The sequence below is a fragment of the Pectinophora gossypiella genome, chromosome 20, assembly GCF_024362695.1.
Source record: "Pectinophora gossypiella chromosome 20, ilPecGoss1.1, whole genome shotgun sequence".
Lineage (NCBI taxonomy): Eukaryota > Metazoa > Arthropoda > Insecta > Lepidoptera > Gelechiidae > Pectinophora > Pectinophora gossypiella.
The window spans coordinates 5958793-6062472 of record NC_065423.1 but is presented as its reverse complement, the minus strand read 5'-3'; the positions used below and the strand labels follow the sequence as shown (position 1 = coordinate 6062472).

The 103680-nt window shown below is 38.6% G+C and overlaps 5 protein-coding genes across 10 annotated transcripts in view; 2 read left to right on the top strand and 3 right to left on the bottom strand.

Moving 5' to 3' along the window:
- LOC126375975 (uncharacterized) overlaps positions 1-6985 on the bottom strand; it is a 7366-nt gene extending 381 nt beyond the window's left edge. Inside the window, exons 1-3 of one of the 6 annotated variants that reach the window (XM_050023098.1) lie at positions 4657-5647; positions 535-4059; positions 1-14 (exon numbers count right to left, since the gene is read on the bottom strand). The exon at positions 1-14 is cut by the window's left edge and continues 107 nt beyond it. In XM_050023098.1, coding sequence (XP_049879055.1) covers positions 7-14; positions 535-4059; positions 4657-5104 — 3981 coding nt within the window. In that variant the 5' untranslated portion in view covers positions 5105-5647 and the 3' untranslated portion in view covers positions 1-6. Of the gene's footprint in view, positions 4060-4656; positions 5648-6206 lie in introns of those variants that run through there. The other 5 variants (XM_050023095.1, XM_050023099.1, XM_050023097.1 and 2 more) reach the window with 5 other exon arrangements.
- Positions 6986-11187: 4202 nt separating this feature from the next.
- LOC126376066 (peptidoglycan-recognition protein LB-like) lies at positions 11188-25036 on the bottom strand. Its single transcript, XM_050023233.1, has 5 exons — positions 25018-25036; positions 16007-16101; positions 13140-13335; positions 12066-12184; positions 11188-11411 (listed from the first exon to the last, which is right to left on the bottom strand). The coding sequence occupies exons 2-5, from the start codon at positions 16095-16097 to the stop codon at positions 11206-11208; spliced, it is 612 nt and encodes a 203-aa protein (XP_049879190.1). The 5' UTR covers positions 16098-16101; positions 25018-25036; the 3' UTR covers positions 11188-11205.
- Positions 25037-25122: 86 nt separating this feature from the next.
- Positions 25123-46656, top strand: LOC126375990 (glutamic acid-rich protein-like). Its single transcript, XM_050023130.1, has 12 exons — positions 25123-25289; positions 30777-30972; positions 35395-36173; positions 36538-36706; positions 38560-38770; positions 39442-39709; positions 39937-40040; positions 40125-40437; positions 41374-41487; positions 41640-41791; positions 42275-42479; positions 45604-46656. The coding sequence occupies exons 2-12, from the start codon at positions 30786-30788 to the stop codon at positions 45799-45801; spliced, it is 2700 nt and encodes an 899-aa protein (XP_049879087.1). The 5' UTR covers positions 25123-25289; positions 30777-30785; the 3' UTR covers positions 45802-46656.
- A 942-nt stretch (positions 46657-47598) lies between these two features.
- On the top strand, positions 47599-65318 carry LOC126375978 (condensin complex subunit 3). Its single transcript, XM_050023107.1, has 28 exons — positions 47599-47841; positions 48020-48190; positions 48836-48961; positions 49473-49615; positions 50253-50412; positions 51074-51255; positions 51608-51802; positions 52342-52502; positions 53148-53335; positions 54153-54251; positions 54576-54650; positions 55282-55410; positions 55629-55742; positions 56164-56308; positions 57081-57166; positions 57585-57702; positions 58140-58225; positions 58512-58631; positions 59257-59424; positions 59813-59909; positions 60280-60348; positions 61137-61244; positions 61569-61712; positions 62111-62314; positions 62458-62634; positions 63154-63287; positions 64019-64116; positions 65194-65318. The coding sequence occupies exons 1-28, from the start codon at positions 47686-47688 to the stop codon at positions 65258-65260; spliced, it is 3720 nt and encodes a 1239-aa protein (XP_049879064.1). The 5' UTR covers positions 47599-47685; the 3' UTR covers positions 65261-65318.
- Positions 65319-65791: 473 nt separating this feature from the next.
- Positions 65792-93249, bottom strand: LOC126376084 (glucose dehydrogenase [FAD, quinone]-like). The gene is made up of 14 exons (XM_050023255.1): positions 93120-93249; positions 89120-89177; positions 84386-84625; positions 80594-80768; positions 79733-79932; positions 79187-79311; positions 69980-70166; positions 69471-69731; positions 69045-69187; positions 68516-68519; positions 68244-68408; positions 67058-67265; positions 66944-66988; positions 65792-66027 (listed from the first exon to the last, which is right to left on the bottom strand). The coding sequence occupies exons 2-14, from the start codon at positions 89147-89149 to the stop codon at positions 65903-65905; spliced, it is 1908 nt and encodes a 635-aa protein (XP_049879212.1). The 5' UTR covers positions 89150-89177; positions 93120-93249; the 3' UTR covers positions 65792-65902.
- Positions 93250-103680: the final 10431 nt, after the last annotated feature.

Genomic DNA, 103680 nt, shown 5'->3' with positions numbered 1-103680 from the left:
CAGGTCTCAGATCTCTGCAACGAATACGCCATTTAAGCCTTTGTTGCAGCTCGGAGATATATTCGGATTGCCACCGGCGCCAAAAATGTTCTCTAGCTTGCTCGATGCGCTGGTAGCGGTTCAGGCGGGATGCATTTTCGTCTTCTAGAGAAGGCGATAGCAGTGACATTAGTGGTCTGCCTATCAGAAAGTGTCCCGGAGTAAGGGGGGTATAGTCGTTAGGGGATGATGACAAGGGACACAGGGGTCTGCTATTAAGGATTGACTCGACTTGTGCAAAAAGAGTAGACATCTCTTCAAACGTTAAATGAGAATTGCCTAGTATGCGCTTTAAATGGAATTTAGCAGATTTTATTCCGGCCTCTGCAAGTCCATTAAAATTAGGTGCGTAAGCAGGGGAGAAGTGAAAATTTATGTTATGAGTGCTGGCGTCATGCGCAATGAGGTCAGAATTGTTAGATAAAAACGTACCTAGCTCCCTAGCAGTAGCAACAAAATTCCTCCCATTATCACAAAAAATGTCATTCGGCTTACCCCTGCGAGCGATAAACCTACGCAGTGTTAACATGAATGCGTCTCTCGACAATTCACTCACCGCCTCGAGATGGACACACTTGGACCTGAAACATATAAATAGGCATAGATATGCCTTTGTTATCTTACAGCCTCGGCCCTTCCTGTCTGTAATCATAAAAGGACCCGCGAAATCAACGGCGACTGCACTAAAAGGGTAGTCAGGTGTGATTCGCTGCGCCGGTAAGTTACCCATAATGTTGTGTAGAGGTTGAGCGCTGATACGCCGACACTTGATACAGCTTCTCGCTGTACGACGAGCCAACTCTCTACCACCTAGCGGCCAGATGCGTTCTCGTATGGACGCGAGCAACAATTGTGGTCCCGCGTGCAGCAGCCTGTGGTGTTCTTGTGTAAATAAGAGCTTAGTGAGGTGGTGTTTCGCGTGCAATAAAACTGGGTGCTTCTTCTCGTACTCGTACTGTGAATTGCACAGTCTTCCACCAACTCTGAGCAAGCCCTGGGAATCTAGAAATGGGTTTAATGATACGATACTAGACTTGAGCTTGAGATTGTCTTGTCTTTGTAAAGTCTGTAATTCGTGAGGGAAAGAGTCTTGTTGTGACATTCTAACTAGACATGTGAATGCACCCTCTAACTCATCGACAGTTAGCGAGCCAGTGTGCTTATCATGGGGGTTCTTGCAATTATGTATGAATCGATAAATGTAAGCAATGACTCGTTGTAAGAATTGCAATTTTGAATACCTAGATATATCGATACTAGCCTTGATAGAGTCCGTAATTAGAGTAGTGTGTACCTTTAACTCTGGAAGGTTGTCACACTTGTGAGAATAGAGAGTAGGCCACTCGGATTCAGGCCTAGACAAAAATGATGGACCTTGCCACCATAAGGTGGAGTCTTGAACTTGATGTGGGTCTACGCCGCGGGATGCTAGATCGGCTGGATTGTGAGCGGTAGGGACGTACCGCCACGATGAAGTACTTGTCATTTCTTGAACCTGCCTAACCCTATTGGAAACCCAGACTTTAAGTCTCGAGGGTTCGGTGGCGATCCACCCTAGCACGACGCTGGAGTCCGTCCACAGGTAAGACTTGCTTATCTGTCGGCGGAGGGCGCTCTTTACAGCGCACAGCAGGCGGGCCGCGAGTAGCGCGCCGCACAGCTCCAGGCGCGGGATGGTGAGAGCCGCCTTAGACGGTGCTACGCGTGCCTTAGCACAGTAGAGAAGAATGCTCGTGTTTCCTGCTTGATCGATAGACTTGACGTAGATGCAAGCACCGTAGGCAGCCTGGGAAGCGTCACTGAAGGCGTGAAGCTCGACTGAAACAGGTAAGTCTCTAATTACATTTCTTGGAATAGTAATGTGTGAAATAAATGATAGGTTATCAATGAATCGTTTCCATGACCTTTGTATGTCGGAAGGAACAACTGAATCCCATTCAATCTTGCTAGCCCAAAGTCTTTGCATTAAGATCTTTGGTTTTATAGTACATAGACTAAGTAGACCTAGGGGATCAAAAATTTGAAATGTTTGAGACAATATAGAGCGTTTCGTTGTAACATTGGATTCTCGACCTTGTACAGACATTGGAAATTGTAGAGTGTCTGTATCAGGGTTCCAGTTAAGTCCCAAGGTGTCATATGTCTGGCTGAGAGTTAAATTGTCATGAGAACTAGCTAGCGTATTTTGCAACACACCCTTAGAATTCGATCTGAACTTGCGTAAGTTGAAACAACCCGATGACAGGGCTCGGACCACAGAATCTTGTATGTAGAGCAGTTCTTGTTCAGTTTGAGCCCCTGTAATCAGATCATCAACATAGAAATCATTTTGTAAAATAGTTTTAATTAATGGATCATAACTCTCTTCGCCCAACTGCCATATGCACCTTGTACTTAAGTAACTTGCACTAGCGAAGCCATAGGTTACTGTATTTAACCTATATGTTTTCAATGGACTAGAAGGGTCGCTTCTCCACAGTATCAACTGTAAGTCGCGATCACAATCATCTACTTGTACCTGTCTATACATTTTTTCAATGTCGCCCGTCATGACGTAATTGTATTCTCTGAATCGAACTAGAATATTAAAGAGGGAATCTTGAATATTAGGACCGATCATTTGAAGGTCATTGATGGAAAAGCCTGACGACGTACGACATGAGGCGTCATAGACAACTCGCAGCTTGGTGGACTCGGATTTCTCTCGCATCACCGCGTGATGAGGAATAAAATAAGAAACTGGTGGCTTGACTAGACTGGATTCGGACATGTGTCCTAAGTCTTCATATTCCTTCATAAAGTCGGAATACATAGACTTTAACTGGGCATGGCGTTCAAAACGCTTTTCTAGATTGAGAAATCGCTTCTTAGCGACACTGTAAGAGTCTCCGAGACAGTCGGGAGTGGTTACTAGTGGTAATCGAACAGAGAACCTACCATTTTCTAAACGGGTGGTGTGTGTCATGAAATGTGTCTCGCATGGGTTCCCTGCATCGACTCCCGCCTCCGAAGCCTTCTGCGACGTCGGAAGCTCCTCTAGCTCCCAGAACCTGCTCAGTTTGGTGTGCAGACTCTCCAGTGCTGAAAAATTACATTGAATACTTGTGTTAGAATTGTCCACTTGTAAATTACTTGTTTGTTTGTCACGTATATGACCTGCTAAGAACCAGCCTAACTTGGACTCTCGCAGAGTGGGTAAATTAGCACCCAACGACTGCTGTCGTGGGCCTATAAGATCCCAAAATAGATCCGCGCCTATAAGCATGTCCACCTTGCTTGGGACATTGAAACTGGGATCAGCTAAGCTGATGTTACTAGGGAAGCTAAATTGTTTCATGTTTATAGGGCGCCTAGGTAATGTGGCTGTGATCTCAGGCAATACGAGACATGACAATGTGACACTAAATGGATTGCATCTAGACTTGACAGTAACAGTGCCCCTCTCCGGAGCAAAGTTAAGAGAAGAGTTACCAATACCTACTATAGTAGTGGCATCTAGCACTTGTGTATCTAGTTGAAGCCGTTGCTTCAAATCACTTGTAATAAATGAAGACATGCTTCCGCAGTCTAACAGTACCTTTACTGTTTCCACTTGATTATTATCTGGATTGACAATGTCCACTAGTGCTGTAGAAAGAACAACCTGGCTAGTGGAAGTGACAGACATAGAAATAGAACTTGTACTTGTATCACTTGTGACTGAATTGGGAGTGCTTGTACTTGTGGTACTTGTAGGGATGACATTGTCAATACTAGGAGTGGCTGTGATGGTCTGTGTGTGTGGCTTATGAAGCATTGTGTTGTGACGTGCATTGCAAATACGACAGCTACTTAACCTGCAAGCGCCTGCAATATGGCCGCTCCGCAGACAGTTCAGACAGAGCTTCAGTGAACTAGCCTTTTGTATCCGCTCCTCGATGCTCATGGACAGGAACGCTGGACAGTCATATATTCTATGCTTGCCCTTGCAGACGAAACAATGCAGACTTCGATTGACTTGTTCGAAATTTACTGGATTAGCTGAAATGACATTCACAGATTTGTTAGCCCTTTGATACTTGTTATGTGTATTATTGTTGCCACTCGAGACTTGTTTATCTTGTTTAGATCTTTGTACTGACTCTAGAACGTCTGCTCGACCCTTAAGGAACTTGAAGAAATCATCAAGAGACGGCATTTCCTTACTAGAACTTGACCTATGCTCTTCCCATTTCAAACTTGTAATATTATCTAGTTTAGAGGACATAATATGGATGATTAATGTGTCCCACTGATCTGTGGGCTGCCCAAGGTTATTTAAAGCACGTAAATTTTTAGTTACGTGGTCCACTAGAAACCTGAGTGACTTGTCAGATTCGCGTGAGATAGGATCAATTTTTAACAATGAATTTAAGTGATTGGTTGTCAATTGGCGTTTGTTGTTATATCGCTCGCAAAGTAAGTCCCATGCTTCACTATAATTCTTATCAGAAACTTCTAGATTTGAAATGACACGCGCAGCTTCCCCTTGCAGATACGAGCATAAGTAATGAAACTTGTTGATCGGTTTAATTCGCGTATTGTTATGAATTAACGACTCGAATGTGTCACGAAATTCAAGCCATTTGAAATACGTACCGTCAAAGTTTGAGATTTGAATGACTGGAAGGCGGAAACCAAGATCTTGCTGACCTCCGCAGCTATGAGCGCATTGTGAATCATTGGGAGTGTATGTTGCACTCTCACGCTCTGCCTGTCCACTCGTTTCGGCAAGGGAAATTGTGCCTAACTTGACCTTAGCGAATGCTATGTTGCTATGAAAACTGTCCTCTATTTCCTCACGTTCTTGCAACTCGTCATCCAAATTATCCTCGTTATAGACTTCAATACGTGATTGTAAGTCGTCAAAACTATCAAACATCACAGTAAACTTCTCGAGCTTCGTGCATAACTGGCTGCGATCCTGAACTGATAGGTCTCCAGCCGGTAAAGAATTTAAATACTTGCTAAACTTCGTAATTCTGCCCTTTACAGAGCGACGCTTCACTGTTAACTCGTTTAACTCTTTGTTTACTTCGACACTCATGATTATAAAATTGTAATAACTAGCTACAAATATCACCTTTTAACTTCACTACACGTTATGCACAAAACTCTGTAGAAAATCACTGTAATTTCAATAATATTTCACTCGAAAATACGAAACGAACTATCGTTTACTAGAACTAGAAGAAAAAATAAGGTAATGACAAAATGGCCGCCGGCGTGGACGCCGGTATATCTAGACTCGTCACACTCGTGGGGTTAGCTATAGTTTCCTTTCACTCACTCTTACTATATCATTCGATTGTTCGTTCGTTCACTCGCTCGCTAGACTTGAAAATGGAAGTCAATTGAATTATTCAATTATAAAACCTCGATTGTTTTATGACACTTGTGTAGCTTGAAAATAATTATTTGGATTATTTGGAATCCCTACGTAGTTTAAACTCGTAAAAACTTACGTAAAACTTGAACTTGTATGACAATCCTTATCAGAAAAGCGAATGTACGCACCTAATTTCACTAGACTTGCCTAGGATCACGTACTTAACTAGACTTGTAATAAGGATGCACTAGAACTAGACTTGTGATTAATTAATAATTACCTAGATAGGCATATAAGCACTTGTATTGCATACTCGACAATAACAAGAGAAACTAGACTTGAAAATTAGAAATATTTGGTCACTTGTATTGCATACTAGACAATAATAAGAGAACCTAACTAGAACTAGGAATACTAGCTTGTGCCTACTGCATAACTAGACAGTAGGCTTATACTTGATCTTGTTTATACTGTATAGCTTGACAGTAATAAACGAAACTTGGTCTAAAACACTGGATTGCCCTGCATGACTAGACAGTGGCAATTGAACCTGAGCTGCATACTAGACAGTAGGTATTCAATAGAAATAATTGGCCCTAATCAATGAGCGTGCGAAATCGAAACTAGACTTGCAATGATAAAATGATTACGCACAACTTTTGATAGGGAATACTAGACTTGACTTGTTAATAAAAAGAAAAGAAATAGAAAACTAGAGATATTAGTTTGAACGATAGGGACACTAGAAATGCCTATTCTGTTCGCACAAGTAAAGACGGAAACTAGGATAGAAAGATAGGAAATAAAAGGATGGGCTCACGTTCCTTGGCATTCCACTATGTACCACGGCGCCTCCTCCCGACGTTCTTCGCCTTCGCTCGCTCGCTCGCTGTTCCTTGTCTCGACGCCCGTGTAGGCCGCGACGTGCTGAGCCGAGCTGGATGTGATGACCTGCCACCGACGCGGCGCTCCGCTGCCGATGACCTGGGACCTGGTATCTTGTACTGGTTGATGCTAGACGTATGTAGACCGACTGGGAAGGCGTCTAGACACGTGGTTTTCTTCTTGAAGTGGAATCTAATTGTGCCTCTGGCGCAGCTGCAGACAATTTCTTGCAGATGCGTGGCTCTCGCGTGGCGTCCTCTTCTTGTAACACGTGGCGCCGCTATGTGTGCGTCCACGTGGCTTCTGCTCTCCACCGCTTACTTGTGAAACTCGAATTGCTGGATATCTTGACTTGCCCGCGACCAACTGCTTGACGCTCGTGGCTTGTAATATGTAGCCTTCCGAAGATTGCCCTCTTGGCGTGACTCGTGCAGGTCTCGTGCAGTTTACGGTCGCCAACATGAACGCGCTGGTTGGCGGTTCATGTATTTTATGTATGAATTTTCAATAAAATATTTATTCACTTATATGTAAATCGTTTAATACTTGAATATATATCAATTACAAGGTCGTTATTAGGTTAAAATCGCGTAGTATTTCGAGAGCGTCATTGCGGTCGGGCGTGGCGCGGTGGAGAGAGCGTTGTTGCGCGGGGCGCGAACATCCGCTGGTCGGGGGGGGAGAGGCGGAAGCAGTGTTGCCTAGCGTACGGCGCTAACACTTGAATTATATTAAATTCAGATTGTGAAAAAGTTGTTAGTTGAATACATATACCTTAGTACATTATAAACGTAATTATTAAATACATAATTATGTAGTATGTCTAATATTAACACAAATAAATTTGTTCTATGATATTATTATGTAGATTTCTAACAAATTTATTGTTGAATTGGCCACCTGTCGTCGATGATGTTGCTAAGTGACGTATGTGCTTTGTTTTGGTGAAACTGATTTGCACCTTTTGCTGTTGTAAAAAAGACAAATCACTTTAGCAGTCTGTCACGCTTTGACTGATAACCGTATTACAATTTTATTACCGTATTCTAATTTTTGACGTTACAAATTGGTACAGTTACTTACTTATGGTGATTATGACACTTATAACATAGGTATGTTATGTACCTAGTGCAGTGTACCTACACTGCACCGAATGTTTATGTAGGTTAAGTACTCAACACTCAATTATTTATTGCATTCAATGTAGTACAATGGGGTGTTACATAGGCATAGGAACTAAAACATAGGGACAGCAACGTTGAAAGTAGAAGTGGTTAAGTAACTACATAATAATTACAGTAGGTAGGTTACCAGCGTGCGTATATGAAACGACTGATAAATGTGGAGGAAGCAAGAAGTGTGTCAGGATCGAAGCAAACGAAATTCCAATCTCTACTTACCCCGGTAGGAAATAGGCGTGTGTTTATGCATGTATGTATGTACGGAAGCCGCAATAATGAGAGACTTTCCATAATGTGATCCAAATATCAAGCAACAATTATTTTTATACAGGGTGTTAGTGACATCGTAACGAAAACTTTAAGGAATGATTAAGGCTATGATTCTGAGTTGATATCAAGTGGAATTTTCCGTCGCAAAAGTATGGAACTGAAAATAATTTAAAAAAACACAAAAATTTTCATGAATATTCAGACTGAAAATTCCACTTGATATCAACTCAGAATCATGGTCTGAACTATCCCCCTAAGTATTCGTTACGATGTCACTAACAGCCTGTATATGCTTCTGCCATTACATTGTACAGTCTTTTACTGTGCAAGCTGTGCGCTTATGGAACTCCTTACCTGCTTCCATCAGAGTCGCTAACTCTCTTCAGAGCTTCAAAAACCAGTTGCGAGCTCATTTTGAATCCTTATGTGGATATTCTTAGGATATACTATTATGTATGATATATTTTATTTATTTCAATACCTGTATGTGTGTGTATAGTCTATTATTTATTATTATAGTTTTCTTTAGATTATGGTTAGGTATATTTTTAGTATATATGGATTATATTAAATTGAGTATTTATTAATATATGTACGTATAGTATAGAGTATTTATTATATTAACTTTAGTTTTACTTTTAGGTATTTATTTATTTATTTTTTTGTTGCACCATCCCGCATCCAAGTTGTAAATGTTTGTTTCCTTTTGTTGGTTGCCTGGAAGAAATTGCTCTAGAGCAATAGGGCCGCCCAAATTGTACTGTATTCATGTGTTATGTCTGATTGTTGAAATTCTAGTTCTGTGCAATAAAGTATATTTGATTTGATTTGATTTGATTGTATTTTAGAATAATTATTTACCCGAGTAATGAGAAAATAGGTAATTATCACGTTAAAGCTGTACAACGCCATCTGTATTGTTTTTGAGGAACGTAGCCTGGAACGTTACGTTAGCCCTCATTGTTCATTACTGATTGAATAATTTCATGATTGTGACAGCAATAAATAACACATTGGTGCTAATTCCTGTAAATACCATCTAATTTTATTTTAAGTTATATCTGTAATTTTCTTATCCGCCGAAAAGGAAAGGGACGGGTAATTGACAAGCATAAAATTTATGGAACACACGTCAATTTTAAGCACAAATCTAAACCAACCGTCTAAAAATTTTACGTCAGTCAATCATTCTTCCTAAAATTAAGAGCTGTGAATCATCCGTCCCTTTCCTTTTCGACGGATATGAAAATGACGGATATAACTTAAAATAAAATTAGGCGGTGTTTGCAGGAATCGGGGCCATTATTACGTAATTTGGGACTTATAATAATCAGGGAAGGCGTAAACAAGGTGTATAATTTTTAAGTATTAATTCGCTGGAGCATTCCTAGAATGTATCTATCTATTAGGTAGACACCATCATTAAATTATCCTCATCAACCCGCACCAAAGGCCCTTGACATGGCTCATGTAACGACTACTTACTTACATCAGTAAGTAGTAACCGGGACCACAGACAAACCGAGGAATTGGATTTGTGGGGTTTTTATTGTACCCATATTTTCTGTATTTCTCATGAAAAAATAAACATTTTACTAACTAACTTTTACTTACTAACGGCTCAACGTGCCTTCCGAAGCACGGATCATCTTACTTTTGGACAATCAGGTGATCAGCCTGTTATGTCCTAACCAAACTAGGGATCACAAAGCGATTTTTGTGATATGTTCCCACCGGGATTCGAACCCGGGACCTCCGAATCGTGAGCCCAACGCTCAACCACTGGACAACGGAGACCTACCTACTCAAAGACTTCTTTCATCTCTCGGGCATATTTTTTATCAAAAGCAAGCAACTACAAAAATCAAATCACATTAACCAAAACTAAAACAAAATAACAAGAAATCAATCAACTACTCTTAATAGATGCGTATATAATAATGATTGAGTGATAAACGAGCAAAGTTCAAAGCCCTGCTATTGTTTTTGAAGCCATTTGTCAATATAGATAAATTTTCCTCAACAATTATTGGAAATTCAGCACAAAAAACACAAGGGGAAATAACCTTAGCAGTACTACGATTGGTCATATTGATTTACAAGTTATGAACATACATAAGTAAGTACATACATAAACTCTTTCCTATTTCCCACTGGGTAAGCAAAGACTGATGCGGGCAGCGCAGGACCGATCGTCGTGGAGATCCTTGGGGGAGGCCTATGCCCAGCAGTGGGCGTCGTACGGCTGATGATGAAGCAAAGACTAACAGCCTCCGTGGTCTAGTGGTTAGAGCGTTAGGCTCACGATCTGGAGGTCCGGGTTCGATTCCCGATGGGGACATTGTCAAAATTACTTTGTGAGACTGTCCTTTGTTTGGTAAGGACTTTTCAGGCTTGAATCACCTGATTGTCCGAAAGAGTAAGATGATTCCGTGCTTCGGGAGGGCACGTTAAGCCGTTGGTCCCGGCTGTTAGCCGTAAAAACACCTCCACCAACCCGCATTGGAGCAGCGTGGTGGAGTATGCTCCATACCCCCTCCGGTTGATTGTGGGGAGGCATGTGCCCAGTAGTGGGACGTATACTATAGGCTGTTTACGTAAGCAAAGACTAACACAGCGTGCGTATATGAAGCTATTGATGAATTTGGAGAAAGCAAGAGAAGTGTGTCAGGATCGAAGCAAATGGAATTCTATAGCCTCTGCTTACCCCGGTGTGAAACAGGCGTGAGTTTATGTATGTACGTAAGCAAATACTATGGATTTCCTTTTGCTTCGATCTGGACACTCTTCTCTTGCTTCCTCCAAATCTATCAATCGTTTCATACACGCACGCCGGTTTAGAGTAGATCGTACTAAATATTTTCCAATTTCCAATTTAGTCAATGTACGTCCTTCTTTCTAGGTCTTCCTCTGCCAGCCCTACCAACAACCTTCGTCTTATATATCGCTTTCGTAAACCTATTATGGAATTCTATAGTCTCTGCTTACCCCGGTGGGAAATAGGCGTGAGTTTATGTATGTATGTATGTAAATGTTATGAGTTATGAGATAAAAATATTAGGCATGAAATATTTTTGTTATTCAATATTATGCTCAGCCGGTCTGCCGAAGGTCCGCGTTGCTCTATGATGCTCAGGCTCTAAGGGTATTTTTTCTATAAGGAAAAGTTGGAGGATCAAAAAAATATGTTTATGTCGCTGATTGTGACGTGATAAATTGATAAGCTTAAAAGTGTACGCTAAAGAAAATATATTTACTAATTTCAGCAGTCTAATATGATGCAATTATTATTCGTATTTCCCGAGAAATGCATTTTCGGAGGTATGTGACTTAACCTGTATTGGGCTGGTTTTCCTTGGGGGAGGTCTACGCCCAGCAGTGGGCGTCGTACGGCTGATGATGATGATGATATTTGTACACAATAAAACAGAAACAAGGAACATACAAATAAAACAATAGTACAGGTAAGCTTAATCGTTTTCATTAAACATCATTTTCTTCAAACTGAAAATTGGGGGTGAAGTTCGGCCATCTTGAAATTTGATTGAAGAGAGCTTGGCCGGGGCACTCGGTAGCGCTCACTTGTCGGTGGCCTATTAGCGAGTATTGTGGGCGGATGAAGCCGAGCCGCACGCCCAATGCGATGAGCCGTTGAGTCGTCTGCAGTTGCAAAGCAGGGGGGGTCGCCGCTGGAACATAAATGAATCTCATTAACTTTAAATAAAGAACACAACACACACAAACGTTACAACATGCATAAGCTCGCGACTGTGTCTTGCGATTGGGGTAGTCAGGCTGTCCAATTCCTTGTCCAATAAGTAAGATGATCCGTGACACGTTAAGCCGTTGGTCCCGGTTACTACTTACTGATGTAAGTACATAGTCGTTACACGAGTCATGTCAGGAGCCTTTGGCGGCTCAATAATAACCCTGACACCAGGGTTGATGAGGTTGGTAATCCACCTAACAATCCACACGATAGAAGAAGATTGGGGTAGTGAGAAGTACATCCATCGCAAGTTGAACTGAGTACACACGCTTCGCCGAGCTTTCTCCCAACACACACTCTATAGTAGTCAGACGACCCCTAAGTAGTAGCAACACTTGACTATTGTTTATAATACTGCTGGGACAAGATTCCGCTTACAGATTATATAGGCCCGGAAATAAAGCATATTCTACCACGCTACTTAATTGCTGAGTTGATGCTAACTAAGCTTTTTTTTTTTATTGCGTCGCATTTTCACGTTTAGTTTCTGTAACTTTTCGGTCGAGATATCAAACACGATAGATTTTTCGTAGATCCTCGTGTACACATTCTAAAGGTTAAGCTTGATACTCACAAACCCAGTGTCCAATGAGTACGATGCCGATACTGTTGCTGTTGTGAGGCGCGGCGTGAGCTCCAACCCGGTTCCACCCTCGACCTTCGTAAACCAAGCCGTCACTGCCTACTGCGAAACTGAAACAAAAATAAAGTTACGACATGTATCTACCATGGAAACAGTCATGAGCAATATAATGTACCCACTTTAGGACTCTGTCGTACTAACATATTTGACATTTAGTGAGATTTACAGTTCAATTTGTCAAAAAAGTGAATGTGACATGGTACCAAAGTGTAAACATTTTAATGCTCGTGACCGTAATACAAGCTTTAAAAGAAAGCTGAGTCAGTTTCTCGCAAAGTTCTTAATAGATTAACAGACTGATTGCACTTAAGACCTTCTAGTTGATTTGTCTGGGAATTAGTTATATTATAGAACATTATCTCTACAAACTTTTAATATCAATACTCTCTTTTCCCTCATTCAGCGCTTATCTTAGACACACTAGGGTCGATTAATTCTTTCAAATTAAATATTCTTCCTCTCAGACGACGCCCTGTTGTCTTAAATTTTGTACCGGGTGAGAGCCCACAGCGCTCACCATTTGTCCGGCCAACTAGTTAATGACATCTACTGCAAATCTACAATAAGTCACGTCAAAAAAAAAAACAAAAGACTAGGCATCTCAGTTAGTACAGTTTCTGTGATATAAGTCTAATTTTCGACAATGAGCCCATACATTTGTCCAGGAAATGCTTGTTAAGATATGAACATAACATTATATAACAAATACCTTATTGTACACAAAAGAAATACATATAAACACAAAACAAAAGAGAAACAGAAAGAGTACATTAGGCGGGGTTTTTAATATATGTATTTCTAACACTTGTTTTGGTTGAATATAGGTTCATGGTTTTAACCAAAATCGCACCTTAATAAGAAACGAAGATGTGATCTAACATTCTAACATTAAGCTGAACCCAGTAAACGCCTAAATCCAATGAAACAGTAACGTATATTATTTATATACATCAGTGCCTGAATCACTAGCTTCCTGACTGGAAAGACAACCATAAATCTACTTACTTGTATCCAATGTCGACCCATCCGTTGACGTTCTGGTGCGTGTTCTGCATGCTGCGCATGGCTTGACTGCAGGCGTTCTGGTTGAAGCATGCGCCGGGGACGCTGCTATGATGGATCACCACGAGGGGTACAGGTGTGTTCAGGTTGGTGAAGCCGCGAGCCGGCTGCGCACCCCATTGTGCTCTGGTTACGATTACTACCAAAATAACAAGTTGAGTGAGCATTCTTGTAAGAAGGCAACCTGGTGAGAGCCTTCAGCGCTCTCCATTTGTCCGGCCAAGTAGTTAATGCCATCTGCGGCAAATCTACAATAAGTCACGTCAAAAAAAAAATTAAGTAGACAGTTACGAGTGTAGTTCAGAACACGTTCAATGGTTTATCTTTCCAGGCATATCGTCAATTGCGACAGAGAGATTAAGTCATTTCTAACGTATTGGACTATTATAAGACTATAGTAACATAATGGCCCCGATTCCTGCAGACCCCTCCTAATTGTATTTTAAGTTATACCCGTCTTTTTCTAATCCACCGAAAGTGAAAAGGACGGTTGATTGACAATCGTTAATTTTAAAATGAATGAATAACCCGGGCGAATAAAATAAGCATCTCGCTGATATGCAACCCGTTTGACGTGTGCTGTCAACTTAATTCAGTCGGGTTATTGGTCAATATAAAATTTTGGGAGGGATTTTTTAAATGAATACCTAAAATTGACGTGTGTTAGATTAATTTTATACCTGTCGATTATCCGTCCCTTTCCTTTTCGGCGGATAAGAAAATGACAGGTACAGGTATAATTGAAAATTAGATGGTGTCTACAGGAATTAACATATGGGTAAAGGGTAATGATCACCTGTCACCGTAATGGGGTATCATATCTGTTTTAGGACTTCCTATTATAAGTAAAATATGTACCTACTAAAAACCTATCTCTGACTATTCCATTGTTATAGTAAAACACACGGAAAACAAGATAATAATATTTTACATAAGTAACTAAGTTTTCCTTCCTATTTTTATAGACTTAAATAATATTGTAAGTATTTCTGATATTGATATTATTTTTTTTTTAATTTTCATTCAGTAAAAGAAGATTTCCGGCTTCTTCTATCGTGTGGGTTGTGAGGTAGATTACCAACCCCATCAACCCTGGTGTCAGGGTTACTATTGAACCGCCAAAGCCCCTGACATGGCTCACGTAACGACTACGAACTTGCATCAGTAAGTAGTAACCGGGACCAACGGCTTAACGTGCCTTCCGAAGCACGGATCATCTTACTTTCGGACAATCAGGTGATCAGATGTTAAATTTCAGAAAAAGGGACTTTTCCGAAATTTTATGACGTCTGTGGGTATCTCTTCAATTCATTGTCAACCAATATCTTATCGTATAATCTAATCTATCCTCTTAAACACGACATAAGGGCCAATTCCATTATTCATTACCAAGTTTTGATATAATTTCTTTCAAAGTCAATGAGCGACTTTCCAATCGGCGTTCCCCAAAAACACGATAGATGGCGTTGTTAAGTTTTTTCTTCGTTCATGGATTACAGACATATGCATCTGTTACCTTTATTTTTGGGTACTTTTTACTACACTAAGGTACAATTAAAACTTCCATCCATTATTATTCTGATCAAAATAAAGAAAAGCAATATAGGTAACAACATCATTCTATACATGATGTGATCCAAATATCAAGTAATTGTTACTTTCATAAAGATGCTTCTGGCATTACATTACATTTTTGAACCATAGAGGCAGCCAATCAGCTGGCAACACCAAACACTTCAGAACCCCGATACCGACCCCGCCGGCGTGGTCGACGATTTCCCTCATTCAGCGCTTATCGCCATCGACCCACTAGGGTCGATTAAGTCATTCAAATATTCTTCCTCTCAGACGACGCCTTGAGCAGAGGTTCGCGCCCAACTGGGCACCCTCAGGCCTGTTGTCTTAAATTTTGTACCGGGTGAGAGCTCTCAGCGCTCCCCACTTGTCCGGCCAAGTAGTTAATGCCATCTGCGGCAAATCTACAATAAGTCATGTAAAAAATAAATCTGAATAGTTACCTATGTACCCCAGCAATAGGTAATTATCACGTTAAAAGTGAACAACGCCATCTATCGTGTGTTTAGGGAACGTCGATTGGAAATTCTCTCATTGAAATAAATCTATGCACTGATTCATAGTCAGATTGTCTTTGTTATAGGTGTAACTGAAAATGTTAATTATTGCGTAAGTACTTTACTATATAATTATGTGTACCTACTTTACTATAAATTTACTCAACTATGCTTCCATGCTGTTCTGGGAGCACATAAAAAACATAGAACACGTTCAGCTGCTTCTCTTCCCGGGCATGTCGTAAAAACCGACAGAGGGATTGTGTCCTCTAACATGATGGACTAATGTTATGGGCGATAGGCTGATCCCTTATCACCATAAGGTTCATCATATCCATCTTTGGACTTCGTATCAACAGTGGCTGCAAGTTGTCTTTGATTACTTGTGGCTCTGCCCACCCCATTAGGGATTACGGGCGTGAGTTTATGTATGTATGTATGTTACTCAACTATGATAACTCTTGCAAAAAACACGTACTTACAGGCTGAAGTTAAATAGTTATACATATATAATCCGCCACGTCCTATTTAGGTAGCATGTCTCGTTGGGTATACCGGGTGGCGACACCCGGGGAGTCCCACATAACCACGTCGTCCCCCCGGGCGGCGTGGTATGCGTAACGCATTTCCCAACGTCAAAAAAAAAAAGGTAGCATGTCTCGTTCCCGACTCAAACTTCTATGTGTTGATTCCGGGAATGGTTAAAAGTGAAATCAAAAATATTTATTCTTTACATACCTGGATCGTTCCTGCTAACAGGTATACACGAATAGAGGTCGACTGCACAGGCCAGCATCAGGAACGCGACAAAAACAATTTTGTTCACCATTTTCCTGTCAAATTAAATCGTGATTAATCTTATACGTATGGTTAGGCCTTCACTTGTAATTCTGATGCTCGATACGTACTTGTACCTAGTTATATTTATCGGTCATTTGTTGTATAACCACAGCCTCAGTGGTCTAGTTGTTAGAGCGTTAGGCTCACGATCTGGAGGAGGGATATTGTCGAAATTACTTTGTGAGACTGTCTTTTGTTTGGTAAGGACTTTTCAGGCTTGAGTCACCTGATTGTCCGAAATAGTAAGATGACTCCGTGCTTCGGAGGGCAAGTTAAGCTGTTGGTCCTGGCTATTAGCCGTAAAAACACCTCCACCAACACGCATTGGAGCAGCGTGGTGGATGCTCCATACTCCCTTCGGTTGATTGAGGGGAGGCCTGTGCCCAGCAGTGGGACGTATATAGGCTGTTTATGTTATGTTGTATTACATCTAATTAAAGCTGAAAGCAGACAAAAGTTCATCGTACGCGCTGCCAGAAGTTCAGTTTTATATGGAATTATTATTATAATCTCTATTAGAAAAAAGATAAGGCCGATTTAAATTCGGATGCCATCCGAGTGACATTGGGGGCAGAATTCTTTTGATGACGTTATCAGAACTTTTTAAATTAACAAAATAAACTTCGACCTTCTCTGTTCTGTGATAGTGATTATAATTCCGTATGAAAAAAAAATTATGAAATCGAAAGCATTTTTTAAATTATATTTTATATTAAAAGCTTTTCTTGGGAATTAAAAATGAAAAAATATATATTACGAAAACTTACCTTGCGTTGTAATTGAAAATGTAAAACAATAAAAAAAAAAAAAAAAAATTGGAGACTACAACGTTTGTTCCACCACTTTTTAACGGAAATTGTTTTATGTCTAAGTATCAACTAACCTAATGCACTGTTTTTATAGAATTTGAAGGAATAAGTAGGTATTACGTATGCTAATTTGCGACAACAATCAAGATTGATAATACGATGGCCCTCCAAAAGATAAAGATAATAATTTACACGTCACGATAGAATTTGTTTACAAAACGTACAGATTGATTTTGGTAGTATATACTTCACTCAATTGCCGTGCGCATTTGTCAGCACATATATATTACTCGACCATTTCAAAATGGATCCGGTATTTAAACCGTGGGAGAATATAAACCTAAAGTCAAAGGACAGGGATCTGATAGCGGTACATTTTAGTGAACACGCATGCGCAGGAATCCCCGAATGGCTCGCAGATACGTATGCACGTAAGTAATCAACCCCGAAGGCAAACCCGTACGCAAAATTGACACAACAGGTGCACTAAGAGTATCAACTGTCAATCGATTGATGTAATCTAGTACTTATAAGTAAAATCGATGTTACCGAAATAGATTATCGAAAATAAGCTTTATTTTTTATGTGACGTATCGCGATGCTCAACGTTATTAATTTAAAAATAAATCCAGTTTTGAGGGTCTGGATCGTACAGTCATGAGCAATATCATGTACCCACTTTAGGACTGTGTCGCACTAACATATTTGACATTTAGTGAGACTTACCGTTCAATTTGTCAAAAAAGTTGATGTGACATGGTACCAAAGTGTATACATATTTATGCTCGTGACCGTACTTACCTACTAGAATCGGGATCATACTCTGCAAGAATACGATCGTTAAGACACAGATAACGAATATGAAAGGCATACCTACAATACAAGGAATAAAAATAAAATTGTTGTTCAAAATTCTAGATTAAGTAAATTAAATTCATCTTTTTTGGGGTTATGTACGTTTTTACAATAAAATACCAGATAATATTTTAAATTTGTCAGAGAATAAATTTAAAGCTCAAGTGAAGCTTACTTTATGTAAAAAAGCCTATTATAAGATTAATGATTACCTAAATGATAAAAATGTCTGGTATTGAATGTGTTCCTCTAGTTATTAAATAACTTGTAATGTACCCTCATTGATTTAAAAGATGTGTTGCTGTTGCAGTTTCTTGTCCTTTCTTCTCCTCAGCCATAACACCTTGCGAAATGACGTAAATTCAAAAATGTTACATTGACCTTCAACAAGTTTATCCATGATAATTACGTTGAATAAATGATTCTGATTCTGATTCTGAAAGAATTAATATAAGAAGGAACTCCGAGGCCTCCGTGGTCCAGTGGTTGAGCGTTGAGCCCACGATCCGGAGGTCATGAGTTCGAATCTCAAAAATTACTTTCTGATCTCTAGTTTGGTTAGGACATTACAGGCTGATCACCTGATTGTTCTAAAAGTAAGATGATCCGTGCTTCGGAAGACACGTTAAGTCGTTGGTCCTAGTTACTACTTACTGATGCAAGTAAGTAGTCGTTACATGAGCCACAGAGGCCTTTCGCGGCGCAATAATAACCCTGACACCACGGTTCACTACCCACACGATAGAAGAAAAAGAAGGAATTAAAAGCTATAGAATTTAGTCCTCGTCACAAATATTATTTTATTGCCTACTTACTTAAGTAAGTAAATAGTAAAAAAGTTTGATTTATGTTATTTTAAATACAAAATGCCAGTTCCAAATCAAGAACTGTATTTCGACTCAAACAGGATACGTTAGGAATATATTAATTCCATTAGGTTTTATTATTTTATCTTAATATATTTTTCTAATTTGGAAGGTGCTATTTATGGTGGTCGATCTATATCAACGTGTTTTTTTTATTAAAGAAGAGGTCAATAGGTATTTCCGTTTAGTCAGAAACGGAATGTATGGCGGTTATAATTCTAATAAATCATCTATTTTACCCGAATCGAAACAAAAAGTATTATTTCCCTATGGGGAAAAATATTTGCTTGAGGGAAAATTATTGTATCTATATAGGTAATAATCATAATTTGCCCGACTTTAGTCATATTGTGGGGAAAAGTTCCTTTACTATTTGCCTGGTTTTCCCTTCGGATGAGCATATGGTAGTCGCTTCTGTAAAAGCCAAAATTAACAACTATAACTCAATACACACATAGGCCTACTGGCCGGGAGCGGTCAGGTGTGGGCAGAGTTTGTATGAAGCCGCGTCGACAGCTTCATACCTACAAACTTAAAGATTTCAAGAAATTGCCGCCACTGTTTGCATTGCGTTTAACGTCTTCCGTAGAAGAACCTAAAAAATTCAGTAAGTATGTTCACAAAAATACCCTTAAATAAAAATAAGGAAAAGTTGAAGCGAGGGGAGTTACTGCCATTTCTTCGAAGGACTACAAGTTAATGATTCACTCTATTTTGTTATTGCCTAACAAAGTAGGTTAAAAACAAAACTATTGACAGATCTCGTTTCAAGGATGGATCTAAGTAAGTATGTCATATATATTGTTAGAATTGATATTACAAGTGTGAGTAATGAAAAAGCTTCCTGTTGAAGGTTTTTAACTTGTATTGTCCAGAAGTGGTAAATGTCGCAATCTTAGTGAATGTATTTTAGAAAGTGGCTAGTTTAATTCTGGTGGAGCATTTTTTAAATGTTTTTCTAAAATTTTGGCTACTAATAAGGGCTCATGGATCATAATCATACTTACTTAAACGTAAAAAAGCGACTGACTAAAAGCGACTCACATCTAGGTAGATACAATTTCAAATGAAGTCGTTTTTGGTAATTGTTTTGCTAGGCTGTGAATTGAAAGTAATGTATGGAAGTATAATAAATTTAGACCTAACTACCTATTTCATTTCACACTTCACCAATTCACGCAGGCGCGGTCCAAAATCTCCGATCTTACGTCAGCGGGGAGTGACGCGGGCGCAGCAGGAAGTGCGGCGCCATCTTGTAAATTACCTCGAGACGATCCCACTGACAGAATTCGGTAGGTGTAGCCCCATTGTTGGATTCAAGGAGAGATGTCTTCATGGTCGACAGCCGTGACCCAGTGGGCCAACACCAGCCTGGTGTCGCTGGAATTCCAAAGGTCGCTGATCGAATCCCGTTAGGTTCGAAATTACCGAATTTGTTTCCATACATATATAAAGTCCACGCACAGCTACAAATCAACAATAAAACGACTATCACCCCAGCACTGACCTCCTATAGACAAATAGACTCACAATCGCTAAAGAGATTTTCTACAAAAGCGACCGAACAGTTTTGGTTGATTAAATTATGTAGATTGTATAGTAAGTTCGTTCCCTCAAATTAAGATGTTATGGCTGTTCAAATAAAGTGCAATATCGGTTGTACTGTACAGTATCGTTACACGCCGTCGCTTGTGACAAGATATGTCTCCGGCCAAGTAGTTAATGCCATCTGCGGCAAATCTACAATAAGTCACGCCAAAACAAAAAACAAGATGCGCCACGAGCACTTTTTTATAAAGATTGGTTGTCTATTTGTTACACAAGGTCTATGCACCCCAGTCATTCTTTATTATCGTCCCAGGACGGAATGGTGAACCGTATGATCAGGTTATTTGCTTCCGAATTCAACTTTCCCCAAACGGGAAGTCAAATTCCAAAAATTATGTTATTGATACAACCAGGGAAATTTTCTATTTCAAGTACCTACTCTAGGCACGGAGGAAATCATACTGCCTAACGAACAGGCCAGAGGAAATGTAATGGATTTTCCATGACACGTTTTTTTTTTACTTTTGATGGGTTTGCTCTTGGCCCCAGACTTCCCCGAAGGCATTGACGAGGCCTAAGATGGAGCGAGCTCGCCCAGAAGGTGCCTGTTCACTCTGGTATTGAAGGCACCCGGGCTATATGCATTCTATTATAGTAAGACCCTCAGATAAGCAGCATTGAAGTGTCATTATACTGTACACCGTTTTTTATTTAATTTAGAGAAAAGCTTCTACTAAAAAGAGTATGTAGACTTGCCTGTGTACTTGTTATTATAGATGTATTTATGTTTATAAAATTATATTAAGACCCTCACAGAAGCAGCCTGGTCTCACGATCCGGAGGGCCCGGGTTCGAATCTCGATGAGGACATATCACAAAAATCACTTTGTGATCCCTAGTTTGGTTAGGACATTACAGGCTGATCTGATTGTCCGACAGTAAGATGATCCGTGCTTCGGATGAGACGTTAAGCCGTTGGTCCCGGTTACTACTTACTGATGTAAGCCTTTGCCAGCTCAGTAATAACCCTGACAGCAGGGTTGACGCGGTTGGTAATCCAACACACAACCCACACGATAAGAAAACAGAAGCAACATTGAAGTTTCTTTTTTAGGTAAGTACACTGCTCTTGATCTAATTCAGAGGAAAGTTTCTCCTAAAAGGGCCTCATTAGATTGACGTATTTATTTACATTGCCTGATTATACTTACATAATATTGGTATAAGCATTATAGATAAGAGGGAAAGAACCGAAATCACTAAATCTACCGCAACAATGTGTTTGATCTTCCATTTTGCTTTACCTGATACCTACCACAGATTAGCTAATAGTGGCTACGTACTGATATCAACTAAATAACAGCAAGTTTCATCACTGATCTTTGTACTATAGGTTTCTGCGTATTTCTAAGAATACAAACATACACACATACACGAATACCTTTTATTTTATTTAGTTATTTTATTGAAAATATATTTTACTTTTCAGCACGTTCAATTAAAATATGTACTTAATTAGAAAATTCAAAATGTGCTTAGAATTCGTGTGCATTTTTTGTTTAATGTGTTACCGATTACCTTACCGGTTCCAACTGAAAATCAGCGTCATAGTCTAGGCTATCGCATTATGCTGAGGTTTTCACCTCAGCATAACAGTCAGCCGTTTCGGCATACTTTCATAATTGTATTATTGTTTTAATATGTGAAAACAACAAGCATGTCGAATAAATATTTTTTCTTTCCTTCTTTCTTCTGCGTAATGAACAGACTGTATAAGCAGGCACTCTCACGACTATATCCCAATTGGGGTAGTCAGAGGTACAATGAAAGAGCAAAAGTGCCTCTGGGCGTCACTGAGCCCAGCGAATTATTTGTGTAATATTATGCCCCATTAGTTGTCATAATTATAAAATTTATTTTTTTGTAGGTATTTTTGGTCTATACAGAAACGATAGGAGGAACCAGGAGGTCTTAAGTGCAACCAGTTAATTTATTACTTTGCTAGAAACTGATTGGACTCTTGCACCTTATCGTACACCCATCACAAGATGAACTAAGCCAGACCTCACCGAGCTTTCTGTTAGACCAACGGGATAGGTGGTGAGCCGTATCGCCGTCTGTAATGGTCGAGCTAACTGTGTTAGCAAAAACTGCGCCATCACATCATGCCTGTATCCCTGAAGAGGTAGGCAGACGTGTATAGTGTAAACAGCCACTCCTAGCCATCCAATGTAATAGGGGGCGAGCCTATTGCCATTAACCGGACACAAAACCTGGACACCACGTGAAACTATGATACAAACATGAGTTCAAACTCATAAAATCTAATTCAGTAGTTTAGAGACCGACGCGGGATACTTTTTTTTTTGACTTATTGTAGATTTGCCGCAGATGACATTAACTACTTGGCCGGACAAATGGGGAGCGCTGAAGGCTCTCACCCGGTACAACGTTTAAGACAATAGGCCTGAGGGTGCCCAGTTGGGCGCGAACCTCGGCTCAGGGCGTCGTCTGAGAGGAAAAATATTTGAAAGAATTAATCGACCCTAGTGGGTCGATAGCGATAAGCGCTGAATGAGGGAAATCGTCGACCACACCGGCGGGGTCGGTATCGGGGCCCTGAAGTGTTTGGTGTCGCGAGGTGATTGGCTGCCTCTATGGCTAGAGTAATCGGGTCGTCGGGATATCGTCCTTCGGACGCCGATGAGGCGGGATTCAAACCCGTGACACTTCGATGTATCACGCGTTCTTTGAACAAGGCGGGCTATTTAACGGAAGTACCCTGGCATTAGTCCCTGACCTCCTACCTCCAGTAAAGACTTTAGGGGTCTTAGCCAAATTGGCTACTTGACAACCTGACTAGGTCTCATTCTCATTTGACTAAATGAGATACTTTTTACGAAATGTCAAAACGAAAATTTTCTTTAGAATTTGTATGGGAATACTGTACTGTGACGTCATCAATAAAACCGGCCATACGTCGTACTCGTTGTTACTTAATTACATACATACATAAACTCACGCCCGTAATCCCTAATGGGGTGGGCAGAGCCACAAGTAATCAAAGACAACTTGCAGCCACTGTTGATACAATTATTAAAGTCCAAAGATGGATATGATGAACCTTATGGTGATAAGGGATCAGCCTATCGCCCATAACATTAGTCCATCATGTTAGAGGACACAATCCCTCTGTCGGTTTTTACGACATGCCCGGGAAGAGAAGCAGCTGAACGTGTTCTATGTTTTTTATATGCTCCCAGAACAGCATACTTAATTGTTGTTACTTAATTCATTAATAATAATAATTAATAAGACACGACGAATTCATTAAAAACATCATAGAAGGAAAGCTAGAAGGAAAGAGAGGAAGGGGAAGACCAAGAAGAGGTTACATGGAACAGATTAAAGAAAAGGTTAACGTCGTGTCTTATAGGGAAGTCAAGGAATTGGCCTTTGATAGACTGGAATGGAAAATGCTACACCGACAAGAGCGTGGCTCTTAAATTGATGATGATGAATTCATTAATAATATTGCGAAAATATATGGAAAAATAAAATAAGATTGATTTATTATCATTTCAGACTGGCTTCTATTTCTAGATTAACATTTTATCATTTATCTTTGACCCAGTCAAGTACCCAATTGCACACTTAACAAAGTCTCCAGGTCTGATTTTATGTAAGTATGCAGAGAGTGCCATTCTAGCGTTGTCCAATTTTCATAGGGTGCGCTTACATAACCTGAAGATCTAACAGGAGCGGTGTTTGCCAGAAGCGACTGTCAATCTGACCTTTCCTTCCCAAGGGAATATCCGCCCAATTACAGAGGTTAGAGTGACGTAAAGTGGTATGTCTTATTTAGCAAGATTTATGAACGTCCTATTAGTATGTCCTACAGATGATGCCGTGAGGGAAATGCGCGTGTGGTGTGCGGTGCGCGGGAAACATTCGAAAATAGAACGCTTGACGCTGGATGCTCCATTTTATTTTAACGCTCCGGCGGCGCACGCGTCGCTGCGGTGCTATCAGTCCGTAGATGACTGTTTTCTTTTTTTTGTAAGTAAGTATTTACCTATAGGATTTGGGGAAGTGAAAGATGAACGTAGTATGCAGTATTTGGAAAGGATAATACTATGAATAGTCTAGACTTTTGTAGAGTTGTTGGCATCTAATGAGCGATGGAAAATATTACTTACGTAAGTATGTAAAACGTCTATTACGTCTACGTCATACGTTACAGGTCTTGGTTGTATCAATTTTGTTCTTTTTCTATAGTGTAGGTTGTGGGAGTACTAACCTCATCAACCCTGCTTTCAGAGTTACATTGAGCTGCCCAAGGGCCCCTGGCATGGCTCATGTAACGACTACTTACTTGCATCAGTAAATAGTAACCGGGACCAACGGCTTAACGTGCCTTCCGAAGCACGGATCATCTTACTTTCGGACAATCAAATGATCAGCAGAATGTTCTAACCAAGCTAGGGACCACAAAGTAATTTTTGTGATACGGCTTTTGGAATCGAACCCGGATCGTAAGCCCAACGCTCAACCAATGGACCACTGAGGTCGTCATCAATTTTCATCAATTTTGTTAAAGTTAATAATTTAAATATTATAGATACGGCTCACCACCTATCACGCTGATCTAACAGAAAGCTCAGTGAAGTGTGGGTACTTAATTCCATTATATCCGATAAATATACCTCTGATTACCCCAATTGGTAAGTCGTGAGCTTATTTTACGTTATATTGCATAAGCAAAACTATTCTAATGTTTGCCTAAGACAGCAAGTACGACGATGATGCACGTTGGTATTTACATAATTACCGTCTGATTTTATCAAATTGGAATCAGTGAAGCTTCCTGAAGTTTCAGCGAGACTTACTGAAGCGACGCGCCTATTTATATGTTCCAGAGATTGTTCACGAATTCCGAGGTTAGTCGCGAACCACGCGCGCTCCACACCGCGTCTTGCGAACCCTCCGAATTAAAAATTCGAGTTCTTCCGAGTCGCCGAGTACGTCCGAGTCGCTCCGAGTTTTCCGACTCCTGAAATGATTTGAACTCCCCTAGTGTTGTGCTTGGTGTGATAAGAAAAAGTGAGAAATTCGTGCACATATAAAACACTTACATAGCACACTAACAAGCACATGACAGGATATTTCGAGATAATAGATTAGGTTTCTTGGGAAAGTAGGTGTTTCTATTTGAAGAGCAGAAGGACGGCCAAGTATTCTGGATTATTTTGATTACCTATCTGCAAAATTTTATACAAAATGTTTATCACTTTCTTGCTTTATTAACAAAATATGTTTGAAGCTTACTCTTCTTACCTATAATTATAAAACTTTAGACTGCCTTACACCTATAGTAACTTGTTTAATTACTTATAGTATTATCTGCTGAGTGGTCTCAACAGACAATACTGTGTTGGTTTCTATTTAAAGTAAGTCAACGGTTGACCGCCAACTCACCTGTTGTCAAATGATGATAGATACGAGTACAGTCTATGAATATTAGCATTTCATTCCATTAAAAGAAAAGCTGTAGGCATGTAGAACTTAAATAAATAAAACATTTTCCTATGTAATATCAATAAGTACATCATTACAGAAGTGCAATTGTAGATTAAGTATACGAATTTCACTTCGTTAGACTAGAGTAGAAAAGTCAACTTTTATTTCTGAATTCAAAAAATGCACAAAAATACATAATTCCTCCACTTATACAATAATATCAAGTAAGAGCTGCGCTCTTGTCGGTGGAGTAATCGCCTTCATTACTCCATAGATAGGGCGTGTAGAACGGTGGTTGCCCCAATCGCCTTCCGTTCCGCAGTACACCGACCAATTTCTCAATCGGTGATGTTCTAGCTAGAACCCTACCAGAATCCATTTCCTCGGCCTCCAACCAGTACTGATACCGCTGCTGCCCGGCATCAGGGGTGCGCTAGTTCTGGAAAGAAAGAACTCCGCCATATACTTGCATATCCAACCACCCCTCCACCTATTCCACTAGCTAGGTCACCAAAAATAATAGATAAAACAATGCGTGTGTAGAAAGACAAGTTTACAGAGATAATAAAATCGTAATGGCTGTACAAATTCCTCGAATCTTATTTTCGTAGATCGACATCTTCGTTGATAGTTTTCATTACTTACGTGATATTTACATAAAATTTTAAATATTTGAGTTTTTATTCTTGAATTTAACAATCTTCGGTTAAATTTTAAGAGTACCTACAGCTTAAGGAAATTAAAAAAACAAACAAACTAAATTAAACAAGCTTTATCATTTAGTAATTTCTGCAAAATCTTGTGCTATACCAATGAGACTTGTAAATAGGCCTACTTGGATTACTTAGTTCCGACCTGGGGCCTGTTTAATAAAACTTACAATTGTGAATTACAATGACAATTTGATGTACATTGCGGAGTGTGTGATCACGAATATTTTGTAGTTTCATATTAGCTACGTAATGAACATCAAATTGTCGTTGTAATTTACAATTGTAATTATTAAACAGGCCCCTGGGGCTGCATGGCACACGAGTTCATCTACAATAGGTAAAGTCAAAACAGCTTATCGTTTGTAGGCGGTATCTAAGTATGCTCTTGCCATAGCAACAGTAAAGGCGATCGTGTTAGACTACCCATATCTACATATACAAGATCACGCCTATTTTCCATTGGGGTAGGCACATACACCACCAGTAGGGCTAACATGCGCAACGTGATAAAATTTTGTCACGGTCATCTTATCCCTAGTTTGGTTAGGACATTACAGGCTGATCACTTGATTGTCCGAAAGTAAGATAATCCGTGAAGGAAGGCACGTTAAGCCATTGGTCCCGGTTGCTACTTACTGATGTAAGTTAGTAGTCGTTGCATGAGCAGCTCAATAGTAACCCTGACACCAGGGTTGATGGGGTTGGTAATCAACGTAACAACTGACACGACAGAAGAAGAAGGCACTCTCCGTTTCAGCGGTCATATAGAGATTAGAGATTGCCGTCATAGACAAATCTACAAAAAGCCACATCAGTATAAAAAGTCTGAAGAAAAACGAAGCGCTAACGCCTCTCCGGTGTCCACAGCTATAAACTTAAATATTAAAATATGAAACCAATGGTGTCAAATTGTGAACAAAAACTGGTAGTAGCAGACGGCATGGCACCCGGTTTTGTAAAACAAACAGCCAGGGGCCACCGCCGATAGTTCAACATAAATCAATATGAGGACACGTGTGTCCTGTGACCTTAGGAAGGCAGGATGTAGTAATTGTGAACCCAAATAAGTCATGTTGTTCTGTCAAAATACGGACAGAATCACGTGTCACGCATGTTAGGGAAAAAAACAAACTTATCAATTCCGACAAAATGTATTGAATCGATACATAATTTTATCACGTTGCGCATGAAACCCTGCTGATCGCGCTTTGTTGAAAAAACAATCTTTCCAATAAAATATTCGCCTACTGCCATTGACAATAACCCTTTCGACTTACGTGCAATAAAGAAAAATGTCTCCACAGAACTAGGAAGGATTCTAACATAGTAGGTACGTAAACTAACAACGTGAACGTACATCACAAAAGCTGTTAATAACGAACTGGCCAAATGTTTACATTGATCTATACGTAGAAATTCCGTAATACAAAACAAATTTGCTACAATATCTCATAATACTTACATAAGTAACTGTGAATATGTGAATGCGTGCCCGTTTCCGCATGCCGTCATGTTGCCTAAATAAAAATTTTTGTTTGGTCGCTCCTGCTTATACAGGGTGTTAGTGACATAGTAACGAAAACTTTGAGGGATGATTCAGACCATAATTCTGAGTTGATATGAAATGGAATTTTCCGTCGCAAAATTCTTTTTTTTTTTTAATTTTAACATATTATGTAAAGTTTTCTTATCTACTAAATGTCATAATAAAGTTGAAAAACTAGAATAGACTAGTTTCCAACTAGTCAAATCAGTTACTTTATACTAAATGTCAAAACAAGAAATTTCTATGGAATTTATATGGAAAAGCACGCTGTGACGTAATTGAAAAATGTAATAATATAACATTATATTTTCAATTTTCTCGGACTTATTATTACGTTTTCTTGATTAAAATTTATAAATAAAGTTACAAAAAAAAAGCTTTTACTGCTTTTTTGTTTTAGATCTGTTTTTATTTAGTAATCAGAATTTTATAATATATCTTTAACCTAGTACACGACCCAATTCACAATTTATCTTTATTTAAAATATTCCCCTACGAAAGACGTCTGGATGGTATTCTTAGTAATACAATTATGAATACTCCAGGGAAACCCCACTTAGGTTACTTCACTTTTTAAAGTAATACCTACTTAAATTATAACTTACTACTGACTTACTTATGACTTTAATAATTAAAACAATCATAACATCACACTATCACTTAGACATGAAAAATGAGCCACACAGAGTGGAAAAGGCAAACTAAAAAAAAAAACAGAGAAAATTATTTAGCTAAGTATCACTACTTATTACAAAATAATTAACGATGTCGTGTATTCATGATGCTATATCTTCATAGCATTATCCTGTTTTCAGAGGGTCAGGCTTACCTAACCTGAAAATTTGACAGGTCCAATTACGGCCTGTCTATACAGAGGCAATTACTGCATATCTGACCTTCCAAACCGAAAGGTAAAACCAGCCCAATATAGCCGATTGTGTGACGGATGCAGCAGAGACTTGGTTAAGGGAGCTTAAGCTGGATATTTGATCCAAGCAGGATATTTGTCTGCCATACGCAATAATAATAGGTTACCTCACATACCTACCCCCGAAACGTATTTCTCGGGAATGTGGGGTTCCTCATGATGTATTCCGTCACCGCTGAACACGTGTTAATCATTTATGATCCAAATATTTCGAAAATCATAGGATTCATGCTGGATTTCGAACCTGTAACCTCACAATGAAAGTCAAGGGTTCTTGCAACTGGGTTACCACGGCTCTGAATTCATGATAATACTATTATCATGACAACAATAAATGATGGTGTATTGCCGATGTCGTATTTTTCGCACTTTCTTGTTATATTAACAATTTACGACACTATAGCAGTGTGATAAAAAGGTTAAAATAAGTTTATCTATAATACAAAATATTATACCAAATTAATTCATTATGATAAACATACATTACAAGGAACATTGATTTTATCGCTTAAGAACAATAATATTACAATTACTTACTTACTTAGAAATTCATCATGCTAAAAAATGACGATTCAAATTTTAACTATGTCACCAAATGAATAAAGACATTTTGAATTCGAGTTGGTTCCCAACACCCGGTAAAATGGGTCTACATTTTTAGCCTGCCCGTACAAGTTTTCACAAGTCATCGAAATCGAAGCAATTCATTTAAGAAAACAATATTGCTATTTGAAATTTCTTTGCATTGCGCACTTACTTTTATATGCGCAAATGTCAAATTGGAACCTTGCTTTCTTAGATTAATTGCTTCGATGTGGCCATTTTAACCCCCCAGATCTTTACATATATTTGGTGTTTGTAGTAATTTTCTTTGCGAGTCGATGGCGATCGATAACACAATATGTAAATAAGTTTACTTACCTTGATATTAATTTGATAATAAACGATTTAAATACTACCCATCTGTAACATTTACAATGTTGTTCCCAGTTGACTCTTACGACATAAACGGGATGAAACGTAAGGTTACAATTCCACCCAAGACCAAACCAAGCCAGAACATAAAGATTGCGGAGATAGCCTTTCAATTTAAAGATTTTCAATCTACATGTTTGATACCTAATGATAACGGAAGCTTTCGTACAGTTTTAATGTTCGCAAGTGTTTAGAATAACACGGGTAGCATGACGGGCGAGCTAAATATAAAGCGTTGGATGAATGGAGCGGCGTGTATGGCCAATGTTTACGAGTATGAAAAACTATGATTTCATTATTTTATTTAAGTGCCACAGCTCCAGAAATGTGGGAGGACTACAGCGTGTCCTCTGAATGTGTTTTTTATCGAGGAGAGAGAGAGAGAGAGAGAGAGAGAGAGAATGTGGAACGAAAGTCATGGTCAGGGTTGATAGAAAATATTTATTTTATATTTATAACTGTACGTATCAATTCTGTGCATAATATAAGCACCTAACGGCGGTCCTAAAGATGACCGATCACCGTTCTCCCGATTGTTTTCTCAGGCCTATGGGTGTCACGATCTTTTCCTTCCCCTGGCGTCATGGTTAGTATTGAGCCGCCACAGGTCCCTACTACATACTTGCTTAAGTAAATAGTAGCCAAGACCAACTGTCTAACGTGCCCTCCGAAGCACATCAAGATCATCACACACACACCCCCCTCAGTATTCATTACGATGTCACTAACCCCACCGGGATTCGTACCCGGTACATCCGGATTGTGAGCCCAAAGATAATCCAATGAACCATAGACCCGACACCACACACACACAGAGCCGTCATTTATTATGTTTTTTTTATATATCCACCCTCCAAATATATTCACGTACTGCCCTCACACAACTCACACCACACATTTGTCGACAGAACACCAAAATGCCGATTGGTAACGTGAGTCGGGAAACAGGCCCCAAACGGGAAAACTACAGGCCCCCATGGGTGAAGGACAAGGACAGTGAGGCCCCGCCGCCATGGACCCAGCGGAAACTGAAGCCTGTGGAGACCAAGGCCCCGAGTGAGGTCTCAAAGGATGCCCCCGCTCCAAGTACGCGAACATTGAAACGTGAGTTGAATATTATAATAATTCTTACAATTTGCGGAAACACTGAAATTAAGTGTGAGGTCAACAAAACAATTTGTACTTTTTATTTACATACTTAAGTACCTATTTGCCATGAGTTTGTATGTCGGTCATCATTAAGGTAGGTCAAGTTAATGCCTTGAACGTTTCCTTAAACATTGAGTTATCTAGATAATGCTTAATCGCGTTAATCTGAATTTGGTACAAACTTTTTATATGAAAATAAAATATTGTTTGTATGAAGATATTCCGGATACCTCAAGGCAGGCATAAAAGTCGAGGAAGACCGCATAAAAGATGGTGTGACGACCTCAATGCTTATCAGAGGGATTGGCCGGAGATCGCGCAAAGTCGAAAGGAGTGGAAAAATCAAGGGGAGGCCTTTGCCCAGCAGTGGGATCGAATAGGCTAAATAAAATAAGATTGTATGAAGGGATAGCTCTGAGGTACATTCACACAAGCTACTATTGAGGAAGCTAAGTCTTCATCAAACTGAGATGATGTATTTGTCTGATGGCATTCACTACTTGGCTGTGCAAAAAGGAATAAAGAATTTCGCTTAGGTTTCCGTACAGTAATAAATCGAAGCTAACATCCCATCAGCCTTCAAGCAGTCACCCAATACATATGTCGCTTGAACAGTATCATAAATTAGACTGAATAAAATATTAAAGCGAAAATTTACGACTAGTGCACGCTCTACACCTACGCATATTATGATGCTACGAATTATAAAATGACGGTACTATAATATTTTATGTAAGTAAGTACCTAATTTTGTACATTATGAAACTCATCAATGTTGGTAAGACATCAAATACAAATTCATTCAAATACATACGACGCATACTTATATACAACGAAAATACAAACTGATTAAACAATAATTACGAATATAGGTAGACAGTAAAAGCTCCAAAATATATTAACGAGCTTGTGTAACAGCTGCCAAGTAACACGACCAATTTGAAAAGGCATCTACTTCCTCTTACATACAAAAATAATAATTATACAGATAAATACGAAATATTTTTAATCGAATTTAGAAACTGGCAAAAGCTACGCGGAATCCCAGTGTTGTGAAAAATCAGCTTATGACACGTCACGTCCGCTGCGTGGGCGCCGGTAGCGTCAGCAACGCAACCATCGTCATATTATCTAGTCACTATTATTTTCACTCGTCCAAAACCAAAAGTGTTGTCGGCACTATTTGATTACGAACGCTCTCAAAAAGTTATTTCTGGTAATCAGGTCAGCCGTCTTTAAGTTTGAACTGCAATGTCTTTGTGAAACTGGAGTGTGTTCTCAGTTGTAGGAGTAATTTGGAGTAGGAAGGAGTATTTCAATCTTCCATAGGACCTGAAGTACAATGACAGATAGAAAAAACAATATCGTATAGAAAAAGGAAAAATATTCTAAATAAAAAGATTTTATACAAAAAAGGTTGTAAAAAGATCTAACATCAAAAGTAACCTACATCTTCATTAAGTACAACAGAAAAGATTTTATTGTAGCATTATCTGACACTAATTAGAGGTTACTTACATAATACAGTCATAGTAAAAAAGTTGCTAGGTACGTATCATCATCTCCTTAGCATTATCCCGTTTTTCACAGGGTCCGCTTACCTAACCTGAAGATTTGACAGGTTTGGTTTTTTACAGAAGCGACTGCCAGTCTTACCTTCCAACCCGCTAAGGGAAAACCAGCCCAATACAGCTAAGGTCACATACCTACGAAAATGCATTTCACGGGAATGTGGGTTTCCTCACGATGTTTTCCTTCACCTCTGAGCACGTGATAAAAAAAAGTTCCTACAATATAAAATGCAAAGATATAAAGTCCCGCGTAGAAAGTTCTGACGTAACGCCTTGTTATTGTTTTGGCCACCATACTGAAAGCTTCAAACAACTCATCATTTTGTTTCTCAATAACTAATCTCAACTAAGCTTTTCATTGGTGGGTCGGTTAAAAATATAGGATAAACAAGTCTTAACCCGCTTTCAACAGTTTGGTCCGAATCGTGAAACAGTGCGTTTCGCTCTCATTATCGTCATAGGTTTTTTTTTCTGTTTACGCATTTTTCTGCGAGCAGTACCTAGGCGGCTATATTTCAGAGTGCATTATATCAACCTGTTGATATATGTACATGGTGACGTCAGCACCTGCCCGAAACTTTGGCAGGAGACACGAGTTCCGAATAATTGACTCTCCAACGTTTCCAACTTTGTTCGTTAGTCTGGAGTGTGGAACCGGCTACTGCGTTCGACGCGTTCGGTAACCTCGGAGAAAATTCACAAAAAAGGAAATTAAGAGAAGTTACATTTCTGTTCTTGGACTAAGTAGTGTGTGGCGTGGTACGTTCCACAGTGTGTCAGTAGTGCAGAACACTGGACTGGATACAAAGTGACGTGAAGCTTACAAAACTAAAGGTACAGCTAGTGATTGTTTTGTTCCTGTAAACGTTCGAGTTTGTTTCTGAAATATACGAGTCACGATTGGAAATGTTCGTGGAAAATTCCAGTGATGAGAAACTGTGAATAACTTAATGCAAATTTACAACTGCGCAGATAAAGTAAATGCGATTAAATTCAATGTCACAAAGCTCAAGTCAGTGATATATTCAAACACATTAAACTCTACAACCTATTACTAGGTCTTTGGGTACCTGTAATATTTCTACCACTCATTCCATTTTGATTATTAAACGACTTGAAAAGTGAGCTCTGGAAGACGCCCAATTGTAAACCAATTTTCACATTAAAAAGTACATTTAAACGAAAACAAAACAATCAATCTCTACATTGAAAAACGCAAACGCATTGGAAAAAAGTTTGGACTGTAGCATGACGCTCATATAAACGTAGACTCGTTGAGATATTTTCAGCTCGCCGCCATTCCGGATATTTTTAGAGAGGACAGACTTTTACAAATAAAACGAAATGTTGGGGTTACGGCGCTTGATTTATAAGAGATCTTAAACTTGATCGCTAGGGTTACACTCCGAGACAGTTGTGGAATGTTCTATAACAGACAATGTTAAATAGCTAACAAAGTTGTTGTACAGTAAAATTACATAGTTGCTCTACCATGTCCGGCTATTTAATAGATTTTCACTCGTCCCGAACAAGCAATCATGACAAGAAGAAATTGGAGTAAATTGGGCGAAATAAGAACATGTATTTTCGAATAACGGGTTGTTTTGTGCAGGTCTTTAACGTACGATACTGTGTGACAAAAATAAACAAAAAGCTTTAAAGCTCTTTATAGCTTTTAGTTCAAAGTATCAAAGGAAAATGGAAGAAAAATGGAAGTTAAGGTTGCCGCTTTAAAAAAGTCAAAAATTTTGAAACTGTAATTCTTGGAAAAACTACTTAGCTATGTTTACGTCTGAATAGATAGCCAATTTAAACTTCAATCTATCAGTAAAACTCATAAATTTCTGTATTTAGTTCAACTACATTAGCATATCATAACAAACGCCTCGTGTGTCGTAGGCCATATAGTGCGTGGTTTTGACAAGGAGCCGCTGTAAATAGCGAAGGCCGTCGTTTTGGCAGCGCTGGCGCATGCAGCGGGGCCGCCGCACGTGCCTCCATCAATTTCACTATAATAACCCGCTTTGAGGATCAACAAGACATTCCAAAAGCAATAAGGCAACCATTTTCGGGATTTTTTATGGCAAATTGTAGTAGATTTCATAACGAAAAACTTGGAATCGGAACGTCCGTATACGTTCTGTCCTTGAAAGTGTTAAGTAAACAAATGATTGATAGGTACTTAGATAACTAAAGACATTAATAAAAACAGAAACACTGCGGTCATTGAAGTAAGTATGTTACTATGTGACCGCAATATTGTTTGAGGGAACTTTTTAAAAAATATACTTTTAGGTCTGTATTTAGTTGAAAGGTCATAGTTTCTAGATATGTTATTAAATAGGGACTTTATCTTAGTTCAGAAGTGTATATCAAAATAATAACATTTATTATAAATAAGATTACATGAATCACTAATGTTTCTTTTATCTCTGTGTGACTCCAATAAAATAATGAACGATTGTTAATTATTTTTACTTAGATGGGAATATCCCTTAACTACTTATTACGTGGACCTACGGTTGATTGTTAATTTACTTACTATCAAATGTGATTCACTTTATGATACTGCCTTGTTTTGAAAAAAAGTATCATTGCAATAAAATCACTACGTAAATCTTAAAACCAAAGGTTATTCGGTAATGAAATGGCATACAATTGGGAACAGCAAAGCTTGCCAAACATAACGCGAATGACACGATGTATAATTATAGAATTTTATTACGCGCCTATGAAAACAACTCAATGTTTACTTACACGTTTTGCACCAATAACGATACTAAATCAAGTGACTTGTTTGTTACAGCTGTCCTGAAGAAACAGTCCACAGTCAGAGACAAAGCAGAAAATGGTGTGTCAGAAACTGTAGAAGAAAAGCTAGTCAAACCCTCAGCGACGAAACTACAAGAGCGATCCAAAGCAGCAGAAGAAAGGGCCTCTAAGTTTACAAAATCAGCCTTGAAGTCTATAGAGACAATCCCAAAACTAGAAGACAAACTAAGTTTGAATGAAAAAGGCAACAATAAGGCCAATGACAGACCCGTGGAAAAACCAACTTTGAGAAGCGTCAGAACAATTGATGATAAAGCTAAAGAAAAATCTGTTACTATCGCTGACAAAAAGCCAGAAAAGAACGGGCCAACTAAGCCTAGTAGTATTACAAATGAGAAAGTATTGAATAAAACCAATAGCACGGTAAACGATAAACCTTTATCGAAGACTAATAATGCTGTAAATGATAAACCAACACCTAAATCTTCTGTAAATGAGAAACCGTTAAGTAAAACCAGTAATAATACTACTGAAAAACCTACAGTTAAAAATAGTACTGCAGTAAATGATAAAACTAACAACGTACCCTATGAAAGACCGATTAATAAGAAATTTGGCACAGTAGTGCCTAAATCTACTACTGCAAATGATAAAGACAGTAATGACAAAAGTGTAGTAAATAAAAGTGCTAAAGATACTAAAGTAGAAACAAAGCCAGTAAATAAAGCTAGTGAAAAAGTCAAAACCGAAAATAAATCCGAAGAACCAAAAATGGCTACCAAACCGCCTACGCCATTGGACAAAACACCTAAGGTTAGTTTTAAGACGAGTAATTAAAACCCTTTCAGTCAGAATCTTTCCAAGTAAGGTACAAAATGTTTATTATCCCGGGCTTGTTGTAAAAGTAAACGTTGACTGAGTGATTCGATAAGATAGTTTTTTACTTTTATCTAACGATAAGTAACCTGAAATAACGATGGATCATCTTGTGGGTGAAGGGACTAGTTCCTTGTATTATGAATTAATATGGTTTATTATCCATAATGTGGTTTATTCCATTTTAGAACTTAAATGGGCCGACCATTTTTGGCTACAAATTGCCTTTTGACGACTTGTGGTCCTGTAAGCTCCGTAAATTATTGTGGAGTTTTCCTACTAAAATCGATTGTTTTTCCAGCTGCCTCCTCGGAAGCCCTCATTGACGAAGCAGCCTTCGAAAGATGACATGGGACCAGTGAAGAAATGGAGAGATCCTCTACATGAAAGAGTTAAAGAAAATATAGATAAGACTTTAAATAATGAGATTCCCAAAGGACACACACTCACAAAGAATGAAAGCTTGAGAAGTAAGTTCACTTATTTCACATTTTTTTAAAGTTTAATTTACTTTTTGGTACTTATATCGTTGTAGTTTAGCTTTGACATGTAGTTACTTTGTAATCGTAAGCACTAAGTTATAGATAGGTTTAAAAATTACTGTAAGTATCAAAACATCTTGTAATCTATATGAAAAATCAGTTTCATTGTCATCAAAAACAGCTGACCCAATCACCAATGAATCATGAAGTAGGTACTTAAGTAGTATTAATTTCTGTTTTTATTTTTAAATCTAATGTTCCGACAATGTAGCTCACTGAATCAGGTAGATTAGAATAGATCTCGTTCTGTGATACAAACATTGACACACTGGCACTTTCCTGATTTATAATTAGCTGACTGATTGCGTATTCGATCAGCGCAAGCGCATTGGTGCATCAATTAAATTCGATTTTGGCAAGACATACCGTCATAAACGAGATTATTTGCCGAAGATGGCTTCGTGATTCAAGTCGAAGTCTAATTATTTTCAATTTTCTTCTTCTTTCTGTATTCAATGTTTATTAAAATATTGATGATTTTTAATGTTATATACGTTTATACTTTTTATAATTCTATACAATTAAGTACTTACGTACCTGCATATTTTCCCTTTCATCTTTACACATGCATTGGCCCCGATTCCTGCAGACACCGCCTAATTTTATTTTAAGTTATATCCGTCATTTTCATATCCGTCTAAAAGGAAAGGGACGGATGATTCACAGCTCTTAATTTTAGGAAGAATGAGTAAATGAATGAATAACCCGGGCGAATCAAAAGGTACGTCGCTGGTATGCAATCCGTTTGACGTGCTGTCTACTTAACTGTGTCGGGTTATTGACGTATGTAAAATTTTTAGACGGTTGGTTTAGATTTGTGCTTAAAATTGACGTGTGTTCCATAAATGTTATGCTTGTCAATCGACAAGCATAACATCACCCGTCCCTTTCCTTTTCGGCGGATAAGAAAATGACAGATATAACTTAAAATAAAATTAGATGGTATTTACAGGAATTAGCACCATTGTATTTCTATTTTATCTGCTTTTATGTTGTTTTTGAGTAAGACTCTCCCAAAAACAGAACATGTACCTAACATCAATAACTAATTCTAGAGTTTGGTAATTATTGAGCATTTCTCTCTCTTAACTGCTTAAAAGGAATATCTGCTCGTTACCTTTTGATCTCTTGTATGCCAGACGATTTGTGGTCTAAGTGCGATCCAAAATAGTCTCAGATAGTTCCGCGTGCGTCGCGTGCGCACGTCAGGTGCGAATACCGGAATGCTTCAGTTAAGATCAAAACTGAGCTGGATCCTAACTACTTTAGCAGAAATTGTGAACTTATTACTTATAACCAAATACTTATATACTTATAACCAAATGTGTTATACTTACTATTAAAAAAGTTTAAGACTGAATTGAGGGTAATATTTGTAGATGTGTTAAAGGTGGTGTCCTGTTCTATTGTGAAGTGATAATTAGTGTGATATTTAATTACAATGGCTGAAATCGAGGAAGTTCAAGGAGCTCTCTTTAGAGGTTAACCATATTATAGATGTACCACATCTTTATTCTTCATCCACGGAGTGATTAGTTAGATATTTAATTCTGTCCGAATTAAGTCCTAAAACATTACTGTCCAATAATTCCATTAGGGCTTTTGCTATATTTGTTCATATTAATGATAAATTTGATACTTTTAAATATACTTTAATACTTATGTCTAATGACGATTTCTTCACCTATGATTCCCTCTTTAAGTAATTAAATTACGCCTACAATTTATAGAAATTGATTTATTCTAACATGTGTACCTGTAATTATTTTATTCAACCCTAGGCTTACTAAAGCCGACCCCGCCGCCGATGCCGCCGCCCCTGCCACCGAAGATGCCTCCGCCTCCAGAGTTCAAGAAGGCGCCGATAGACCCCAACAAACTGAAGAAGATAGAGCAACTGCGCAGCCGACCCCGGAGGCGACCGGACTGGAGCGACATGATGAAGGAGGTCGAGCAGGGGAAGAAACTCAAACACGTTGTTTGTAATGACAGGTGAGACGTTGTTGTAGAGAATTGTCATTTCCTGGCTTAGCACAAAAATATCTCTCAGGATCATTCAGGTTCAAAAGACGTCAAAAATTTTAGAGACGATCCAATAAAAAAAGAACAGAATACTTAATTATTAGATGACAAAGGAAATAGTGAGTAAAACGATTCTAGGTAAAGCCTAGATAGAGATAAAAAAGGAGTTTTTAATTTCAACGTAAGCAATCATCGAAGAATCACCCGTTGTGAAAATCAAATTAAATAAGTTAGCTTAAACAGTATTTATTTTAATGCAAACAAAGTAGTAGACGTCAAATCGGGTTATTGACACACGACGTGTCTGAGCTCCAAAAGCATTACAATAAACATGAATCGTAAATTCAGTAGTCTACAGATTTTATCGTTCTGTAAAAATGTACGACGATGAGCCAACTCGTGCCAAACGAGCTTTGTCGTGTACAGTAACGCTGCCACACTCTTTCTTCTCCTTTCCTTTGACTAAAATACTAACTAAAAATTAAAATTTAAAAATGACGTCAAGATTTTGTATCCCAACGGCACCTCTTCTTCCCTCAAACGGCTATTTGTTTTCTATATACTCTTTTAAAAAATATGATTGAGTATAAAATATTCATTATTACTTATAAAACCTTATATTCTCTGTTGATGTATTTCAGGTCAAGTCCAATCATCACAAGGACGGCAGTAGTAAAGAACAAAGATCAGTTTATCTTCGAGTCAGAGAAGCCAAACTCCCACAATGAGTTGTTGAAGGAAATCTCTAAGGGTGTGAGATTGAAGAAGACAAAGACTAATGACAGAAGTAAACCAAACCTTGAGGGCTTGAGGAAGTTCAGAAGACAGATGACCATTGAGGAGCAAGTGCAAAAGTCCATGTCTCAAGCAAACTTGGCTGCGTCACCGTCTGGAGTAGCGCTGGCAGAGGTATGGTAGTACTAATTTTATGTACCCCGAGATAAAAGGTCTCGACAGACAGACAGTAAAACGGACAGAGAACAAAGTGGTGTTTTCCTCTTTGGGATTCGGAATTCTAAAAAGCTTCAGCAACGAAATTACTGACATAATTTAAACTAATAAGGTTTTAAAAGTAAAACATTCTTCTATCTATATACATTTCCTGAAAATATTGTGCATTCGAAACAATTTTCCAGGTCCCCGCAGCGCCTGAAGAAGATGAAATTGATGAGATGGATGACATTGACAAGGTCCGAGATGACCTTCAATCTACTAAACAGCTGCTGGCCATTGAACTTAGGTAAGATATTATTTTTTACATGTGACTATTTTCTTCAAATATGAAATGCATTTACTTACTTATGAGAGAATTTGTGTGTAACAGAAATAAGGAAGCTCAAGAGAGAGAGAACAAACGACTCCTAACTAGGATACAGAATTTAGAAGCAGAGTTAGCAAGAGAACGAGCTATCATCAAACAGGAACAACATAAGACAGTTATTTCTGTAACAGACGCGTATGATGAGAGACTAGTGAATAATCTAAAGATGGAAGTAGAAAAAACGAAGGAGAATGCTGATTCTTTAGAGAAACGGTACCTAGATGCCGCCGAAGAAAGAGACACGGCGCTCACAGAGAACGAAGAGTTAAAGAGAAGAAATGCAGAGTTAGAAAAGAAATTAGAACAGGCTCTTGCGGTAATTATACGGTTTTTGTTAAGCGACTTGCTTTTGATACAAATATTTTAAAAGTCAATAAATAATAAATACAATAACATTAACGACTAATAGTAGTCTAACACTGTCCTGGAGAGAGCGACCAAAGACGAGCATTTGAGTTGGAATCTAAACTGATAAAGATCGGGCAATCATAATCGTATTTAGTGTCGTATTGTGAGATACTGGAGCCGAGTAGTGTCACATCATAAAGTTTTACAGGATTTTTTCCTGTAAAACAGACACACATTTTGTACACATTTTTATGTGTGAAAAATGTACGGAAGCAAAAAATGCATGTGTAATTTTTAGAGTGATTTTAGCCTCTCGTCTTGACACGCTCTGTCCCGTAACGTGTTAAATGCTTCTACTAACTTTACAGAGTAGCCTGGAAGCCATGGATTTGTCAGAAGAACCGCTATCGTTCTATCAGAAGAGACAGCTTGAGTTTGAGAAACAGTGTAGGTTGTTGAACATAGATGTGAACTCAGATGAAGCTCACAGCTTGAGGAAAAGCGCCGCTAATAACAATATTGCTTATGCTGCTTATACTAATACATATTATGAGGTAAGACAAACGCTCATGATTAATAACAAAGCGCATGTTTTCTTTGCAAATATAAAAGAGGCTTATGTAGAATTGTATTAAACTTATGCTATTTCTGCAACACGGTAGCATTAGCAAACGGGTGGTCCTATTTATTAATACCATTATACTATATTATATAAATTATAGACTTGTTGAGCACTAATATTTTTGCCCTAGTAACAATCTACCTTCAAAAAAACAAATGCCATACCGCCGTTAATCTAAACAAGAAACAATTGTAATAAAAAGCAAAGAAAAACACAACCGTGTGTTGCAATGTAAATAAAACATATAAAAGTGACCAACACCATTTGTTGTGAATATTCCAGGGTATAATGCCAACATTAGGTGGATCAAGAAGATCGAGCCACGCCATCAGGCAACAGTTGTCTGTTACCAAGGATGACAGCTTCGAAGAGGAGTCCGAATCTGAACCAGAAGAGGTAAAAACCAAATCGAATATCACATTATAAGATTTAGACAGCAGCAGTCTAATAAAAAGTTATTTTTCTCAACTTTACCCACTCCATCGACGAAGTTTATATAAAGAAGTTTCTTTTAAGATTAAAAATATATTTTTGTGGTAATTACACAGGAGGAGAGCGAAGAAAAGAAACAGAAGAGACTAGAAAAGGAGGTCCGCAACATGAGGAACAAGATCCGCCACCTGAAGGAGAAGCAGGACAACATGAAGCGCGAGCGCATGGCGTACAAGATGTCGCTCAAGAACCAGCAGGCCGCGCTTAAGTCAGTAGCCTTCCTTAGCCTCATGCTCCTCGCTAAAAACGCATTTGATTCTAGACACAATCTTCTGAATTTGTTTGCGAATTTTAAGTCATGGTTCGGTCCAATAGTGAGAGGCTGATGCTCATAAATATTGCACAGTCGAGTAGAGTCGTTATAAACATCGTAGCACCAAATACGTAGCATGTCTTAGAATTTTACACTAATCCGCACTGTATGTCTTATCTTCTCATTAAATCTCTTCATTTCTTTACTTCTTTCATTTCTTTTAAGCTGGATAAGGAACTTTCCATGGTTTGTTGTTAAGTATCACCTGTAGAGCACATCGTAACTCTGACTTGGTTGAGTATTTTGTTTCTTTCTTTAGCTGCAGCTTCGATCATTTAAGCTTTATTTCACACACTCTTGTTTATAACATAATCCTTACGTGTGCAAACTTACTTGAGATAAAACATGAATTTATCATATTTATATTTGTCGTTACAGGGAAGAGAAACGGAAATACAAAGAATTGAAGCGTGAAGTAGACAAGATGGCGGCGATGATGAAGGAGGTCGGGTCGGATGACGAGGAGGAGGAAGAGGAGGAGGAGGAGTCGGAGGACGAGAAGAAGAGTGAGAGTGAGGAGGAGACTGAGACGGAGACCGAGCAGGACACTGAGAGCGAAACAGAGAGTGAGAGTGAACCTGAGGTGAGGGCTGGGATTGGTTAGCTTTAGCAATTGACAGACTGTACCCACAAAGATGACTTATTCACAAAAACACCCCGAATAAGGTACCCGGCAGACTACAAGTTGTCACAATGCAACGCCTCTTAGAGAAACTAATGACGCGCGATTGTTTAGGTAATGAGTTCATCGCGTTAGAAACTGCATAAATACTCTTATACACGATCGGAAATCTCCTAACCATACCTTCACGTACTTAATACAAATCTAAACAATCTAAATATATAGTTATTTTGCCATTTCCGAAAAGGGTAGATTCCGGAGGATAGTGTAGAAAGTTGAATATGGAATGACTCCCCAATAGACAGACATTGCGAAGCATATAATATGCCCCGCACGTCTCGCAAAATCTAGGCGAGGCATGGTAATCGTATATCAATGCATGTGCTATTCACGTACATTGACACATAGCAGCGGCGTACGGCGTGCGAGCCACATGCCTCGTAATATGTGTATACTTACACATATATTGCGAGGCATGCGGGGCATATGCTTCGCAATGTCTTTCTGCCTATAGGGGAGTCGTTCCATATTCGACTTTCTACACTATTCTCCGGTATCTACCCTTTCGGAAATGGCAAAATTACTATACAAGTACTTAGATTGTTTAGATTATTCGACTTAACGAATGTTTGGCAAAGATCATGTTACTTCGGCACTAATAAATTAAATATCGCGGCGATCGCGTCGAAAGCGCATGTGAATAATGAAATTGAGTTCAGTAGAATATGAATTCTACTAAGAAATATATCATAAAAAAAGAAAACTGAAGAAAACCACAAATCACTACGAAATCCATCGCCACGAAAAAATAAAGAAATGTGCGTTGTTTCGGCGATGAGCGATTTCGCGATTTTGGGTAGTGTCCAAGACTCGTGTCTGACAAAATAAACATTTGGAATATCGTCACACGCGGAACATAAACACTCTGGTGTCTCTACGCGGGTAATAGCCACTTTTGCCAAAGTTTAGAGCAATTACCATTTGCCTTCCGGTGACACAATGTTGTTACGCGTGGTGGACTATGGGTGGTACTAATAAACTCATCTCAGCTGAGACTGCCCTCAAGATCATACTCAAGTCCCTGTTTGTATATAAGAACTGTCACATTGGCATGATCTTGAAGGCAGTCTCAAAGCTGAGATTATTTTAATACCACCCTATGATTAGGATTATATTCTGAACAGATATGTGCTGTGCATTATTATTATGCTAAAAAGTGCTAAATAATTTCTTCGGTCTTTGTTCCAGACTACTAAGATTTACGAAGTTCTGAAACACAGAAAGACAAAGAAGTACAGGGGGGTTAAAATGGCCACATCGAAGCAATTCATCTAAAAAAGCAATATTGCTGTTTGCATTGCGCACTTACTTTTAGATGAATTGCTTCAATGTGGCCATTTTAACCCCCCAGATAGCTCTATGAGGTGTGGGTACTTAATTCAACTTCGATGGATGTACCTGACTACCCCGATTGAGATATACCTAGTCGTGAGCTTATGTTATTTACGAAGTTGATCGAAATAGTAGTATTATATGATCTGTGGTAATAGTATCCTCCTCGTGATCTAGACTTTTATTCAAATGACAATGGGCACTTTTGTATGAAACTTGGTCCAAGAACCTCCACTGATGAGACTTATATGTAATGAAAGCTTATGCTTTCCCTATGATTCTGGCAAAGTTCTATCAGATTCTGTCCCGGGGTTCTTTTTTACGGCCATGTTTGTCCTGGCTAAAAATGTGATAAAATACAGTGGGAGCTAAAATCGGCTCAAGATTTGTTGCTGGATAACTAAGTCTACATAAATAATTATGTATCATATTGTATATCATTTTAAAGAGGATCTTTTCCAGAATCCGAAACATAAAAAAAAACAAAAAAAAATCTTTATGTAAGCGAATTATAGTCAATTTATATCTGCAGCGCCATTGTTTCTCGGTAGCTAAGTTCAAGTTTCATGCCTTTTACCCATTCCAAAAGTATCTTACCGATTTTTTTTTATATTGCTTCCTGAATTTGATCTGAGTGATAATAACAATAAAAATAAATAGACACCTCTCCGATAGAGACCGCCTAAGCTATTGCCTATTGCAAGAAATCGTCATCATTAGCAAGTCATTACGGTATTGCATATAAGCTTATCAGCAACTTGGAACTTGGTCCAAGAACCTCCACTGGTGAGAATTGCGTGTAATGATAGCTTATACTTGTCCTATGATTCTGGCAAAGTTCTATCAAACTCTGTCCTAGGGTTTTTTTACGGCCATGTTTGTCCTGAGTGTACAGTAGTGGACTGCAAAATCACCTCAGGATTTGTGGTCGAAAAACTATTTAACTAAGTATATATACATAATTATATATCGTAATGTATATCAATTTTAAAGGGGAAGGTTTTCAGAATCAGAAACACAAATAAAAAAAAATGTATTATGTAAGCGACTTTTAGCCAACTCACGTCCGTAGCATCATTTTTCTCAGCAGCTACGTACGAGTTTTGCGCCTTCCAACCTTTCCAAAGGAGCCCAATCACTTTTTCCTTCTTCTGATATTGCATTCTTAACCTGACAAGTGACTTAGGCGGTCTCTATCGGAGAGGTGTCTATTTATTTTTCTTGTTATTATCACTCAGATTAAATTCAGGAAGCAATATAAAAAAATCGGTAAGATACTTTTGGAAGGGGTAAAAGGCATGAAACTTGAACTTAGCTACCGAGAAACAATGGCGCTGCAGATGTAAATTGACTATAATTCGCTTACATAAAGATTTTTTTTTTGTTTTTTTTTATGTTTCGGATTCTGGAAAAGATCCTCTTTAAAATGATATACAATATGATACATAATTATTTATGTAGACTTAGTTATCCAGCAACAAATCTTGAGCCGATTTTAGCTCCCACTGTATTTTATCACATTTTTAGCCAGGACAAACATGGCCGTAAAAAAAGAACCCCGGGACAGAATCTGATAGAACTTTGCCAGATTCATAGGGAAAGCATAAGCTTTCATTACATATAAGTCTCATCAGTGGAGGTTCTTGGACCAGATTCGCCCATTCTCCTTTAATCAATGTTTTTTCACTATCAGGATGCCCCCCTACCCAAGAAGAAGGATAACCTAAACACGCGGTTGAAGCGTCACGAGTCCAGAGTTAATGCGCTGAAGAAAGGCAACGCACTCCTGCAGGCCAACGTCGATCGACTCAAGGACGACGTCTTGAAGCAAAGAGAAGAATCCGTTCAGCTTCAAAAGGAATTGGATTCACTTATTGAAGATCTCGAATAGAATTACTAATAATTGAGTTCTAAAGCCAGTTTCAGGGCTTTTATTCATGTATTTTCATATCACATTATTTATTTAAATAGGCGATAAAAGTTTTTGATATTTCGAGTCCAACGTCATAGTTGATAACTGACAAAAAAGTTTACTTATTAGCAAACGACTTTCAAAGTGTTCTCAAGTGATCTTAACTATATATATGTATGGTACCTACCTACTATGGTGTTTCCATACAAAATGTACTCGCACCTACATAAAATTTTATTGAATAATAGTATTTTATGCAACAGTTGTATAAGAAGGGTCAAAAAATGCGAGTGGCGTGAGTTGCGATGTGAGCCTTGGCGAACATCGCAATAAGAGACGCCACGAGCATTTTTTGACCTAGTTATACAACGTTGCATACAATACTTTTTCTACGACGACGTAATTTTAAATGAAACAAAAATTATACAAAGAAAAATTTTATTTATAAAAATGAAGATGTAAATTTTGAATGGTATTGTGTGATATGGTAATATTGGGTACATTGGTAGGTTTTACTGCAGTGTTGATATGTAGATCGGTATTTTGTCCAATTTATTTTCCAACGCGCGGGAAAATGGCGGCAAATGTATACTTTTTTTTTTATAGTATATCTATGGCACCAAACAAAGTAAAGGTGCCAGTTTCCAGGTCAAAAAAAAAAAAACAACAATGCTTTTTTTGGCGACATTATAGTACAGTTACACTTTGTAAACAATGCTTTTATAGGCCATAGAGCGTACACTTTTTCAAAGAGTTTAATTATGTATGTACTTATATTAGACTTTTTGGTTATTTAAATGCCAGATTAAAGTAGAGGAGTAGAAAAAATTATTAGTAGGTAGAGAAAAAACAATTTCGTAGCTCATTAAATTTTTTGACAAATTCAATATTTATCATGACAATTGACAACGCTTTTTTAAATATAAATTAATGAAGTAATAAAGTCGTGATCTTATTTAACTTTTATTTAAAAACCATCTGATGAATAATAACAAACCTATTCTTATAAGTTTATTTATAAATACTAAGTTCTAAAGTTTTAAGCAGCTTTCTAATTTCTATTCTACTTATTCAAGCCACGCGTACATAAGTATTTATAAGCATAAAACATTAAAAAAATGCTAATTAAAAATAAATAATACTCAAACACTGTTAAAATATTTAGGCATCTCTTGTGAGTAAAATAATTATCATTAGATTTATAAATAAACCATACTTTTACAATGAACAAACAATGTAATATAAATTACAATAATTATTATTGACAATTATAATAAAACCTCTAATTCTTACTATAATGTGATTTGTATATAAATCGTATAAGATACCTTTGTATTTTATAGTTTATAATTAAAATAATGTATCGTATTTCCAAAAAAATAAGCACGAAATAAACATTTACAGCATTAAACGCTACTGTATCTTTTTAAATAAGAGATGTACTGACCCCACAATCATCGAAAATTATGTAATTTGGTTCATTTTCAACAATACAAAATGTTATACATTTTCATGAAAGAAAATAACTTAGGAGAGCGCCATCTAGCGCTCAATAGTAGTACTAAAGATATTTATTACTTCTATCCACTACTAGATGGCAGTGTGCAACAAGTAAAGCTTCAATACATGTACAAATAATACCGAAACATTTTTTAATGTGGCAATACTAACCACTCAAGCTCAAAAAGCTATGAGGCAGACCCGCAAAAACCTTTCCAAAAAAAAAATATGTCAACGAATGTCAATTTAAAATTTTTCAAAATATAAACGGTTGTTGGAGGGAGAGTTTGCAACGCAAATAAATAATAGCTTGAAACAAGACAAATAATACAATTTTACGTGATTATTAACAACAAAGAAAACATGCCGCCGACAGAAACAGAAGTACAACATGCGGTAGCTGCACCAAAACCGAATCCGCGAAATAATCCAACTATGTTCAAAATATTCCAAAACGTTCAATACAATGTTGTGCAGCACAAGAAATATGTGAAAGAAATGATGAAATTGTACAAAAAGGTAAGATATTCAAACCCTGTATTTTTTTTGTATCTAAATTGTCTCGATCATTCGTTGTTTTCTCTACAACTATACAGTATCATGGGCATAGTAACTATTAGAAATGTCTAGTGAAACAAAGTTTTGTGTTGTATAGAGAGAAACATACCTAGTCTACTTACTGTGTTATGTTTTACAGTTAGATGAAGGAACATTCCGGGAGAGTTTCAAAAATGCTCTGCAGTATCTCTTCACATTTGGAGACACAAGTGCTAACGTGGACCGTGTTGTACAATTTGTGGCATCATTCTGCACTGCTCTGGATGACGATGAAGAGTTCCTACAGTTCATATTTGATATTATTTTTGAGGTAAGCTGTATAATTTGACTGTATTTTATATGAGAATCTTAGTAGTAATAAAATGAAATATACTATAGCGTGAAAACTGCCTGCCTGAGTTAATAATAATAATATTAAGAGGAAACAAATAAAGATTTATTTATTTCCAATTCAAATTCAATCATTTATTTCAGACTAAGGGTCAATATTGAATATAATAATAACAACTAAATCCTATGTTAGTAGCGGAAACAGAATTCAAAATAAAAACAATATTCCAATATTGGTTTTTGTTTGGACATTTTAGCTTTTAGCGTGTAATTGATTATTAAATTTTGAATGTTAATAAACATTATCACTGCATCTATTAAATCTTCACAATCTCCTTCTATTAGGTCAGCTATTTTCATGTCTTGCAATATATAATCCATACTAGTCATTGTTTTATTTTGGATGGTTGTTGTTGTTGACTTAATGGAATTCTGTGGTGTGTGCATACCCCAACAGGAAATAGGAATGATCTTATGCAAGTGTGTATATGCATATAAGAGGTTTATCTAGCTTAGCTCTGGTACAGTTCTAATGTATCCATAAAATATATTTTTTTTTTCAAAATAAGTAATGTGGTATTTTTATATTTTCACCCATGTTACATTGTTATTATATCCATTCCAGTGTCAATGTGTCTCCGGGCAGTCGGTGAGGTACCGAGCCAGCCAGCTGCTGGCTGCTGTGCTTGCTGCTCTCGGGGAAGATGCATGTCTTGATGATGAACTGTGTGACAAACTGCTGGAGTCCCAGGTAATCATTTATAGGCTGCAGTGTACCGTGCCTATGCACACTCTCATATTAAGTTAAAGAACTAGAGTTTTTTTTGTAATCTAGTCATAAGATATAATGTCCTTTTTAAATCTAAACCACATTATTTAGCTATTGTGTCTGGAAATCTTTGCCTTAGGAGGTTAAATTTATATCTGTTTCCAGTAAACATCCTTGTGTCCAATAAAATGTTACTGAATAATCTAATCTAATTTAGCCTACCAGATCCCACTACTGGGCAAACGCCTCCCCTTCCTCTATCTGAATAAAGTTTTCGAAAATTTTGTACATAACAATAATCCCTTTTATAACTTAACTAAACACCCACCACCTGTATTAGGCTGGTTTTCCCTTCGCGGGTTGGAAGGTCAGACTGGCAGTCGCTTCTGTAAAAAACTGGACCTGTCAAATCTTCAGGTTGGGTAAGCGGACCCTGTAAAAAATGGGATAATGCTAGGGAGGTGATGATAACTTAACAAGACTTCAAATGTAGATGCAAAGGCTACAAGACACCCGTGGTGCTGTCCGCTGCCGCGCGGCGCTGGCGCTGCAGCGGCTGCAGAACCCGCCTGATGATGACGTCACACGCGCCTACCGCTTCCACATGAGCTGCGACCCCAGCTCCTCAGTTCGAAGGTTGGTTCAATATTTATGTTGGGATGTGATATTTTGTATTTCTTATAATAGGTTTGTAATGAGTAGGGGACAAATGTTTCGTGACAAGTGTCGTCAGAGATATCTCTCCGTTGTGCCTTTCTATCTATGGTGGCCAATTTTCCCTTTGTATAGAGTTCATTAACCATGAAATGAATTAATAACGCGCTCGGTCTGCGATTGTTGAAGTTAAGCAACTTTCGCAAAGGCCAGTCATAGGATGGGTGACCACAAAGAAAAAGTTTTCATCTCGAGCTCCTCCGTGCTTCGGAAGGCACGTTAAGCCGTTGGTCCCGGCTGCATTAGCAGTCGTTAATAACCATCAATCCGCACTGGGCCCGCGTGATGGTTTAAGGTCCGATCTATCCATCCATAGGGAAGGCCCGTGCCCCAGCAGTGGGGACGTTAATGGGCTGATGATGATGATAAAGTTAATAACAGGTTATAATCTAAAGTATCCTCAAAGGCCAGAGCAGCCTCCCAAAAAACATGAAAAGGAATATGAACAAATCAATTGGTGTAGGATGATTTTACACATTTTGCAGACAACCCAAGTTGCGCCAGACGTTACTTGAGGATGTAAAATTTAAGTCAAGAGAAAATTATTTTATACCTCCAGGGCGGTGCTAATGTCCATAGCGAAGTGCAAGCCGAACGTTCCGTTCGTGTTGGAGCGTCTGTGCGACGTGGACGAGGCGGTGCGGCGCGCGGCCTTCCTGTACATGGCCGCCATGCCCGTGGTGCAGCTCAAGGTCACGCAGAGGATACTCACGCTCAAGGTATGAAATAGTCACACTGACCAAACCCAGGGTTGCTGAGGTTCGTAATCCACCTCACAAACCACACTATACACGAAGAGATTGACCTTTTATTCATAATTTTATTCTAGAAGTCCTGCCCTTAAACTTGTTAATTTTCGATCTTTGAATAATTTTACATTCATTTATTTGCCCATAATTACACGCTACACTACACGTAACCACGCAGAAATTAACGTAGACTTTTTTTTATAACTAATATAAATAACTTATACATCCAGCGTGTATATGCCTGTAGACTGAGAGATATCTCATAGTATGTGTAAATCGTTTCTGTAAAAAACCGGACCTGTCAAATCTTCAGGTTAAGTAAGCGGACCCTGTGAAAAACGGGATAATGCTATGGAGATAATGATAACTTAATACGTATTAGTGTTCGCGCGATAACCTTTATTGCTCTGCTCTTTTTCTAGGTTCAATCTTTACCATTGAACTATCCACCGATTATTTTAATTTAACCAATCAATTTTTTATTTTTTTATAGTATTTTCTCTAGAACCTTAACATTGGCAGAATCATCGTTACTGGAGGATGCTTCGCTCAAGTCTCCAAACAAGCCGCGACAGAGCGTTTGCAATCTGACAATATCGTCAATGCTATAACAACATCCCCTACTCCTCAGGTGGGTCTAACGGAGCGCAGTCCCCGCGTGCGGCGCGTGGTGGAGGAGATCCTGATCCCGGGCTGGCTCGCTTGCTTCCGCGGGAACATCGTCGACCTGCTCAAAGCCATCCGCCTCGACAACACTCACGATGCTAAAGACTCCCAGTATGTTGCTGGAAAACTGCTCGAGTCGCTCTTCAAGTGAGTTAAGGATTTTATGTAGTGGAATAAATCGCCTTATCTGACTAATACATTTCTAGAAAAACAAAGGAAATTATAGGTACCTTATTTCATTATAGTCTGCCTATCTCTATATAATCCTCTAGTCGACTTTTATGAAATTGGACAAACCGTAAATTGGAAAAAAGGAAGTCACTCCAAGTACCTCACTAGAACCTACTCGTTTTTGATCTATCAAGTGCCAGTTTTCATTCAAAGCAGTCCAGTGGTTTAAATGGGAAAAGTTATCAGACAGACAATGTAATGTTATTGTTTCTGGGACTGACAATGTTACTTTTTCTATCAGATAGATAATCATGTCTCCCTTTCACAGACGCCTACCAATCTCGGAGTTGCTAGAATGGCTGCCGACTGACAAGTCCCTCCGGCTGATCCCCGCCGACAAGTTGAACAAGGAGACGGCGTGGTACTGGCGCCACCTCGCGGAGCACCTGCAGAAGATCGACGACGACGAGACACTGGAGACTGTGTTGCCCGATCTAGTCGTGCTTACTGGGTATATCCGCGCGTGAGTATACTACACTTAATATGTGTGCCTTGTTTTAATGTTTTCTCTCTCTCTCCCCCTATCTCTCTCTCTCTCTCTTTCTCTCTCTCTCTCTCTCTCTCTCTTTCTCTCTCTCTCTCTCTCTCTCTCTCTGTTTATGTATCTTTTCAAAATGATCATCAATCTTCTAAAATAAAAAAAATCTCAATAATAATCTAACAATGTTCTTTCTGACGTCTACATATAGACGTATATTTACATTATTCTGAATCATCATCATCAGCCCATTAACGTCCCCACTGCTGGGGCACGGGCCTTCCCTAAACCATCACGCGAGCCCAGTGCGGATTGATGGTTATTAACGACTGCTAATGCAGCCGGGACCATAATTCTGAATAATGTAATGTATTTCGTTATTTAAAGTTTAATATTTTTTAGGGAAATATACTTATCGCTTACCTCACCCGGTCTTTAGAAAAACAACCTTTTTTAGATTTATTTTTGTCTACAAGTCACATTCAAAAGTTTTTCCTTTATTTCTCATAATTCCAAACCCATAGGATAGTAGAGTCCCCGTGCCCGGCGCCGGGTGAGGACCCGGTGGGGTTAAACACGCGGCAGCACGTGCTGGCCGAACTGGGCCGCATGCTGCGCGCCTACGACGCCTGCGACACCGCGGGCCGCGCCGCTCTGCACGAGCTCGCTACCGATGTACTCACTGGTGTGTACACCTATCTTTAATTCTCGGGAACATTGGTCTGGCCTAATATACCGAGTGACTTTAATTCTGGGAACATTGGTCTGGCCTAATATACCGGGTGACTTTAGTTCTCGGGAACATTGGTCTGGCCTAATATACCGGGTGACTTTAATTCTCGGGAACATTGGTCTGACCTAATATACCGGGTGACTTTTTGACCCCTGTACAGTCACGAGTACTAATATGTATACTCTTTGAAACTATGTCACATTAACTTTTTTGACAAATTAAACCGTAAGTCTCATTAAATGTCAAATATGATAGTGCGACAGGGTTTTAAAGTGGGTACATGATATCATGACTGTACAACATGTGAATCTTTGACGAAAATTGTAGACATTTTTTTTTTGATGGAAAATTCACCCGTTATAATATTGTGTTCTATGAATACCACCAAATCGCATTGATTGAGAGCCTAGGCCCAGCACCTATGGGACTATGGGGTGTTGCGTAACTCCAGAGCTACGGACGCGAAACATTTTTTACACTTTTATTGCAGAAAACCACAAGCATGAATGATTGAATTATTGAGTTCAGTAATGGATCAGGTCCACGGAATTCTAGACATAGATTTATGTTGTTCAATGTTAAACTTAACACCTCCAGGAGACTACGGGTATCTAAGTGCTGAAGTGATCCGCGCGTTCGTGTCAGCATTAGAGCTGGTGGTACCAGAAGTGGGTCAGCGTATGGAGGTGGTGGCGGGCGTGATCAACTCTCTCCGGGATCCGCCTGAACCAGAGCTGCCGCCGCCGCCGCCGCCGACAGTAGATGATGCCAAGGCCAAGCTTGAGGTATAGCACACACGCACACAGTTGCTAAACACAGATACACAAACCAACAGGCTCATGGGTCATGTTAGGGACCTTTAGCGACTCAATAATAACCAGGGTTGATGAGGTTGATAATCCACCTGCTAACCCACCCAATAGAAGAAAACCAATAGACTCGTCAAGGTCCGTATCGTGTGTGTAGTATTATGAAACTAATCGTCTTTACCTCGATCGGGTTATCCTATACGACCACACTCCTGTTGAGTACCCAGGACAGTTGCTGTTGCGACAGGGTTGGTGATTCACCTCACAACCCACACGTGGGAAGAATAGACTAGTTTCCAACTAGTCAAATCAGTTACTTTTTACTAAACGTCAAAACACAACTACTATGAAATTTGTATGAAAAAGCACACTGTGACGTCATAGAAAAACGTGATAAAATGTCGGACTTATTATTACGTTTTTCTTGATTAATTCATACATAAGTTAAATATAAAAAAGATAATGTTTTTCGTTAGTTCTAGATCTGTCTTTATTTAGTAATCAGAAATTCATAATTTATCTTGAACCTAGAACACGACCCAATTATACGACAGTTGCATAACAAGATAAAGGGGCAAACGGTGTTGAGGAAGGTCGAGTCAAAATTACTTAAAACAGAAAAAAAATGGCCGACATCTCGTCATGCAAGGAGGTCCACTCAAGGATCGACAAATCTGGAAAGAGCTTCTCTAACAAGAACCTGCCTTTTAAATATCGGATGAATGAATGCATGTTATGTTTAAGCAACTGTAAAGTGTCTTTTTGTGATTTTATTTTGATTTTTGTATTCCAGAGAGCCAGGCTGCGTGTGTCGTTGAATGTCGCTATAGAAGCTCAGGAGGAGGCAGTCAGGGATCAGAACTACGAGCTTGCAGCAGAGTGCAAGGCGAAGGTATTTTGTCTCGTATATTTCTATCATAAAATATTATAAAACTATGAACAAGACATACGATGTACCTATTCTAAAATGATATACCATTGCCCCGGCCATTAGTAGTTAGGCCATTTGTCCCGGTTACTTACTGATGTAAGTAAGTAGTCGTTACATGAGCCATGTCAGGGGCCTTTGACGGCTCAATAATAACCTTGACACCAGGGTTGATAAGGGTTGGTAATTCACCTCACAACCCACACGACAGAAGAACTGCGGGTTGAAATAGCTAGGGGGTCGGGTTTTTAAATAAGATTTTAATAAATGCCGATGTTATTATTTTAGGTGGCTGACATTCAAAAGAAGTTAGAAGACTTGACGGTGCAGTCTACTCCGACCGCGCCACCGCCGCCGATACCGGTAAGTGTGTTACATACGACAAGATGCTTTGACAAGTGATCTGATATTGTACACAGACGCATACTTTTCTCTTGACTTGCTCTGGTGCACAGTCAATCTAATCTTATAATTCTTGGTATCTAGTGCGCAGGCTCCAATGACGAGTCTTCAAGACTCGGATTAGCTGCAGCAGCTAAGCTCGTAATATCGACACTAGTCTTAAAACCTCCTTAGTGGATGTGGAATTTCCGGAGGCCTAATCGTGTAACATAGTTTCTAATATAAAATGGTTATTAGACTAACCAATCCATCCAACCCGATGTATCAAGGTCACAATGAGATCGAGAAAATATACGCTGTTAGACTTGCTCAAGATCGTAGTTACCATGGTTACATCCCACCAATTTGCTATTATACTAAACGATTCCGATGGCCGAGCCCGTGACCTTGACGCATCGGGCACGATGGATTGGCAAATGTAATAACCGCCTAATCAAAATCCCTAAAATGTTGTGTTGTTTAAAGTGACAATCCCTCCTGTCAATTTATTGTCAATTTAATGTCACAGAAGAGGAATTCTATTGATCAAGATAAAAACTGAGCTACACAAACACCCCGCGGTAAGTATTATTACCTTTTAAATCTATTTCAGACAATAAAGGAGAAGATATCGGACTCGGACACGCTGAACAAATGTTTGACGATACTGAACGCTACGATGGACACGCCACAGCTGAAGACTGTCACACCAATACTGCGGATCATATTCAATGAACTTGAGGTAACAGATACGGCAGTTTTCTTTACGTTGTCACGTTCATACCTTAGTCAAGAAGCAGTTTTTCATAGAAAAACAAATAGCCGCCTTCCAGGCCTCAGCAATATTTAGACTAATCCAATGAATGCTTTCGAAAATGATCAGGCCTTTAGAAGGCAACTCTGCTTTCTGGAGACCTCAAAAAAGAAAGATGCATGTTGTATGTTCTTTTATATTTTTAGGTGGAGATATTCCAAAACCCGGATATATTGGAGAATGCCTTGGAAACAGTGGCACTTTATGGAATGTTGGATAAAGAGTTTGCTAAGGAAAACAAGGCCTTCTTCTTCGCTAACGTAAGTACTCGCTTTTACAAATCAAATTTTGTTTCTGTACTCGTAACAAGGCTGTAATAAAATGAGTCTTACTTTAGTCTAAAATGGATTGTCTGTCTCGCTATACCAGTCATGTTCCGCCATATGGTAAGGATGAGATTTTTCTATGGAGTGTTCGGAGTAATTCTACTCCAGTTAAGAGGACTCGCAACTTTCAACTAGTCTGATTAGCTAGCATAGATTTCCCAATGGTGCTAATTCCTGTACACACCATCTTCGTCCGGGTTACTCATTATTTACTCATTCTTTCTAAAATTAACAGCTGTCAATTATCCGTCTCTTTCCTTTTCGGCGGATAAGAAAAACAGGTATGATTTAAAGTAAAATTAGGAGGTGTCTGCAGGAATCGGAGCCAATATCTAAGTGTCCATTTGTATTCCAGCTAATAGACACAACGAATGAGAGTATAGTATGCACGGTACTCAAATGCTTGGTGGATCTCGTGTGTGTGCACGGACCGCGCGTTTTCGAGGACGAGCACGACGACACGGCGCGCAGCAAGCGAACCACGAAGGATGATGATCACGGTAGGGTTTATGGTGTATTATTATTACTGTTACTTTCTATTTTTTTATTATTTACTTTTAATAGCAGATTATACAAAGAGTTGGGAATTCCAACAGTATATGAAGAGTTAAAAAATGTAAGCTGCTCCTACAAAAACAGAATTACAGCCCATCCTAATATTCTGGCATGGATGAGCACACATAACTAAGACTAAGTAGGAGGCTGCCGCAGGATCTAGCCAAATAAGGCCCAAAATAGGAAGCGACACTGGTCGCTTACCTACAATGATACCTATACACCGCAAGAAGTGCTTATTATCCAAAGGTGATAGGTTGCGCACAAAAGGCGAAGAAAAAAAAACTTTTAGCAAGATTAACAGCTGAATAGTACAGTAAATAAAATTACAAATATCTATATGCTAATTACAAATCTCCATCTATAGGTTTCAACATAGTTACTCTGTAAAGTAGGCTAATTAAATGAACATGTACTTTATAATATCCTAGATAACGCTACGAAAGGCTACATATCCAACAACTTTAAGGCCGATCGCACTTTGGATGTGTTTCCGTACGAATTTGACTCGTGCGTAAACGTACGAACTCGCAGGCCCGGTCACGCTTTGGATGCGTTATCGTACGAATTCGACTCGTGCGTACTTGTACGAACTCGCAAAAACCATCCCAACCAACCAAGTACCATATCGCACTCCGGGTACACGTATACGCACGAGTCAAATCCATACGTTTTGGTGATGATCAAAATGTTGATTCAATTTTAAACTGTTTGCAGATTCTGATTTTGCAGAATCAATAGTTTCCTTGTCACCCGATCACAACGCTGTCATAGAAATCCTTTTGAAGATTATGGATGGCACAGTAAGTATTATTGATTGATTGATTAATTGATTGTTACTCTATCGTTTATTCATAAGCAACTGTCTCTTATTAAACATAGATAGATGCATAAATTCACGCCTATTTTGCCACCGGGGTAAGCAGAGACTATGGCATCAATCCTGATATACTTCTCTTGCTTTCTCCACATTAGTGTCGATTCGGACAACCAACAACTTAATTTAATCGGACTAAAACTACTTGCATCTCTTTCTTGTACGTATTGTAAGTGAAGGACGGCAACAATTCAAGAAGTGTCAAACTAAGGTTAAGTTTGTGTCTGCCCGAATAAGCATCGTTGCCTTTTGAGGGTTCTGAACCTCAAAAGGAACACAGAAAAACTGAAACCTTATAGGATCTTTTTTTTTTTTACTTTGTAACGATGTCCTGTTATTTCCAGTGTGCAGCGTATAGATTGATCATAGTGGAAGGTCTCTGTCGTCTACTACATCTGGGGCACCTTGAATCACCGTCGATACTCAGCAGGCTGCTCTTGCTGTGGTTCAACCCTGCTACTGGTAACGTAACCTTTTGCAATATACCGTTCTTCTATCGTGTGGGTTGTGAGGTGGATTACCAGCCCCATCAACCCTGGTGTCAGGGTTATTATTGAGTCGCCAAAGGATGACATGGCTCATGTAACGACTACATCGGTAAATCATCGGGATCATCTTACTACCGTTATTTATAAACCATACCGTCAAAAACCATATTTGATCGTAATCATTTTGTTATCTTGTGGGATCGTGTCCTTGCCCGGCTGATCCCTTGACTTGACTTCATATGAACAGTGGCAGCAAGTTATCTTTGATTACATTTGGCTCTGCTCTCCCCAATATTACGGGCGCGAGTTTATGTACATATTATTATGTAATGTTGGAAAATCTGTAAGTTGTAAACCTGTTCGAAGTCTGTTCAACAAACAACAAATATACATAACAATTAATTGTTTTAGTGGAGGAAGATATGTTACGGCAAACCATAGGAGTGTTCTTCCAAACGTTCCCAACCACGGTCGATGGCGCGCAGGAACAAATTCAGGTAAGCTTCTGACGATTTTAGACTATTTTCACTATAATTATTGCATATTCCAATACGCTTTGTGCAATAGAAAGGTGCGTAGGGCAACTGTCAGAATATTTTTTTTTTAATCTGGCTCGAATCTAATTTGTATTGGGCTGGTTTTCCCTTCGCGAGTTGGACGGTCAGACAGGTAGTCGCTTCTGTAAAAAATCGGACCTGTCAAATCTTCAGGTTTGGTAAGCGGACCCTGTGAAAAACGGGATAATGTTAGGTAGATGATGGTGACTATTGGTTATTTCTCCAGAAAGCGACGCTCCCCACACTACGCACGCTCGCCAACGCGCCGTCTAGTTCTCCTCTAGCCGAGATCGACCAAGAAGCCGTCGTGAGGTTCATAGTCTCACTCACTAGAGTCAATCATGAGGTAAATATTTAATATAAAATTCAGTAATAAATCAATGTAACACGAAAACACACTTTTTATTGTCTCGCTAGAATATAGATTTTACATGACGACTTGAATGATAAAGAACACAAATACCTATACATTTTACAACAGCCATTCGTATTTGACCAAGTTGGAGATGTCCTTAGAAAAGGTTTAATACGATTTACTCTGAACCGGCGTGCGTGTATGAAACGATTGATGAATGTGGAGGAAGCAAGAGAAGTGTATCAGGATCCAAATAAAATGGCATTCCATAGTGTCTGCTTTCCTCGGTGGGAAATAGGCGTGAGTTTATATATTTATGTGTATATATATTTTGCATTCCACCACCAACCCGCATTGGAGCAGCGTGGTGGAGTATGCTCCATACCCCCTCCGGTTGATTGAGGGGAGGCCTGTGCCCAGCAGTGGGACGTATATACGTATGGCTGTTTATGTATGTATGTATATTTTTCATTATGATTAATGATTAAATCCGGTTCACCCTGTAACATCTCCAGAAATATTCTACGCGAATTAACAATACGTTCTTATACTTATTACATTATTGAATCGATTCAACCCGATCGCAAGACAAATAAATGATTATTTTCCTATACAGCTGACCGACAGTCAAGGCGGCATGGCGATGCTGCTGACGAACTCGCTGTCGCGGCGGCCGACTGCGCCGGAGACGGGCCTGGCGTGCCGCATGTTGGCACTACTGTCGCCGCCCAGAGACGCTCGACTTGCTTCTGAGCTCGCCGCTACGCTGCGCGATACTTGTAATGTGAGTACTCCAGCTGGTAGACAGTCAAGGCGGTATGTCGATGCTGCTACGAGGTCCTTGTCGCGTCGTCCGACTGCGTGTCGCATGTTGGCAGTACTATCGCCACCCACGCACACTTGCTACCGAGCTCGCAGCTGTACTGCGATACTTTGTAAATGATTTTAGAATGTTCTTATGTTATAAAGTGAGAGAAGACCGGAGACTTGCAGAGTCGATCAATCACAGCGTGCACCTCCGCTTCGATAGAAACCCACGCTAAGACTTATTGAGGTTGCGTTTCGTTTTCGCTAAAACATACGACAGCTACGAGTAGCTATATTACAATATTTGCAATTGTACAATCTACTACAAGTTTTGTATCCTTAGACTTATGCTTCCATCTTTTCAGAATCTACCGGACAAGCAGTCTCAGCGTAATCTAACGCGGTATCTCGGTGCGTTGGAAGCTGCCGAGCGAACCAGTCTCAACAAAATGTCTAACACTGGTAAATTTTAATAATGACTACAGGTGATATAGAATTCCAAACTGGTGAAAGCATAGCATAGATCTTCTATATGTTGGTTAGAGCCATGTTAATCGCAGAGCACTTTACTGTTCGAGTCTAGTACGAGCTCTAACCAATTATTTTCGATCATTTTTTCGAATTCATGTTTGGAACACGTCTGAGCACGGTGAAAGAAAACATCTCGAGGAAACCCACATTCCCGAAAAATGCATTTCGGAGGTATGTACCATGTATGTATTGTGCTAGTTTTCGCGGGTAGGATGATCGGACTGGCAGTCGCATCGTTGTAAATGAATAAGCATCTAATATAAAAAGCTTCACATTGATCTCTCCTTGTTTGTTATCACAGGTATTACTGAAGGAACAATTCAGAATGAAGACACTATGACACATATTGGGCGCGCTACAACCTCATTACGTAAGTATAAGTTCAGTGGTTCATGAGGATACTTGATAATTAGTATATCAATGCAATATTACAATGCTCTGTGTTTATTTTCTATTGTTTGCTAGGACTTACCTGGGGATCCTTGCGTTATCGTGCGTCAAGTATATTAAACAAGTTTCGATCGAGTAGCTTATTTGGTATAATCAATTAATAATTTACAGTATTTTCATGGATTTGTTTTTGCAGTAACACATTTTACATTATACATTGTTTTAAGTTTACATTTTACATTTTCAAGAATAAGTAGCAGTTGAACACGGTGTGCTCAACCAATATAAAGAATAACAAGTTGTTAAAATTCTGGTTCATTGTAGATAATGGCAGCTGCATCTAGCTAATTCCGTTTCACTTATTCTGTTTCACTTCGAATAGAAGTTACTTTTATGGTTGAAGCCTTAATCCCATTTTGCTTAAGTATTTTTTACCATTACATAAACCATCTCTGTAAGTCTGTAACGTAATTTAATTGAAGAGTTACTTAGTTTGCTTACATTAATTTAATAAAACATGTACTTCATAAATAGTCGTCCTAGACCGATCGCACTTTGGATACGTGTTCGTACGAACTCAACTCGTGCGTACACGTACGAACTCGCGCAAACAATCCCAACCTTCCAAGTACTATGAGAGTGCGCACACTGGATGCGAGTTGGTCGTCATAGAAAAATGTTCGTATGTGGTACGCACAAGTTGAACTCGTACGAAAACGCATCGGAAATACGAATGGTCTAAAGTAAGAATTATATCTAATATTCTAGCGCAGCCGATAGCCCGCAGTACACACGTGGTGATCAACGAGACGGTAGAAGAAGAAGTGGAAATTGACGAGACTTCACCCACGGATGCTATATCTAAAATATCTACAGGTTTGCATATATACTATACTATTATATTTAATGCTAAATTTAGCTGCATGTTTTTCTTCTGACGATTGGTGGCTCTCTGTAATGACAGTCTGATTAATTTATTTTATTGACCCAAACGTACTTTTTATATACCTCCAAAGAACCTTTACAGAGAGTGTTTCATTAAGAAGTAATTATAAACTATGTAAAAGTTCTAACATACTCTGTACTGTCTGTTCTGTATTTATTCCGTTTAAATAATGCATGCTTTTGATAAAAAAAGAAACAGTTCTAATAAGAAAACCTAACCTTTGAATTGAATAAAACCAACAAAATCTCCTACAGGCCTGGAGACAGTGGAAGAGAGCCCAAAGTCAGCACGTAGCTCGTCGGGCTCTGAAGACAAGCGAGCAGATAAGGTCGAGGAAGACGCGCAGACCGACTCCAGTAGCGGCGTCTCACCCGTCAAGAAACCTAAAGTCTCCAAAGGTAATACGACAAATAAGCTATTTGACAACATAGTCAAATGACATACTTTTTATGAAACGTCAAAACGAAAATGTCCTGTGATGTCATCAGTAAAAGCACAAAGAGAAAAATGTAGTCATCAGTGAAAACAGTCAAAAGTGGTACTTATTGTTACTTAGTTAAATCATAATTAAATTTCGAAAATAAGTCGGAAAGAAAAATGAGAATGATTTTTGACCAAGTTAGACTGGCTTCTATTTCTAGATTAGTGTTTTATAATTTATCTTTTTTTATTATTTTATATTTATCACAGTGACATTAACTGAGAAATCTCCTACGATAGATAAGGTCCGGCTTGTGGCCAGGAGTGGGCAAAATTTGTTCAAAGACTTCCCAACAATATTTCTTTGAACTTACAGCAAAGAAAAAGAAGCTATCATTATCCAAACAGTCAGAAGAGAACCCCAAACCGAAATCCGGAAAAGATAAAGGAACTAAAGCGAAGAAAGTACGAGAAGAGGCTGTGAAAGAAATAGAAAAAGAGAAGATAGTAGAAGAGGAGAATGAAAAGGGAGGAGTCAAACGGAGCCGGTCACAACGCTCACTAGTAGATGTTGAAAGAGGTATGTATATAATAAGATGCAAGAGAGAGACAGAGCTAGTTGTAGTCCTGTCAAATTAAGTCGATGATTATCCGAATCAGCACCAATGCAATTTTTATTTAGTGAACCAAATAAATAAAAATAGTTTTTTTTTCCTTTATCAGCACAAAAAGCAAAAGCAGAGAAGAACAAGAAGGCGCAAGCGGCGTCCCCCCCAGAAGAACTTGACATGTCCAACGTAACAGTGCGCAGATCCTCGAGAGGATTGCAATCTGGCTCCAGCACCGAATCTAACGGCTCTGGCAAAGCGAAGAAAACTGATAAGAAGAAGAAAGAACCAGGTATATTAAAAATTCTCGAAAGGAAATTCGATGAATACCTACGGATACTTGTTATTCCGAGCGTGTCGTAAAATTCGACTAATGAACGTCCTGTCTTTATATCATGGGGTAATAACAGCAATAGTGGAATTCTCTTCCGTCCTCTGTATTTCCCTCTTATTCCGAATGCATATAACCCGGGTGCTTTCAAGGCCAGAGTGAACAGGCACGTTCTGGGCGAGCTCGCTCCATCTTAGGCCGCGTAAATGCCTTCGAACAAGTCTGGGGCCAAGAGCAAACCCACCAAAGGTAAAAAAAAGAGAATGTGATCTCACCATACGGTTAATAATTTACTTGAAATCCAAGTGTGTGTGGCTCTATCGATATTTCATGGGGTCCACTAACCTAACCTCTAGGACTGACAGCTCTTGGCAACCTAAAATCATCATATACATTTTAAGACTTAGTATAGTTGTCTTCTGTCGACTTTGCATTACGGCCTAAGGTGTTTTTGTCTTTAAAAATATTATTTTCTTTCAGCTACTAAACCGGCCACGAAGCCTGTGACGCGCTCATCTGCGGGGTCGCGAAGCAGCGCCGGCAGCGTCCACTCCATGTTCGACGATTCCGCCGATGAGACTGAATTGCACACCATTGTGTATGACAAGGAATTCGTAAGTAAACTGCTTCCATATTCACCTGCATGTATACGCTTTGAAACCATATCACATTAACTTTTTTGACGAATTAAACCGTAAGTCTCATTAAATAACAAATATGATAGTGCGACAGGGTTCTAAAGTAGGTACATGATATGACTCATGACTGTACATACATCACCTATCTATAAACGGTTCATGCGAGTGTGGGACAGTTCTCTTGACGTGTTTTTCTAAGAATGCATCTCATAAGAACACGGCATTCATATCAGCGGCTTTCGCGACTCAATAGTAACCCTAGCACCAGGGTTGATGAGGTCTGTTACAGACCTCACAACCACGCACAAGAGAAAAAGGCTGGAATAATCCTAACCTTCATAGTATGTGAGCGCGTAGTCATGAGCAATATCATGTGCCCACTTTAGAACCCTGTCGCACTATCATATTTGACGTTTAATGAGACTTAGGGTTTAATTTGTCTAAAAAGTTAATGTGACATGGTTTCAAAGTGTATACGTATTAGTACTCGTGACCGTACACTGAATGCGAGTTGTTCGTCATAGACGTCAGCCAGTATTCATACGATGCAAATTCGTACGAAAACAGTTCTAAAGTGCGGCCGGTCTAATATATATAACTCGTGCTGTCTCCGTCTGTCGTTCACCTTATGTAATCATGCCTTCTCTTTCCTTCTTCTCATATGGTTGTCCTGTTATAATGTATTTAACTAAATAATATTTTCGTAGGAACAATCACTTCTAAACGACTCAAGCGAGCTGATGGATAGCAAGCGAACGTCTAAAGCCAACGTCACGATACCCGAAACACCTGATGGCTCCGACGCGTAAGTAACTTTTGATTGTGACGTAGACGTCGTTTTTCGTTTGACGTTGTTTTTGTCATTTTTTATTTAGAAAAAAAAGAACCATATCAGGCGCTTTTTAGCTAATCGAAATTAAAAGAATATGTTTTATTTTGTTTTTATATTAGTGAATTAGTCCTCTGCTGGCAGGAAGGAAATATAGTGATAGAATGATTCAGCCGCTTGCTATAAGAACGGTTATCCTTTCAACACGCTAGGAAACTTTATGGCCGGTGGGCTGCGCTAACATGTCTTCATAAAATGCATCATAATATTACCGTGCCTTCCATACGTTTTGGATTTATCTTTTTTGTAGTTTGAGTAGAGAACGTAGTATGTTGTTGATGATACGTGCTTCGGAAGGCACGTTAAACCGTTGGTCCCGGTTACTACTTACTGATGTAAGTTAATAGTCGTTACATGAGCCCTACCAACCCGCAGTGGAGCAGCGTGGTGGAGTATGCTCCATACCCCTTTCGGTTGATTGAGGGGAGGCTTGTGCCCAGCAGTGGGACGTATATAGGCTGTTTATGTACATGAGCCATGTCAGGGGCCTTTGGCGGCTCAATAGTAACCCTGACACCAGGGTTGATGGGGTTGGTAATCCACCTGACAACCCAGTCTGTAGAATACCGACATACTGGCAACTTTTCACGATGTGAAATTTTGTGCGATAATGGTCGAGCCAACTGTACATACATACATAAACTCACGCCCGTAATCCCTAATGGGGTGGGCAGAGCCACAAGCAATCAAAGACAACTTGCAGCCACTGTTGATACGGTGTCGTAAGCTGGATATGATGAACCTTATGGTGACAAGGGATCAGCCTATCGCCCATAACAGTAGTCCATCATGTTAGAGGACACAATCCCTCTGTCGAGCCAACTGTGTTAGTAAAAATTGCACTTAAGATAAATTGCGAGTATCAATTTACCTTCCGGCGCTCCCCGTTAGAGAAGCAAGCCGGTGACACACAACACAAGCAATCATAGATCTAAGTTTTGTATGTGTGTAATCAACATTGATTTTTAATAAATGAAACAATATTTCTTACAGATCTGAATCAGAACCTGAACCTGAACCAGTGAAACCTAAAGGCAAGAGAAATGCAAAGAAAAAATAGTAATTAAATAAGTAGAGTACGATTTAGTTTAAATAAATTTATTTTTAGAGATATATAATTTTGTACTTCTAAACAGGTTTCTTGAAAGGTTCGTTTAGTGTGATTGTTGGGCCTTACACCTATAAAGGCGTCTTGATTCTAAGGAAGAGAGCTTACCTCTGTCCTCTAGCTATCCCAAAACAAAAAACTATAATAAAATAAGACAAAGAAAAAGACATGTTACAAATTCCAAAATATTGAAATGTTTTTCGTGCAACCTTTTGTTTTGACGTGACTTATCGTAGATTTGCCGCAAATGGCATTAACTGCTTGGCCGGACAAATGGGGAGCGCTGAAGGCTGTCACCCGGTACAAAATTTAAGACAACAGGCCTGAGGGTGCCCAGTCGCGTTTTATGCAACCGACGGAAACCAAAATTACTGACATATTAATATTATAATTTCTATTATTTTGGTTTTCTTTTTATATTTTCAACCTCGTAAGATCTAGATTTCTAGACAATAGTAAAACAATGGGGTTTGGGTTCAAAATCTACACTGGGCCTTGCGATTTTAAATGTCATGTTATTTGTCTGTAAAACCACGCCAAAACGAAAAAGAAACACGACCAACTTAATTGTCTTTGTTATTGGCCTTAGTCCTCCTACTCATTGAGTTCGGTGCTCTTGTCTCCGGAGCTGTAGCCGAGGCCCGGCTGGTTCTGGTACTGTGTCATTATGAAGTGGGAGCCGCGCTCCCCTATCATTATCACTGTGGCCGCCGTGTTACCTAAGAGTACAGACATACAGGGTGTTAGTGACATCGTTGAGCTCGGTGGCGCAGCAGTAAACGCGCTCGGTCTGCGATTGTTGAAGTTAAGCAACTTTCGCAAAGGCCGGTCATAGGATGGGTGACCACAAAAAAAAATAAGATCATCTCGAGCTCCCCCATGCTTCGGAAGGCACATTAAGCCGTTGGTCCCGGCTGCATTAGTAGTCGTTAATAACCACCAATCCGCATTGGGTCTGCGTGGTGGTTTAAGGCCCGATCTCCCTATCCATCCACAGGAAAGGCCCGTGCCCCAGCAGTGGGGACGTTAATGGGCTGGTGATGAATGAATGAGTGACATCGTAACGAAAACTTTGAGGGATGATTAAAAGACCATTTGAGTTAATTCTGAGTTAATATCAAGTGAAGTTTTCCATCGCAAAAGTATAGAATTAAAAATAATTTAAATAAAAAAAGGTATACTATAGAGAATGTCATACTATTAGCATAAGGCCTGCTATTTGTTTACCTATAGTTATAAATGCTTTTGATTTCATTTTTGAAACTAAAAAATAATCATGAATATTAACTCAGAATTATGGTCTGAATCATCCCCCTTAGTATTCGTTACGATGTCACCAACACTTATAAGTGTGAGTGCGACTTAAGGTAGGAGTATACAATAGGAAATACCTAAAGAGATAAGTATTATTTCTGTACCTATTATGCTTTCTGCATACGGAGCTGGGACAACTTGATTCGTCTCAGGACGACGGATTTTATTTGAGATTTCTTACAAAATCCCTCGGCTTGCATTGCTTACTTTTAGAGTAGTCTATGGTGTTGGCGATTATCAGAAATGTAGATTTGGTTTCCCAGCAACTTTTAAGTGTTGATATCGACTCTGTATATATACTTATAATTGATTACAACATACCAGTAGTCACGGCCGGCATTATTGAAGCATCGATCACCCGAAGACCTGTAATCAATCACAACTATAAAATACCTGCTAATAATAACTTCCAGGACTACACAGCGCAAGACGTACCTTCAATCCCATGAACTTTGAGTTCAGTATCGACGACAGACATAGAATCGGACGCCGGTCCCATCTTGGCGGTCCCCACCTGGTGGTTCTCGGGTGCGGTGTGGTACCTGGTCAGACAGGACAGATACTCATCCGAGAGACCCTCGCTGCTGCCGCACTCAGAACCGAAGTCAGGTTTCACCTCTATGCCGTATTTTGTTTTTAGAATCTGTAAATGAAAATGTAAGTACTTTCCATTTTTATTCGCGTAAATTGAGCAAGTTGATTTTTGTATAAGTACCTCACTTAGCAAACCTAGTTAACATCTGTAAAGTGAAATTCTCACAAGCAGTCTTCTAGAAACAGTTCCAAGTCTGCCATTTGGCAGCTGCAGTATTTCTAATTGTTTATATATTTCCATAAAAGTATTTTAGTTTCCTGAAATGCTGTTCGTTGTTGAACCTTGCTTTGTATCTTGTCATAAAACTCCATAAGAAGTTTCCTATCATGATGTTCTTGGGTCTGAATAAGTATGTAGTTGTGACATGAGTCGTGTCAGGGGCCTATGGCGGCTTAATAGTAACCCTGACACCAGGGTTGATGAATACAGAATACATAACTTTATTAATGACATGTCGTTTCAAGTCAAATGCAAAAAGGTAAACAGTGCCAATAGGCAAAAACACCAATATTCCTAATATTATTACATATTGATGATGATGTGATCCAGCCGATTTCGGCTACGGCGACTGCTTCAACTCCGACGTTCATGTGCTCGCATGTGACTTATATAGTCAATCTTATTGGAAAAGATCCTCGCACATAGCTGGCATGTGAGCACACCACTTAAATATGTATAATTGATCGCCGTAAGCGGTCGGGCTTTCAATTCATCGCGCTTGGCGTCAAGCCCTAAGCGCCGTCGGACGTACATATTACTCACACCATTAATTATCAATAATTACATACAATATTGATTATCGATAACAATTATTATTAATATATTACTTTTTTGTCAATTACGACATGTTTTGTCATAAGCTCTTTTGTGTCATAAAATTGTTGTTCCAGTAGCCAAGACTTCAGTCTAGTTTTAAAGGTTGCAGGAGACGGCGCAAGTCGCACTTTTTCTGGTAAACTGTTATAGAGGAATGGTCCACGATGAGATCGGCCTTTCTTACAACTCACATGAGAAAAGAAAACTTACCGTAGCATTGGAAAGTTTGTATGCGATCCTCGCGCCTTCGCTGAGGGTTTTTACATCCATGTCGTCGTCGAAGTAGTTGGGCTGCAAGACTGGAGGCGCCAGGGGGTCTGTCGTGTTGATGGTGATGTAACCTCGGCTGCGCGGCTGCAGGTTGATTACTGATATCTTGATGATTTGTATGAATACTTATTACTTCAAATATATATACATATAAGCCCACGACGGTATTGTCAATCTTACTATTCCGAGGAACTAAGTTCCCTTTGCGTCACTGAGCTTCCTGTGACCATTATTATTATTGGCTATTACTAGACAAACATTTTTTTCTGAAAGTTAGACGGTAGTGTGGGTGAGAATGGTGGGTGTACTGTTGTAGATGTGAATATGTTATATACGAAAGGAATGCACGTGAATGTACGATAAGGTGCAAACGTCCAATCAGTTTCTTGCATATTAATAAATTAACTAGTTGCACTTAAGACCTCCTGGTTACATGTCGTTTCTGTAATAGACTAAAAACATTAATTTTATAATTATGCCAACTAATGTTTCATAATTTAACCACTGTTTACAAATAATTCGCTGGGCTCAGTGACTAAACTTTTGCTCTTTGATTGTACCTCAAGTGAAATCTCCATGGAACGGGAGAAATTATAATAATAAAGTGAGCAGCAATCTTGACGGTCAGCATAGCGGGTATGTTTTTAATGTGCGTAAATCACATTACAATATTGTTTTTTTAGATTAATTGCTTCAATATGGCCTTTATAACCCCTCAGGTATTTATATAAAATCCCTTACGTAAAAGATCTCCTGGTTTCAACAAGCGCATCATCCTGCATCTCCCCGCTGGAGCAATCGGAAGAATATCCTCGGAAGAGTAATTGGATGTCCGGGTGCTGGCCGCTCGCTGGCGCGTACTTGGTGTTAACTATGCCGGTCGTCTGGAACCAGAAAGTTATGTTATGTTATGTAGTTATGTATGTTATGGGTTTTGTTTATATTCACTGCCTACATAAAGACCGATAATTATAATAAGCCCTGTGGTAACGTGCGATCAGAGACATCGGTCATAATGGTCCATCATGTGTGGAAAAAGACTCAATCTTCCCTTGGTTTCTACTTTGATTCTATTACAGTCCAATATAGAAGATTTATTAGGTATGCCTGGGTATTACACTTTCTTGGTTCTTAATGAATGTTGTTCAGTATGAAAAAGAGGAATACCTGCGCCACTCCAGTACCAGACAAAGGCCCGTCTCTGAGCAGCAGATAGGTCATAGCACTCGCCCAGTTCAACTGATTGATTTCGGCCTCATTATTCAGCACGAAGTCAAGGTTCACTCCGACGTGGTTCTGAAGATTCTGCCCCACTCCGGGCAGGTCCATTATGGTGGTGATATTGTACTTGTCCAGAGTGGCTTTGGCACCGATCCCTGAGAGCTGCAGTACTTGGGGCGTGTTTAGTGGTCCTGCTGATATGATGGCCTGGAAACAGGAATGAGTATGTATGTTTTACAGAATAGTTCTTTAGTTCGAATGCGCTTCGTGTAAGTGTTGATTGGTCCGCAGAATGTTTCTTCTAAACCAAATCCAGGTTGCTATCAGGTACAGATGTTGCTAAGTTGCGGCTTTAAGAAATTAAGTTTAATCGTCTTTCTTTCATACACTGAAGAGAATAGTTATTTATCCGGATAAATAGTGAAGTCCAAAAATACATTTCCCAAGGCACTCACCTCCTTTGTAACCTTAACAGTCTTCTCCTGGCCGCTTCTAAGATCAATATAGTCGACGCCAGTCACCTTCTTAGTGAGGGGGTCAACCACCACTTTGGACACTTGTGAGTGGAACACAACGTGAAGGTTCTGACGGTGGGACACCGGTCGCAAGTAGCCGCGGGCAGTCGTGTAGCGGGATCCGTTGCTGAGTTTGTAAGGATGAAAGTTAGTGACATCCTAGCTCGATTCCTGCGGCCACGATGTCGTACGCAAGTGGGGGTGCGTAGCGGAACTTTAAATAGAAGATAAATATCAAACACGAAATATGTAATGCGAACGGATGTAAATAAGTACCTACCTAGTTAAAAGTCTACGAAAACAATTCACTACACACTTCATATAAAAATCTCGTTCTTACCGTGGTTAGAACGAGATAGCGGTATATATGCCGCTATACCCCGTGCGTACAAGCGAAATAGACAATCTGCCCGCACTCCCCCACTCCTTAACAGCTTAAACAGGCGAAAGTGGTCCCCACCGGTCATGCAAGCTCGCAATGGTGCGGGGCAGAGAGTGTCCCTTCTGTTCGTCTAATTTAATGTAAACAGATAGTTACGTAATGTATGATGGTCTGAACCTCACCTGCTGCACCGGCATAGGCCCGCCGGTGCCGTGATGTTCCTTCGAGACGACGGTGCCAATCTGCTTGTTGTCCTCACTCATCAGGAAGTAGGGCAGCACTTCGCTCCACGACCAGCCCTCAGCCCCGCCCGCCGCCCACCCGTCGAAGTCCGCCGGGTGACCACGCATGTACATCATGCCGTTTATTGCTGAACATCCACCTGAAATTAATAAATATATTATTTAGTACTATGACAGAGGGATTGTATCATTTCTAACATGATGGACCAATGTTAAGGGCGATAGGATCCCTAGTCACCATAAGTTATATCATAATATTCATAATCATAATAATAAAAAAACACTTTATTGCACACAAATTCACAAAACATTTACAGGATAAACTTATTCTAAGGTGGGCAAAGGCGGCCTTATCGCTAAGAGCGATCTCTTCCAGACAGCCTTCGGCAGAGGATATAGTACAGTACAGTAGTAGTGTGTAGTATTCATCTTAGAACTTCGTATCAACAGTTACTGCAAGTCTTTGATTACTTGTGGCGTCTTGGAAAATAAACTGAACATGCTTTCAACTTTCAAATATGACATACCTAACATTTTAGCTCTCGGCCAATAGCACCTATGGTCCTCCGTGTCCAGGCAGGCCTTCTCCTGTGGCTCGGTGTAGTAACTCCAGTCCGTGTCGTTCCTCCACCAAAAAGCCGTCATCCATGATGGCATTGACGAGAGCGTCGGCTCCTCTCCGCCCGCTTCTAACAGCAGCACCTGGATTTGTCGGTAATGGTAGCTTCTTACAATATAACTCTTATTTATTTATAAGTAAACCAGTGAAGAGCGGTTAGTTGCCGTTCTATGCGTAGTATTATTACTTATTTACAGCTTATACTAAGTATTTTTGTAGAGATCCCGTATGTTTGGTAGCGCTTCGCTCGCACGCGTTACCACGATTGTTACCTATATGGAACTAATATTTAAATTATAGGTTTTTCTAGTTATGATTTATAAAATTATGTATTTTCATAATTAAGACAGGTAATGGTACGATTTCATAATATATTTTTTAATCATTATGTTAATTGACGTTATGGAAAGGCATTTTAGTTGTCTTATCTAGCCTAAATTGCCCGACAACTGGGCAAAAGCCTCCCTCCATTTCTTCCAGGACTCTCTCTCCAGTCTCAGTTTTAGTTGTATGGAATATAAACTTCCATATAATTCATAAAGGCCTACCTTCCACTGCGGGTTGGCAGACAACCTAGCCGCAACAACAGACCCGGCAGTACCACCGCCTATGACCACAAAGTCGTAGCTGTCATCGGCCTGACGATCCAGTGGGAATCGGTTGCAAGGGTCCGCGAGGTCGCAGCGACCTAGAATGAACCTCCTGAGGATCAGCATAAACATGTACGTCGTGCCATAGCACGTGCCGCCTAGGTCCGGCCCTATATCTGTGATGGGGCAGGCGCAGGGCTGGAACATAAAATAGTAGTGTTAATCAAGAAAATCGTCGTCATAACTTATAATTTTCCCTTTCGTGCTATTTGTACCTATTATGCTATCAGTCTGAGACAGAAAATGCTACACCGACAAAAACGTGGCTCTTAAATTGATGATGATGATGCTATCTGTCCCTTTTATTTAGGTAGGTAAGCCATTGTGTTAAAAGAATTTGCGTAAATTGATTTCAAAGAGTATAAGAGTGACATCGTAACGAATACTGAGGGGGAATATTCAAACCAAGATTCTGAGTTAATATCAAGTAGAATTTTCCGTGGGAAAATTCATGTTTTTTTCTAGTTTTTTAAATTATTTTCAATTTTATATTTTTGCGATGGAAAATTCCACTTGATGTTAACTCAGAATAACGAGCTGAATCATCCCTCTCAGTATTTGTTACTACGTCACTTACACTCCGTACAAGTACATACGGGTGTTAGTGACATCGCAACAAATACCTACTGAGGGGGAAGATTTAAACCATGATTCGAAGTAAAGAAAATTGTGTTTTTTAATTAATTTCAGTTCCATACTTTTGCGACGGCAAATTCCTTTTGATATGAACTCAGAATCATAGTCTGAATCATCCCTCAAACGTTACGATGTCACTAACACTCTGTATAGGGAAGGAAGTACCGGAAGTGCTGGTTTCCATTATTTTAATATCTTTACATGACATGACTCATGTAACGACTACGTACTTACATCAGTAAGTAATAACCGGGACTAACGGCTTAACGTGCCTTCCGAAACACGGATCTTTTTCCTTTTCGGACAATCAGGTGATCAGCCTGTAATGTCCTAACCAAACTAGGGATCACAAAGTGATTAAAAGTGGTCATGTCAGGGGCCTACGACGGCTCAGTAATAACCCTGACACCAGGATTGATGGAGCTGGTAATTCACCTCACAATCCACACGATAGAAGAAGAATATCTTTATGAGTTTTACCATTGTAAGTACTTATTACAGAGACACGATGACAGAAAACCAGCGCCGCGACTCGTGCCGTGGCTTGTGCTGAGTGAGGTCCTTTAGATATGCCTCCACAGGCAAGTAAACCATTACATAAAAAATACCAACATCTTATCAACATTTTCTTCTTCAGCTCTATTATAACACGTGTAAGCGTTAAACGTAATTGTAAACAGTACTTAATCCAAAAACTTGAGAAATAAAGGCGTGTCACCCCATACATGATTGAAATCAAATTATCCAATAAAAGTCAAAATAATGAAAAATTTATTTCATTATCATTCGACAATAAACTCCTTCTTTTTTGAAGTCGCTTAAAATTATGATTTTAGTATATTCTATAGGTACATATTATAATGTAATGTAAGATTAACTTACCTCTAAGAAATTGACTCCGTTCAGCGACATTGTGCTGAGACTATGCTACTATAAGTATGTTCTTCTGAAAAGAATTATAAAATATATTAATATGTACAGCACGTCGTAGGTAAGTATGTAATGGTCAGTAACTAAACATGTACTACGTGAAACGCTTTAGCAGCGCTAATTCTCAGAAGTCGATTTAAATTGTCAGGTAAAATATAAAACTAATACTGACTTTATTTTACTAATATTATTTTAAATATATAAATATCTACGAGTTATATATATTGGCTATATGTATATTATATATATAAATAATTAAAGTATATTACTGTTACATAAACTTGTGCCTGAAATTACTAAAGTATTAGTTAGAACCATACGTTTCAAGTCAGCTTAAAAAAAATACAAAATATATTAACCTCCCTATACAAAATTTGTAAAAGATATACCTTAAGAACAATACTGAATATTGTCCACAAACACGATTCACCAAGAAGACAACTAGGTAAAACAAAAACTGTTCATAGACGCGCGCACCAGAGGAGGCGTGAGCGACGAAGACACGGTATGCGCATGGGTATCCTCTATTTATATGGAGATGATCCACCGCTGAAGTTTTAGGTATTTATTATTACTTACTTACCAGTGACAAATCCCCCTTGATGTCACAGTTATACAGTTTTTGCAACGTGTTTTTTTGAAATCGCACTCTATTTTTTATCCTTTGATGGGTTTGCTCTTGGCTCCAGACTTGCCCGAAGGCATTGACGAGGCCTAAGATGGAGCAAGCCCAGTAGGTGCCTGTTCACACTGGCCTTGAAAATACTCAGGTTATATGCAATCGGAAATACAGAAGGCGGCAAAGAATTCCACTCCCTAGCAGTGCGCATAATGAAGGACAATGCGAAGCGCTTTGTGCGAATATTTGGGATAACCACCAAATGAGGATGGAACCCGGCCGTACGTCTAGAAGTCCGAAGATAAAAGGGGGATGATGGAATAAGCTCGTGTAGACCGCGGGTACACACCCCGAAGTGAAATCTGTAGAATACCGACATACTGGCGACTTTTCGCCGATGTGCTAAGGAGTGTAGCTTAGCTGTTAGCCGCGTGCTGATCATCCTCTTGGGTCTGCGCTCCACTGAGTCCAAAGCGGTAAGGTGGTATTTAGCTGAGCCGTCCCATAAATTACTGCAATATTCCAGACATGATCGGAATTGAGCTTTATACAGTATTAGAAGCTGTCCAGGTGTGAAGTAACGCTCAACCTTGTTGAGGACGCCCAGATTTTTGGTCGCAGTTTGAGCTTTCGACTTAATAGAGGTGCCGAAGTCAAGGTTAGACCTTAACTCCATGCCAAGGAATTCTAGGTTGCCGGTAACAGGTGCCTAATGACTTCCGAGAATTTGTACAAATGTTTAGTTCCAACCGAGTAGTTAATGCCATCTGCGGCAAATAAGTCACGTCAAAAAAAAATTACAAATTTTTAGACTGACTTACCTACTTACTATCTTAGTCTCCAGTCAAAAACCTTTAAAAAGTTAAAGAAGCCAGTAAATAAGTATGTCCAGTAAAAGTAGTACTTGTTTCATATTTTTCTTGTTGCTTTAATGTGGCTCTTCTAGACCCTTGGACACTTACGATAAGCGATATAATGAATATGTGACGGAAAATAAATTTAAAATTACATGTGTTGCTCTTGCAGTTTCTCGACTTTTCTTCTCCTCAGCCATAACACTTTATTAATGACGTAGATTAATAAATCGACCTCCGTGGTCCAGTGGTTGAGCGTTGTGCTCACGATCCGGAAGTCCCGGGTTCGAATCTCGGTAGGGCAAATCATAAAAATCTCTATGATCACTAATTTGATTAGGACATTGCAGGCTGATTACTCGATTGTCCAGAAGTAAGATGATCCGTGCTTCGGAAGGCACTTTAAGCCGTTGGTCCCGGTTACTAATTACTGGTGTAAGTAAGTACACGTTACATGAGCCATGTCAGGGGCCTTTGGCGGCTCAATAATAACTCTGACGCCAGGGTTGATGGGGTTGGTAATTCACATCACAAAAGCCGGTCAACTTCGAGTTTGACTCATGCACCGATGGTACCGAAGTTGACTTTGCCATTGAAACCTATTGCCCCCATACATTCCACATAGCTCGCGATTAGTTTACCACGTGGAAATATGTTTGTAACCGCAAAAAACATATTTTTTTGTAATAGAATAACAAATTAACTTTTTGGATTTTTCCTTTAAGTACCTACTTGTGTTTTTGATGATTGTAAGAAGGTCTATGGAAAGTACTCTATAGGTTTTTGTTACCGTACAAACTAATAAAAATCTATGAAATTGAGGCTGAAAATGGCCGCATGTTTGGATTGGACTGTGTTAATTTAGAAACTTTATTTTTTTTTCACAGATTCGATTCGATACCTCCATGCGTTCTCGAAAACAAACGCTTGACAGACAGACTGACGGACAATATTAAAGTAATTCTATAAAGGTTACGTTTTTAACGGCCTCCGTGGTCCAGTGGTTGAGCGTTGTGGTCACGATCCGGAGGTCCCGGGTTCGAATCCCGGTGACACACAAAAATCTCTTTATGATCCCTAGCTTGATTAGGACATTGCAGGCTGATCACTCGATTGTCCAGAAGTAAGATGATCCGTGCTTCAGATGGCACGTTAAGCCATTGGCCCCGGTTACTACTTACAGAAGTAAGTACGTGATTGTTACTTGAGCCACGTCAATCCTGCCACTAGGGTTGATGACGGTGGTCATCTACCTCTCCACCCACACGATAAGAAGAAGGATTCCGTTTTTCCCTTTGAAGTTCGGAACCCTAAACCTTCAATACGCTTATTTATAAATGATTATACTGTCTGCTGGAGGTATGTTCAATTGTTATTCAATTCATCCGTTACGTTCTGGGTAGACTAACGAAATTATCAGCCGGGTCTGCATGACAACCGCGCCGCGCACGTTGAGCGCTTCGACCAATTAACGATACGAATGCTACCATAATGTCAAACGGCTATTGGTCGAGGGCCTCGATATAATTCGCGTCGCGCTCGGCGCGGCTGGCGTGCAGAGTCTACAGGAAGTGGTAAAAAAGCTCTGACTTTTTTAACACCAACCAGGCGTGAAATCAACATTTTAAGGTACCTAATGCGAACAATAACATTATGCATATTACATACATACATAGTACAAAGTCACGCCTATTTTCCTAGTTTTCACGCATATTACATATTTAAAACATTTTTTTTAAATTACAATTTAAACAATTCCTCGGTTCCGCTTAGTCTTGTTTTATAGTAAGTATATTTGTTTATGTAATTTGATCATCGCATTAGAATATTAGTTAGGGTCCTTAGCGTAACGGCCACCAAACCGTCTCTGGTTTGGGTTCAATTCCCAGTCGGGTCAATTTAATTCCATAACACACGCACCTTCCTACTTAAATAATTAGCCGATTAACTTAGATATTTTTTTTATTTTAATAATTAACTTACCCGACTTTAATCCCAAATTGCGGTAGGTAATTAACGTTTTCTAGTATCGTGTAGTAAGATGATCCGTGCTTCGGAAGGCACGTTAAGCCGTTGGTCCCGATTACTACTTACTGATGTAAGTACGTAGTCGTGTAGAGCCATGCCAGGTGCCTATGGCGGCTCATAAATACATAAACTGCCTATATACGTCCCACTGCTGGGCACAGGCCTCCCCTCAATCAACCGGAGGGGGTATGGAGCATACTCTACCACGCTGCTCCACTGCGGGTTGGTGGAGGTGTTTTTTTTTACGGCTAATAGCCGGGACCAACGGCTTAACGTGCCCTCCGAAGCACGGAATCATCTTACTTTTTCGGACAATCAGGTGATTTAAGCCTGAAAAGTCCTTACCAAACAAAGGACAGTCTCACAAAGTGATTTCGACAATGTCCCCATCGGGAATCGAACCCGGACCTCCAGATCGTGAGCCTAACGCTCTAACCACTAGACCACGGAGGCTGTTATTATGATTATGGCGGCTCAACTAATAATAACTTTGTAAGTACAGGTTTTTGTGCATCAGATGGCATCGGCACTTTCTAATAAACCCAAAACTCGCCCCCCCCCCCCCCCCCCCCCCTTACACACACACACAAGAAAAGATGAAAAGAAAAGTTTTTAGAGCGTATGTAGCTGATAGGGCGTCGCCGCAATACGACGCCCGGACACATCGCCCTGTATCTGCAACAAATATGCGAGGGCTACCGAGATAAGCACGGGCTCGGTTACGCTAGTCCCAAATCAAAACTTGAAAGTCCGCTTCGCGACACTAAATGTTGGTTCACCGAAGGAACTTGCGGAGCTGTTCCACAGACGGAGTGTGTACATTGGGTGTCTACAAGAAACGAAATGGCGGGGATCTTAAGCGCGGAATATTGGCGAGGGTTATAAAATGATGTACCTAGGATCATCTGAGGGTCAAAATGGTGTGGCTATAGTCGTCAGTCAGAATCACTTGGACAATATAGTGGAAGTTAAACGGGTAAATGATCGAATTATGTGTGTGAAGATTCATATTGAAGGGGAAGTGGTTAACTAACAAATTGTTATCCATCTATGCTCCACAAGTCGGATGCAAAGATACCGTAAAAGAAACTTTCTTGACTGCACTTGAGGATGTTCTACAGCAGATACCGAGTAGCGTAACATGTGTGATCGGTGAAGACTTAAATGGCCCCATAGGTGCAAAATGTTACAAATTCAGACGAGTACACGGAGGGCACGGATACGGTGGAACAAACGAAGCTGGAAAGACGATACTTGCTACTGCCATTGCCCACGAACTAGCCATCGTCAACAGTTTCTTCAAGAAGAAGCCGGATCACCTTATCACATACAAGCGTGGATCCCTTAGTTTAGTAAGTAATATAGTAAGGAAATATTTGCAAAAGACTCTTAGCGATTTCTTTCTGACAACCATAAGGCGAGGAAATACGTAAAATTTAAAAGATTGCGGGTACATACTATGAGTACAACTTACCAATAAATACATGGACAATAATAAATAAATACGTATTACGTATTTATTAGTGATGTGCCGGATCGTTAAAAATTTATATCCGCGGATACGGATCTGAATACGGATATTTAGTGTAAAGATCCGCGGATACGGATACGGATACGGATCTTTATTTTCTTAAACAAAAAGATTAAAGTTTTAGTTATTTCATTGTTATAAAAGTGATATTATATCTTGCTTTCATTATAAAGATCTATGTATCTAAATGTTTGCAACATAAAGGTGCCAAATATTTGATTTTAAGAAATAAAAACAATCCGAATGGAATTTTATAGCCTTTTTATTTAATAATTTTACTGGGTTTTACTGCGTACTTAAATTAAAATGTTTATACTATTATAACATCCAGCCAATGTCATTACTTATTAGAAATATGATGTTCCATCCTTCTTTTTTCGCTTTGATCTTCTATTTTTGCAAGTTTTTACCACGCATTTCCCCGTGTCGCCAGTTCGGCGCCTAATCGCGCACTGACGTAAAGAACTGTCAACGTCGCTATATTAACAGTAACTTTGCGTCCCACTTTTTGAGGGCTGATGTTCAATCTACGGTAGTAGTAAATCTGTGTTATTTTTTCTTAAAATTTGATATGGTATATGGTAAAAGTAAAAACATTACTATTTTCAGTTTCCTTTTTCACTCCTTTTCCTATCAATGTTTTCACCTCTACTTACTTATTGAATGTTTGTGCGATGGTGAATCCCGTAATGTTGTCACCATTGAGGTCTGTGGTAGGTGGGTATCCTAGCTCGATGGCCGCGGCCACGATGTCGTGCGCAAGTGGGGGTGCGTAGCGGAACTGGAAAAAGGCAAATATCAAACAGACTTAAAATAAGTAAGTGCACAAATAAGGCAAGAAATACCTACCTTATCTACAAAAACATATTGAAAAAGCGTAACACGATTAGAATGACAGCAGGACAAATTTATTATATCGATTAGTACGAAGAGACATCTCTCGTGTCTTTTCTAAAAGCTTATATCGGTACGGGGCCTGTTGCGGTGTTGGGCCGGGGGTTTGTTTTTGTATTTTGACGAAGCTTGTGCGGATTTTATTATGTATGATTTGAATATGCTTTCCCTTATGAATGTTGGTACTGACGAAGCCTGTTGTGGATTTACATTCTGTTTTTTATTATTATTTTTTTAGGCTATGATTGAACTGTTACCCTTTGATTATACATGTAAGTATACGTAATTTATGATGGTCAGAATCTCACCTGCTGCACCGGCATAGGCCCGCCGCGGTTGTGATGTTCTTTCGAAACGAGGGTGCCGATCTGCTTGTTGTCCTCACTCATTAGGAAGTAGGGCAGCACGTCGCTCCACGACCAGCCCTTGGCCCCGTTCACCGCCCACCCGTCGTAGTCCGCCGGGTGACCACGCATGTACATCATGCCGTTTATTGCTGAACATCCACCTGGAATTAATAAATACATTCAATGAGTGATTTTTGTTTTTATAGCGCTTACCCTTGCTTAGGGAAACTCACAAAGAGAAAATTTAAATCGAAAACAATTTTGACTCAGACGGGACTTGAACACGCAGATCTTGTCAAGCCGGGACGAGTGTGTTAACCAGTACACCACCCGGTCTTCGTCCTGTCCAGTAAGTGATAGATAAAATAATCCCTTTAATCCATGTTCGTAACTGACCTTTGGTAACCAGATAACAATCGCGAAGAGAGGGTAGTTACACCCACAACATCTTCTTACTAACTAGCTGGCTTCGCCATTTATACCTTGCAAGAAGAAAAGGTAGTATAGAGATACTTACCGTAACTATCAGTGCGCACTGCGGCGCGACTGAAACGTCAGAAATATCAGGGATTGTTTGTACTGGTTATAACAATGTATAGTACTTACTTATATTTTTATTGAACCTCCAAAGGTTTCCATTACATGAGGTGTGGTTCTTTAGGGAACTTCGGTAAGTACGTCTTAGTATTTTATTCCCGGACTTAGGTAGCCAATAGTTATTATTAAGTCGCTTATATTGTAAATAACGCTGTAAGCTTCCCTAAGACAATAAAATAAAATAATAAAATAATAATTAGGTAGGTATTCGTCTGATTAACGTACCTAACATTTTAGCTCGCGGCCAGTAGCACTTGTGGTCCTCCTTGTCCTGGCAGGCCTTCTCCTGTGGCTCGGTGTAGTAGTTCCAGTCGGTGTCGTTCCTCCACCAGAAAGCCGTCACCCAGGCTGGCACTGACGAGAGAGTCGGCTCGTCTCCGCCCGCTTCTAACAGGAGCACCTGGAATGGTTGGTAATTTTGGCTTCTTATAATACAACTGTAGCTATTATTTAAGTATTTATACACAGTACAGTCCAGTGATTGAGCGTTATGCTCACGATCCGGAGGTCCCGGGTTCGAATCCCGGTGGGGAAAAATCACTTTGTGATCCCCAGTTTGGTTAGGACATTACAGGCTAATCACCTGATTGTCCAAACGTAAGATGATCTTATTCTTCTTCGGAAGGCACGTTAAGCCGTTGGTCCTGGTTATTACTTACTGATGTAAGTACGTAGTCATTACACGAGTCATGTCAGGGGCCTATGGCGGCTCAGTAATATAATAACACTGACACCAGGGTTGATGGGGTTGGTAATCCACCTAACAACCCGTACGATAGAAGTATACACAGTAAGACAGACAAAAGACCTACTACATACACGTCGTATAACTTTATTGAGTGCCAGTTGTGTCCGCAGCTTCGCCCGCGCGGTTTTCGTGTTATGATGCACTTTATATTCAGTTTTATGTCCTGAAAGTGCAATCAGATGATTACGGTTATAAACTTTATAAGTAATTATAATAATAACTACCAACAAAATATACCAACGGTCGCTTAAGTCAATTATAAAATGTAGATATGTGAACAAAAAGGATCTGTATTTACAAAGATTAAAGAGTTTTTCAAGTGTTTTTTGTCCGTGGACTGCTAAGTAGGTAACTAGGTAAGTACGTCTTTAAACAAAATAAATCATTACGTAAAATTTAAAAACTTAAAGGCTTCGAGTACGACATCAGTTTGGAAATAGACTTTTATCTAGTTACAAGTATAAACTGACTGACGTAGGATCATTGATATGGACCCACGTTCGCCATACTTCAGCAATCCTACGCTAAGTATGGACAGTAGACGACTTAACTTTTTCTTTAATGTGACTTATTGTAAATTTGCCGCAAATAGCATTAACTATTCGGCCAGAGGCGACTTCACGACACTATCCCATTTTCAAGCTAACAGTTTCCTCGTAATATCTTCCTCATCATCATCTCCTTAGCATTATCCTGTTTTTCACAGGGCCCGCTTACCTAACCTGAAGGTTTGACAGGTCCAGTTTTTTACAGAAGCGACTGCCTGTCTGACCTTCCAACCCGCGAAGGGACCCTTAGTCGCGAAACCCGCGAAGGGAAAACCAGCCCAATACAGGTTAGGTCACATACCTCTGAAAATGCATTTCCCGGGAATGTGGGTTTCCTTACGATGTTTTCCTTCGCCGCTGAGCAAGTGATAATCATTTGCGATCCAAACATGAATTCGAAAACAAATTCGACAATCATTGGTTTAGGCCTGTGCTGGATTCAAACCTGCGACCTCAAAGTGAGAGGCAAGCGTTCTACCAACTGGGCTACCTCGGCTTTTTTTCGTGATATCATCCTCCACAACAATAATTATATAAAAATAAAATCATGATTTGACGAATAGGTACCTACCTAATGCGTTTTTTATGGTGATTATAAACGTTCATAATTCGTTCCCGCCTTAGGTAGAGACAAAGTTACCGCGACTAATTAGTGAGGTAAATATAATTAAGGCAAAAAAGTAATTTAGTTTTTATGTTCGGCAGTTTTTCAATCTGTTCATAATAACGTAGGTACGTGTATACATATAACAATTGCTACGAAATTACTCGTCCATTTTGATTGATATTAATTTATATTATAAAACAAAAAAAAAGAAAATTGCAAGATTTTTTTGTGACGTGACTTATTGTAGATTTGCCTCAAATGGCATTTACTACGTGTCCGGAATGCTTACGTTTTATGGTCGTTTTATCATCGCTTTCCATTTTTCCATCCAAAGTATAAAATAGTCATTTAAAAAATCGTTCCATACGCACTATATAATTAAATCCCAATAAAAAACCGGAAATGAACAACCGTAACCTTATTTAATAGAAGATTTGTTATCTACGTAACATGCCATAAAATTATGAACTGTTATTATTGAGCAATTATCTACGTGTAGAGTCATTGACATTGCCAGAATATCATGATCGAAATTATAAATATACCTAACATAACATACACTGCCTATATACGTCCCACTGCTGGGCACAGGCCTCCCCTCAATCAACCGGAGGGGGTACGGAGCATACTCCACCACGCTGCTCCAATGCGGGTTGGTGGAGGTGTTTTTACGGCTAATAGCCGGGACCAACGGCTTAACGTGCCCTCCGAAGCACGGAATCATCTTACTTTTTCGGACAATCAGGTGATTCAAGCCTGAAAAGTCCTTACCAAACAAAGGACAGTCTCACAAAGTGATTTCGACAATGTCCCCATCGGGAATCGAACCCGGACCTCCAGATCGTGAGCCTAACGCTCTAACCACTAGACCACAGAGGCTGTAAATATACCTAGATACTTACGAGTATTATTAGGTATTCCTAGTGGTGAGCTTTGGGCATAGCTGTTACCAACCAGGATGTTTTAAAGAAGATCAACTCAAGAGTAGGTACCTACTCTAACCGGTAAGAAGCGTGCATGAACATTTTGATCTCTTCTATCGTGTGGCTTGTGAGGTGATTTACCAACCTCATCAACCCTGGTGTCAGGGTTATTGAGCAGCCAAAGGCCTCTGACATGACTCATGTAACGACTACGTACTTACGTAGTAACCGGGACCAACGGCTTAACGTGCCTTCCGAAGCACGAATCGTCTTCCTTTCGGACAATCAGGTGATCAGCCTGTAATGTCCTAACCATACTAGGGATCACAAAGTGATTTTTGTGATATGTCCCCACCGGGATTCAAACCCGGGACCTCCGGATCGTGAGCCCAAAGCCGTTAACATTTAACAAACAAAATTTTGATGAGAGTGGACGACGCAGTCTTCCGTGGGAATTCCGTGGTCTCTGCGTACTCCAATCGAAAATAAGCGTGATGTTATGTATGTGTAGGTAATTTCCTTTCCTTAGTCCTTCCTAACTCCTAATTAGATTTGTTCAATTATTTACAGATGCGTCGTTCTAAGACAATATGCCAGGCAAAGCTAAGACTCGCTTTGACTAACAATGGTCGGATGCACGCATCGGCTGGTCACGGATGGTCAGTTGTTGTGAATGGGAGGCCGGGTGACCAGCGACGCGGACCTTGATGCACTAGTCCACATTCTCCAAGATTTCAGATTTACACGAATAGGTAAGTACAACGCTTCATATTCAATGGTACAGAATCTGAGCGGATGAACTGCATTCGCCAGATTGACAATCAGGCGCTATGGCAGCTAATAGTAAGTAAGTAGAATGAAGATGCGCAGTAATTGAAGACATTCAGTCCTCTCCGATTCCGTTCAAGTGGATGCATAGCTTAAGATGAAACTGAGCTCTACGCTTTTTAAAAATAATATTGCTAAATTTTCATTTTTTTATTTAATGTCCAGTACGACATGAGAATAAACCCCCGTACTATAACTGTAAAGGGGGCAGATGAAACTAATTAAGTGCCATCGGCCACCGGGGTGGTAAACGGCACCTAATTAGTGCCAACCACCACCCCAGTGGCAAGCCTAAAGAGGGCAGATGGGAATATAGGTATTTTTGTAGCGATCTGTTATGAGATGTAATTTATAAAGGCCTACCTTCCACTGCGGGTTGGCAGACAACCTAGCCGCAACAACAGACCCGGCAGTACCACCGCCTATGACCACAAAGTCATAGCTGTCATCGGCCTGACGATCCAGTGGGAACCGGTTGCAAGGGTCCGCGAGGTCGCAGCGACCTTGAAGGAACTTCCTGATGATCAGCATAAACGTGAACATCTGGCCATAGCACGTGCCGCCTAGGTCCGGCCCTATGTCTGTGATGGGGCAGGCGCAGGGCTGGAACATAAAATAGTAGTGTTAATCAAGAAAATCATCGGCATTATACTTTTCCCTATCAAAGTATTTGTCCCTTTTATTTGGGCCATCGTGTTAAAAGAATTTGCGGCAGACGTACCAAAAGGAGGTACCAGGTCTAGTCTAGAAGGTATTTATATTAAAATCGTAAACAAAACTCTTTCAAATACTCTTTTTTTTTAAATCTCCAAAAGACTTACCAGCTTAAGCTATAGAATAATCTTTAACTGGTTACTAAAACGTATAATATTAGTAGGTAAGTAAGTACTTATAAATATATCTCTGCACAAAAGTGTTCAGACTCATGCAGCTGCTAATGACTATGTACAAGAGATTCAATAGAATTAAAGTAGGACACAGTCACACAGAAATACAATAGTATTTAGAAAAGCAAACCTAACAAACAACGCGTTAGTAGTTAACCTTCACGGGCTGTGGTAGAAAGTAAATCTGGAAATACCTAGGAATACTAAACTTTCCCTGCACACACATCCATGTTGGATTAAGTACTTATAAGGAATTAACTTTGCTAGGGAAATCCCGAAATTTTTACCGGCTCCATCTACGCTCTCCATTAAATCATAGTCCACACATTTTAGTGAATAACTTTGAAATGACATTTATGTAAGTTGCGTAAAATAATGCATGAGCCGCTTGGAGTGGGTGGGCTGGTTAGTTCCTCTGGTCTTCAGAATAGAACTCTTAAGAATATACATGTATGATCTGGGGGGTTAAAAGTCGACATCGAAGCATTTCATCTAAAAAGCAATATTGCAATTTGACATTTGCGCATATAAAAGTAAGTGCGCAATGCAAACAAATGTCAAAAGCAATATTGCTTTTTAGATGAATTGCTTCGACGTGGCCCCCAGATTTTAGTTATTACCAGATCCAGAGTTACCCCCCAGATCATTCCAAAATATTTAGGCCTACATTGTTTTTACCATTTTTTTTAGTAAAAGCCTTTGAAGTAATTAAATAAAACGTATTTCTTTCCCCATATAAGGTGGTTCAGGAAATACAACAATAATCATATAATTGCTATTATTGGCATTGCAAGATTCCTAGCTATTTCATTGTTATTAGCCAAACAAAGAGCTAAAAAGCTAATTGTTCTAATGACCCTATATCATAGGAGTAGTCATTTAATGTTGTTACTATTATTGATTACAATATGATTACGATAACAATCAATAATTACTATAGAATCTACTACTAATTGATGAGGTGCATTTGTTTTTTGTAATGTTACAAGTAATATTAGGTACCTACATCATAAAAGAACGTAGGTACATATTAGTAAGTAATAAAATACATATAAATAGGTACATATTAGAAGTAAATTTAAAAAACAACTTTATTTAACATAATATATTAGTATATTTGTTTTCAGTAATATGACTCATAACACTTTTTTGTCAAATGTCAAATAATGGTTCACGATTTTTTGTTCAGTATTGTTGAATAGGCTAAACCTACCATGCGTGATTTTATATGTAGGACACTAGTTAATATACCATTCATAATGTCTGAAATGATTGCTCCATAAAATATTATGACAAATATAAACGCTAGATTATGCACTTGCTAAAATATTACACATAATGGTGCTAATTCCTGTAAATACCATCTAATTTTATTTTAAGTTATATCTGTCATTTTCTTATCCGCCGAAAAGGAAAGGGACGGGTAATCGACAAGCATAAAATGGAACACACGTCAATTTTAAGCACAAATCTAAACCAACCGTCTAAAAATTTTACATCAGTCAATAACCCGACACATTCATTTACTCATTCTTCCTAAAATTAAGAGCTGTGAATCATCCGTCCCTTTCCTTTTCGACGGATATGAAAATGACGGATATAACTTAAAATAAAATTAGGCGGTGTCTCCAGGAATCGGGGCCAATACATAGCTATATATACCTACATAAATTCGAAAGAGGGACTTTCCAGGTTGTGTTCATCAGAAGCAGTGTAGATAGCGTTGTACAGCTTTAACGTGATAATTACCTATTTTTCTCATTAGTCGGGTACATATTTATTCCAAAATACTATGTAATAGCAGAAGCATTATGTACATAACATAACATAAACAGTCTATATACGTCCCACTGCTGGGCACAGGCCTCCCCTCAATCAACCGGAGGCGGTATGGATCATGCTCCACTGCGGGCAGAAGCATTATCTATATAATAATTGTCGTTTGATATTTGGATCACATTATGTATATAATTATTTTATTTATTTTACTCTACTACTAACAGTCTCCGTGGTGTAGTGGTTAGAGCGTTAGGCTCACGATCTGGAGGTACGGGTTCGTTTCCCGATGGGGACATTGTCGAAATCACTGTGAGACTGTCCTTTGTTTGGTAAGGACTTTTCAGGCTTGAATCACGTGATTGTCCGTAAAAATAAGATGATTCCGTGCTTCGGAGGGCACGTTAAGCCGTTGCTCCCGGCTATTAGCCGTAAAAACACATCCACCAACCCGCATTGGAGCAGCGTGGTGGAGTATGCTCCATACCCCCTCCGGTTGATTGAGGAGGCCTGTGCCCAGCAGTCGGACGTATATAGGCTGTTTATGTATGTATGTATGTACTCTACTACTCTTTATTTTGATCAAATTAATAATGGGTGGAAGATGTAATTGTAACTGGGTGCAATAAAAAAGGTCATCATTTATACCCAGAAACAAAGATAAAAGATGTATGTGTCTGTTGTCCATGAAATTAGAAGGTTAAACGAAGATAAATCTGTACAGCGCCATCTGTGTTGATTTTGAGGAGCGGGGCCTGGAAATCCCTCATTTTGGTGCTAAACGTGTCGCGTCACGCTTCACAACGTACCAAAATACTATTGTTATATTAAGATAATTATAAAGACCTGTGGCTGGTTACTACCTCGCCATCATGCATTATCATCTCCTAATGGTAATCAATACTAATACTGTATAATGATAATGAATTATGTTCACCCGGCAACATAAATCGTGACATAGAATATATTAAAACTGAGATTCTTATAACCAATCTCATTACATGGAGGCATGTAGGTACCTAGTTCAATACAATATTTACGCAACAAGTAATATAAGTACGTAATTATATCACCAGTTGCGTAAATATTAAATACAAGGTGTTAGTGACATCGTAACGAATATTGTGGGGATGATTCGGACAATGGTTCTGTTCTGTTTCTGGAGTTAATTTCAGGTGTAATTTTCCGCCGCAAATGTCATGTTTTTTTTTTAGTTCTTTTAAATTATTTTTAATTCTATTCATACTTTTCCGATGGAAAATTCTACTTGATATTAACTCACAATAAAGTGAGTCGTCCCCTTCAGTATTCGCTACGTTGTCACTTACACCCCGTATAAGCACGTACAGATGGCCATACATGTACCTATGGGTGTTAGTGACATCGTAACGAATAGATCGTCCCCCTCAGTATTCACTACGATGTCACTTACACCCCGTATAAGCACGTACAGATGGCCATACAAGTACCTATGGGTGTTAGTGACATCGTAACGAATAGATGATGAGGGAGATGATTCAAACCATGATTTTTGAGTTAACGGGATTATGGGCGTGTTGACTTTATGTAAGTATACTTATTATAATAATTGAGTAGTTTCCTAGGTCAAAGATAAATTATGAAATTTTGATTAAGTACTAAATAAAGACAAATCTGAAGGTGACAAAAAAGTTTTATTTTTTCTATTTTACTGATTTGTGAATTTTAATAAAGAAAAATATAATGTCGTAATAAGTATTTCATACAAATTCCATAGTAATTTCGTATTACGTTTAGTAAAAAGTAACTGATTTGACTAGTTGGAAACTACCCTACTCTTATCACGCTATGGTCGCAATTCGCTCCGTCAAAATAGTTATAAGTAAAATAAGTCGAAACGCAATAAATTAGTTTTAGCAATACCTTAGCATACTTAGCCTTTGCCGACTTTTAGTTTTTCCCTGTATCTGTGTGTGTCGTGTGTATAATAAAGTGTTTATTCATTCATTCGTTCAATAAAGCAGGCCGTCATAGCGTGTTTCTAGTTTAAGACTTATCTCAAACTAGATACCTTCCGGAGAAGTCAAAAATTCACGCTTCAATTATCATTTCGTGCTTACATGAAACGCTATGATAATGTTATCTTCCTATAGACAATATCGTTACGGCCACTCTACGGCTTTCCTATAAGTAATTGGATAAAATATGTTTTTCCTTGTACAGTATACAATCGGGAAGAGTGGAGGAATCAAGGGGAAGCCATTGCCCAGCATTGGGGTCAAATATGCTGGATAAGATAAGCATATACGTAGTAACATATCTACTTAATAAGTTAGTGGATAGTGATATGCGTCGGAGTTTAAACTCGTCTTCCGCGCCAAAAAAATGTAACTTCATTGTCAGTCAAGAAAAATAAGAAAGTATATAGTATAGTAGTACTATTAAGATAACTTACCTCTAAGAAAGTTACTCCGTTCAGCGACATTACGCTGAGGCACTATAATTATGTTATTCTGAAAAGAAATAAAAAATATATTAATATGTACTAACTAATATAATAATATATATAATAACTAATGTGCGGCACTGGATAAATTCCTAAAAAAACTATGATCTGGGAGCGCTATTGAAGGGTCGTACCCAACAGTCGAATCAAGTTTTCAGGTATTAATTATACAAAACTTGGCCTGGGTTTCTATTTTTAATATTATTTTGGATTCATCATCATCTCATCTCATCTCAGGCTTTATATCTTTATCAGATGATTCAAACAGCGTTATTTTTAAAACTTAAATATTAACGAAATAGATATAATTTTGGTAAGTTTAATTAAAACACAATATTGTGGGCGCGATGGACCCAGGATTTTCGTGGGCTGCGCACCGAAGACCATACTTAGGAATAGTTAAGTAACTTATTGTAATAGTATTTGAACATTACTTCAACATTCAATCACGTATACAATAGTGGAGTTAAACAATAAATTCAAACGAGACACATAATATAACGGGGCATGATTCTCTACACTTTGTACACTTTGTATTCACAGGCACGTAAGCTAAGCCCGTTACAAATACCTAGTACCTAAAGCTAAACTTAGAACACAAAAGGCTTACACAATTAGTATGTAAATCTAATAAAAGTACCACATTGGCTGAAAATAAACAGTGTTTTAAAATGATAATTACATTCGTCGTAGGCATTTTACATCTAGTGAGGTATACTATATATATAATATTCAATATCTCCTATACTTAAAGGTTGCCTGGAAGAGATTGCTACTTAGCAATAAGGCCGCTTATTGTACTAATTCTATTTCTCTTTTGTTTTGTATTTTGTTTTTTCCTGTTTGTGCAATAGAGTATTTGTTATGTTATGTTATGTTATATCTAAGTACCATAAACTCACGACCGTAACATCTAAAGGCATCTTTAAAACCATAAGAGACAACTTGCAGCCACTTTTTCACTGAGACTGACATGATGAATCGTATTATGTACTTAGCAGTGTTCATAATACTTATAATGGTCCTTTTGGACGAAATAAATAACCAATATTAAAATATATACAGGATGTTAGTGACATCGTAACGAATACTAAGGGGGATGATTCAGACCATGATTCTGAGTGGAATTTTCCATCACAAAAGTATAGAATTGAAAATAATTTGAAAAAACTAAAAAAAAACGTGAATTTTGCGACGGAAAATTCCACTTGACAAACTCAGAATCATGGTCTGAATCATCCCCCTCAGTATTCGTTACGATGTCACTAACATCCTGTATATGGGAATTGAATTGGATTTTTTGAAACTTACGCAAATCTATGGAAATTCCGGTTTTTCGTAAATATATGGATATTTGGAACACTGATAAGCGCGTAACGCATTGGCCACTTACTTTTATATGCGCAAATGTCAAATTGCAATATTGCTTTCCTAGATGAATTGCTGGGGACAGGGAAGAGTGGAAGAAGGGAAGAGAGGCCTTTGCCCTGCAGTGGGACATTGAGGGCTATTAGTAATAATAATAATAGATGAATTGCTTCGATGTGGCCATTTTAACCCCCCAGTTCATCGTTTCCATCTAAGTGAAAATGAAGCTGGAAGTCTCTTGTGGTGTCACAAATCCCATTAAAGATCACGGGTGTGAGTATTATGGTAAATACGTTGATTAGCGATAGGTATAAAAGCGATTTTACTCAGTGATTTCTGACGCACATACAATGATTCAAGAAGGTATCCAAAATTAAATCATCATCACCATCATCAGCCCATTAACGTCCCCACTGCTGGGGCACGGGCCTTCCCTATGGATGGATAGGGAGATCGGGCCTTAAACCACCACGCGGGCCCAGTGCGGATTGGTGGTTATTAACGAAATTAAATATTATTGAATTATTCTATGGGAAGGAAATAGACGTGAGTTTATGTAAATAAGGCTTTTTGATAAATTTAGGTAACACTAACCTGCGAAGTATTAAAAAAAATATGAGTTTATCAAACCTGCCCAGCTACCCGAGTTGAACAAACCAACTAATAAGGTATAATTTTAAGCAATTCACATGTATTTGTGTGTTTTCGGAAATATGTGACCTAACCAGTAATTGGGCTGGGTTTCTTTTTGGGTTGGAAGGTCAGATTTGTAGTCGCTTCTGCAAAAACCCGGACCTGTACTTTCAGGTTAAGTAAGTGGACCCCATGAAAAACAGGAAACGAGGAAATATAATAATAGTAATGTGTGTACCATTTTTTTAGTTTCTCTATGAATATAATGACGTAGGAACTCACGTTCGTAATCCTCACCGGGGTAGGCAGAGCTACAACTTACTAGAAAACAACAGGCCGAAACAATTTATTTAGAAGTTTTAATATGTATATTATTATGATTAACTGGGTGCTTTTATGTTGACAGGTTAGCAGCTTTTCGCGTAAAGTCCATCACCTTGTAGAACATAATCCATTAGTCGACTTCTCGACGTACCCGGGAAGGTGAGTAGCTGAATTTATATATTTTTGTAAGAGAGCGTATCTGCTATTATAATATATGTGCTCTGTAAATAGAGTAATCTGTCACCATAAGAATTCATCGCAGGTATTCATAGAGCGCAATACTCCTCCTACCTACCCCAATACGAAAGATAGGAGGAACTGGGGGGTTAAAATGGCCACATCGAAGCATTTCCTCTAAAAAAACAATATTGCTATTTGACATTTGTCAAATTGCAATATTGCTTTTTTCGATGAATTGCTTCGATGTGGCAACTTTAACCCCTCTGGTGGCGGGATTACGCGCTTCAGTTGTCTGACAACGGTGCTATTTCTAGCAGAAACCAACTCAATTTTGTCAACTCAACTCAAGTTTTAAAACTGTCAGTTTTAAAACTATTTCTATCTCTGATTTACACTCGGCGTAAGTGAAAGACAACTCAATTTTTAAAGCTGTCGGAATACAATAAAATTAGTGCGACAGATAAAAAAAAACGCAATTTCACTTTGTGATCCCTAGTTTGGTTAGGACATTACAGGCTCATCACCTGATTGTCCAAAAGTAAGATGATCCGTGCTTCGGAAGGCACATTAGGCTGCTGGTCCCGGTTACTACTTACTGATATAAGTACGTAGTCGTTACATGAGTCATGTCCGGGGCCTATGGCGGCTCAATAATAACCCTCACACCAGGGTTGATGAGGTTGGTAATCCACCTCGCAATCCATACGATAGAAGAAGAAGCGCGACAGCTTTAATTTTTTTAGATTTATTACCATTAGGTGTGCTCTAAATAGTTTTTTTTTCTACTAAGCCACTTACAAACCCATATCAAGATTTTCAGACAGGTTCTGACTAAGTGCCTTGGCAGTTAGAACTAATAAAATAACATTTTAATAACATGTTTTCTAAAGGATGTTCCAAGTTTTTTCACACGAAGTGGCTTGAGCATAACTAATTTAAATATGTTCGGCCTGGCAGATTTAATACGATTATTTTTAATGCTTGAAATTCGCTACTGGTACAATATTTAGGAAATGAAATACTGGCTTCCAAGGTTTTATTATCTTTGTTAATTTTATTTAAGTATTCTTTACTGTTTGGAATAATGTGTTTTTTACTTTAAATTACTAGTTATCTGACCCAACAAAAATTTATGTCTAAATACATCCATCGTTTGAAAATTATCGTCGCAAGTTGTCTATCATAAAAATCCCATTTGGTTTTTAGAAAAGGGCACACTCACATTTTTCCTGAATTTTAAAGGATTGTACAATTTTCCAACCAACAGCTTAATTTAATTTATATAATGTTACCTAAACGCGTCTGAAATCACTAAAGTGTTAAGATAGAGCTACACATTTCAAATCAACGTACACCCACTTTAGATTTATGACTTTAAAAAATAAATACAAATTATTACCTTTCCCAATCCTACACAAAAAATAGAGTTTGTTAAAAAAAATACCTTAAAAACAATACGGAATATCCACAACTCCACAAACACGATTCACCAAAAAGCAACTAAAACAAAAACCGCTCGTATCCGCGAAACGCGCGCGTTAGAGGAGGCGCGGGCAACGACGACGCGGTATGCGCGCGCGCATCCTATGTTTATATGGAGATGATCCACCGCTGGGTTTTTAGGTATTTAAAAGCCTCTTATCAGTGACAAATCCCCCTTGATGTCACAGTTATGCAGTTATTGCAAAGTGTTTTTTGAAATCGTGCACTGATTTAAATAAGTGATTGATTGGTTGACAATTGCTATGTCTTTGCTCGTTTTCACCCTATTTTATTTTAAAACATGTGGAAGAATTAGGTGCCTTAATGGCTTCCGAGAATGTGTACAAACTTGGACTGAATTAGTCTTCAGGAAAAGTAATATTTTATTATAAAAACCTACAATAATTTTAATTTGTACCTACTATTGCCTCAAATTGCGTTAAATACTTGGCCGGACTAATGATTCGAGTTGCGCTGAGGGTCCTCCATGATTAAACATGAGTCGCCATTTTCCCCCAAAGACTGAATCACTGTCCCAATAGCGTGATTGTTGATTCTCAATCAGTGTGCACCGAGTACTAAAGGTCTGTGTCATTGCCAAGGCGACATGGTCGTAAGCTGCGTCATGTGACGTCATTATACGATTTATGTGCCGAAGTGCCGAACTATTACTTACTTACTACTTTACTTGCGTGCGATGCGACTGATGTTTATTGTCGTTGGCGACCCTTTTTGGCGGGAACAGGAACGGGACGGTTGCTCTCTTCATTGAATAATCTAAATAAATAATACGAAGTGTTGTAATATTTCCCCACCGGGATTGGAACCCGGGACCTCCAGATCGTGAGCCTCACGTTGAACCACCGGTCCACGGAGGCCGTTAAGCTACTTAAGTACTTAAAATAAAGTCAGTTTTTAAAATAACGTTAGTTGTAAGGTGTTCTAAGCATAAGTATTTATAAAATTGAAAAATATCCATACTGGTTTTAAAAAATCTTATTAGAGGGGAATCTCCGAATACAGACTAATGACGTAGCAGTAAGTTACAAATACCAAATGTTCTTTTTTTAAATCACGATTTCATAATTGGAATTATACCCCAGCATTTCCAACATTTTTTCAACATTGTTTTTGTGAATGACCAGTAATTATACTGGTAGGTTTTTTACAATTGGTAGATACACGATAGTGGTCAAATCAAAACTGTTATAACGATGATGTTCACTAGTTCCGATTTCAATAAAACCTGTTTGATTAATAAGAAACCGCTCTAATGATACATAATAACCTTCTTGCCTTGAACTAGACCTGTTGATATTGGTAGAGGTTGGCACGTGACTTCTACTATGGTCCTCGTATTTTTGCACAATGTTGGAAATAAAAAATATTAATATAATTTATTGTATTAACAAAAACTTGTGAATATGACACTTCTATTGAATTTGGAAAGTATATTACGGTGACATTGTATTAATTCTGCCAAGTTTTTGACATCAAAATTGTAATATAATCCAAGATTGTAATAATCACCTTAATTTTATTTTTATTTTGTTAATCTACAATATTTTTTGATAGGTAAGTACTCTAATTTTATTACTTTTTGTTTTTCTAATTTAAACAAAAAATAGAAACAAAAACAATGAATTCAAAAAAAGAATCTGCAATCGACCCGGAAAATGTGACCAAACAGATAATAAATAAAACAGACGAGAAGTGGACCCATTACTAATATTGTATTTCCGTTGAGTGGCATTCGCGCTGTTTGTGTTTAAATTCATTTCAAACAGCCAGTCATTATCCGAGTTCCTCATGAAATCGAATTTCGCAATGCCATGTTCAAATCCGTGTCTACCTAACACATCGCTTCATTTTTCGTATCGAAACTATATTTTTTTAGATTTACAAATACATATAAGTAATTGTTTTTTTTTTCAATTGTTTCATAGTAACCTATCTATGCTTGATCATACTTTCATTTCGTAAACTGCTCTACAGTCTGTAGTTTTGCTAGTTTTATACAAAGGCCAGCTATAAAATCGTTTAAAATAAAAATGGATGGTCCGTAACGCAATTGATTTCAATCCGTAAATTTTGCATGGGAACTCGATCATCTTTTACGCTATAATGAAACGTAGGTAGAGGTACCTACTACTGATACTCGAAACTAGAGTTTGAAACTATTTTTATTCTTATTTGTTGTATATTTATTAGTGTCGATGAAACACAAATAGTTTAGTTTAGAGAACAATAACAACTTCAAGTCAGCGGTATAGTGAAGGTCCAATTATAATTAAATATTAGACTGTAATAACCATTCTACCTATAGACTATTTCCGGCCAAGTAGTTAATGCCATCTGCGGCAAATCTACAATAAGTCACGTTAAAAAATATATTATAGACTATTGTTTCATTGGATTTCTTATTAAAAAAAACGTCATTAACGTTTCTTAAAAGAAATATGCCAAAGGCCAAAAATGAGTTCGATATTTAAACTCATAGTAATCCATCCAGTGTCAATGACCAAAAAAAAAGTTGCTTGCAGTTTAAAGTATCATGATTGTAGGTCCTGCGTCGCAGACTTGCGGTCACGCTAAGTAACGGTAACGGTATGGCGCTTGTATTTCGAACGTCCATAAAACGAAGACTTTCTGTGTTTTTGGATCATCGGGGCTGCGCTGCACCGTCCTGGATCAAGTTTTCTTTTTTTATTTGTACTTTCTTTTAAACTCTTTATGATATTGACATCCTATCCGTTTTGTCTCCAGTCAGAGGAAGTACTCCGTAAATATAACTCCGTAATAATCAATAATTATCGTTGTAGCATTCTCCGTGCTACTTTTGAAGGGAAAAATAGGGCAGTGGTTTCCGTCTTGCCTTGTCTTACGCGAGTGTAATGGCACCCAGAGTAGTCTATTTCAAAGCCGTACTAAGACTCCTGTCCTCCGCCTCCGAATAGTACTGACAGTTACTGCAACCCTCTGTCAGGTTACAGGATACAATTCCTGTGACTTGCCCCTTCCGTCCTGCAATGCCGTATCGATAATATAATATACTTACCTTACGAGATTTTCCTTGTACGCTCAAAATTTCGTAGAACGTAATTGTCAGCCGAAGACAAAAGTTGACACTAAGCGCAGAGTTTAAATTTTCCCTACCTTATACGAGTACGCTTATGTTAGCTACCATCCATCATAATTTCAAAGACCCCCCAAAGGCGTTACCTAGATATTTGATGGACGTTATTACTAAATATTTCTTCGTAAATACTCGTTGTTATGGGCAACGGTAGTGGCAGTTAGCCCACTTTATACCTCTATTTATACAGCATCCCCGAGGCTCTATCAGATTATTGACAATCTGCCTACCAGCCCAGACGATTATCTTCAACGAATAGGTTGTAGGACTACAGTTTGTAGTCGCTTATCGCTATCGACCCACTAGGGCTGATTAATTCTTTCAAATATTTTTCCTCTTATACAACGCCCTTAGCCGAGGTTTGCCCCCAACTGGGCACCCTCAAGCCTGTTGTCTTAAACGTTGTACCGGGTGAGAGCCTCCAGCGCTCCCCATTTGTCCGCTCAAGTAGTTAATACCATCTGCGGCAAATCTACAATAAGTCACGTCAAAAAAAAAGATGCTAGCACAGAAATGTGTGGTTCGTGATCTCTCTGGTCAGACAGCCATTGTTACAGTATTCGATTTCTAAGACATACCCGGGTAGCGTAGGGTGGTCGAGGTAAATGATCTGATAACTACATCACCATTTGCAAAAAACTATTTTATGAAAATTATTAATCAAGGCCGTTATGGTAAAAACCATAACGAATTGAAGCATCATATTAAAGAAGTTAAATACCTACCTTTATGTTTATGTCTTCCTATATTAAACTATTTCCGAAACACTGTGCTTCCGAGAATTATTTTATTTTAAAGGTGATTATTACGTTATGCCTGGGATGATATACATTGTAGAACAATCTATCGCATGAATCCTCAGGAGCCCAAGTTGCAAACGATTACAAAAAACGACAGTGTATTAGCGAATACAGTGTACGGGATATGTAAGGCCCCTGACTTTAGAACCCTGTCGCACTATCATATTTGACATTTAATGAGACTTACGGTTAAACTTGTCAAAAAACTTAATGTGACATGGTATCAAAGTGTATGCATGGTATGTAAGTGGCTTGCTTCTCAATCGAGGAGCGCCACCAATGAGTTATAATTTATCTTAAGTGCAGTTTTCACTAACACAGATGGCTCTACCATTATAGACGGAGATACAGCTCACCTCCTATCACGTTGGTCCAACAGAAAGCACGGTGAGGTGTGGGTATTCAGTTTACTTTACGATGGATGTACCACTGACTACCCCAATTGAGATACAGTCGTGAACTTATTGTATATATTATATGGGCCTTTGTAGCCTGAAATAAATGGTTAATTATTATTATTATACTTAGTTATCAGCAAGTGGTGAAACAAGCCCTCTAAGTTTTGCTTTTCGCTTTTAACGCCAACCAGGTATGAAACGAATATTTTAAGGTACCTAATGCGAACAATGACCTTATTCATATTACATGTTTAAAAGATTGCCATAAAGAATTCCTCGGTTCCGCTAATTCTGGTTTTATAGCACATAAACGTCTGTCGCTTATGTAATTTGATCATCGCATTTGGGAAATTTCCTTTGATATATATAATAAAAATAAATAATAAATAAATAAATAAATTTATTTCCAAAAAAAATAATTGTTACAATGAAGTTTACAATGGTTGTACTTAAAATACTAGGTAAAAACCTGTATCTTAGGGGTCAGTGAGTCTGGCAAAGCGTTGGCGTTGGTTGGTTGGTTGCGTTATAAATTCACTTACTTACCATGTCTGTCATGATGTTAGTGAATGGTCATCAAACCAGAGACATAGAGTTCAATTCCCGCTCATGTCAATTTAGCTAAAGATCATTTCTAAATTATTTATTACACAGAATACATAACCCATAATTATATTTTTAGATTATACATTTTATTCATTAACGTAAGTAACATAATTTAAGGTCACATCTATATTCCTATATTGCGATAGGTAATTACAGTAAGTATGTTTTAAAGTAGATAATCACCAAATACGCTAAACTAAATATTCAAATATATATAATTCAGTATGGGTAGGTACCCCAGTCTGTTAAGTAAGCGTGTATCACCTTAGGCCATTGTGTTCAAACGCAAACCCTTATTTGGAATAAAAAAATATACTATATAATGTTATTAAAATACCTAAATCTAAACCCTGGATCACACATAATTTGATACGTATATACCGTGGTTTCCAGGATTCGAGCAGGCCAAACACTTCAGGACCCCGATACCGACTCCGCCGGCGTGGTCGACGACTTCCCTCAATCAGCGCTTATCGCTATCGACGATATCTCGATTAATTCTTTCAAATATTTTCTCTCAGACGACGCCCTGTAGCGAGGTTCGCGCCCAACTGGGCACCCTCAGGCCTGTTGTCTTAAACGTTGTACTGGGTGAGAGCCTTCGGCGCTCCCCATTTGCCCGACCAAGTAGTTAATGCCCTCTACGGCAAATCTACAATAAGTCACATAAAAAAGATGTACTTATATACTTTTACACCTCTGCTTACAATTCAGGGACGCAGGCGTGATACTATATTAAATTCCTGGAAGTACTTTAACTGTTATCATTTTCCTTATATAATTTTGGTACTACATTGTCACGAATCGCCGCGAATCATGAACTCTGATCACATAAGCTTTGAATAGATGAATCACTGAAGATTAGATCGCGATCACGACATGTCACTTAGTGATAACTTGAATCATGATCGTATGGTAAGGAAACTTGGCTTCTGATAATGCAAGTCATTATGCGATGGTGTTGTTTTTAGTGGAAAACCCATGAGTTAAGTACTACACGTATTAGATACATCTTTTTAATACTTATTTAAGTACGGTCACGAGTACTAATATGTATACAATTTGAAACCATCACTTTTTAAACATTAACTTTTTTGACATATTAAACCGTAAGTCTCATTAAATGACAAATATGATAGTGCGACAGAGTTCTAAAGTGGGTGCATGGTATTTCTCATGACTGTACTTCAATCTCTCTATTTTCTTTTCTCTATTTTACTTTGGGATTTTTATCCTAATGGATATGCCAATCCCATTGCAATCTTATACTTAATCTTCTTCTTATCGTGTGGGTTTTGAGGAATTACCAACCTCATTTACCCTGGTGTCAGGGTTAATGAGCCACCAATGGCATGGCTCACAACGGCTTAACGTGCCTTCCGAAGCACGGATCATCTTACTTTATGGACAATCAGGTGATCAGCCTATAATGGCCTAACCAAACTAGGGATTACAAAGTGATTTTTTGTAATTTGTCCCTTCCGGGATTCAAACCCGGGACCTCCTTGTTAACTTAGAATCATAGTCTGAATCGTCCCCCTCAGTATTCGTTACGATGTCACTAACAGTCTGTATACTTTTATACTGATTACTTATGGCTCTGCCCACCCCCATTTGGGATTACGGGCATATGTTTATGTATGTATGTGTAGTTGTATACGTACCTATGTGTGTAATAAATCCTGTGCATATAATAAACCAATTGACGTAAAATAAATTAAAACAATGAGTCATTTATTACGGATGCGCGTTGAAGTCTTTTATAAGAAACCTGCGGTGAATTCAGACAGGAAGCATTATTTGACTTTATGATTAACAAAATTAAAAATTATTGTGTTCGTTGCTTTATTGTATACATGTGTTAAAATAGTATTATTTAGTAAATTCAAAACAAACTTAAGTATACTTATGTATACCTATTATAAAATAATTAATTTCTGTATACCAACAGTTTTTTTTTATATACATGGTGTTAGTAACATCGTAACGAATACTGAGAGGGATAATTCAGACCATGATTCTGAGTTAATATGAAGTGGAATTTTCCGTCGCAAAATTCATGATATATTTTTTAATTATTTTCAAATCTATACTTTTGCAATGGAAAATTCCACTTTATTTTAACTCAGTATAATGAGTTGAATCATCCCTCTCAGTATTCGTTACGATGTCTCTAACACCCTGTAAGTATGAGTTGTCTATTATCTTAGGAAAGAACATACAATCATACTCACTTCTATACTTAATATCCATAAAACAAGAGAGTGCATCACGTTTTGATGCACGTCCGATCCTGACGATCTGATTACGCTATAGATGCGATCAATCAGTATCATGATACCGACCCCGCCGGCGTGGTCAACTTTCCTCTTTCATCGCACATCGCTAACGGCCCATTCTCTCAAATACATTGAAGCAATTCATCTAATGAAGCAATATAGCAATTTGAGCGCATAAAAGAATAAGTGCGCAATGCAAGCAAATGTCATGTGATTCTCTTAAAATGCATAAATGGTTTTGTTATAATTTTAATTATCATAATCATTTTTGCATAACGTTTTTTAGCATAATAGAACTTTCCCATAATCACATCTAAGAATACTGGTTTGTTAGGTATAACTTATTTTTGGACTAATATTTATTGGCATAAATTTGATTCGCATATAAATAGGTAAGTATCCATAATTCTTTTTTAGAATAATAGTGTTTTGTCATAATTTTTATAAGGCATAACAGTAGGTTAGGGTGCGGCGGGGGGGGCCCCTGGGCCACCCCTACGCCGCCAGCATGTTTATCTTATCTATACTGAATGTCGACCAACAGCATGAAATAGAGTCAAAAATATAAAAAGTGACAATCATGAATCAAATGCAGCCAAGGAAAAAGTAAGTTTCGGAAATGTTCAAAGTTGTGCCATAACTTTTCTTATTCGGAGTATAGTTTTTATGCTTATAATAATTATGGTTATATATCATTATTGTCATTAATTATTATGCTTATAGTAGTTATGAGTTTCAAAATTATGCTTAAAAAGTTATGACAAATTAATACTATGCGTAACTAATAATAGGACAAGTAACATTATGCCATGGTAAATTATTACATAAAATTATATGAGTAAAAATAGAGAACCAAATGTCATATTATTATAGCAATATTGCTTTTTTAGATGAATTGCTTTGATGTGGCGTTTTAACCCCCCTGTAATCTTAAATTTTGTACTGGGCGAAAGTCTCAGCGCTCCCAGTTTGTCCGGCTAAGTAGTTAATGCCATCTGAGGGAAACCTTGCTGTCTGTAGATAACTTGCTAATAGTATGACCTATGTGTACCTATTTAGTATTGATGACGAACTGTATGTGACTATTATAACAAGAAACTGAGTCACCCAATTCCTATAGGTAAGTACATCGCATTACTTATTAACCTCCTTCTTTTTCGAAATCGGTTAAAAAGGATGTGATACCCTAGTAACACTTTTATGACACACCCAAGATTGTAATATCAAACATAAGTTGTAACAAAGAAACCACCAAAAATATTGTTTAGATATCAACCGAGATAATGATGACATAACTTTACAATAAAGAACAAGCAAAATCGATCTTATTCTCTGTTCTGTGGATTTAACCTTCAATTTATCTTTATTGATCTATATTGATACCGGTCAGGGGAAAACCTGACAGGTTAAAAACTCGAGTTATTCCGTACTGCATCACATCATTGTAATTCCTCATCCACTATGAAATGAAATGAAATGAAATGAAATTTATTGTCATAAATGTGGTAAGTATATCGATGTAAGTAAATCTTATAGCTACTACTACTGCTGCATATTAAATATGTAAAAAAATACGTAGAGCTTTATACAGAGTGTCAGTGATATCGTAACAAATACTGGGCGGGATATTTTTTTTTACCTTTGATGGGTTTATTCTTGGCCCCAGACTTGCCCGAAGGCATTGACGAGGCCTAAGATGGAGCTCCAGAAGGTGCCTGTTCACTCTGATCTTGACCAAAAAATTAATAATAAATAATTAATTAATAATAAATTCCAACCCCTTCCTGTCTTGGGCATCGTAAGAGAAGGGGGAGGCATTTGCCCAGCAGTGGGACATTAATTAGGCTACAGAAAAAAAATTAGAATCCATAATTCTGAGTTAATATCAAATGGAATTTTCCATCGCAAAATTCATGTTTTTTATGTTTTTTTTTTATTATTTTCTATTCTATACTTTTGCGATGGAGTATTCAGGATTAGTGTTTTTTTTTATTAATTTCTGTTCCACTTGATATCAACAAATAATCATGGTCTGAGTCATCCCTCAAAGTTTTGTAAAACACCTTGTAAAATCGTTTCTAATTGTTAATTTGATTTATATTTTTTTTTTCTTAACGTGACTAATTCTAGGTTTGCGTCAGATGTAATTACTTAACTACTTGACCGTACAGATGGGAAGCGCTAAGGGCTCTCACGCGGTTTCTAAACAAATACAATACACTTAGAATAAGTTTCTCCTGTAAATGTCTTGTAAATTTGTGTGCAATAAAGTGTTTTATTATTATTACTTACTATTTATAAAGAATATATTATCAGTTAGAAGGTCTTCTTCTATCGTGTGTATTGTGAGGTGGATTACCAACCCCATCAAACCTGGTGTCAAGGTTATTACTGAGCCGCCATAGGCCCCTGACATGGCTTATGTAACGACTACTTACTTAAAACAGTAAGTAATAACCGGAACCAACGGCTTATGTGCCTTCCGAAGCACGAATCATCTTACTTTTTGGACAAACAGGTGATCAGCCTGTAATGTCCTAACCAAACTAGGGATCACACAATGATTTTTGTAATTTGTCCCCACCGGGATTCGAATCATCAACCACTGGACCACGGAGGCCGTTAGAAGTAATAAGTAGGTAGAAGGTAAGTAGGCTAAATCACCCGTATCAACATAATCTTTGTCTATTCCCATTACCTACCTATTTACCCGCATCCTATACTAAATAGATCATGGTAAGTACAACGCAATGATTTGTGGAAAGTACTTAAAGGCATTCGCATTGCCTAGTTATGAATCATATATTTGTTTATTCTTGGTAATTTCCGTATCGTTTGACAACTTCACCTTAATAACGAATAATATAGGAGACACTGTCGCCTCTATTCGTATCGGTCCCGACCTAGATTTCAAGTAAAATCAAGTTAAATTTATTGTGTTAAGGGTTAATTTATACCTGTACTGCCTGACGTGAATTTGACACATCTTAAACCCATTATGGGTAATGTAAGAATTTTATAATATCTTTTGTAATGAATGAATAAATAAATAAATAATAAGTGTTATTTAATTTCATATCTGGGGGGTTAAACTGGCCACATCGAAGCAATTCATCTAAGAAAGCAATATTGCTATTTGACATTTGTTTGCATTGCGTACTTAATTTTATATATGCGCAAATGTCAAATTACAATAGTGGTTTTTAGATGAATTGCTGTGATGTGGCCTTTTTAACCCCCAGTTTAATAAAAAATCATGGACACATTTCGAAAAAAGTATCTATACTGTCATCTACTCTATATT

Bases quoted from the DNA above. Each gene is read 5' to 3' on its own strand.
- LOC126376066 (XM_050023233.1), bottom strand. From the start codon at position 16,097: ATGGTGAACAAAATTGTTTTTGTCGCGTTCCTGATGCTGGCCTGTGCA. The intron at 13,336-16,006 runs GTATGTAAAGAA...TTATTTTGGTAG, and splicing joins TGTTAGCAGGAACGATCCAG to TAATCGTAACCAGAGCACAA. The intron at 11,412-12,065 runs GTGAGTATCAAG...TTTATGTTCCAG, and splicing joins ACTCATTGGACACTGGGTTT to CGGCGACCCCCCCTGCTTTG.
- LOC126375990 (XM_050023130.1), top strand. From the start codon at position 30,786: ATGCCGATTGGTAACGTGAGTCGGGAAACAGGCCCCAAACGGGAAAAC. The intron at 39,710-39,936 runs GTATGGTAGTAC...ACAATTTTCCAG, and splicing joins CTGGAGTAGCGCTGGCAGAG to GTCCCCGCAGCGCCTGAAGA. The intron at 42,480-45,603 runs GTGAGGGCTGGG...TTTCACTATCAG, and splicing joins AGAGTGAGAGTGAACCTGAG to GATGCCCCCCTACCCAAGAA.
- LOC126375978 (XM_050023107.1), top strand. From the start codon at position 47,686: ATGCCGCCGACAGAAACAGAAGTACAACATGCGGTAGCTGCACCAAAA. The intron at 51,803-52,341 runs GTGAGTATACTA...CCAAACCCATAG, and splicing joins CTTACTGGGTATATCCGCGC to GATAGTAGAGTCCCCGTGCC. The intron at 56,309-57,080 runs GTAGGGTTTATG...AACTGTTTGCAG, and splicing joins CACGAAGGATGATGATCACG to ATTCTGATTTTGCAGAATCA.
- LOC126376084 (XM_050023255.1), bottom strand. From the start codon at position 89,149: ATGTCGCTGAACGGAGTAACTTTCTTAGAG. The intron at 79,933-80,593 runs GTACGTTAATCA...TATTAATTCCAG, and splicing joins GCCGCGAGCTAAAATGTTAG to GTGGATGTTCAGCAATAAAC. The intron at 66,028-66,943 runs GTATGTTGTAAT...CTGTACTCTTAG, and splicing joins AATGCCGGCCGTGACTACTG to GTAACACGGCGGCCACAGTG.